The sequence below is a fragment of the Caenorhabditis remanei genome, chromosome III (genome assembly GCF_010183535.1).
Source record: "Caenorhabditis remanei strain PX506 chromosome III, whole genome shotgun sequence".
Lineage (NCBI taxonomy): Eukaryota > Metazoa > Nematoda > Chromadorea > Rhabditida > Rhabditidae > Caenorhabditis > Caenorhabditis remanei.
In genome coordinates this window covers 4,901,680-5,030,902 of record NC_071330.1, presented here as the reverse complement: position 1 = coordinate 5,030,902, position 129,223 = coordinate 4,901,680, and the positions used below count along the sequence as shown (strand labels likewise).

Genomic DNA, 129,223 nt, shown 5'->3' with positions numbered 1-129,223 from the left:
AGACAAGCAGAGCGTCTCGCTTCTCTGTGCCCTCCCTCTTCTTCTCTTTTTTGTAGCCCGTAGGTAGCTAACTTCAGAGCGTTGTATCTCGGAAAGGTGAAAAGCTAGAAAAAAGTTGTCAGATACAAAAATAATCAGCGTAAAATTTTCTACAGTTTTTCAGTTCACAATTTTTAGAGATACAACTCATCAAATATAAATTTTATATCTGACACTGTAGCGAGATTTGAAAGTTTACTATTTTTCAAAATTGTCATGTTTCCAGGAAAACTCCACAGAAGTCTTGGATTTATCTGCCGATTCTTCTAAAAATTGGAAAATTGGAAAAGTTGTCTCGGACAATTCTGATTCTGAATTTTTTATCAAGGACAATATTTTACACAAAGGGGACTCAACAGTTGATGCTTATGTGGTTTTAGAGTCACAAGAGGAGAGGTATGACATCTGGACATTCGGATAAACAGACAGACTAAATTTCATCAAATTTCAGCCTCTCCACTTCCTATAAAGTGCTTCATGTCACTACAGTAACCGCCCGTCCCCAAATCTCAACAACATCGTGCCCGTCATCAGTCCACCTTATCACCCCACCCGCTACAGTAACCCTACCTACCAACTGTAGTGACGTCAGCCTTCAGAATCCTCAGAAGCCACTTCAAATCCACGAGAACACGTTATTAATCCCAACGCAATCGGAGATTATCAGTCACGTGGATTTATTGTCGTCAACGATTCAGAAGCCGTTTATGATGACGTTGATCAAGGAGGAGACTTCAGAAGACGTGAGATTTGCGACGAATAATGTGTTGATGTTGTTGTCATCTGTCCATCCGATTGGGACATCTTTCGGAAGAGTCACAGCTGAATCTGCGTATAGAATCAGATATTATTTGGTTGGAACCGATAAAATTAATATCGATGCAGACACAGGGGAACTGTTTTTGAAGGAGAGATTCTACAAGAATTTGAATGATATTTTGATAGTTGCTGTTATACCAAAAGGGATTTCTAAGGCTAGGGTAAGTCATTTTGATGTGTTGTATCTCTAAAAATTGTAAAGCTATCAAAAAAATGCCCACTATAAAAATATAGAAAATTTTACGCTGATCATTTTTGTAATTGACAACTTTTTTCTATTAGGTTGTCCCATAAGTTTTCGAACATAGTTTTGTTATTCTGCTATAGGACAGAGAGCAAGAATCAAACCAAATAGTGCATGTTTTCCATTATATAAGACGTTGGGTGTATTAACAATAATATGCATTTCTTCTGGCTGCCTCCTCTCAATGAACGCGGCACCAATCTTTGTCCCCGGCCGACTTCATATTCGTCATGTGATTTTATTTTTGTTTCTATCTAAATCCAAAATCACTGAGATTGAAGAACGTATGGTTGAAGTTTATAAGGATAATGCCCCTCAACGGCAGACAATTAGCCGTTGGGTTCATCGTTTCAAAAATAATGATTTTTCTTTGGCCGAAAAAGCACGTTTTGGAAGACCAGTGGAGTTCGACATTGACAAGTTACGGGAGGTAGTGGAAAGTGACCCATTTCAATCCATTCGTGAACTGGCAACAGTAATGGGCTCTACTCACTCTGCGGTAGAAATAGGACTGGGAGCTCTTGGCAAGGTACAAAAAATGGAAAGATGGATACCACACAAATTGTCTAACTTTGACCTTGAGAACCGAGTGGGCATGTCACTGCAAATTCTAACCCTCCATCCTAAGTTCAACTGTCTGGATCATTTGGTTACGTCGGACGAGAAGTGGGTCTTATACGAAAACCACCACAGGAGAGCCCAGTGGGTTGATGCTGATAAACAGCCAGAGGGTGTCGTCAAACAGAAGTTACACCCTAAGAAAATATTGCTCTCCGTCTGGTGGTCTGTTCATGGAGTGCTTTATTGGGAACTGCTTCCCGAGGGAAAAACTATCACCGCCGACTACTATTCTTCTCAATTACAAAAGGTGAAGTCCAAACTGAAAACCTCCCCTCTACACGGTCACAGAGTCCACTACCTCCATGAAAACGCAAAACCACACACCGCAAAGACGACCAAGTCTCTCCTGGCTACATTCCACTGGACAGTCCTTGCTCACCCTCCGTACAGCCCTGATCTCGAACTTTCCGATTACCATCTGTTCAGCGACATGCATCGATCCCTTAAAGGCCAGGACTTCAAAACAAAGTCAGAGGTCGAGAAATGGTTGAAGAAGTATTTTGACTCGAAGCAGCCTGAGTTTTGGCGGAAAGGTATTGAATCTCTACCTACTAAATGGCAAACAATCGTGGATAAAGGTGGTCACTATGTTTGGTTTTTGTAATATTCTGGCTTTGAATAAATTTGATTTCAATAATGTTCGAAAACTTATGGGACAACCTAATAGCTTTTCACCTTTCCGAGATATAACGCTCTGAAGTTTGCTATCTACTGGCTGCGAGAGAAAGAAGAAGAGGGAGGGCGCAGAGAAGCGAGACGATCTGCTTGTCTGCGCCCTCTCCCCCTTCTCCCTTTTAAACTTCAACACGCTGTATCTCGTCAGGGTTTTTAGCTATCAAAAAATTTTCAACTGGTAAAATACTCAAAATTTTATGGGCTACATTTTTGTAGTTAAAAACTTTTAGCTAGCTTTTTTAGATTTCGAGATACTACCCCTTAAAAATCAAAACTTAACTTTTGTGAATTCCAGGTAACAATCGAAGTCATCGAAGATCGTCTAGTCCTCACCAAATCCAACTTCTTCCTCATATCCCCTTCATTTATCAAATCAGAATCCCCACTCGGTACCATATCGATTGATCGTGATGACGTCATCATAGACGTCATCGATGACTATTTTTACGTGAGAAAGTCAGAGATCTACGCCAAGAGACATTTCACACCAACTGATTCGTTTTATGATTTGACTGGAACAGTTAAGAAAGGGAAGCTGAGTGCCGCGATTAATGTGACACTGTTTTTCGGAAGTTCTATGGATAAGAAGAGTTTGAAAGAGAATGAGTTGATGTTCCAAGTGGAAGAGAACTCACCGATTGGGACTGTTGTTGGAGAAGTGCCAAATGGTAAGTACCGAGTTTGTTGTGCTTGCCAGTTGCTCCACAGGGAGCCTGGTAATAGAATTGAATTGTAAGCTACAGTACCGCTCAAAAGCTTATGGCTGTTTTTTAGTGGAAAATGCTCAACTTTGACAGTGTATTTCGGTGTCACCTGATTGTCCTTTGTAGGGACACTACCATGAAAATTACAGGTTGTCAAAGTGAATAGGTCTAAAATTTTGCTAGTTTGCACTGAAACCAATACAACTAACAACATGGTCCAAAGTATGGTATGAGAGTGAGTAACGGTTTGATAACATGATTTATACATAAATACAGTATACATAAATGTAGGGGGGTACTGTAGGGAGACCGTTTTTAACCAGCCAGCCCGGGAAATGACAAATATGAGTAAGAAAATTTCAAATAGTACACAGTACTGTAAATTCTTTAGCTACTGAGTAGATTAAACTAAAAATACCACTGATATAGGGAATACAGATTTGCGCCATACAGATTTAAGCCGTTCTTACTAGCACGACACAATTTTGGTACAGCACCGCTCCGCACCGCTTTAGCGAAAATCACCAACTTTGATATTGTTTTTCGGTGCTATCTGATTGTCCGACAAATGTTATTTTGTATGAATTGGACAGAGCAAAAGTAGCACATCATTTTTGTAGTTGACAACTTTTTTGTAGCGACACTACCATGAAAGTTACAGGTAGTCAAAGTTGAAAACTCAAAAATTTCGATAATTTGGAGAAATTACTTTAACAACAGCTAACTTTCATGGTAGTGTCCCTACAAAAAAATCGTCAACTACAAAATCTATGTGCTATTTTGGATTTGTCCAACCCATATAAAATTGCATTTATCGGACAATCAAGTGACATCGAAATACACTTTGGTCATTTTCCACTAAAAACAGCCAAAGTTGATAACCTTTTGAGTGGTACTGTAAGTTCCCTGGCTTGATTCCCGATTTCCCATTTATCCCATTTTCCAGCTCTCACCTCAAAATACCGCCTCATCGACCCGTCCTGCGGCCTTCAAATCGATAAAAATGGAATCCTTCGAACCACTGAAATCTTCGACCGTGAGAAAACTTCTCTTCTCACAACAAAAATGATCGAACCATCGGAAAATCGAATCTGGGATCTTCTAGTTTTCATTGGAGACGTCAACGACAACTCACCAAAGATTCTGAATGCTCCGGGACGGATTATTGTGTCAGATGATGACCTGAATTATCGATTGATTTGGGAAGATTTGGATGACATGGCTTCAGATTTCCATTTTGATATTGTAGATGGTGATCCATTTGGTCATTTGGAAATTTCTGATTCTGGAGAGATCACGTTGACGTCAAGGCCTTCTGAATCCTTCAACGCAACCATCAGACTTTATGATAATCGTCCTCCGTTTAAAGTGAACTCAGATGACGTAACGATTGAATTCCACGTGGAGAAGAAGTCTCGGATTCTGGAGTGCGTGGATTCAGAATTCTGGGTTACCACTAGTGCAGAAATCGGTCAGATGACGCCCTCAGATTCAGAAGTCACCTGGAGAATTGTACCAGACACTGGATCTAAAATCCGATTCTGGATCGATCCAATGACTGGCAAGATTCAGAAGACGTCAGATTCTCCCGTTCTAAGAAAAGGAGAAGTTGTCAAATTGAAAATTCAAGTGATTTCATATGACGCAGAGAGAACTGGTTACTGTACTGCTAGAATCCACGTGGCACAGAATTCAGAATCCTCAGGAAGGAGTCTAGAGTTCTCGAATTTGACCTACGAATATTTCATCCAGGAGACAGCTGATAGATTCACAGAAGTTGGAAGAGTGACTCTGAACAAGGATTCTGAAGACGACGTCATCTTCAGAATCCTCAACGACTTCAATTTCACAATTTCCCCATTCGACGGAAGGATCTTCACAAACACCCCATTGGACTATGAGACCACGCGCGTCTACAATCTTACAGTAACCGCTGCTACCGTAACCTGCCACGTCATCATCCACGTCATCGATGAGAACGACGAGTCACCCCGTTTCATAACGGGAGACGTTGTGAATCTCCGAATTCGAGAAGAGGAGGATACGGTAGCGTATCCGATGATAATTGGAAGTTCGATAGCTGAGGATTTGGACGAAGGACAGAATGGAGTCGTCACTTATAGTCTGCTGTCAGGGAACACGAGTCTGTTTGCCGTGAATTCGACAACTGGTGAGTGGATACAGTAGTCATGGGGACATCTGGACATTCGGATAGACAGATAGACAGATTAGGAAATACCTTTTTTTTTCGAAAATTTTTGACCAAAAAACCGAAAAATTCGAAGAAAAAACTGTTAGAAAAAATGAGTTTTTCGGAGGCAAAAAGCTTGAATTTGTATGAAAACTGTAAGTATTTTGAGGGCAGACCCCCAGGAACCTTCAATAGAAATTTCCAAAAATTTAACGGTTTTTTTCAAAAACTCAGAAAACTTATCGTCTGAAAATGTTTTCGAAAAATTTGCACCGAAAGTTTTTTGAAAACCACCAAAAAAAACCAAAAAATTGGAATAATTTTCGCACAGCCCTGGCCTGGACACACAGAATGACGGAGAGAAGGACATCCGGATAAACTGACACACAGACAGACACACGGAAATTTGATTTTTCGTAATTGGGGAATTTGGACATCCGGAAAACTAGATATTGTGACAGACAGTAGTTTCAGAAATTGAAAAACTAGTTTTCTGGACATCCGGACAGACATATACGCAGACAGACTCCTAAAGTTCAGGAACTTGTTCCTAGACATCCGGACTGTCAGAAATTAGATCCGGACATCCGGATTTTCAGATATACAGACAGACATAAAACCGGACAACCCAAAACTTCAGCATGAAGGCATATGAACCCTCGGATTCATAGCTGTATGGAAATCCGGACGCCCCGACACCCAGACACTCGTTTTTTCTAACTTTAATTTTTCCAGGCGACATCATATCCCTCGCCCCATTGGACCGCGAAGAATCCGAACTCTACGAGCTCCTCATCGAAGCCAAAGACGCTGGATTCCCCTCGCTCTCCGCCACTTCGAAAATCTTAATCCACGTGGAAGACGTCAATGACAACCCTCCAGAATTCGAATTGCCATCGTATTTTACAAAAATTCAAGAAAATCTTCCAATTGGCACAAAAATTTTGAGAATCCAAGCGACGGATAGGGATTCGGAAGAACACGCAAGGCTACAGTACTCCCTGGATGATGATGACATCGGGACACCGTTCCGAATCGACGTGGCAACCGGATGGATTACTGTAGCTGGGAAATTGGATCGAGAGGAGAATTCAGCAGGATTCAGAATTCACGTGGTAGCGTCAGATGGTCAGAAATCTAGAAAAGTGCCAGTGGAGATTCTTCTAGAAGACGTCAATGATAACTCTCCACAGATTCTGAATCAGAATCTTGACGTCTACATCCCAGACGACGTCACACCTTCAGAAGTCATCCACGTCATTAATGTAACCGACGGGGATTTGGAAGATCACTTGAAGTTTTATATAAATGACACTTCCTTCAAAATCACAGAGAACGGAGAGATCCTGACGACTTCTGAATCCACATTCCCCACGTCAATCCGGGTTACTGTAACTGATGACGTGGGACACGTGACGTCATCGGAATATCGATTTTATAAGAATCCCGGAAGAGAGTTTCCAAGATTCGTGGAAAAAATGGATATGGTTACTGTAAGAGAGCACGAGGAGCAAGAATTGGCAGTTTTTAAGGCAAAGGGAAAAAATGTGAGATACGGAATTGTGAGCAGGTGTAAGGGAGATCTGGAAATCGAAGCGGTATCGGGGATTCTGAAGACAAGACGGTCCCTGGACAGAGAAAAGCATTCCGAGTGCCCAGTTTTCGTCATCGCCACCTCATTTGTCGAGAATAAACCACTCCAAGCAATCACAAAGATCCTAGTAAAAGTAATCGATATCAACGACAATGATCCGAGATTTGATCTACAACTTTATCAATTCAATATCACTGAAAACTCGGGACCCACGATCATCGGACATGTGGCAGCACGGGATGCTGACTCTTCCAGAATATTCTATGAAATTGTGGCGGGAGACCCGAATCATGAATTCATGATCAGTGAGCATGGACAGATTGAATCGGTGAGAGATCTGGACAGAGAGACGAATTCAGAATATCGTCTGATTCTGGAGGCGTTTGACGATGGGAAACCGAGAAGACGTGGAAACACGACAGTCGTCATTCGAGTGTTGGATGAGGATGATAATGCTCCCAGGTTCTCCAGAATATTCCACGTGGAGATTCCAGAAGACGTCGCGGTTGGAGAGCAGATTATTCAGTTGTCCGCGTCAGATTCTGATGAGAAATCGAGTCATCGATTCGAGTTGGATTCTGGAGGAGAGGAGATTCCGTTCCGGGTCGAGGAGCAGACAGGAATCGTCTTTGTGAATGATACGCTGGATTTTGAGAAGGTAAGTAGGAGGTGGCCTAGGAATCCAGATATTGGGAAACTAGTCCCTCACAATTACCCAAAATCCATTTTCATCCGTCAAATTTCAAGTAAAACTTACCCAAATCTATCTTCTTTTTTTCAGAAATCCAGCTACCGTATCAAGGTCCGCCTGACCGATGGGGCGTGGCTTATCGAGACGAGTCTATTTGTGAATGTGAAGGATGTGAATGACAATGTGCCAGTATTCGAGAAGTCGGAATACTTTTTTGTGGCGAATGAGGTGAGGATTTTTCAGAAAAAGTAAAAGAAAAAATGTTTTATTTTCCAAATTTCGCCAATGTTTTAAGCGTTTTCATGATGTCACAGTGTGTTCAAATGTTACCAAAATTGTGATGGTTTTGTAGATCAAATCCAGATCTATATTTTTGTAGTTAACAACTTTTTGATAGCTCTTCTAGTTTTGAAGATATGTACCTTTAAAGATCCATCACCCGCGTCTCTCCTCTGTTTCAGTTTCATATTTGATAAATCTATCTGTCTTGATCATCTCACAATCAGTTATAACGATTCAAAGCTAAAAAGAGGAGACCCAGGGAAGCGAGACACTCTAGCTTCTCTGTGCTCTCTCACCATCTCACCGGGTGATAGATACCTATCTTCAAAGGGGTATATCTCGAAAGCTAGAATAGCTATCAAAAAGTTTTCAACTACAAAAATATACGTCTAGATTTGATCTACACAACCATAATAAATTTTTTACAAAAAAACTGTTTTAAGGCACCGTGGCACGCTCTCGAACTTGTGTTAATTTCCCTCCCTTTTTTCCAATTTCACTTTTTCCAGACCTCTCCCGAAATTGGTCAAATCCATGCCACCGATCTGGATTCTAATCAAAATGGAAAGATCAGATACTCGGTGACGTCTCCCTACTTCAGAATCCACCCGGATTCTGGAATTCTCACAAAACTCCGCCCACTTCCTGAAGCTCTTGTCGTTCTGGAAGTGATTGCGTCGGATCACGGGGTTCCACGACTTCAGAATTCTGTGAAAGTCTACGTGGCAGAGCAGAAGGCGTTTGGGATTCAGAAGACGCAGAGAATCAGAGAATCCGCAAATCCAGAAGACGTCATCGGAGAAGGAATATCATCTGGAGCACAAGTGTTCCCACGTGGCATCGCTACAGTAACCCGAGATGGAAAATTGGTTTTGAAGAAGAAGATTCAGAAAAAAGAAGAAAGATTCTGGATTCTGGAGTTGGAGAAGAATACGATGACGTCATATGTAGTCGTCAAGGGGGATTCTGAATCTGTGTCCATTGAGGAAACTGTGATTCTGAATGTGACGTCTTCTGAATCTGAATCTGAATCTTGGAGCCGCCAACAACTTCAGATTCCTGGATGCGTCGTTTTTGAAAGTCTGGAGAATCTTCAGAATCCCAAAATTCTAGTTTCTAAAAATGGAACTCTGAGAATCTTCGCCCCGCCAACTTCCCCCTTTAAAGTGACATGCCACGACGGCATCTGGCCGATTCAGAATCGGAAAACTATCGACGTCAGGATTCAGATGACAATCCAAGATGACGTTGTCAAGAGGATTCAGAAGCCACGGATTCAGAAAACGCTTCCAAGGAATTTAGACGTCAAGCTGCCTTCTGAATCCCCCGACGGCACGATTCTGTGGATTCTGAAGGATACGCCGATATCGATGGAGAATTATGGATTCTTGAATTTGACGAGAGGGAATCTGATTTTGACGTCTTCTGAATCCTTGATCACTCCACAGCATATTGAAATTTTCGATGAGAACTTCAGAAGGTGAGTTTTTTTTCAGATGACGTAATTTTTCTAATTTTTAAACATTTTCAACAAAAACATTGTTTTTTCAGAAGCACCTTGACAATCCACACTGAAAAAGAGACGTCTCCATGCCCAGTATTCCCTCAAACCCTGTATTTTTTCGAAAGATCATCTGAATCATTCTTGGAAAAATCAGTGATTCACAATTTCGGATGGAATTCTGAAATTATGAAGACGTGTGGAATGGAGATTGAGGAGAAAGTGAGTTTTTTTGAAATGACCTAGAAAACTGGAATTTGGAAAACTAGTCCCCCGGTTTTTGGACCTCAAAAAGTCTACTTTTGAACGATAAAGTTGGAGGGACTAGTTTTCCAAAAAATCGGTTTCTAGGCCACCAATTATTTTTCACGGAAAAGTTAAGTTTAACCGATTTTTTCACCTGAGGGACTACTTTTTCAAGATTGGCCTAGAAATCCTAAAAACCTAGGCCACCATCGAATTTCTAAAATCAAAAAGTTAAAGGACTAGTTTTCCAGATTTTAGGGTTTCTAGGCCACCTACCATATAACGTTTTCAAGCGATAAAACTTGGTTTCACCCGAGGGACTAGTTTTTCGAAGTTTTGATTTCTAGGCCATCACACTTGAATCCAGATATTGGAAAACTCGTCCGTGACAAAAACCAGATACAATTTGAGGTTTTCTCCCCAAAAACTGGATTTTTGCTCAAAATCTCAGTTATAATTCAAATTTTGATCAATTTTGAGGTGACGGCCTAGAAATCCTGATTTGGGAAACTAGTCCCTGGTGGCCTAGGATCCCAAAAACTGGAAAACTCGTCCTCAAATTTTTAACAGTTTTTCAGTCTGTAGTTTGTTCGTTTTCAATCGTTTCGGGTCGTTTTTCGTTGAAAATCTTGGGGGACTAGTTTTCCACAATTTGGATTTCTAGGCCATCAATACTTAATTCGTTATTTTTTCAGAATCCTCTCTTCCACACCAACGGATCTACCCTTATCACATTGAAACCTCTTCCTCCTGGCACCTACCAATTCTCCCTTTTCCTCAAGACCCTTCCCGACAAAACCATCCGTTCCGAATGCCACGTCACTGTTACAGTACCCCTAGACACTTCGAAAATCGTTGAGAAGCATCTGCCTACAGTAATCTTCGCTCCTACCAAAAACTACTGTACCCCGACTACAGTAATCCAGTTGCCAAGTGGGTACCGTATACCAGGAAGTGCGAATTTTGAAGTGATGACTTCTGGAGCGGTTAGAAGTCGTGGAAAGTTGACAGGAAGTCAAATTTATGAACTTGGCGCGGAGCCAGAAGTTGTGAGGATTCTGATAGATGACGTCACGGGGGATTCAGAATCCGCAGACGTCTATTATCACGTCGTCAACACTCAGGGAGCTCTAAAGATTGGAAACATCACTATAAAAGAAGTCGTCAACCAAACAATCGCAACTTCTGAATCCCAGAATCTCCACGTCATCAAAGAATCATCAGATGACGTCACTAACCTTGAAAAAAACGCAGTGACGCTTGAACTCATTTCTCAAAAATCCGGAATTGCTCATCTCATCACCGACCTTCGCACCACATACAACGACATGCGTATCCACTGTCTCGCCACGTGGCAGATTTCAGAAGACGTCAAATACCACGTCATCTTTTCTCTAGTCGATCGAAATGGTGTCGTCGTAGAGGCTTCTGAAGCTCAGAAGACGTTGACGTCGTTCTTCAAAAAGTATCAGCCGAGATACGTGGAGTTTCTTGGTTTCAAACGAGATGTCTGTGATGGTGTGACGTGTATTCAGGAGGGCGCCACGTGTCAATCTAGATTAGAAGAATATTCTGGAAGAAGACTTGTCTTCAGAAGTGCCTCAACAGTTTTTGATCTACCAATGACGTCACTAATCGGAAAATGTGTCTGCCATCAAGGAGCGTGTCAGGAACCTCAAGAAGAGCAACGTATTTTCCAAAAAATCCAAAAAGATGACGTCACCCGTCACTCCTGTGATGACGTGGATTGTGGCACAGATGGGCGGTGTGTTCTTGAAAACGGCACGCTGCCGGTTTGCCGTTGCACTTCTGGAAAATCAGCATTTGAAAGTCTCTATAGCTGTGACAAGGCTTCTGAAGTGTTCTCGACGTCTTCTGGAGGAATTCTGGAGATTTCAATGAAAAGATTGACGTCAGAAGATCAATTGAAGTGTGGAAACTGTAGTGAAGATGTGCAGAAGATGGAATTCGACTTCCGAACGATTCAGATGAAGGGAGACGTGTTGAGAGTGAATTTCGGGAAGCAGATGGCTTTGATTGAGGTGATGGACAATTTTAGGGTCGAAAAGCTTTTTTTTTTCGAACATTTTTGTCCGAAAAACCGAAAAATTCGAAAAAAAAGTTTTTCGGATTCAAAAAACTTGAATTTTTAAGAAAGCTACAGTGAGAAGGACTTCCGGACAAACTGACATATGGACAGACAGAAGTATCGGAGACTTTCTCAAAGAATTTTTTTTTAACTAATTTTTTTGAACATCAGGATATCCGGACAAATAGGAACACCGACAGACCTCTAAGGACATCCGGACATTGTGACAGATAGACAGACAGACATCTGGACAAACTGACACACAGACAGACAGACACACGAAAATAGAAAAAAATAAGTATTTCAAGGACAAACCCCCAGAAACCTGTGTTTTCAGTGCAAAATTAGAAAAAAATTGAGAAAAAATCGAAAAATCACTATTTTTGTTACTTCATTTTTGAAAATTTCAGCAAACATGTCTAAAATTTTTCGAACGGTTTTTTCGAAAACCGAGCTGAAATTTTTGTTTGAGAAATCCGAAAAAATTCTGCATAGCCCTGACGGGGAACTGCCACGAATCAGAATTTTGTTTGCAGCTTTTGAATTTTTATTCAGTTTTTCATTTTTTAGACTCGCTTCTCAAAACCGAACTTTTCTTCCAATTGGAGTCCGGAGACCTGTTTTCGGGGCGGAGCCTAAAATTCTAATAAAAATTTAAAGTCTGATAACACCAAGTATCACTTCATGTATTTTGACGATATATCAGCATGGTACGCTTCTTACAACCGCGCTCTACCGAAACCAAAGAAAATTGTGTACGAAATTAAGAGATTCAGAGAAGAAGAGACATTTTTCAAGGGGATTTCGGTGGAGCGCAGTTTTAAAAATAATACCGAGCTAATAGTTTGATCCAAATTATTTTTCCGTTCTCTTTTTTCTAAATCACTATTCCAATTTTTGCAGCTCATCTCCGGCTCGATCACCTTCTCGATCTCCGACGAATTCACCCGTCCTATCCAGACGCAAATCGAGAAACGTGTCAACGACGGTCGTTGGCACCGTCTTCTACTTCAGATGAGTGACGATGGACGTCGGATTTCAATTCAAGTAGATGGGCGTGGCAAGGAAGTGAAATCTCGAGTGGCTCTACCTATGCTATTCACCTCGAAAAGTATTCAACTAGTGACGTCATCTGAATTCTGTTTCCGACGTCTTCTGGCTCAGAATCAGTTCGTCCATCCGATTATGTCAAACAACAAACTTTTCAACGTCAACTTCACCTCTTCCACACCGATATCCTCCAAGTGTCAATTCGATTCTCCAGAATCTTCGTTCAGTTTCCTGCCTAATTTCTCCAACACAACTACAGTAATCCTGCTGACTATTCTGGCGATAATCAGTCTCATAGCCTTATCCGTGTGTCTCCTTGCCATCAGAAGACGTTGGCGTCAGAAGTCATCTGGAGAACGGGAGACAGAACGGAGTACCGGTTGGAAAAAGGCAACAGAAATCAATGCTTTCGCAGTGCCACGTAGAATCGGAGGACACGTGAATAGGAGTATGGTGAGGTCACCGGATGATGACACTTATGATGTCGCAGGGACACAAATGGTGAGTGGACATCCGAACAAACAGACAAACAGACAGACAGATTCTGGAAATTGGAGAACTGGGACATCCTGACAAGTAGATATTGTGACAGACAGAAATTGAAAAAAAACCGATATTCTGGACATCCGGACAAACAGACATTCAGTTTCATCAAAGAAATTTTAAAAAAAAGATATTTTCGGAAATTTGAAGATCAGGACATCCGGAAATTCTGACAGACACACAGACAGACACCCGGAAATTGAAAAAAGTTCAACTTTTTCGAGAAAAATTTTGGAAATTGGCTTTTTTTGGAAATTTTGGTTTTCTTCAATTTGGACATCCGGATTTTCCGATATACAGACAGACAGAACTCTTGAGAATCGGTCAATGCATAGAACAAAGCTTTATGGAAATCCGGACATCCGGACGCGCCGACATACAGACCGACAGCTTGAAATTAGATGAAACCGGCATTTAATTGATTGATTTCTCGTAATTGGGGAACTGGGACATCCGGACAAACATATATTGGGACAGACAGAAGTTCCAGAAATTGAAAAACACATTTTCTGGACGAAAAACAGATCATTTCAGAAATCCACGTCGACCGATGACATGAGTCATATCTACACGTCTTCGGCATCTCGGAGATACCAACCGCCCGTTAAGCCTTACCAACGGGATGGACATATTAATATGGCATATTTATAATTACTATTTTCAACAGATTCGTTTTTTTGCTACGGGTTTATTCACTTTTTCGATGATTTCTTGAACTTTTTCTAGTCTGTTTTTGTGTGTTTTTTTTGTGAATTTATCATTAATAAACGGTTAGTCATTTTACTATGTGTCAGTTTTTTTTTCTGTAAATCCTGTAACTGTCTAACTTTATTTTTCAACTCAGATCTTTCATTTTTTATTCAAATAATCATTTTATCAACTTCTTCCCTTAAATTTCTTCATTTTAAACACTAAATCACTTCTCAAGGTTAAAAAATCAAAAGTTACAGATTTTCGAAACTTTTCGAAAATCCGAGTTTCACTAAAACTACTGTAACTAATTCAGTTTTGAGTCAAGTTTTCTGAAACTTAGATATTCTGAATTGGCATGTTGAGACGCGTCGAATGAGTATAATCTTGACGTATTTCTGTTCACATGCTGGAATTTCGTGTCGGGGTCTTAAAAAGTGGGCGGAGTCAGAAATATTCAGAATACAGCCATGGTTATACTCATTCGAACCGTCTCGAAGCGCTGATTCCGAATATAAAAATTGTATAGAGTTTCAATCTGATCTGAGTTATGCGTCTTTGAAGATTTTCGAAATGTTTCGAAAATTTGTAGCTTTGACGGTGACAAACGTTTTTTGAAAAATTATTATTTATTAGATATGATGAATGAATTGATTAAAACAAATACAGAAATAATTATGACAATTAATATTTGGAATGGCGCGCCTTCTTCGCCTTTGGCTCCTCCTCCCAGAATCCGAGTTGTTTTGCTTTGAGTGCTTCTTGCTTCCTCTTGAGACGAGCCTCTTCCAGAGAATTCATCACTTTCGATACTCCAATGGCTCCTTCCTTCTTCTTCTCTTCAGCAATCTTCTTGTTTTCGATAAACTTCTGCAAGCGTTTCTCTTCATCCAACTTCTTATCAATCGATGGTCTTCTGGACACTTCTGGATTCTGGACACTTGATGGCTTCTGATAGGCCACTGGCACTTCTTCTTTCTTCTTTGGAACGAACTTGGTTGGAAGGGTTCTTTTCGATGAGATGACGAGTTCAGGGAGTGGTCTCTTCGATGGTACGGTTGGTTTAGAAGACTTCACAACAGAAGACACATTCGGCTGATTAACAGATGATTTGGGTGGAGTTGGAATGTCTTTTGAAGTCGGTTTCATCTCAACGACAGAAGGTTTATTGACGGTTACTGTAGGCAGTGCAGAAGTGGATGGTTTGTTGGTAGAAGACGTCGCAACGACTTCAGATGACTTGAATGAAGATGATGACATGGCAGGTTGTGTTCCAGATCTCTCCTCTTGTTCCTTCATCTCCAATGCCTCAATCTTCTTGATAATTCTTCTGGCCATAAAATCGCAAGTTCCATTTAGATAGTATCTACAGAATCGTTTGATTTCGTACGTTCTGTACATTTCCAGTGTATAATCGTTCTTGATCAATTCTTCGAGAGAATCTCTTGACTCCCAATTCGACAGCAGATTGAATCCGTGAAGTGCGATTTGCTCGATTGGCTCGGATGGGACGAACATTGTCGATTGTTGATGGTAACTGTGAGAGATGATTCTGGAAAAATGGAATAGAGATAATGGTAGTGAAGTTGGAAGAGAGTATGAGAGGAAACGGGGAACCGAGAATAGGAACAGGGAAAGTTCAATAAGAATCAGGGAAAAGGAGGGGGACCAGCCATACAGTAGGCAGTCTGAGATGAAAAATGAGATGGGAGATTTCTATGGCTTACGTCAAGTAAAAACATATCTGCGTACTCTGCGTATTGGCTCCTGGGAAGAGCGCGCACCACTTTTCGGTCAAAAACCTGTCCGCGCTCCTAGAATTTTCCCAGGAGCCAAAACGCAGTACCTATGACCCTAAAAAGTAGTGCGCGCTCTTCCCAGGAGTCAAGAATTGCTTTACACATCCGATTGACCCAGAATAACAAAAATGTGACGATGAGACCCATCTTGATGTGCAGATTCTAATTAACAATTATCTGATTGTTATGATTTACAACCGACACTGTGAGAAAACAGTCACACTAGTTGTCTCTGGAAAACAGGATGGTTATCTTTTGACCTTTTTGGGTAACCGTAAATAAAAACTTCATTGTGTCACACATTATGCTCAAGGGAAGAATATATATTGCAGGTGAATTCTGGATACCAAAGTAAATAGGGATTTAGATAAACAGTTTTAAAAGTAAAGAAAATACTATGTTAAATAAAATGAATTTTCGAACGTCTGGTGAACCACCCAAATTTCCCCCGATTTTTGTCACTTTTCTTACAAGCGCATCAATCTAAAGTCTATTTTTGGCCATGTAATATTGAGCCCGGAAAAATGGAGTATTCAGTTGATTTTGTGAAAAAATTGAATCAAAGGGTTCAGTTCTCTATTCAAATAGTGTACACAATGTTTTTAAATATTTTTCAAAAAATTTCCCTTCTGAGTTTCAACCATCAAATCTTGATTTTGTATTTTCTCAAAGCATACAAGGTATGCCGTCATCACAGCCGCGGTTGTAAATCATATCAACTATATAATTATTTATTATCTAGAATTATCTGGTTCTCGTCCTCACATTTTTGTTGTTCTGGGTCAATCGGATGTGTAAAGCAATTCTTGACTCCTGGGAAGTGCGCGCACTACTTTTTAGGGTCATAGGTACTGCGTTTTGGCTCCTGGGAAAATTCTAGGAGACAGGTTTTTGACCGAAAAGTGGTGCGCGCTCTTCCCAGGAGCCAATACGCAGAGTACGCAGATATGTTTTTACTCGACGTAAGCCATAGAAATCTCCCATCTCATTTTTCATCTCAGACTGCCTACTGTATGGCTGGTCACCCTCCTTTTCCCTGATTCTTATTGAACTTTCCCTGTTCCTATTCTCGGTTCCCCGTTTCCTCTCATACTCTCTTCCAACTTCACTTCCATTATCTATGTTCCATTTTTCCAGAATCATCTCTCACAGTTACCATCAACAATCGACAATGTTCGTCCCATCCGAGCCAATCGAGCAAATCGCACTTCATGGATTCAATCTGCTGTCGAATTGGGAGTCAAGAGATTCTCTGGAAGAATTGATCAAGAACGATTATACACTGGAAATGTACAGAACGTACGAAATCAAACGATTCTGTAGATACTATCTAAACGGATCCTGCGATTTTATGGCCAGAAGAATTATCAAGAAGATTGAAGCATTGGAGATGAAGGAACAAGAGGAGAGATCTGGAACACAACCTGCCACGTCATCATCTTTATTCAAGTCATCTGCAGTCGTTGCGACGTCTTCTACCAACAAACCACCCACTTCTGCACTGCCTACAGTAACCGTCAATAAGCCTTCTGTCGTCGAGAAGATCCCAACTTCGAAAGACATTCCCATTCCACCCAAGCCATCTGTAAATCAGCCGACTGTCTCAGTTTCTACGAAGTCTTCTAAACCAACCGTTCCATCGAAGAGACCACTCCCTGAACTCGTCATCTCATCGAAAAGAACTCTTCCAACCAAGTTCGTTCCAAAGAAGAAAGAAGAAGTGCCAGTGGCCTATCAGAAGCCATCAAGTGTCCAGAATCCAGAAGTGTCCAGAAGACCATCGATCGATAAGAAGTTGGATGAAGAGAAACGCTTGCAGAAGTTTATCGAAAACAAGAAGATTGCTGAAGAGAAGAAGAAGGAAGGAGCCATTGGAGTATCGAAAGTGATGAATTCTCTGGAAGAGGCTCGTCTCAAGAGGAAGCAAGAAGCACTCAAAGCAAAGCAACTCGGATTCTGGGAGGAGGAGCCAAAGGCAAAGAAGGCACGCCATTCCAAATATCAATTGTCATAATTATTTCTGTATTTGTTTTAATCAATGTGATTCATATCTAATAAATAATTATTCTTCAAAAAACGTTTGTCACCGTCTTCTCAAATCTAGAATTGCAGTATGTCAATCTAAACGACACCACGTTTTCCCACGGTCTCAGTTACAGATTTTGAAGAAATTTTCAAAGGAATAGGTACGTCGATTTTCAGCCCAGTTTGTCCAGATGTCTTTCCTCTTTTTCCATCTGAACAACACATAGCGAAACAGGTTACAAACTAAATAAGAAAGAAATTTAAAAAATCACAAAGTTACAATTTTTCGAAACATTTCGAAAATCTTCAAAAAATCACAACTCAGATCAAATCGAAGCTCTATGAAATTTGTTTATTTGGAATCAGCGCTTCGAGACGGTTCGAATGAGTATAATCATGGCTGTATTCGGAATAGCCTGACTCCGCCCACTTTTTTAGGACCCCGACACGAAATTCCAGCAGGTGAACCGAAAAATGCGTCAAGATTATACTCATTCGACGCGTCTCAACATGTCAATTCTGAATATCTAAGTTTCAGAAAACTTGACAACTGAATTAGTTACAGCACGGTCTCCCAAAGTCCGAGTAAGAACTGCAAGGAAATTTTCGATCTCCCCTCACGAAACGAAAAATTTGAGAAATTTGCAGGTCTAAAAGTGAATTTTTTAAATTTTTAGCGTAAAGCTAAAGGTGGAAAAGTCACTTCAATAAAGGTTAATGTGATGAATATATCAATAAAAAACAATTCTTTTTCAAAAAACCATGATATCATGTCTTTTGAGTCTTGCATTTAACAATATTTCTAAGAAAACACCATTTTCAACTGAAAATTTTTTGCCGAATTCTCGGCTTCAAACTGTATCCAGCTCTCTATTTCTTGACGTTTCCATCTCAATTATAGCTCAAAAAATCCGCAATAAAAAGATCTTCATTTCTGATGGAAGGGTCACTTTTTTGTTGAATAAGTTTCGAGAAATAGTGAAAAAACTGATTTTTCAGGCCAAAACTTTGATCTGTATCAGCGCCTTTATTTTTGCTCCAAAAATAGTTTTCTTTTTTCCGAAATGTTGCTTTTGCCTTTCTCGTTTTTTGTAATGGACAATTTTCACTTTTTATTCCCTTTATTGTTCGTAATTTTGAAAAAATCAAAATTTTCAGTTGAAAAATTAATAAAAAATTAATTCGGACTACTGTAGCGCGCGGCCTTTGCGCTCCGCTGAGAACTTTCGCTTGCAGTTGTTTTTCGGGGTTTGGGAGACTGTGTACAGTAGTTTTATTGAAATTCGGATTTTTGAAAAAAACTGTAATTTTTTGATTTTTTAACCTTGAGAAGTGATTTAGGGTTCAAAATGTGCACAATTTAGAGAAGAAGTTGAGAAAAAAAATATTTGAATAAAAAAGTTCTGAGTTGAAAAATAAAGTTAGACAGTTTTGTAAGACAAGAAGAAAGTATATTTTTTGCCTTGTCAAACTTTATTAAACTGGCACATAGTTAAACCAAAAACTAAATAGAAATATTCTTTCCAGTCGATTTTCCAATTTTTCAATCGTTGTGCGCATCGTTTTTAAATAATCTGAAAAACGAATGAAAAATGCATTTAAAAACTCCTACTGGTTCTCCAACATAATAATTAGTAGAATGTTTTTGAATGTTCTCTATCCATTTCTCAGTTCTCTTCTCCTTTGAAAGTCTGTTGCGTCATAAGGATTAGTGTACTTACTTGTGACCTCGCTGTTCATAACGAGTGGTCACCAGACACACATGGCTATTGCAACAACTCTGTTGCACCTGCTTACTTTCTCTCTTTCTCACTTTTGTGCACGGTCTATATCATATCGTCACCCCTCTGTCGGGTCAGATGGGGGGAGAGGTCACCAGACGCCCCCAAAACGTTAAGAGAAATTAGAAGAGAGTTTTATGACATGCGTAAAACATTCCTTCTTTATATCTCGCATACATCATCCTTATTAAACTCTGGGTAGTCATAGTCTTGGAATTTCAAAATAAACTTTTTCAATGGAATTTAATTATAGGATACCTAGACTTCCATGAAACTTTTCGAATATTACATAGGTTATTTTCTGACTAGTTGTCAGATTTTAGTTTTTGAAAATAAGTGTTTATTGCGAAAAAATCAAGTTTCGACAACGATTTTCAAAAAAAAAATCGCGATCTTAAATATGTTTTCGACGTTTTTAATTGTATATTTGCATATTTCTCATGTTTTATAAACTAAATAACGGTTTTATCTTAAAATTCAATGTTGCTCGTAAAAAATCAGTTGGAACTTCATCCGCTTGCAGTTTAAGCTCCGCCCACAACTCCCTGCCGCACTTGCGTTTCATCTCGTAAAAAATTTCTGAAAATCCTTGTCGAAACTTCGTTTTTTCACAATAATCAATTCGAGTTCCAACGAGATCCAATATCAACAGAATACTAAACAATCGACGAAATTGTTCCGTTTTATTTCAACTCTAAATTCCTCCAGACGCGTCGCGTATCATAAGCGACGCGGCCCCTTATGAGTCAGCAGATGTTCTCGAATGTTTCATGTCCTTTACTTCTTCTTCTCTCTTCCTTCCAATATGTTGCCTACTAATAAGGATTAACGGCTTACTCATATGTGGACAACTCATTTAGCCGGAGCCGTTCATACAACTACGCCCTACCGAAAACGAGATAGTTTCGAGAAGAGACCCAGATTTTTTGAGTCGGCATAGATTTCCACCGTTTTCATCAGGACAATTCAGTTTTTACAGCCTCGTTCTACCGAAATGGAAAAAAATAGCGTGGGAAATTAAAGGGGGACATGCTATTTGACGCAGATTCAAGGACTGACAATCAAATTCTTTTGAAGGTAGACCCTGAAATTTGATTCAATAAAGTTATGAGGTTTTATTGAATTTTCCCATGGTGCACGTGAAAGTAATATACATTCCTAATAAAAATTCACTGAAAAAGTGTACCATGGAAGTGCGATTTGACAACTTTGACAGCTCATAACTTTCTTGAATCAAATTTCGGGACCTACCATTACGATAATTTCATTGTCCGCCCTTAAAATCTGCGTCGATTCATGTAAAAAATTTGAATTCGAATAGCGCAGACCCCCTTTAAGAGACGCAAAGAAATGGCATTCGCGTTGACTCCGCCTCCTGCATGCAAAACATAGCAGATGGCGGAACCCGCGTAATGTCGGAACACAACCCACCACTACTCTCACATCTCGGCGATTCATAAACTCACCTGGCTGGGGATATTCCGTGATCATCAAGACGGAATCCCCATGGTGAGGCCTACCCATTGCACTTTGGGGCGGGCTGACCTGTGTGGAAATCTCGAGTTAAGATTCGCCAACAGCTCAATTTTTGCGTAACGGGGCTGCGTTCGCGCGGTCCTGGATAGTCTGTAACTTCTTATATTGATCAGAAAGATCTTTCTACAATATTTTCAACTAATATCATACTAGCTCAGCACAGTTTTTACAACTGCGCTCCACCGAAATCGTGTTGAGAAATGTTTTTTATTTTCTGAGTCTCTTAATTTCGCACACAATTTTCTTTGGTTTCAGTAGAGCGCGATATATATATAAAACGAATATATAAAGGAGTTAACAACTGTAGTTTAAATTTCAGAAGTTTGCCTCAAGGTTTTCGTTTTCACTAGGTTGACTTCATTTCTCACAACTATTTCAAAGTTTACAATAATTTTATGGAAAAAAAAACAAGGTATGAGTTACAATATACAGAAACGCATTCAAAAACAATCAATGTTTAGCTACAAACTATACATTTTTAGGCTGATATTCAATTTTCCCGAGTTTTTCACTAGTTTTATTGCTTTTATTGATGAACAAACAAAAAATATACTTAGAAAATCTTAGATGTTTCAGAAAATGTGTCCATTTCAATAGGACTGGAAAGTTTTCTCAATTACAAAGATTTTGTGGATAACGGAATTAAAGTAAATGTGATATATTATAATCTGAAAAACCTTTCAGAGTTGAAAATACCCTAAAACTCTGGGTCTCTCTCGCTGATACTCTCTCGTTCTCAATGTTACGCTAATTATAGGTTGTAGTGCCACCGATAATCAACTGCTCTTAGTAGACTTGCCAAATTTCGAATCCGCCCGGATTTGAATTTAAGAACTTTTTTCACTACTATTTTTTTTCTGAGAATTATCCATATTTTCCCTCAAGTACATCCCTCAAAGCTTTTGAAACCTACAAAAAATTGGTCTTAAGAATTTTTTTTCCAAAAAATAATTTTTTCAGTTCTGAACTTCCGGGCCGGAAAAATACTGATTTCAGCCCGGCTCGTTTCAAATCTGGTTTTTAGTAGCCAAAGTTCACTTGCACTTTTATATTTTTTGGCTAGTCCTTGTACTTCTTACCAAATATTTTTCCAGTACCGTCCACCTTTCCTTCCCCATTGTCCCCCATCACTATGCCAAAAGTCAAGAGAAGAGGTCGCAAATTTATGCTGACGAGACGACCAAATAAGAAGGAAGAGATTGAGGAGACAAGCGATCCAACCACCAGTTCGACTAAGCCGAAGAAACGTATCAGCTTTGAGCCTGAAGCTGCAAATATTTCCAATTTCTTCTTGGGAGGGGAAGACGGCAAAGAACAGACCTATAAGGTACACTGGAAGGATTTTCCCTTGAGGTAAATATTTCTGAGGTTGTGTCGGATGTCCGGTTGTCCATGCATTACTTATTTGATTATTCTAGATCCCCAACCGACGTTTACGCCCATCAGATCTCTGCAGTGATGATCTACCTGTTCTGGTGGAAAACATTCACGGAATTCAATGAATTCGAGGAGATCGCAAAAAGAAGACCGTTGACTGCCAAGGAGCAAGAAACCGAGGCGGAACACGCGAGGTCGATTCAAAATTATAAGAAACTCATTGAAATGGGAGAGGAGTTTTCAGCAGGATATGGAGATTTGGTGAGTGAGAATTCGGGTAGAATCACTATTTTTTGAATTGGGACGAACAACTTCCGGCTCTTTATGATTTAACGGGGGTTTTAAGAATAGACGGGGGTTTTAAGAATAGACGGGGGGTTTTGAGAATAGACGGGGGTTTTGAGAATAAACGGGGGTTTTGAGAATAAACGGGGGTTTTCGACAAGTTCTATTTACTTATACTAAAAAAAACCCAAAATGGTCAGAAATGACTACAGTCCCTCCAGTATACATTTTTTCATAGGCTTTTCTCATTTTTTTGGTTTTTTTGTTGTTTCTGCATTTTCTCATTTTACTTATCTATTTTGTACGTCGCATTGTTCTTTGATCATAGAAGTGTAATAATTGTCCTCCTTCTTCTTTTGCTCTACAATTCTGCTGCATCATCTCCGTTCGGGTTCATCGAATAAAAACGTCAATCTTTTTCTCAAATGAGAATAATTGAGAATCGAGAAGGAGAAGCATTTATGGAACGTTGCTTCTATGACATAGATAAGTCGGTACTTGCTGTATTAATATTTTTTCATTCATTATCCTATGCTGGGGTATTCATACTTCGTTTTTGTTATTTTCTTTTTACAAATTTTGTTGATTTTTTGTTTATGAATATTGATGGCTGACTGTGTTGTTGGTTTTGTGGTTCTGAACAAGTTCAGCAAAAAAAGTCAAATTTACATAAAACCACTGAACCGCACGTTTATTTGGAAGTGCGTTGGCTATAGAACTCCAAGTTTTGCCACCAAGGCAGTTTAGTTTCAAAATGGTTTTACCAAGTCGAAATGTGAAGAGAGTTTGTGTGTTTTGCAACAGAAGTGGAAGCAGGACTGAAATGACTAAACGGCAACGAAGCCAGACTAGCCAACAACTATGATATCGCTATCAAGCTACTCATCTAATTGTGATTCTCAAAAAGGGCACCATTTAACTCCAGGATCAAATGTAAAAGAAGATGTGAAGTGTTACTTTTCCCAAATCCGTAAAACTACTCACGAAACTGTAGAAAGATCAGAAAAGTCAATTGTCAGTACAATTTGTTCGGGAAAACTCTTCTACAGAGAATCAGAAAAAAGACAACCTCAGGAAACGCCGCAAAATCGTCGAAAAAGATGGTGGAAAAGACCATCCCCGCATAGAAGACGAAGAGATAATGAACATGAAAAACCGGCCGCACTCGACATCGAAGATCAACACGACGATAGCGAATGGATATCTTTTTAAAAAGCGAAGTGTTTTGGACGCTTGAAGATGAATATTATAATGCAACACTGAAGAGTTTTGATCCAATTTTTGAGTTCGAAGAAATTGAAATGAAATCATAAATTTTGAGCGAAAATTGAAAAAAATTATTGTGAGAATGGTTAAGAACAGGAGATAAATGGTTGAATAATAAAGAAAATAAACAAATAAATAAATTCGAAACAAAAGAAAACACATTTGAGAGAAATACAGCGCGACTTAAGTCACATTCAGTTGAACTTGATCGCTCCTGACTCATTTTCTTTCCAAAAAATCTTTTTTTAGGGCTAGAGATACGAGTAGGGACAGCATGTTTCCAATAACAAATTTTATGTAGATTCCGAATTTAAAATAAAAAAGCCCGTCTTCTCGTGTCCCTGCCGAGATAAAAACGATTTCATGAAAAAAACCCGAAAATTAAAAAAATTAAAAAAATTTTCACTACGAAGGTGTTGAGCTGGAATTTTGTTCTGAACACAAAAAATGCTTAAAATAGTGTCTACATTAACTTCCCGTTGAGATTTCATTCCTTACTCCTTCAGGAAAAATTTTCGAAAAATATCGATTTTTTGATTTTTCTAGGTACCCAGGTGACGGACCTGGCCAAAAAGTACCCCAATTTGCTAAGAACACTTGGTACTATCTTTGATCAAAAGGATTGGCAAATCGGAGATGATCGACTTTTTGCGGGTGAACATGGGTGATCGAACGAGTCAGAGAGTATACACTCGAATGTAGATCAAACCAAATAATGAAATTTATTCCAAATTTTAAAATTATTTACAGGTTATTCAAGTATTCCTACCCCTACCCCTACCCTATAACCAATTTTTTTAAAAACTTTTCGTTTTCAGGTCACGTCATGTGAAAAATAACACAGTGCCATGATTTCTATTTTATTCTAAAGCACTTTTTATGTTAACACCCTTTTCTGATAAAAAGACCCATATCAGAATTTTGAAAAAAAAAGATGGTGGAACGATACTTTTGTGGTGTAGTGTATATGTAAGATTCTTATACAATATATGCTAAAAATTTCAGCTTCTCTCGATCAATTCTCAAAAAGTTCATTTTTTGACCTATGAGCACCTACCGTACTACAGTAACCCGGAGCTGCGGCCCAATATTGTGCATATATGTTGCCGAAGACTCAGAGTACATGTTTATATAACAAACTTTGCCTAGTACCACTGTTAATAATAATAATAATAATATTTATTGATTGAAGGACCAAAAGCCGCTTATACATATCAAGATAAAAATATATACACGAAGTAAAAATACGAAACATTAAAAGTTAAAATTGTTGAGAATCAGAAAATTGTCAAAGTTATATGATGCAATATGGGATTTGAAAACAATAGATGAGGGACGTTGGGGGAAAAAGTGAGAAGGGAGGGCATTCCAACAACGCAAAGTTCTGTTAATGAGAAATTGGGAACCTATTTTAGAGGAATTTGACAGGAGAGAGCGTATATGGAAATTATGCCGACGTAAATTAGATACATTAGAAAATTTTACAAAAGAAATGTTCGGAATAATTATTTCTTTGGAGACAAGGAGTTTATACATGAAAGAAAGATCTAATAATAGTCTGCGCCGCTCTAGCGACTCTAAGTGACAATGTAAAAGTGAGTCAAAATAAGAGGAGTAGTTGATATGAAATTTTTTGAAAACACGAAAAACGAAAGATTTTTGAAACGATTCTAATTTTCTAATTTGTTCTTTTGTGATAGGGGAGGAAATAATTGTGCCGTCTCGGCAGAAACCCGCATCAGGCGCGCAGCAGTCCAGCAGCAGGCAAGCGTAGAGTGCGTGCCTGATGCGGTTGTGCTGCGGTACTGTAGCGTACGTGTTGCGGAAAGGTTGCTGCTGTGCTGCTCTGGCGCTGCTAAAATTAGGCCGCTGCCTCCTTTGCTATAGTTTCTTGCACCGAAGACAGCGCATTATTAAATTAAAATTTTATTTAAAACCTTAAATACAACTACATATGTATAAATCTGAACATAGTACAATTCACGAAAATGTATACATATGTGAAAAACAGTACAATTTATGAATTAATTTTCGATGATGTTGCATTCAGCTTGCTTTGAAATCCTCGTCGTTTCCTATCGTTCAAATGTCTGAAAAAAATACGTAAGACATATTTAGAGTATTGAGAACAGAGTTGAGCGGAATTCCGCCTTCCGCCTTCCGCCTTCCGCTTTCCGCCACTTTTTTCTTTCCGCCTTCCGTTTTCCGCTCTCCGCCGAAAAATATTTTATTCCGCCTTCCGCTTTCCGCTTTCCGCCAAAAATTTTCCTATTTCCGCTTTCCGCCTTCCGCCTTCCGCTGTTTAAAGATTTTTTCCTCAGCTTGAAAAAATTGTTCACCTATTCCAATTTACTGATAGTTTTGTGGTTTTTTGCAGCAAAGCTATCAGTGTTTATCAAAAATACAAAATTTAACTCAAATTTAACCATTTCAGTGTTTTTTTCTACAAAATAAGGGCAAAATCGTATTTTTGAAAGCGACATTGTGTTCCGCCTTCCGCCTTTTGGCATTTTTTTCCATTCCGCTTTCCGCCTTCCGCCTTCCGCCAAAAAATTTTCGCTTCCGCCTTCCGCTCTCCGCTTTCCGCCGATATTTTTTAAATTCCGCCTTCCGCCTTCCGCTTTCCGCCCAAAAATGTTCATTCCGCTTTCCGCTTTCCGCCTTCCGCTATTTCAAAAACCGCATTCCGCTCAACTCTGATTGAGAAAATCTCACCTTTTAATTTTTCCTGAAATCCTATTTGGCTTGACTGGCGGTGATGTTGTCTTTTTTGTAGTTGAGGGCTGAAATATGATTTTTTGTTTCTTAGACACACGTATTTTTCTTCCAATAAACGGGTAAAACGATTTTCATGAAAAAAAAACATTGGTATGAAAAACAGGAAAATAGGAGAAAAGTGAATAAAAACATAAGTTTTCGGAACTGAAAAAAAATGGAGCGTACTTGCTGAATGTTGCCTAGGTGATGCTGAAGAGCAGCGGATCTGCTGCTGCAGTGTTGCGGATATGCTGCCGCATCCTAGTTGCGGCACACGTGCTGCCGACGCGTGTAAATGATGCAGTCCTGATGCTGCAGTGTTGCGCGCCTGATGCTCAACGTGTAAATGTTGCGTGCCTGATGCGGGGTTCTGCCGAGGTATTTTAAGGACATTAAATAGAATATTTACCCTTTGGTTAGCTATTCGGATGGAATTTTCTAGATGAGATGAGAAAGTACTATCAGAAGAGAAAAGTGAGCCTAAATCTCGAATTTTGTCTGTGCTTGGGAGTAATTGATCATTGATGGTGAAATCAACTTGGCGGTTAGAAAATGTTTGCACGGTGAGTCACAAGCGGAAAGCAAAGACCAGTCGACGTGGGGCATGTTGAAATCACCAAGAATGATACAATTCTTTTGAGAGGAAAGTAAGAATTCGAGAGTTGCAATTAAATTATCAAGTTTAGCGATGTGATTTGGGTGATAGGCTACAATAATTCGAATAGTTTCTCCTTTAACCATAACATCTAAACCAACTACTTCCGAAAAGCCAAAATTTGAAGGGATGTCGATAGGGAGAAATTTTTGTTGCTCGAGTCTTACAGAGAAAACGTTATATATTAATGACTTTTTGCTTGATTTTGCACGCATCCCTTCCCTTGCATGTCACCGCATTTGCCGATGACATAAAAATATATTCCTCTAACCCTGTTGCGATCCAAAATGCTATAGATCTTATTGAAAACTGGCCTTCAACTAACTCTCTTCCTCTTGCCCATACTAAAACGGCTCTTCTCCGACTGGGACCCAAAAACACTTCATTTCTCTACTCCATTGCTGGTCAACCTATCGAAACTTCCAAATCAGTTCGGGATCTCGGTCTCATCACTGATTCATCTTTGAAATTCAAATTCCACATCAACAAGACTATCGCTTTCGCTCTTCTGCGCACTAAAGCTGTTGAAATCCTTCAAATCAACCTCTAGACAATTCAACATATTCCTTTTCAAATGCTACGTTTTACCTATTATTGAATATTGTTCTTTAGTATACTCACCTCCTCCTGCTTCCAAATTATCGTTATCGCTAGAAAGTCCTCTCCGATTCTTCACCATGAAAATCTTTCAGCACTGCAATCTAACTTATTTCTCCTATTCCGATCGCCTTGCCCAACTTAACCTCTTCTCAATGCAAAGCCCAGCTCTTTCTTCTGTATAAATTTCTAAGCGGTACCTCTTACTATCCAAGCCTAGACTAGTATGTCCGGTTTTCCTTTTCCACCCGTCGCCCCATAAATTTAGTTTGTATTAAACCTAATTGTTCTGACTTTTTTTCCGACACCGTTCTCTTTTGGAACGCCATCACCGCCCAAACCTCTTATTTTCTCCCCCTGCTGAATTCCGAATCTTAATTATGTCTAGTATTAGCCCCGCATTTCTCACCTCAACCCACCCACCCTTTGAATGGTCTCGTGAGGGGCTTTTTCTTACCCTTTTGCCCCCTTTATTGATAATGTTGCAACCAGAATGAATAAATTTAACTGTGAATGTATAGACGTCCCAAAAAAAAACTTCTTATAAAATTTTAAGCAAGGTCCTGGATGTTTCTGTTTCAAGAAATCCGCTACTTCCCAAATGCAAAGCTTAAGAGCAAACCCAAGCAAGCTCTGTGGGCTTTTTGTTTGTAGCTAATTACTACTTCCTGGTGTCAGACCGAGGTCTTGATTTTTTTCAGTAATCAAGGAACGTTTAAATGTTTTGAGGCATGTCTAAATGTTTTAAAGGACGTCTAAGTGTTTTTTGGGACGTTCGAGTTTTCAAAGGACATGTAAACTAGAATAGAGCTGGACAATACAATTGATGGTTTGGTGAGACGCATGTAGGCAGTATTTTCTCACATGTTCACTCTAGTTCATTGTCATTGGGAAACCCGTTAAATATAGCAGAGCTTCGAACACAACATCAACATCTACCCTTTTCCTTTCAACAAAACTGATTTGAATGAACGAAAAGCAGTTTGCATTACCTATTTAGATATTTCTGAATTGTTTGTGCAAACTTCCCAACTCTACGGTTACTGACCTTCTTTGTGAGCGATATTCACGACTTGTAAGTCTCTCACTGTAAAGATTCTCTCCAGCCACGTTGTTCTTTTTGATAGCATCTTTCAAAGCATGTCTGAATTTTATGATATCCATCTTTGACAGATCTGGACGGGCTGATAACTAGGACAGTTCTGGAACTGAAGATTTTATTTTCTGAAAGTTGGCTAGAACTTTGTTGGTATTTTCCGCAGTTTTTATTGTAATTCTGAGCAATCAACGCCTCTCACTTTCCTTTTAACTCGCAACAGAACTGATCTGAATAAAACCCGTAATAAATTCATAGAACACGTCGAAATAGATGAAACCCGTCTCAGTTGTTCTTCACTCCTGATACCACCTTTTTATTGTGACAGTGTGAGAGCTTGGCTGTTTTAGTGGTGTTTTGTACAACAACCGGTTTCTTTCTATTTCTATGGTTTGTGGGTCACTTGCGGGTCTTACTGTCTTACGGTCTTTCCAGCTTTTAGCTGGTAATGAGCTCTTCTTGACTGACTTGCTGCCTTTAAGTGGTTTCTTGACCACATTGATCTTAGTAGCTAGTTAGTGCTTATGAGAATGATTTCCAGATTCAGGATTACATTAGTAGTTTTATTTTTTACCAAAGTGACGTTGCATCTTCAAACTCAACTTCTGCTTCTCCTCTTCCAATCTATTATCAGTTTCCTGAACTGTGCCAATGACTGAAGCTGCTCTGCTATTAATCTGCGAACGTTTAAGGAATAGGATCGAGTTTCAACAGATATTCGCGTTTGTAATCATTTGCCTGATTGATAAAATGATTTATTAAAAGATTCGCGGAATTCTTCAGGGAAATCTTTGTACTCTCTTAATTCTCGGATCCTGTTGGCGATTTCCTATAGAGATAAACGAACAACTTTGTACCATGGGCGAAGGTCTATATGTTTTTTCATTCGATTGATACTGAAACAGGAACACCTCTTGTCCCGACTCGAATGGGGAGGAATAATGCTTTTTAACGTGATTTTTGATACAAGATATAGCTTTGATTTGCCTTTCATTTTGCGTGTATTCACCGGAAACATTGATTCGCTTAACATTTATTGACATTTCTGGAATTCCAATTTAAAAAAAGAACAGAATAAAGTTGAAAGTCCATTCACTTGACACATCCCATCATTTTTTCGCAAACTTCGTTGATGATACTCTGTAAATGTTGAAGATATACATTATACTGGATGCAGTGAGAACAAACCGGGTCTTTGAAGATATCGTTTAATAGTCCCATTAGAGATGTAACAACAGAAAAAGATTGTTTGCAGATGTTATCCTGCTTTTTGCAAAAAAAACTGGCTGCATTCTCATTCAGCTTTTGAATTGGGGTTTGAGCAACCTGAAAAATCAATTAATAAATAAGAAAAGGAATGACGTAGTGAGTTTAAATGCTTACTTTCAGAAAAGTACTCAACACTGTTGAGCACGTCGAGCAAGACCACTCTGTTGGTGCGAGTTCCGTCCCATTTAACGATCTGAAATGTTCGTTGAAAAAATAATAGTGCAAGTAATGACTCACTCGTCAGGACAGATCTTCAAAATTTGGCTACAGCCTACAAGGCGTGGTGCAGTTTCATCATAACTTGGTGGGAAAAATTCCTCAACGATTTGTTCCGCAGTCTTTTTCACGATGTCTTTCGTTGCGAGACAGGCGTAATCAGTTTCTGGGTGCAAATGACAGGCACAGTGACAACTGACTCAAATGCCTAAATGTAGAAACTGTGAATATACAACCTGAACTCATGTGAGGCAGTCAAAATACATTCCATTTGAGAAGGGCATAAAACTGATTTTGTGACTGAGATTTTAGCAATTAACTTGAACTTTTTTAGAAATTAACTCGAAAAAGATGGAGTCAGTTTAAAAAAATGTTCACACCTAAAACATTTGTTCATAGAGAGTTTCTCTAAAACTTGAGTGTACTTCCGGAAAAGCTCTTAACGAGCCGATTTCAAAAATCATAGTTACTGATGGGATACTGTACTACCGTAAATTTGTTGATAATGGAACAGTGAACTGTGTTGTTTCAAAAACTTTCTCTGCGTCTCCAACTCCTAGGTTAAGTTATGTTTCTTTTTGTTTATCAGATAGGAGGGAGAGAGAAAAAGAGAGAGTACTGTCTTTTTGATTTCTCCCACTCCCTCAATCCGATAAGCTGCCCTCTCTTCTTCTCTTTTTTGCACGAGTGAAAACGCTCGAACACAACATTTCCTACCCAAAAATGTATATTTTATCAGTATTTCATGACGTTCAATTTGCGAACAGAGTGAAATCAGAGACTTCCGGCTATCAAGGAAAAAGGAGTGTCCAGATTGTCAATATTCAAAAGTCGTTAGCGCTGAAGCACCCCGATAATTGATTAGTGGTCAGGTGGGGCCTTCTTCACTGTAGAAAGGAAAGTGTTGACATAAGTTTCCTCAGACTTACACATCAACAAAAAGTTTCTTTGATATCAAAACATGTTGCTAGACCTGCATTTGTGACTTTTAAGTCTAAAATAAATAAATACTATGGGAAAAATAACGTATATGTACTTAAATCGTCGCGAATTTTATTACCGTTTCCAAATACAAGTCAACAATGTGCAAAAATCTTTAATAGGGCTTACCTCTTCTAAATGCATTCCAATCGAGAGATTCACAGAATCCATAAAAACTAGTAAATAAAATATATGAATCAATAATTCGAATTTTAAAATAATCAGAAAAAAAGGGTTGACAACAGCTCACATAGTCATCTTGGTATACAAATACTAAAGTTAGTGCGGAGCAACTAATCGGAAAAAATTCAAAGCAGACGCAGACAGTCAGAGCATTTACCAAGAGCACTCATTTCAATCATTTGAAACGATTGACGTTATGATTGACAATTACGCGATAGGGTTGTCGGGCAGAACTAATGAATAACGTCCACCAATCAGTCGACTTGATTGTAGAAAACGTGATGCTGATGTCAGATGAACAAAATTAACTGTTTTCGACTAAATAATATGATTCTTAAATATTTTCTAACTTTCATTTAAGAAGAGGGTACTGGAAAGCATATCTATAATTGACGCGCTGATGTCCTGAAACTTTGACTTCAGTCCGTGTAGTTAAAATTCTGAAACAAAAAAAAATCACCTCTGATTTTGTAATTTTTCAAAATTAATTGAAAAATTCAGTATAGCAGGAAACACTTTCAATATCTTTTTCCCGCTCTCACACACCTTTTTGTTTCTTTTTCGTCTCTTATATGCTAAGTGTCGTCCACTCCGCCTTTTGCACGTAAAACATAGCGGCTGGCGGAACCCCGTAAATGTCGGCCGCCACTTGCGCATAACTCATAGCGAGTGTCCACTAACAATGATCAAATATGAAACTGTGAAAAGGTGGATGGAGCTCATATTTTCATATTTGTGATAAAGGACTTCTATCGGAATGAAGGTCCGCCGTTAAAAAGCACTCAATATAGAGTCGACTCCCCACAAAAAATCATACATTTTGAATATTGAAACTTTACAAAGTTCAGTTGTGATCAAAAATTTCGTTGAACCCTTTGAGTCAATAATCTGTTGTACCCTAAGAGCAACTTACTCGTTGTACCCTAAGAGCAACTTACTCGTTGTACCCTAAAAGTATAGTACCCTCTGAGTCATGGTACCCTAAGAGTCATTGTACCCTCAATCCGTTGTAGTCTTGGAGTATGGGCCTGAAAAAAATGTATACTGGAGGGACTGTAGTCATTTCTGACCATTTTGGGGTTTTTTAGTATCAGTAAATAGAACTTGTCAAAAACCCCCGTCTATTCTTAAAACCCCCGTCTATTCTTAAAACCCCCGTCTATTCTTAAAACCCCCGTTAAATCATAAAGAGCCCAACTTCCGAAACATCGGGACATTTTGAAACTGTCAATTTTGCAACTATGACGTTTCGCAACTATGAAGTTCTAGGTTAATCCTATTTTATCATATTTTCTGTTGTATTGGTTTCACAAGCTTTCTCAGATTGTCAGCATCTCTGAAAATTTTGAAGGTTTAAATTAAGTGGTTGCGAAACGTGGTACAGTACCGTGCAATAGAGTTCCTAATCATTTGTTAGTCATTTTTCGTCATGCGATTAATGACGTAAAATGATAATCAAAATATCATAATTTAAAAAACACAGTGTAATTTGACTATCGGAAATGAAAAAACAACTATCGAAACGACGTAAATGATTAATTCCGATAAAAAACAATTATTAAAACGACGTAAATGACTGAGAAAATGAGTTTTCATTTTGAAAAATTTCTGAAATTCTTCCTTTTTCCTACTCTGAATACTCACGTTTCGGCTATTTACGTTTGTACTATTTCGACCATTTTTTAAAAGTTTTGACGAAACAGCTGAATCGAATATCGTTTTCGTCATTTCTAAAATGATTATGACTATATCGATAATCATTTCCTTTCGACTAGTTGACGTGAATAGTATAAATGACTATCAGTTTAAACTGACTTCGTCATTTATTTACACTGACTAGGAACGTTACCGTGCAATAAGATACACATTCATTTTTGATCGTTTCAGCTGAAAATCTCCACATTTGTCTTGGTATAATTGATTCTCCGGCACAGTGCATTTTTAATAAATTATTTAGATCAAAAATTTTTGTAATTGACGGATATTCCTTGGAGAATTATAGTCATTTCGAAGGACAGTTTTAAAGTTTCACTACTTTGTACTGAAATGGGACGATTTGAGGGAGAAATTGTACCTTGCCGATTACAATTGTTAGGGAAAGCCCGTACAAAAAAGTTGTCAACTACAAAAATGAAGCTCTACTTTTGATCTGTATGATTTATTAAAAATTAACTTTGTGGGACTTTTAACATCAGTTCAAAGCTATCCAGTAGATAGGTGTGGATTTTCTAAACATAGATCTGTATCCTGTGGAAAATAGTTGAGCGAGATTAAAAGTGTATCATTTTTACATGATGAAATCCCTTGGTGTCTTATAAAACTTTGATTTGATAATTTTTTGAATGAAAATGACCTAACTTATTCTTAAGCCACACTTTCTTTTAAACTCGAGCAAGGCGATGTACAGAAAAAGTCAAACCGGTTTTTATGGGTTTTTGGGGTTTATGGGTTATGGGGTTGTCTGGGTACCCGGTATGCATAATACTAGCCTATAAGAACCGGTTTGACTTTTTTCTGTACAGTGGTAACAGTATTATGCTCGAGTTTCACAGAGAATGTGTTTTAATGAGCACAGAATGACATCGTTCCCTTGTCTTGTCCTTTTATCGTCCTAATTTGACGCTGCCCATCAATGAGATTTCAGTTGTAGTGACTCAATTCCATGTTAGTCCATAGTAGGCCCCTCCACCCTAACAAACCAAATCAACAACTAATTTTCCAGACCTACCCACTCAAAGTCTACCGCCACCGCTTGAACACCGGACACCCGAACCCATTCGATAACGATTACCATCCGGGTGATCCAGAGAAGAGTGACGTCAGTTCTGATGAGGACTTCAATCCATCGGATCCAAAACCTCATCGAAATGTTAAGTTTTCTGCGGAGCAAAAGGCTCGGAGAATTGAAAAGATAAGAAAGAAAAAGGAGAAGGATATCGAGAGATTCGGAAGAGAAGTAGACGAAGTTGAGGTTGAAGAAATGATATATTGGGACGAGAGAGAAGTGATTCCCGGTTATCATGGCACAGGGGAAGGCGAGGAGCATGAAGAAGGAATCACGGAAAACAGGGATGAGGAAGATGGAGTACTTGGAGACGTTGAGGATCTTCAGGAGGATTTTGGTGATTTTGTTGGTGAAGATGCCATCAAGGACGCCATTGAAGATACCATTGAAGATGCCGTCGAAGGTGATGAAGAAGATATGGACGTCGACGCCGACGAGCAGGGAGTGCTAATGAGCGAAGAGCTGGAGGACATTTACATGGGTGATCATGACTACTTTAAATGAGTTATCGATTTCACTTGAAATCTTCCTACTCTTGAAATTAAGCATCAATTGTTACTATGTTCCCCCAAAATTTTGTCGTCTCACTTTCTGTATTCTAATAGACAGACAGGTTCTTTATTATCGGTTCCCGAACTCTTGCCAGGGGGTGTTAAAGGCGAATTTACTGTATTGGAGATTTCGGGGAATGGTCTTCTAGTTGGAAAAGATCAAACGCCGTGTTTTTGAGCTTTTTGAGCTATGAAAAGAACTGCAAATCTTGTTTTCCGCTACGAGACCATTTTGTAGAAACTTAAAAAACTTTAACACCCCCTGATAAGTGTTCGCGAACCGTTATTACCTAGATCATCTAGCTATGGTCTAAAAAATAATTAATTATTTCATTCACATGTTTCTTGTGATTCTTACTGCTTTTTTTGTTCCGTTTCACCCTTTCTTTTCCATTTTTATGTCTCCCATAGTTTTTTTCTGGTTTTCAACACATCCATAATATTGGCAACCTTTCTTGTACAAGTAATTATAGAGATCTTCTTATTCTGTGCCTTGACGAATAATCCTTACCCTCCAACTCTAATAGACGGCCACTTTTCCCACGTGACTGATCAGATCGCTGAGCAAATTTCCTTTTCTCTCTTTTTTGTGTCTTTTGTTTTTCTTTTTTCTCAAAAAGCCAGGGAAAAGAGAAAATTTTCTTGTTTTCTTGGAGCCATGTCCGAAAATCATTCTGAAGCGAATTATGAGACCTCAAAGTGCCAAAAATCGCTCCTCTTCGTGCAATTTTTCAGTTCATATCATTAGAAATTCTTCTCGTCGTCTAATAAAATATATTTCTGAAATTTTTTCCGAAATAAAGTTTTGTGTGCATGTCGAGCAACTAATACTATTTAAGAATTAATTAATTTCATTTGAAAGGAATAAAAATGACTAGAACAATGCATAAACCATAGCGAGAACAGAAACAATCAATGAGTTTGAGAATGCTCCTTGTTTGAGAGTCTGTCCCCATGGGTACCCTCCGACGACGTCTTTGCATTCGGTGACTGGGATGGAGATGGTTGGGAGTGGGGTTATTGTTGGCACATCGTTGCAGTTGGGGTTCACCCAACAGTTCAGGATTTGGATGATCTGGAAACAGTGGATAAGTGTTCGAATGATTCTAATTTGTGCCGACTTCTTATTCTACTAGTTAAGATTTGAGCTGTGCTCATTAGGGGTTGACCCAACTTTTTTCGACTGTCTTCACTGACTTATTAAAATTAAGTTCCATGAGATCTGAAGTCACTTTACCTGGAATCTAGCATTAGTGACAGTATTCGGGTCACAAGTATTTGGCTGACGAAGATCCAAATGATGAGCAGATCCGGGAATTTCAAGAACATAGATTCCACGGGCAGCATTGTTTTGGTCGACTTTGTAACCACCGCCGGACCAGGGGTCAAGATGTCCCTGGCTGAAACAAAAGAGTTAATGGGTCGTTGTCACTGAAAATGCGTCAGCACCAGAAATTCTCTAGACACTTTTCCCCCTGACAAAACTTACGTCAAGATCAAGTTGCTCGATCCTGAGAGATCATAACCATAGAGTGTCTTCACAGCGTCGATATTCCAGTTCGATGGGGTCCATCCCATGCTAAGAATTTCATTTAAAAGTTTTATTCCTCAACCACCCTTCTCACCTTCCAAAAATGCTCACACATTCTTGTTTCAAAATATCATAAATATTGGCTCCACATTCACTCCAGAACACATCATTTGATCCTCCACGTGCACACATTGCCATGATGATCTCTGAGCACTCTTGCCATGGCCATCCGAGTTGATCGCCTCCGAGTCCTCCGGTTCCTTGATCTCCGCACACAGAGTAGTCAATACAGTATTTGAAATTGGGGTCCTAAATATGAAGGTTATGAAGGATCTGACAACGCGCTAACCCACTTTGTTATAATTATAATAAATATTAGCAGCATTAGCCACCATTGTCACCAATTGCTGATCACTGAAAGTGGTTCCAGTGGCATTCATATATCCACATGCCATGGCAACCGGCCATGCTGGAAGTGGCTCCAGGAACCCGGTTGGGTATGGATAATCAACCATAGCCATGTATTCGATGGCTTCTCTCAAGTAAGCATTCAAATTCCATCCGTCTGTCTGATTTCTGATTGGAGTTCTTGGGTCGAGGGTGAAAACTGCGTTGTTGTTAAGCCACTGTCTTCCGGCGTCTGAAAACAGAATATTAGAGAAAGTAATATTTGTCAAGGTCCCTGCCGGGCCATAATTTTGCTGACAAGAAAGTGCGGGTAATTTTCGCCAAAATTCAAAATTCAAAATTTTGAATTTTTTAGGGATGAAGTCATATTTTCGACTTTGAATGAGAATTAGAAGAAGTTCTGGTTAAGTATCAAAAATGATCACATTTTCGATGAAAAATTGAAAAAATTTCAAAAAAATTGGTTCATTTTTCGAAGATGCCTTCGGACCTTGCCGAGCCGGGCCTTGACAAGGGGAAGTGGGAATCAGGGAACCCTACCAGTATTCGAAAGATTGAGAACTGCATTCCAAACATTCGCCAAAATAAATCGATTACATCCGTTATCCACATAAGTTCTTGATGTGATATTATCAAATGCTCCTGGATCAACACCTCCGTCATGCATGTAGATCAAAGGGGCGGAGCCAGCCCATGCTCTGAAAATAATCAGTCACAAATAAGCACTTCGTGAATCACCTTGTGTTCTAACTATTTACCTAAACATTGGTAAATCATAATGCTAATTTTATCAGTGATCATTTTGTGGCCAAATATTATTTCAAGATATGATTCTCTTAAGTGTTCAAGGCACACAATTTCGAAACTTTATGACGCATTTGATTTATTAATTTGTGATGAATCAAGTTAGTTTAGAAGATGATTAAGAGTCTTAAAGATGTCTCATCAATTTATTAACTCACGAAATGATAAGAAGACACTAAAACGCGTTTTGTGAGTTTGTGGTGAACTAATTGTAGGGAAAAAAGAAGGAATTCCGGGACTCATCATGGGTAGGGAACTTAGGTATTTAGATTATCAGACTGACTAGGAGCCAGTTAAGCTAAGAGACAAAAAATAGCGTAATAAAGTGAGAGACGCAGAGTCGCCTGAACTGTCATACATGCGAACGGTCCTCTTTCAATTCAAATGTTGAACTCTCTGAAAGCTCAATGTTAATAGCTAAAAAGTATACCGACATGTATCTCTCGGCGACTTTTTGTTTGTGGCCAACTATGAACCTGATGGTGAATCTCTTCTCAGACAGTTTCCGGGTTTTTTTGGGACTTGCACATTAACGATTGTTCATACTATGTCATGTAGTTGGTCACAGACATAGAGCTCATAACAACAAATTTCAAGCAAGTTACGCGCTGACCGTGGGTTTTGGCGCTGTTTGTAAATATGGTAAATGCCTGTGCTGAAGGCAACCGTACGGGTTTATACATTCACTCACCCCTTGACAATATGTGGATACTTCTGTCTGAACCATGCCGACAACATTCCTCCGTAACTTCCACCGAATGAAATGATCTGAGTATCCTTCTGGAATGTCAAATTGAATTGATTCGGTTGTCTTTTCAGCTCAGTCAACAACTCGGCATAGTCAGCCAATGCTTGTTCACTGGTCAAGTATCCGACATTAGCCAGAGTAGCATAAGAATTATTTCCAAATGGTTGAGTCTGTCCGTAGAATCTGTGCTCGGCGAAGATGATGGATGCATTGTACATTGGAGCCAAGTCGAACATGATACCAGTAGCAGTGACGAATGATTCGAGACCTCCCTCGTTTCCAGTGTAGAAGAAGATTGGACCGCCCGGTTTGTAGAAAGTGTTGTTCCACATTACTCTGAAATCGGGGAGCGTCGTTCGTGCATCTTTAATTTATGTACCTCATATCAAAAGTTCTAGTGTCTCCCCATGTGAAATGGTCCAATCTCATGTTTCTATACCAGACGGTCTCCACATTTGATGGTGCCGCATCATAGTTGGATGCCTTGTGAAGTTTCTGAAAGATTCTTAGATTATGGGGTTCGAAATCCTCAGGTCTAAAGAACTTACCTGAAACAACCGACTTCTTCTGCTGGCCTCTACAATGGAGAGTAGTAATAGTAGTGCCAAAAAGCGGCGCATGTTTCTGGCGGGTGAGGAGCACAAAAAGTGAAAAATGTATCTGTTAGTGGTGAGGGAGTTGGTTTAGTGATAAGATAATTAATGACTGTACATTTGATGAAAGACCGACGAATTGGGTGATAAGGAGAAGAAAATGAAGAAGAGTGAAACCACAGGAGAAGAAGGAGAACAGAAAGAGAGGGGAAAGTTCGAGAATTGGTTGAGTCAGTTTTTGATCGTTGGTTGTAAGTGAATATCTGGACAAACAGACCCAAATGTTATTTATTTCTGTAGAAATCACCAAAAAGTGATTGAACGAACTGAAACTTTTTTAACTTTCCTCAAAACTGTGAATATGTTTGATGATTTATCAGAATTTTGGGTCCTTGACAACTATCGGGAAATGTACTCATCTCCGAGAGCAACATATCGTCGAATCATTTTTACAATATTTCATGAAAATTTAAAAAAAAATTCCTTTCACGTGCACGACGAGTAGGGATACCATCCGGGGGACAATTTACCCGTTATCAACCGCCTCCCGCCAGTGGCCCCTCGTCATTATTTTTGCGTTCATTTTACACGCTGAATCACTGAAATTATTTTTTTATTTTTTAACTTTTACTCATAATGTACACGTGTGAGGCTCAAAAAAACTTTCAGATTGATTGTTAGATATCGATTTCTTTGTTCAAAGTCATATTTTTGTCTTTATTTTTGAAAAAAGTGATCTCGTGATTGATTCGAAATGAGAGCACTTCTAGTGTTGCTGTTTAGTGGTAAGTGTCATTGGCCCAGAAAAAAATAACAAAAAATAACAATTCTTCCCATACGGTTTCCTTTTTTTTTAAATGTTGCTCTACTGATAACTGCGACCATTAGGGTTACGGTAGAGGCTCGCAGCTTGATAACTCTTTCAATTTTTGAATAATTTCGACTCGAATTTCCTTTTTTCAGCACTCTGCTGCCGCGCTGCCGTCATTGAGAGATGCCTTACCGAACAAGAATACCTAGCTCTCACTAAACCAAAACCTGGAGAGTTAAAAATACGAACGAACCTTGAATGGTACAACGAACAGCGTCGCCTTATAGCTGAGGAACGCCAAATAGCTAATATGCATGAGTTGGTTAGTTGTAATTTCAGAAATGAAAGAAGTTGATCTTAAGACTTTATTTTAATTCAGAAATACGATCATGGACTGGAAGAAGATGCGAAACGGATTAAAACATGTGAAGATTTGAAACATTCGCACAATTTTCGCCTTGCGCAATACTATACAGATGAGAGTCAGCGGATTTGGTATGATTGGAGTCGAAACGCTCCAACAAGCTTTGACTACAACAATTTTCAAGATTATTTTCACCCTCTTCAAACAGCTTTCATATTCTGCAACCTCACAACTGAATGTAATAGACCCATCCAAATTTGGGCCAAAACATCTCAAATGCCAATAAATAATACAATTATATTAGGCTATCGGTAAGTTCCAGCAAGAAATTTTCGAATAAGAACATAATTGATTGATTTCAGTGGCACTTTCTCCGCATCCGATTTGAAACGTAATCCGCCTGGTTCACAGTGTTCCCGTGGAAAAAACGATAAAGGATTGTGCATTGCTCCTCCGAGATCTGAAATGGAGACGTCTGCTAACGAGAACATTTTCTGTCTGAGCTCACTTATCACTTGTTTGTCTGCAATCCTTATAACTTTTCATCTATGAATTTCAGTAAGAATATGAAACAAAGTAAATCAAAACGGGTGTTTTAAATGGACCTAATAACTTGAACTTGTCAAGTCACATCTCTCTCTTTTCCGCTACAAAAATTTGAAAAAAGTAATGTCGCGGCTAGATTAAGGAGTTAATGCTGATCATGAGAAGCTGTCTGAGAGCATAATTGGAGCAACCGATCAAGTACTTTGGAAGATCGAACATGGAAGATGGCTGGTGACTAAATGTGCAAAAAATAGTGTAAAAGTACATATGTAGGGTAGAATGGAAACGTCTGATAATTTGACGAACAATTATATCAAAATCTGAAATTACTTGTGTAGAAATCTGAACACAATTGCAGTCCCTCGTATTAAGGAAGTTTCGGAGTCGTCAATCAGAATAGAGGTCTGTGGGATATCCCTGGAAACTGAAAAAATGAAGAACACAGGATATCCCTGGAAACTGAAAAAATGAAGAACATAAATTCACCATTATTTATTTGATAGAAAGATAAATTGATAGACAATTAAAATAGGTAATTGGATAGATGGATCAACAGAAAAATCAACAATTATTCAATATTATTTTCTAGCAATTTGGCCATTGACGTCGAGTCTCAAACCACGAATCGCGTCAAACAGAAGCATTCCCAAGAAATCATCTCCATGTTCCTCTTGTATCGATTTTACGTAGTTTTCGAATTCGAGTTGATCCACTGGATCCTCGTATTCCAACGCCGCAATTGGACCTTTTTCCAGTTCCTCCTCGACAGCTTTCTTTTCTTCTTTCTTGTTTTCCATCTTCTTATTCTTCGGCTCTTTCATGATAGCTTGTTTCTCAGCAGCAGGCGCAGACGTGCACTGAGTTTCCTTGGCTTCTGGCTTGAAACTTGGATCGAAGAGTTCATCGTAAGCCGATATCTCCACTTTCACTGGACCGAGATACTCCGGCGATGTATAGATTATCTTTTTCGGAGCTTCTTTTTCAACTTGATTATAGAAAAGTTTCAATGCTTCCTCCTCTGGCTCGAAGTCATCAAAATCGTTCGGCTGATGTTGAGGTGCCTGCTGGACAGTTGGAGCAGACGACATTACTAGTGTAGCTGAATTCTGATCCGACTGAATTTGATGTGGATGAGGAACGACGCCTGACAATGGATGTTTTTGAACAAAGTTCTGATTGGGAGCTGGAGCTGAATTCATAATTGCTGGAGTTGAGAGTCTTCTAATATTCTTTTGATGTTCACGAGGCGGTGTCTTCTTCGTCTTTCTCGCAATAAGTGGTCCTTTCACAATTCTAAACTTTGGATCTATTGGTACCGTCTGGAGTTGAGGAGCATTCCAAATTGTTCCGACAGTGGAAGAGTTGGAAATTCCGGGTTTTACCAACGAGGGCAATTGTGTCGGAAGCATCATTGCAGAGATTCCAGTTGTCACAATTCTCAATTTCCGAATAACTGGCTGACGTCTTCCGATCTGCCGTTGAGGATGTGCAACTCGAATCGGTCCGACTGTACAGGAGTTTTTCTTATATGTTCCGAGAACCGCCGGGAATTGTGTTGGGATCACTTGGCACTGCTGATCTGGAGCTTGTTGACGAAGACTGGATAGATCTAAACTAGATTAGAATTATTGTATTCATGAGACGAGAATTCCTTACCTTGTGGACGGTTGAAAGCCACTGGAGCTCTATTCGGATACATTGCCATGAATTTTTCCACAAGTGGAGACTGATATGAAGACATTGCATAAGTTTCTTTTGAGATGTGGATGCCAAAATCAACTCTTGGCGGAAAGTCTCTTGATGATCCCGGTCCAAACTGCAGCCTTTTTACTGTTGGTCCTTCGAATTCTTTGAATCCTCCATTCAGACGTCCCTTCAAGTCCACACCTGAAAACGTCCTCTTCGGACCTTCGAACACAATCTCTTTGATGGTGCCGAGATACTCGATCTCCTGGGGTTGATGGTTAAGTTGCATTGTTGTTGCTTCTGAAAAAACACGTCAATGAGGGGAGAACAAGGGGGAACAGTATGAATGAAGACAGTAAGAGAAAATCTACAGTGGCGAGCATTAGTCAGTACCAATCCGTACTTTCATGTGTATTTCAGTGAGAAAGAGTAAATGAGAAATGGTAGACAGGAAGGAAGGAATGAGAGAGAATGAATGAGTATATGCTAACTGTCTCGACTAATCCCTAACTGTCACGCCCTCTTCGAAAACCGTCTTCACATATTTGGGCGTGTCGTAAAGACGCTCAGATGACACTGTGACTGCTCATGACCTTACAGGTTGACGAATCACTCGATATTATGAAGAGAAAACAAAAGATGATTATGTAGAATCTTGGAACATTGAAAGAAAGAGTCATTAGGACTGTATGATAATAAATATGAAATAACATCCCTAGGATGACTCTATAAGCTGCTTTCTTGATTTGAAATTCGAAAAAAAACTGTTCGTTTCAAAAAGTTGCCAAACATTCCTATAAACTAAAAACTATGTTAAATGGGCTTCTGATACCCTGGACACCGTGCTAGAGCTCCAGAAGTCAAACGCAGTGAAATTGGGAAGATCATCATGTTCATAAAAATTTATCGAAAATTGTATTAAAAGATGTAATTTTATAAAATTTTTGGGTATGAAGCGAACATGTCTTTCAAAAAACAATTTACGAAATGCTCAAATAATGAAACGTGAGACTTGTTTGTTTCATAACCAAAATATATTGAAAACTGAGGAAAAATTGGGAATACAATTTTTTGAGTGAAATAAATCTGAAAAATTCTTTTTTCTAAAAAATGTGGTTTTTGTTGCCAGTATATATTTCGAAGCAAAAGAAAACTAATGAATTCTCATGAACATTCAGCATTAATTTTCATATAAATAAATGTTTGCAATGTTATGCTCACCACTTTAAGTGAGAAAGGGTAAGTAAAGAAAGTATTTTTGTTTTAAGATTAGTGTCGAAATAAATGGGTTTCAAAACGTCGAGGTTGCCAAATGGCTCAGTTTTAAAACGTCCCGAAGTCAAAGAAGAAACTATGGCCCGAAAATTCCTTAATTTGATTCTCATGTGCGGCGATAGTAAAAATACTCGAGGGACGCTCGTCACTGTAAATGAGGAAGGGAAAATGAGAAGTATCTTCACATATTTAGGAGGGTTGTAAAGATGCTCAGGGGACAGTGTGACTGCCTTCCGTTAACCTGGAAGAAGATAAAACAAATAACAAAAGAGGAGCAGATAGAATCTTGGAACATCGAGAGAAAGATTTATGGTGATGTTCAGGGGACAGTGTGACAGTACACCTTCTCATGACCTTACAGATTGACGAATCACTCGATAGTTAGAAGAGAAAACAAAAGATGATTATGTACAATCTTGGAACCTTGAAAGTTAGATTGATTGAGAATTCAAACGGTATGTGGTGTCGTACTGTAGACTTTTGATATGTGAAAGGCTGAGATCATGTGTAGACTACGGTATCTGGGTCAGATATTTTAGCTGAGGGTATAAAAATGACAGAAACTATATACATTACTGGCCATAAAAAATGCGACACGTGCAGTTTTTAGTTGAAAATGGTCAACTTTGTGACTGTGACACGACCTCCCTGTTTCAGTGCTGAAAGGAGAAATTTATGAGTTTTTTACATAGACGGCCTGTAACTTCTACAGGTGCATTAGTACAAAAAGTTGTCAACTGCAAAAATGAACCTCTATCTGTGATCTATACACTCCATAAAAAATCAATATTGTGACACTATCAGGGAGGCCGTGCCAGCCTCTCAAAGTTGACCATTTTCAACTAAAAACTGCAAGTGTCGCAATCGTTATGGCCAGTACTGTATAGAGTCATTAAGATCGTTAACAGTTTTCAGTTGTAAATTAGCAATTTGTCACGATTTTACTGGTAGATACAGTAATTAATATGACTTGTAAATCTGAAACAGGGATTCATTTTTGAAATTAATTTCCCACTGAAATCGCCATAGTAAACGTTTTAAATTGATGGAATTGATTGTGAAGGTCTGTAACTTTCAAGGACGGTTTTGTACAAAAAAAAGTATCAACTACAAAATGGAAGCTCTACAATTGTTTTACAATTACTACGCAAATTTTATTATTGGGTCGAGAAGTGATACTGTGACACTCCCTCGAAGATGGTCATTTTCCACCGAACAAAATCAGCTCTTGTTTTAAACGGGATTGGAACAGTGTTGACTCAGACCGAGTTCTAATTAGAGAAGTTGTATAGTATTGTTTTAAGGTACTTTTTGAATTAATAACTCAACGAAAAACTGTAGAAAAACTGTTTTAGCAAAACTATGACTCAGACTTCCGGGAAGAGTCGTGGCTATAGTCGTCAAATGATCCAGAAGCTCCAGAACTCATTACTTTTTATTCATTCATTTATGTATTTCATAACATGGTATCTTGGAATGGAATAAAGAAAAAAATCACTCTTTCTCTAATTCTCTCGACCAGAGATAGATAAGAACTCTTTTTAGTGATGAAAATACAGTTTTCCAAGTTTTGCGAACCAATTGTTTGTTTTTTCCAAAGATCGGTCAATTACAATTGTAGAAAAAGTAATGAGCTATCGATTGATATACAGTATGACCACATTATATATAGCCACTTTCCAGTTCTTCAAGTTTGAAGATTTATAACTGAAAATGGTTGGAAATTGAGGATTTCTAGGTTCTTTGGGAATAAAGTAAGTTATTTGAAAATTGTGATCAATCTAAATTCTAGATTGAAATTTTATGTACATTTGAAGAGTTTTATCAAGTTTTTCTGTGAGCACGGAGTCATCCGCAAGTTTTTAAAACCTACTGTAAAAGCTATAAAACTTGCAAATAACTCAGTGCTAACTGCTGACAAGGGAACCCCAAGACCATGCAAATGCGTTTTTGGCTGAAACTTTCAGGATAAGTTAAGAATGATCTGAAAATAAATTCCTGAAATTTTTGAAATCTGCCCGACACTTTCAGTTATGAGCTCTCAAATTTTTGCTCTGATTTAAAACAGAAAGCCTCATTTTCTCGCTCGGAAACAGTTCCCAAAATATCTCTGCCCTCAGTTTTCTACGTTTTTGTTTGGCCGGTTTGGAACTGTTTCCGAGCGAGAAAATGAGGTTTACTGTGTTGAATCAGATCAAAACTTTGAGAGCTCATAACTGAAAGTGTCGGGCAGATTTCAAAAATTTCAGGAATGTCTTTTCAGATCATTCTTAACTTATCCTGGAAATTTCAGCCAAAAAAGCATTTGCATGGTCTTGGGGTTCCCTTGTCAGCAGTTAGCACAGAGTTATTCGCAAGTTATAGCTTTTACAGTAGGTTTTAAAGACTTGCGAATAACTCCGTGTTTACTGCAATGAAAAACTTGATACAACTCTTCAAATGTACATAAAATTTGAATCTATTAATTTAGATTGATCAGAATTTTCAAATAACTTACTTTATTCCCAAAGAACCTAAAAATCCTCAATTTCTAATCATTTTCAGTTTTAAAACTTCAAACTCGAATCACTGGAAAGTGGATATATATAATGTGGTCAAACTGTATACCAAATGATAGCTCACAACTTTTTCGAAAATTGTGATTGACCGATCTTTGGAAAAATCAGATAATTGGTTCACAACTCGTGAAAACACTTATTTTCAGTACTAAAAAAGGATTTCTTACCCCTATCAAAGATCTTTTTTAGAGTTAGAGCATTCTTCCCCTAATTCCAATCAAGGATGTCGTGCATAATCAAACAAAGATATCCGTCATAATTCTTCTCGGTGTCTGCGCCTCCACTTCTCTCTCCGATCCAATCGATTTTCTGCTGATTAGTTGGGGTGTCGAGTTGTCAGTTGATCGGCTGGTTGCCATGCTTCGCGTGTAAACTGCTGTAGTGGTCAGACGGAAGAAGACAGCGATCGAGGCGAGGGTCTGAAAAAACGGTAGATCAGAAAAAAACCATCTCAACCATTCCTACCGTAGCAATCAACCAAACCACTGCTGAGGCCAAAATGACGCCACTGACAACGTGACAAACACTATCCGAAAGTCGTCCAGAAGATTCAAAAAACCGACACGGATCCTCAAATGACTTCACAACAATGACCATGACATGGAAGAGATTGAAAATCGAATAGAAGAATGTGTGGATCATGAAGACAAGAGTGAAGACACCGAACGCTCGTCGAGATGACCAGATTCCGATAAGTGACATGGTGGCGAGAGCTGACATTAGCATATCTGGAAGTACTGGAAATAATCTGGCGCGCCTCCGACGCTTTTCTTACCTCTAGTATCCAAGGCATCCACATCGATCTTTGGACTCCACTATTCCATATGTTATTGAGTAGATATTATTGACCAGGAAGGTTACGGTAATGAGAGCAGAGAGAGGGGCTTCGATTGATGAAAGGTGTCCCATGGTTAGTTGATGATGACGAGTTGGTTGGTTAGTCGGAGGAATTCGAGAACTGAAGATTTTCACAGGATTCTCGATTTTTATAAGGGCAGGAAAAGGGGTTAAGGGGTTAGTGGGGTGAAGAAAAAAGAGAAGTTCACGTTGGAAATGGTTTTTTTTTTCAAAAGATTCAAAAAGAATTGGTTGTCACGCGTGGGATATGAAACAGAGACATTTTAAAACTGAGCCATTGACGTATCAAAACCAGGCGTAGAGGAAGGAAGAAATTTCGACACTAAACTTGAAATTTTAAAAATTGAAAAGGGCTCCCAGACGTTTCAAAACTATACATTTCAAAACTAACCGTATCGAAACCATGGCATTTCGAAGCCGGACATTTTAAGTGAATCACCAATAATTCCTCGATTTTCAGTGAATGTTTCACGTTTAGTGTCAAAATGTCATGGTTTCGAAACGTCTGATATCAAGGTTGCCAACTGTTTTGGTTATAAAACGTCCCGAATCAGAACTACCAAATTGAGGTCTACTGGTTTTCAAATGACAATTCCTCATATCTTGTTAGTTAACATTAAAGCTATCACCCCGAAACAAGCCATAACTATTTAGAGTCGCATTTTCAGCAATAAATCTAAGATAATTTGTAACTCGTCCCAAAAGTCTGAACCGATATAAATAACATCAGCTTCCGTCATTCTTATAGCCACAGTTAAAACTTCTGGCCCAGATATCTCTACCGTAAAAACTGTATATTATAACGGCATCTGTAACAGCCATCCAAGTGACAACCGCCGCGTTTCCGGGCAATCAAAACCAGGAGAAAATAACGCCGTGATGTAGCTACAGAACCATGCAAAAAGACATGCAATTTTGGTATTCTCAATTGAAAATGTATTACTTTGAGTCTTCTCTGTCTTCTCTGTCCCATAACGTCAATTTTCGTGATGGTGTCCGGAAAGCCACATTAGGAAGCCTTGTGGAAGGGCGACTATGGATCAAAGGGTTGTTGGTTCGATTCCTTTTGTCGGTGAGTATACTTTTTGATGTTTTTGTTTTCTGTGATGGGACAGTGTGATTTCTTTCGATTTTCCAAGATTTCTACTTAATCATCTTTTCTTATTTGTTTTTCACAGTGACCTACTGACTCTTTCGAGGAATAACTTAATGTTATTTTATGTTTGTTATTATGACATGCTAATGACTCTTCATTGTTTCGATGTTCCAAGATTCTACATAATCCTCTTTTGTTTTCTCTTCATAATATCAAGTGATACGTTAATCTGTAAGGTCATGAGCAGTCACTCTGTCATCTGGGAGACAGTGGAACTGAATGTGAGGATAGTTTCCGAAGAGGACGTGACAATTAGAGATTAGTCGAGACAGAGATGCCATATAGTCACTCATTATTTCACTATTCTCTCTCATTACTTCCTGTTTTCTTTCACTCTCTAACCCTTTCTCATTTACAGTGGCGAGCATAAGTCAGTACTTTTCCGTACTTTTATTTGTATTGCAGTTGAATCTCATCCTTTTTGAATATACTTTATTTGACAGATAGTTGAACTATTCAAACATAGGAAAATAAGTTTTTGAAGTAGTAACTCTTCTGAACTTTTCAAGAATAGATTTTCCCTGATTTTGATTTGAAAACTTGAAAAAAACCTTTATTTTTCTCAACAAATTTTGAGCGAAATAAATTTGAAAGAAAACTATTTTTCTTAAAGTGTGGTTTTTATTGCCGGTTTGTAGAAAAACTTAAGATACATCGTTTGGCACAATTTTCAACTAATTTTTAAAAAAATTTCCAAGAACGATGATTTTCCCAAATTTCACTACTTTTGACTTCTGGAGCTCTAGCACGTTATGGACCTATTATACTAATAGCAAAAAATAGTTTTTTGCTTTTTTTGCTACCTTGTGAATAGGTCGAGAATAGGTTCATTATCCAGAATGTCAGAAGCCAATTCAACTACATTTTGGAACAAAAAACTCAATAACCTGAAGAGAAAAGTACAAAGTTTTTTTTCGAATTTTCCAAACAGGAAATTAACCTACTATAAGGTCAGCATAGGGATAACTTGATGTCATTTTTTGTTTTTTATCACGAAGTGCTAATGAATCTCCATAAGTCTTTCTTTCTATGTTACAAGATTGTACATAATCATCTTTTTTTTTCTCTTTTCTCTTCTTAATATCGAGTGATTCGTCAACCTGTAAGGTCATGAGCAGTCACTCTGTCATTTGGAGACAGTTTGACTGAATGAGAAGATACTTTTCGAAAAGGCGTAACAGTTGTGTGTACGTTACGGTTAGGGATTAGTCGAGACAGTTAGCATATTCTCATTCACTATTTTATTATTCCCTCTCATTACTTCAGGTCTTCCCTTTCTCATTTACAGTGACGAGCATAAGGTAGTATATATATGTTTACCAGACTTATTCTCGCCACTGTAGATTTTCTTTCCGTGCCTTTAAACTGTTTCTTTTTGTACTTCCATCCCCTTATAGACTTGTTTTATTTCAGAAGTAACAACAATGCAACTCAACGATCAAGCCCAAGAGATCGAGTATCTCGGCACCTTCAAAGTGCAAGATCCGGAGATGAGCGAGATCGTATTCGATGGTCCAAAGAAGACGTTCCCAGCAATGGATTTGAAAGGACGTGTGAATGCTGATGGAGGATTCAAAGATTTCGAAGGACCGGTAGAAAGGTTTGAGCTTGGACCGAGAGCATCAAAAGACTTTCCGTCAAGTGTTCATGTCGACTACCAGCGCCCAAAGAAAACTAAAGTAGTGTCCTCAATTAAGTCTCTCTGTGAGGAAGTATACGCGGAGATATATCCGAATAGAGCTCCAGTGACTTCTAACCGTCCACAAGGTAAGGAATTCTCGTCTCATGAATACAATTATTCTAATCTAATTTAGATCGACGCAATGTAAGTCAACAAGGTCCAGATCAGCAGTGCCGTGTGATCCCAACACAATTCCCAGCGGGACTCGGAACATATACGCAAAACTCTACAGTCGGACCGATGCGAATTGCACCACCTCAACGGCAGATCGAAAGACTTCTGCCAGTTAAGACAAAATTGAGAATTGTGGCAACTGGAATCTCTGCGAGGAATACGGAGAAGGCACCGTATGGTGAACACCAAAAGAGTGCTCCGGGATTTTCAACTGGTTCAAGAATGGATTCTGCTCCAACTGCAGTATTCCATGGTCAAATCACTGCAGACCAACAATGCCAAATGATCCCGACAGAATTGTCTTCTACTGTCGGACCGATTCGCAATGCTCCTGGACTCCAGACGATGACAACAGTGGCGAAATTCAGAATTCTGAAATGTGAAAGCTTTGAGAGAAAGACGAAGAAGTCACCGCCTGCTGAACATCAAAAGAATGGTCGAGGATTCTCAACTCCACCATTTATGGTTCCTCATCCAAGTCAGATTGAGTGGCATCAGAATCCAGCTCCACCAATTATGAGTTCTGCTCCAACTCCAGTAGTCAACTCTAAAGTCACTCTGGATAAGCAAGGAGAGTTGTCTCCACCAAGTGTCGTTTCTCCTCCAAAAGTCACTGTGGAACAACAAGGATCGAGGCGCATTTTCTATTTACCTTATAATGGTCCAGTGAAGAAGGAGAGATCAATTTACGATGAACTTATGGATCCAAACTTTAAGCCGGAAGTCAATGATACTCAGTGCACGTCTCAGCCGGCTGCTGAGATACAAGTAGTCATGAAAGAGCCGAAAAATAAGAAGGCGGAAAACAAGAAAGAAGAAAAAAAAGTTGTCGATAAGGAGCTGGAAAAGGGTGCGATTGCGGCGTTGGAATACGAGGATCCGGTCAAACAACTCAAATTTGAAAAGTACGTAAAATCAATGGGAAAGAAATACGGACATGATTTCTTGGGAATGCTACTATGGTGCCAGATACCTGGTTTGAGACTAGGATGTGGTGGCCAAATTGCTAGAAGAATGAATTGAATAATTGTTCATTTTTCTGTTCTATCCATCTAATTATCTATCCAATCACCTATTTTGATTGTCTATCAATTTATCTATCTATCAAATAAATAATGGTGAATTTAAAAATGTTTTCTTCGTTTTTTTCAGTTTCCTGGGATATCTCACAGACATCTATTCTGGCAGTCGGTTACTGTAGTACTATAGTTAGACAGTTAGAATGTAACCTTCTTCTGGTTGGTATCAAGAAAAATGTGTTTGTCTTCTCTGACTATAGTTCCTGCCCTTACTTCCCGAAAAACCAACAAAAAAAAACAATTTCTTATCACTGCCATCATTTCTTCTACCTACGCCTTATCTCTCCTACTTTCAAATGTCTAATGTTCCCATTACAAAAATGATTTTAGTATTAATTTTCATTATAATATAAAATAGAGTGTTTATTTGTAAACTGAAGAGAATAAAGAAATAAAAACAAAAAGTAAGAAGATTATATTTATATTGAGTTTCTGCGGACATTTATTCCAAATCTTTTACTTTTTCGCTTGAAGACGTTCCTCAATCATTTCACGAACACGGTCTTCCGACACCGGCTGCAAAACAAAAAATGATTGTGAAAATACTAAAATACATAATTTGCATACCCGATGAGACTTTTCTTCGATCATCAAATTTTTAATATCAATCAACAGTTTTTCAATACGGTCTATCGTAGAATCAGATTCGAGATCCTCTCTGGAAAGAAATTTGTCACAGTACTGGTCATAATTATATCTCATTTTAGTGTTTTCAGATGAAAATGTGTACCTTTGAGAGTGTATGATGGTATCACTGATTGTCCCACAAAGTAATTTTTTTATGGATCAAACAGATCAAAAGTAGTGCTTTGTTTTTGTAGTTGATATCTTTTTTGGACGATGATTTTCTAGCGAGTTATAGTCATTGTAATTTTTTTGCACTGAAGATGGGCGATGGGAAGGAAAAAATACTTAGTCGATATGTGGCTCGCTATGTAATACCAGAACAATAAAATTGTGAACTTCAAAAATGTAACTCTAATTTTGAGTTTTATAGGCTTAAAAATTTACTTAGTGGGACAATCACTGATACTATAACACACTCCTAAAACTGGACATTTTCAACAAAAAAACCCAAAAAGGGATAGAATAATGACGTTTCAGACTTCCTCTCTCTACTTAAAAAAAGCTCGTTTGACAATTAAAGTGTAACGGGGGTTGTGAAATATTTAACTTACTTTTTAATGCTCTGTTTGTGATCCTCCTCTGCATCGTGAACAGTCGAAGAGCTTTCTCCGCGGCTTGCCCTACAAGAAAAGGTTTTTTTTTTAAATAATCCCATGGAAAACTTAATTACTCGCGGTCTTTCTTTTCTTTTTCAGCTTGTTCTGATGAACGTTTTTCAAGCTCATACTTTCCATCGTTCTGTTCGAATCCATTATCTTCCATCGAACTGAAAAATGAAACGTGTAACGTCATGGTGTCATAGTATCACTGATAGTGCTTACAGGGTGCGGCAGAATTACCCGCACAAGCTATAAGTGCTCTATCTAAAAAAGTAAAAGTCAGAAAACCATGGGAATCAACAAAAAGTTTATTCATGATCGTAACAACAATTATCAGCTAATTTTGTTCCATCCGACCTCCTCTTTTCGATGACAGCACGAAGACGTCTAGGGTTGGCATCGATGGTTGCACGCAGGTACTCTGGCGACAGAGCGTCCCATTCCTTGAGCAGGGTCTTCTTCAGGGCCTCGATACTTGAGTGGGGTTTAGCGTTGAGCTTGTTTTGCAAAACCCTCCAGATGGAGTAGTCCAAAGGATTGAGGTCTGGCGAGGACAATGGCCATTCGTCCTTCGGGATGAAAGCAGGAAAATGGGTATCGCACCACTGTTGCGACAACTTGGATGTGTGTGCTGGTGCACCGTCTTGTTGGAACACCCAGTGACGTCCATTGAAGTGCTTCTGTGCCCATGGAAGAAGTGTCTTCTCCAAAATCTGCGAAATGTAGACTTTTTTGTTGATTTTGACTCCTTGATCGACAAAAAGCAATGATGACTTGCCATCAGCACACACTGCTCCGAAAACCATCACACTAGCGGGGTGAGAAGCTTGATGAATCGTCCTTCTGTTGGCAAAAGCTTCCTCAGACGTCTCAGCAAGTACTCGATGATTTTGAGGATTGAACTCGGTTCGTACCGTGAACAGCTTCTCATCAGAGAACACCGTAACCAAGTGTTCCTCATTGCGCGTGCGCTGAAGGAGCTTTTTTGACCTTTCCAGCCGTTGCTTGGTTGTAGCCTCCGAGAGAATGGCTGCTTTTCTCACACGATAGCAGGTAAGCCTCAGCTTGCCTTTCACAATCCTTCCCATCGAACGCGAACTAATTTTCATACCTTTCGCCATCTTTCTGATACTCCGATGTGCATTTCTTCTGATTCTCTCTTTCACAGCTTTGATCCGATCTGGAGTGACGACTGTTGCTTTTCTTCCTCTCCCACGTCTATCCAAGAACGTGCCAAGCTTTTTAAAACGAGAAATCGAGTCATACACGGTTCTACTTGGGACCCCGAGCCGTTTAATGATGTCAACCGGAGCAACTCCTTCTTTGAAAAGGTTCAAAATGGAAGAGCGATGTGGACTCGGCGGTGTCATTTACCTAAAACAAAACCGATCGATGTGAATTTTGCAGAATGATAAAAAATAATATAATTAACAAAAACTTAAATAATACGCGCACCAGAATTGCGCCAATCGCCTTGCTTTATGGCGTCAAACTTTTGTGCTGGTAATTCTGCCGCACCCTGTAGCTCTCCATAGTTTTCTTTTTTTTATTGTGATTGTGTTAATGTCCTTTTGTCCTTTATCTCAAATAAAATATATGAGACGCATTTTTGCAGTTGGCGACTTTTTTGTACGGGCACTCCTTAGTAAATTATAGTCGTTATAAGTGGACCGCTCAAAAATCTCACTTTTTTGGATTGAAGTTAGACGATGGGAGTGAACTTACAAAAAAGTTGCCAACTACCAAAATGCATCTCTGCATTTGATTTTCATAACCTTAAAAAAATGTACTTTGTGGGACAATCACTGATACTATAGGACAAATCACCGACATTAAACACCAAAAAGGATAGAATTATGACCCGTACTGTTTCTATTGAACTTCTCTCTCAACCCAAAAACTCTTGATTGACTACAAATCTATAGTCTAACGGAGTTGTGAAATATTTAACTTACTCTTTGATGCTCTGTTTGTGTTCCTCCTCTGCATCGTGAACAGTGGAAGAGCTTTCTCCGTGGCTTACTCTACAAGAAAAGCCTTTTTAGATATTCCCAAGGAAAACTCAATTACCTTGTAGCTTTCTTCTCAATCACAGTTCCTTTTGAATAAGTTTCATCCACGTTCTCAATGTATCCTCTATCGGCCATCCATCTGTAAGATAAAACTCTTAACATAATTAACCGACAACCTTTCTAGTTTTCTATTCTTACTTCGTGTCAAGAATGTATTCATTAGCCACCTTCATTTTTTCATCTGGAGTCAGCAATGTTTTGTTGTTGTGATCGTAAATGTTTACCGATTCTAAAAGTCTCGTGTACCTGAAATCATTACGTTTTTAGTGTCACTTAGTGAACTTTATAACCTGCTTCGTAGTTGTGTATCATCTTTTGTCTGGACAGCATTCGCTGCTTCTCTACAAAACGCTGCCATTGTGTTATACTCTTCATCGTTCTCAAAAATGAACTTTGCGAATCTTTGATTTTCTCTTGCGGAATATGGTATATTCTCAATTTTTTTCTTGTCGGGACTATTTGATTCCATGACAAGCCTGGAAAAAGTTTTAAAGCAAAATTCGACAAAAAAAAAGAAAACGAAAATTTCCAATGCACACCCTTCCTTTAATATGAATATTTCTTATCACTAGAAATTGAAACAAATAAGTAATAAAAGTGAACAAATTTGACTCTGAAACTATGTTGAAACAGATTTGTTTGCTTCGGTTTCAACATTCTCCGTAAGTATTGGCAATTTTTTATAGGCACTTAAATACAAAAATGTGAAAATAAAATGTTGACAATTATTTTTCCCTTCTTCCAATGCCCTGGTGTAGATGAACTAAAAACGTGTCCTGCTATCAGTCAGCTGAAACTTAAAAATACGTTCGAAGTTGCCGACAAAAAAACTATTTCTCCCATTCTGGAACGAGCATTCAGAGTCATCTTTAATAGTGAACAGTGTTAGAAGTTCTACAGTAACTTCGACCTTCCATATTAGTGTGTAGTTTAACTAGAACTTTTGAGAACTTTTCCCAGGAATCCTCGAATGAATTGGTTTTCACCAAAAATCTGAAAAAATCATCGCGTGGACTATTCTCCGGTTTTGTTGGAACTGTTTCAACTGTGAAGGAAAAAATAAATAAATACAATACAAAGTTTCCAGATTATCATAGACTTCGGAAAGCTGGTCCCAAACTTCTCTACAGTACAACGTTCTCGTTTCCCGGAAGATTTTAGATTATTACATGCCAATTGTAGTTTTAAAAAAAATTCAATGTTTTAAAATACTAGCATCTCTTCTGCTCAAACGTTTTATAGTTATTTAAACTACTACAATATACGCAGCATATAGATACAGTATCCTCATAAAAAATCTAAAAATCAATTATCTCTCATTGCTTGAAATATTGCTGTTCGACTCTCTTCGTGAATTCGATCAAATTCGAGTACTTCTTCAGAATATTCGTGATATTTGTCAGTGGAAGACGGACAGTGATGAGAGTGTACATGTGTCCGAATAGAAGAGCGTCCGCTTCTGTCGGCAAGTCTCCTGTCAAGTACTTCTGGGTACCGAGTTGGGCGGAGAGGGCACGGAACACTTTATCCGCTTGCTCACCGACTTCGTCCATTGTCTGCAAAATGAGGGATTTATTATTGGGGAAACTGAAATTCTGGTGGGAAAGTGACATCCGTTTGAACAGAATTGTATTGACAGATAATCAGCAGAAATCCGGACATCTGGATATCCAGGCACACAGACAGACACTATTTAAAATGATGGTTTTGTTGTATTTTGTTGTGAAAACCGAAAAAGACTAGTGGAAAAAGTGGGCGGAGCTTACTAGACATCCGGATAAACGGAAATCGAGACAGAATAGTCTACGGATGTCTAGCAAGCTCCGCCCACTTTTTCCACTAGTCTTTTTCGATTTTCTGAACAAAATACAACAAAAACATTTTTTTAAATAGTGTCTGTCTGTGTGTCTAGATATCCAGATGTCCGGATTTCTGCTGAATATTTGTCTTTCCCACTTTCTGTCCCTCCGGATGTCTATCTCCCTCCATAATTCCAGTTTCCAGTTTAATCTACATGCGTGTCTGTCTGTCTGTATGCCTGTATATCCAGATGTCTACAGTTTGGTCGAAATCTCGCTTAAAATCGAACTAAAATATAAAGTAGGCGGGGCCTATAGAACTGTCTGTCTGTTTGTCCAGATGTCCAGATATCCAGAACTTCAATTCTGTTTAGATTCATGCCTATTCTAATATCTATCTGAATTTCTGGATGTCAGTGTGCCTGAATACTTATTTTTTTCATCTCAATATCTGTCTGTTTGTCTGGTTGTCCGGATGTCTGCCCGTGCTCGAATTTCTATATCTTTGTCTTTCTGAACATCTGTCTGTCCGGATGTCTTATTCCGATATCCATCTGTCTTCCGTTTTGTCCAGATGTCCTCTCAATTTTCTAGTTCTCTGTGTGTCTGTTCATCCCTCTGTCTATCCGGATGTCCCCTACAAACCTTGGCATCCCAATCCTTATCAGCCAACTCTTCCAACACTTTTCTTCTCTTCAAAAACGGCAAAACCGACGAAAGTGGCCAATGATAGACACTTCCATATCTCAGTTTCGTCACCTTATCGTATGTTTCATCGTGCTTCCACAGGACGAACATCTGAAATTTTTTTACAGCATTAGGCTCCGCCCCCTCGTCCTACCTCAACAGTAGTCAAAAGATGCTCAATCATCGAGATATTGGCTCTCATATCGGCGACTTGAGTCTCACTCAAATGAGAAGTCAAAGTGACGCCCTTCTTATGAACGAAGTCAACGATAGCATTGAATCCGGTGATGAGAGTTTTATTGATTTTCAGAAGTGGAATGACGCCGTCTGGAGAGATGAAATCGACGTTGGGACGTTGACGAACATTGAATGGGAGTGACGTCATTCGGAGGAACGTTTGGACGGCAAGGCAATCGGCGAAGTCGTACATGAGAGCTTGGTCGTCTGGAATGAGATAGAAAATATATTAGTTAGGTATAGTGGGTGTGCATGACAATCTGAAGCCCCGCCCACTTTTGTCAAAAAAGTCCTTTCTTACTGTTAACAACAGAATGCAAACCGAGAAGACTTAACTCGCTTAAAACTCAAAAAATATAAGCCGAAAATATACCAAAATTTACATCTCGACGAATTCTACAGTACCGCTCAATAGGATCTGAACTTTTCGTTTTTCGACCAAAACTTCTTTCAAATTGGTCGGATTGACCTGAAACTTTGGGAAACTATTTATTGCAGAATATATTTGCCCCAAAGTTTCAGGTCAATCCGACCAATTTGAAACAAGTTTTGGTCGAAAAACCAATAAAAATCCGTCATCCGACGGAGTAGGTCAAACACATAGAATTCGTTGAGATACATTTGATTACACTTTCAGCTCATAAATTTGAATTTCAAACGATTTTTGAGCCTAAGAAGTCAGCTTGAAACCATACGGTAAAGCTGAGGTTATCGGAATGAGCAGGACTAGTGAAAGCGTCTGAATCTTGTTTCGAATTAATTACGAAGCACTCTGAGTTCAAAATCTGTCTGTAACATCTTCGTATCTACCGTAATCCAAACACAGTTTTGTTTTTTAAATGTTCACATGATTTATTCGGTAACACAACAACACATTCAATCAATAACTTCTCCGACTCAATCTTGTCCAAGATCCTTCTGATAGAATCCACGGAAGCTATCCCTTGGTCCTCCCTTACCATGGCGATTGATGCCTTGCTCGATGATACACCATCCAGCAACACAAATTGCTACTTTTCTGCATTGCTCATCAGAAGTGCAACGGGTTCCCCTGGTGTCATCAGCAAGGATTGGAGAGGTGATGACCAGAAGGCAGAAGATGAAGAGAGCCAGAATATTCATTTGGAATAGAGAAGGAAAACTTTTGATAGTTTTCAGTGGAATTGAGAACGATATTTATAGTCTTCCATTCCCATGATTCTATGCAAATTTTGAGCAGGTATGTGCCCGGGTGGCGTTGAGCGCCTCGCATTTTCAGCCGAAATTTGAAAATGCGATGAGAAAGAGTGTGCGAAATGGAGAGACGCAGACACACTCTCTCGATTTTACACACTCTCTCTCGTCGCATTTTCGCCCACTTTGAAATCTTTCAGCGCCCAAAGCGCCTCCATAGGCACATCGCTGATTTTGAGGGCGGAAGCTCTCACATGATCGGAAATCATGACTCAGTGAGTCAGAGCTCATAAAAATCCTTTTTTCTTCTCGAAATTTGCATAGAACCATGGGAATCAGATGCTATAAATATCGCTCCCAATTCCCTTGAAAACCATCAGAAGTCTGTTTTTCTTCTATTCCGAATGAATATTCTGACTCTCTTCATCTTCTGCCTTCTGACCATCACGTCTACAGTCATCGCTCGTGGACACCAATGGACTTCCAATTCAGCTGGCCGAAATAATGATCAATTCGCTTCATATCATTTGACTGTTACCGGGGAATAAATCATTGGAACTTGAAAAGTCAGAAACTGTGTTGATTTGGATTACTGTATAGTAGATACAGATGGATTTTGAGTTCAAAGAAGAGTTCTTGATGAGTTCTTCGAGAGATAGGCTCCGCCCATTTGGCAAGATCGTAGTACGGTCTTGGCACGAACTGCGTCCACCAGCTGGTTATATCGTTACATATCAGGGAAGAAATCCCGGAAAACACTGAGATTTCAAGAAAAAACTCTCTGTCAAAGACTGGAAAAATACTTTGAGTTTTTTGGAAATCTGAAATGAGAGAAGGATATATTCTCTCATTTCCCATTATCTCTGTTTCAGTATCCCTTTAGACAGAGTTTTGGACTCTCAAATCTCTTCGTTTAACAATTTAAACAGAGTTGAAACTTCAACTCATTCATTCATGACCAAGACATTATTCATCCGATGAGAACCAGAACACGCTCTCCTCGCAGAATCCGTTCAAGCAGACAAAGCCATTGTCGCATTCATTATTCGAGGTGCAACGGGGTTCACCAGCGAGTAATGGAGAGGTAATCGCCAGAAGGCAGAAGATGAAGAGAGCCAGAATATTCATTCTTAGTTGGAATAGAAGATAACGACTTCTGATGGTATTCAGGGGAATTGGGAGCGATATTTATAGTCTTCCATTCCCATGATTCTATGCAAATTTTATGAGCTCTGAGCACCCAGCGCTTAAAATTTGCATAGAAACATGGGAATGGAAGACTATAAATATCGTCCTCGTTTCCCCTGAACTCCATCAGAAGTCTCTTTTCTGCTCTTCTCATTCCAAATGAATATTCTGGCTCTCCTCGTCTTCTGCCTTCTGGCCATCACGTCTCCAGTCATCGCTCGTGGACGTCGTTGCCATTCGAGCACTCAATGCGACTATGAATCCGTCTGCTACGAGGGATACTGCTACACCATCGACGAGATGTTCGACAAGTTCGACGCAAAGAAATAATTCATTTCTTGCCTTTTGTGTCCACGAATAAATCATTTGAGCATTCCAAAAGAAACTGTGTTAGGATTACTGTATATATATTAGATAGAGCTTATAGGCAGAAAATTTGAACTCATAATAGTTCAAAAATCAGATGAATTAGAGGTAGACCGTGACAACGGCCGTTATGAAGATACGATAGGCTCCGCCCGTTTTGCAACCTTGTCGCATGGTCCCAACATGAATGGCTCATTAGATTCAGAACAATATCTTCCCGCTCGTTTTAATCTTTTTGGCAATTTTCAGTCAGTTTGACAGATTAGAAACCGATTTTGTTCAGTTTTTGACTTCCAGGAGTGGTGTTTAAGGCCTATTTCCAAAGAAACAGAGGTGGGATTACTGTACTTTCAAACAAATTTCGGCTAGAAAGCTAGGCTCCGCCCATTTCTGCAGAGTTGCCGCATGGTATCTGAGATAACTGTGCCCACTGCAATTTTGTGCGATTCACTCTCAGATTCGACAGCAGAAGATGTAAAAAACTGAACAGTGCGGTAAAGCTGCGGGTAGGGGCGTTACCTCAAAGTGGGCGGATCAGTAACAGCATTATAGGCTCCGCCCATTTCTGCAGAGTTACCGCACGGTATCTGAGATAACAGTGCCCACTGCAACTTGTGCCATTTATCCCCAAATTCGACAACCTAATATTCAAAAACTGAATTGTGCGGCAAAGCTGCGAGAAGGGGCGTTACTTCAAAGTGGGCGGGGCTTCAACTAGAAAATCCCTGAAAAATCCGAAAACTCACTAAGATACGGTGTAAAAAGCGACACATCCTCCCAATCCTGCGCCGCATTCATCGATAGCGCATCGGTGACCAATTGGGTGATAACCCCGGAGCTGCTCATCTGAATTCACAGGGTTTCAAGACTGAAAATGATAGAAAAATGTCAAAAATAGTAAAATTTGGGTTGAAATACCCACTTACAAGGAGAAAATTACATATAAAAAGTGGATATTCATGAGAGATAAAAGGAAACAACAAATGAAATCAAACAACAAAGTTAAACAAAACTTTCGAAAATAAATCAACAAAGAATAGTAATAACAAGAAGAAATTAATGCTCTGACTCCGCCTTCTTTTTGAGCCACGGTTTCTCTCCACGAGCATTCGGACGACTCTTTCGTTTCGCTTCGAATCCGGATCGTTTGACTGCTTGACGGGAACCTCCGCCGGTTCCTCCGTTTCGTACTTGTGATGTGACAGCTGATTTGAGACTTTCCAGAGCTTTCGTGTATCTGGAAATTCGGAAATTTGATGGGAAAATGGGGGAAATAGTGTAAAATTTGCTCAAATTGACAGAAAATAGGCTTTGAACATCCCAGAAATTGACTGAAAATCGCCGAAAAAACTCGTTCTGAATCTAATGAGCCATTCATGTTGAGACTAAGGGCCAAGATTGCAAAATGGGCGGAGCCTGTCTTCACAACGGGCTCCCAACTAGCCTTCGAACTATTATGAGTTCAAACTTTCCGTCTGTAAGCACTATCTATATATACAGTAATCCCATCACGGTTTTTTGGGAATGTTCAAATGATTTATTTGGTGACACAACAGTTGTCAAACGACAAGAAATGAATTATTTCTTTGCATCGAACTTGTCGAACATCTCGTCGATGGTATAACAGTATCCCTCGTAGCAGACGGATTCATAGTCGCATTGAGTGCTCGAATGGCAACGACGTCCACGAGCGATGACTGGAGACGTGATGGCCAGGAGGCAGAAGATGAAGAGAGTCAGAATATTCATTCGGAATGAGAGCAGAAGAAAGACTTCTGATGGATTTCTGAGGAATTGGGAGCGATATTTATAGTCTTCCATTCCCATGTTTCTATGCAAATTCCGAAAAAAAAAGGGATTTTTATGAGCTCTGACTCACCGAGTCATGGTTTCCGACCACCCGGAAGACTCCGCCCTCAAAATTTGCATAGAATCATGGGAACGGAAAACTATAAATATCGTTCTCAATTCCACTGAAAACCACCAGAATCTCTATTCCAACTAACAATGAATATTCTCGCTCTCTTCATCTTCTGCCTTCTGGCCATCACCTCTCCAATTCTTGCTGAAGACACCAGGGGAACCCGTTGCACTTCTGATGAGCAATGTAGAAAAGTAGCAATTTGTGTTGCTGGATGGTGTATCATCGAGCAAGGCATCAATCGCCATGGTAAGGGAGGACCGAGGGATAGCTTCCGTGGATTCTATCAGAAGGATCTTGGGCAAGATTGAGGCGGAGAAATTTACTGTGTTGTGTTGTTGTGTTACCGAATAAATCATGTGAACATTCAAAAAACTGTGTTTGGATTACTGTATAGATACATAGAACTTTCAGATTTATGTTGAATTCATCATATAGGTATACAAGCTAATTCAGATTAGATAGAATCCGTCACTTTTAGATCGATTTCAGAAGATCATTTTCAGGATTTTCGAACGATTTCAGCAATATTCCCCTCGTTTTGAATAGTTTTCGGCATTTTTCAGTTAGATATTCGAGTGACTTCCAGCTATTTTCCATAAACTTTTCATTCGCGGTTCGCAAATTTCCCTCAGACGGAATCAGCTTTCTACAAGTGACTTTCAGTCGCGTCTATCCATATTTAGCGCGAATTTCAGCCATTTCCACCAATTTTAAACAATTTTCGACCGATTTCAATGATTCTTCATCGAGTTTTAGCTATTTTCGATCGATTTCCAGCTATTTTCAGCTAATTTTCAGCTAATTTCAATCGATTTCCAGCCCCTTTTCACCAATTTTTCCCTCTCAAAACGCCTCACCTATCCATATCCTTCTCAAACAAGTAGTCTTCCATCTGCTCCTCTACAGTATCTCCCCACAACTTTGTCACTTTCAGCATCTTCACAAACAATCGTTTCGTCTCTTTATCGCCAACACTAATCACATATCCCTCTTGTCCAGCTCTTCCAGTTCTTCCAGCTCGATGCACAAACAGTTTATCGTCGGATGGCAGATTATAGTTGATGACACAATCCACTCGATTCAAATCAGTTCCTCTCGCCAGAACATCCGAACAAATCAGCACTCGATTCGTGTTTTTATTGAATTTCTCAAGCATTTTATATCTTCTCTTTCCGAATAACTGAGCAGTGAAGTAATCCACTTCGAATTCTCCCTTACAGAGCTCTTTGAGCACATGCGCCAATCGATTCGATGAGGAGACTTCGTTGACGAAAATTAGAGTTCTGTTGAATTTGTTTCGAGAGATTTGTTGATAGACGGCGAGCGGATGGAATTTTGGATCGGAGGTGATAAGACGATGAGAGATTGAAGAAGGAAGGGCGAGGCGACCCGAGATGTGATCTACTTGAGCGATTCCGGAGGTGATCTGAAAGAAGGAAGTAACTGGTTAAGTTTTTTCGGTGGCTTTCAGAAAAAACTTTCGCTCCAAACTTTTCGGAAAAATGTGGCGAATTTTTGGTAAAACTTTCAAAAATGCAAAAATGAATCTTCAAAATCAAGGTTTTCCCGTCCGAAAAACTCATCTTCAGACAGTTTTCTTGAAATTTTTTTTTTTCGAATTTTCGGTTTTTTCGGTAAAAAATTTTCGAAAATTATTCTTTTCGATTTGTTCGGTACGAAGTTTTCAAAAAATTTTGGGACAGATTTTTTCGCACAGTCCTGTGAAGGATGTAGAATTTCAAAGCTTGTTTGAGCTGGAAAATGACGAAAAACTACAAAATTCGGTCAAAAACTAGCTCATATGACGTTCTTGTCATGGTCTTTCGATTTGAATTGGAGTTTTTCAGGAATTGTGAAAATAATACTTTTCTTAATGAATTTAACAAAAACATAAACATATATTTTTCAGAATATCCTCTAAATTTCAGAATTCTTCCAAAAATGAAAAATCAGACTTGTCGAAAAAAAATCCGGGCTGAACTTCCTCTCGGCGCGGGCAGGCCCGGTCGGCCCGGATTCATAAATGGGTGCTCATTTTTAACAAAAATTGCCGAAATGTTTGGAAAATTTGTAGCAGAAGTGCTTAAATTATCATACATACCCACATTCTGATTGAATTTTAACTTTAAAGTCGAATACCGAATTTTTTAAGTTTAAAAATTTTCAAGAAAGTTTCGAATTTCGGTTCGTCTGGAAGAAAAAAAATTGTCCTTTTAAATTTTACCGAAAAAACACAAAATCAGCTCCGCCCACTTTCAAGCTACAAAAGTGGGCAGAGACTTATTTTGTTTGAAAGCCTGACTAATCTGCTAAAATGTACTCTTTTAGATTCATTTTGTCTGAAATACTAGTACTGTATCTTTTTCGAGACTTCGCAGCTGAAATCCTCGCTTTTCTTACATCTTTCGCCTTTGTCGCACTAGCCGAGAACAATTTCGGTTTGAACAAATTCCACAAATGCAGCTCCTCCACATCCTTCGATAACGTCGCCGAGAGCACAATCTTCTGCGGAGCTCTGCGTTGTCTAATGATATCATTGAGACAAGCGACCCGTTCCATTCCTCCACACAAAAACTCAACGAGTTCCAGCCATTCCTCTCTCATTAGTTTGCCCATTCGATCCGCTTCATCAACGATAAGAAATCTGAGTCTACTCAAATCAATGGGCGGTGGGATACTTGCTGTGAGATGTTGAACAAGTCTCGCCGGTGTCGCCACAATCACATTCGGTGGGTCTTGAGCTATGTGTCTCGCTTCTTTCTCAAAATCATTCGCTCCACTCAACGCCAAAATCTTCGCATTTCCAGAATTCCATCGTCCGAATTCTTCAACAATCTGTGTCACCAGTGTCTGTACGGGTACCAGAATCACTGCATGCAGAATTTTCGATGGTTTCTCCCCGACAGCCGCTAGCACTGGAAGAACATAACAAATCGTTTTTCCACTTCCAGTCGGAGCGGCAATTGCCACGTCACGAGGACGAAGTGGTGGTGGGCAACGGATTTCTTTGAAAAGAGTGGGAAGAACTGAGTATTGGACAGGGAACCACGTGGAAATCGAGTCGGGAACAGTGAGATATTCGGGTAGATCAATTTTTGAGAGTTTTTCCGAAGTGGTTTGGTCGATTGTGGCGGAGAACGTGGTGGCGTGTTGAACCCACGAACTAGTCACTCTGAAAATGGGGGGAATTGAGTTTTGAAGTGTTTTTTTTTAAATAAAAATAGAAAATGTGGTGTAAAATTTCGAAAATTCGCTTTGAAATTCAATTTCACGAGATTTTTAGAGTTTTCAGCCTTTTAATCGCATTTCAGCTCAGTCAACAGCAAAAAGTCCGCTTTTTCATACTTGTCAAGGCCCGGCTTCAAAGAATAACCCTTTTTCCAATTTTTTTCGAAAAATTTGAGATTTTTTATCGAAAATATGACCGTTTTTGATGATCTTTCAGTATTTCTTCTAATTCTGAATGATAGTCAAAATATAGACTTTTTCGCGAAAAATATGTCGTATCAAAGCAAATTTTCGGTAAAACCGAGCTGATTACAAAAATTTTAGAAAATACATGCTTCATATTGGACTTTTTGAGCATTTATACGTGAAATTCCAGATTTTTTATTTTGAAAAATGATTTGGAGCGCTTCAAGTATGTCTAAATGAAAAAACTTCAAAAAACAGCATAATTTCTGAAATTTTATCTATTTTTCACTCAAAACTCACTTCAACGCCTCTAAATTCTTCATTTCTTGCTTTCCGAGCACTTTAAACAACTCTCTTTCTCCATTTTCTTCTACTTTCGCCGGTTTCTCCTCCTCAACTTCCTCTGTCTCCATTTTCTCGTCTTCCTCATCTTCTATCTATAATTTCAATAATTAAAACGAATAAATCAATTAAAAATCTCACTAAATCTCCATTTTCCACTCCATTCTCTTCTACTTCCTCTGTTACTTCTTCGTTGATCTGAAAAAATGTAAAGTTGAGGTTTTCCAGTAAAAATCTTACCTCCTCTGTCTCCATATCCTCGTCATTTTCAATCTGCTTACTTTTTCGTTTCATTTTCTGCAAATAAGCAACGTTTTTAGCTAAGAAAAGTTATTTAAATTAAAAAAAAAGCGTTTATTGTGCAAAAAAATCGGTGTAGATTTACGCTAAACAACACGCACTAGGCAGGATTACGGAGTGTCGTACTGGAATTGAGGCGCCTAATTTAATTAATTTCAGCGATTTTCAGCGTTTTCATGGTAATTTCGTCTATTTCCGAGCGATTTTCTGACTCAAAAAGATTAAATAAATTAAATAAACGAGTTTATTGCATGTTACAACCAAGAAAACCAAGAATTACATTAAAAATCATCAATACAGAAAATTATATTACAAAAGCTTGCAAACGGTTCATTGCATCAATTTATACCGTTCCTTCTCTCCATGCGACACATCCCAATGAGTTTTCAGCGATTCTTTATCCTTAAATTGTCTCTCACACAGCTCACATTGCACATGACTCATCGCATTTGGTCCATAATGAGTTTTCATGTGTCGATTGAAATGAATCGTTTGGGAGAAGAGTTTCAGACACAGATGGCACTCGATGAAAGGAGTATTGTGCACTTTACTTCGATGGAGGAGCAACATTTTCGAGCTCGAGAAGTTCTGCTCACACATCTCACAGTATGTCGTCACGATTGTCTCCGTGATTTTTCGCTTCATTGAGTCTTCTCGATTCGTTTCTCCGTTCTGAAACATTCGGTTTTCTATTTGAAAATTACGGATTACTTCCATTTTAAATTTGCAAAAATGCTTAGAAACCCGGAAAATAGGAAAAAATGCAAATGTTTAATTAACATTTCTTAAATTTCCGACGAAAAAAAACACAACATCTCGAGATTTTTCCAATAAATTATGGCTTTCCAGATTTTCACCAAATTTGTACAGAAATTCGATATATTGAGCTTTTTGCTTATGTTTTTATCGAAAATGGTTGATTTTTCTAAAAAAGTTTTAACGAAATTTTCAAAAAATATCTGATTTTTTTTTTGAGTTTTCGTAATTTTTCACTGAAAAAATCGCGAAATCTTTTTTTTCAATAAAATTGGCAAACAAACACAAAAAAAATCGCATGTTCCCCAAAAATGTAAGCAAAAATTCAAAATTCCCACATAAAAAGCTTCTCAAAAATTGAAAAAAAATCTATTTTTTCTGAAATACAATTGTTTTTATTTTTATTTTTCTTGCATTTCCGACCGAAAATTCTGAAATTTTCTCCAAAAAAGTAAGCGGAAATTCAAAATTTTCAACTGAAAAGCTTCTAAAATAAATAAAAAACTGTTTTTATTATCACGACACGCTTCTTACAACCGCGCTCTATCGAAACCGAAGACAATTGTGTGCGAAGTTGAGAGATTCAGAGAAAAAGAGACATTTTCAAGGGCATTTCGGTGGAGCGCAGTTGTAAGAACTGTGTCGTGCTTATAACTGTATTTTTCGTTTTTTGTTGGATTTTTTTTAGCATTTCCGACCGAAAATTCTAAACTTTTCCGCAAAACGAAAGCGAAAATTCGATATTCCCAACTGAAAACCTTTTAGAAAAAGATTCGGACCGAAATTTCTGAACTTTTTTCCCCCAAATTCCGCTCACATCGATTCCGGAACTCGATCGAATAATGCCCAAATCCATGAATAATTTCTTCTTAATATCTCTCCGTTCGTCCGCATTTTTTCTCTTTCGATCATTATAAGAATACGGTTTTCTACTCGGTTGTGGTTGTTGTTGTGGGACGTCTCCAGCAGCTCCAGGATTCTGAATTCCCCCAACTCCGCCCCTTTTTCCTCGTTTCTGTGGAAATACGAAGAGAGAAGACGTTGGGGGTTCAGAAGACATTGTGAAGATTCCAGCCACCGCGAATTCCGAATCTTTCTCGAATTTTCTATCCGGTTGAAGTATATTTGCTTCTGGAACTTCTGGAGGTTCTTCTTCTGACGTCTTCTGAATTCCGACGTCGTCAAAAAAGATTCAGAAGTCTCCCTTTCTAACCTCAAAACAACTACATCCCACTGATTCATGTTCCATTGATTCACATAGTCCTCTCGTTGCTCTTAATGTTTCCCTCCTCTTCAGAAACTCGTTGTATATTCTGAATTCTGAATCCTTCAGACTTCAGAATCAGAATCCTCCTCACCTGAATTTCTCCAATTCCTTCTGCTTCCGAGCCGCTGAATCCGTCATGCGCAACGAGAAGAAGTGACATTTTCTGAAAGCGCCCGAATCCAACTGTGGATTGCGTGGCAATGCAAGTTCACGCTAAAAAGGAAATACAATAAATTACAGATTTATGATTTTAAAAAACCGTCTAAATTCTGAATACATCTTTTGATTACAAAAAAAAAACAAAGAGAAAAATAAATATCACACCCAAAACGACGCTGAAAAAACGAAAAAAAAGCTTTGGAATCGAGAGACAAGTAAATTACAATAAACATTTTGGTAGGGGGAAACAAAAATAAATTATTAATTAAAACTGGCAAAGAGCGGGAAGGGGGGGGGGGATCGGAATTTAAGAGAACAAGAAAGAGTATGGGTATCCACGGTACTTGGCGCGGAATACGGAGAGGAGGAACGAGAAGAAAATGCAGATGAAGACGAGTCCAACGATGGCGAGGGCTGAAATATGGTTGGTTTTGATGGGAAAACGGGGAAACTTGGGGGATTTTTAGCTCGGAACGGAGAAGAATTTCAAGAGAATTAGATGGTTTTCCAATGAAAAAGTTTGTAAATTCGTAAGAAGTTTTACGTGAAAAAGTGCAAAATCATGCTCGAAACATCAAAAACACAGAAATCCTCCGATTCTGACACTTTTCGAGACAAAATTAGTGAATTTTTCCACAAATTATGCTTTCCACTCACTATTAGCTGGAATACTGAACAAAGAGAATACACCAGCGGTCTTCTTTCCACTTCCTCCCTTCTTCTCCTTATAATTCGACGCGTCAGCAGCCTCATTGACACAGATGAATCCAATAGCGACCAAAGCGTACAAAAGTCCGACGATATAAGTCTCAGCGATGAGCTGGAATTGAGTTGATCCATGGATGAACGATGGCTCTTTGGTTTGTGGATTGGTGATCATGAATGGTGGTCCACGGATATGATTCCACATTTGACCGGACATGAAGATGAAAGTGATGGCGAGACACACGAATCCCCACATAGTTCTGTTGAGAAGGAAGTCCAAACTGTTTCTCTTCATGTACAACATTCCGAGGAGCAACAAAATGAAAAGAGCAATTACAACTGGAGCCGTGTAGTTTGGTGGGCGGATCACACGGATTTGAACTTCAGTTTGATCAGCAACAAATCTTCCGATCGCATCAGCATCGAATCCTTGTCTCTGGAAATCCATTTGCTCTGGACGCTTCTTGGCACCGAGTTTTGGTCCGAAATGGTAGAGAATTGGGGCAGTGTTGAGATTCATTTGTTGGAAGATTTGTGGAGCATCTTCGTAGTCGACGATTCCGAAGAACACCTTACGGCGGTCGGATTCGGTGCTGGCGTAGCGGTGCGAGTTGGCGACAATCATGAACTCGTCGTATGCTGGTCTGGAATCAGAGATTTGGTCATGAAATGAAAAAAAATGGCTTTTCTGGGTTCATTTTAATGTTTTCACAACAAATTTCTCACTAGGGTAGGTCATAGAGTCAGTTGGAGTTATGAGACGTGAAATATATCATTAGAAAGCTGAGAAAACTCTGATTCCAAATATATATTGAACTTTTGCCCCCGAGGCCTGGTATTCGAGAAGAACAAGGACAAAGTCTGGCAAAATAGAGAATTATCACCTTTTTAAAATGCGGAACATGGTTTTTTCGTGTGAGAAAGGTGATAAATCTCTATTTTTCCGAACTTTAATCTCGCTTTTCTCGAATACCAGGGATCGAGGGCAAAAACTAAGTATGTATTTGGAATCAGCGTTTTCTCAGCTTTCTAATGATATATCCCACGTCTCATAACTCCATACTGACTCTTTGACCTTCCCTAGTCAGTAAAACTTTATCATTCCCAAGAAAACCCACGAATTTCTGAAAAACCGGCTTCAGGCTGAAATTTGGGTTCTTTAGGTTCTCGAATCAAATTTCACGATTTTCGAGTATCCTCCGACTTTTTAACCAGATGAGTGTTAAAAAATCGAGAAAATTTGTAGGAAACAGATGCTGAGACAGGTTTTCAGCTATTGGGAACTTTTCGGGTATTCAAAAACGAAATTTTTCGATGAAAAGCTTAATTTCCTCCAATAATTCGCTTCACTCACTTGCAAATCGGGCAGTTAACACCTGGCGAAAGTGCGGTGAACATGACGATAATCGAGTAGTTTCTTGGCTGCATTCGAACGAGATTCTTCCATTTGTCCATGTTGAATTTGACAATTGATTGCCGTGTGGTCAGATCGACAAGGTTTTGAACCTTCTCATCGAGTGTTTGTTGTGCCGCGCAAACGGCGATCAACACGAAGAGAAGTGGTACCAGTGTTCTCATCTGAAACAGTAATCATAGAAATTTAACAAAATTCAGTAAAAGTAGGAAAAAATCAATGGATAGAGGTAATCATGGTTTTTTAAACCAATAATGAGCATTAAAATCAATAATTAATTCATAAAATTCAGAGATTCATTATGATAATTATACACGTGAGATCAAAATAACAGTTTATCGTTTGCTAGTGGCAAAACCAGAGAATCCCATCATCGCTCGAAGTTCTGGATCCAAACCATCGTCATCCTCCTCTTCCTCCTCTTCTTCTTCATCTTTTCGTGTATCTCTCTTCCTTTTTCTACTTGGATCTACCTTTTTATCCTTCTTATAATCCGCCATTCTTGCCTCCTCTTCTTGAACATCTTCCAGAAGCTGCTCGACTTGTGCCTCCTTTTTCTCGCGTTCTTCTGCAGAAAAACACAATCACTAGATGTTACCAATCGATAATCACTTACTTTTCTCCTTGAGCAACCTAAACCGATCCCTCACATCATCAACTGTACTCTTCTTCGTTTTCATCGACATTCCAATATTTCTCTGATGATTCTTTCCGTTGATATGATCCAAAAAGTTTATCGAATCCTTCACAACGCAATCACAAACGTCGCAATAGAACCCTCCAGTCTCAGCCGATGGTGTCGCTTTTGTGATGACCACGGATTTTCCGACTTTCGAGTCCAAATCGACTTTATACTCTCTGGCTTTTAACATTTCTCGTTTCACTTTTGGCTCATCTTTCTTCTTTTTGCCGGTTCGAATGTCCTCCGCCTCTTTTTCATCGAGCATGCGTTGCTGGGCAGCGAGCGAATATTCTTTCTGAAAATATCACTATTTTTTGAAGATTTTATTCCTTTTCAAGCAACGTACCTCGTCCCATGTTCTTCTGTGATTAGTTCCGGCTGCTTGAGAGCCACTTTGTCCGTAGAACGACATCTGAAAACACCAATTTGACTCAAAAATTTGTTTTACTCAAAACCACGATTTTAAAGTGATTTTTACGATGAAATTGACAAAAATATAGATTATTAGCGTCTAAACTACCTATTTTTAATTATAACAATCCAAAAAACGAGAATTTTCCGTCTAAAACGTTGAAAAACAGCGACGTCTACTCGGCGAGCACACTCAAATTCGACGTGGCTACTGGGTCCGCAAACACCGTTGTCTACCGTATTCCTGCGTACGCTGCATCAGAATTGACGCGCAGAACGTGGCATGAACTGTCGGGTGGATTCCTGGGATTCTGGACCGCGTTCCTGACTGGATTCAGGGTTTTGAACGGGGAAATAGGTTTCCAAAAAGTCAAGAATTCTCGATTAATGGATAGAATAAAATATTTTCTGAGATTCCGCAAGATTTTCGAGTAAAATTACGTTAATCCTGAAAAATACATATTTTGAGTACATTATTTCATTTTTTCACTGATTTTTCATAGGTTTCGTGGTCAAAAAACAACGAAATTCATCACAAGAGTGTTAATTTTGATTGCGAAATCTCAAATTCGAGGAAAATTTCGTCTTTCCACAGGTTGAATTCCAGAAAAGTGAAGTCATTCCATTTTTTTTCTGTGCGACAAAAACAAAATCAAAAGATCATATTCATCTCCAAAGCAAAATAATAAAACAACAAAAGCAGGAAAAGATATGTAACCTTGTAAAAATTGAGAGAGAGAGAAAAATGAAAGTAGTGTATAAAAAAGTTTAATGAAAAAAAAGAGATCATTGCAGAAAAAAATCCCAGAATACAAAAGAAAAGATTCATAAAAATGCGAGAAAAAGGTACAAAAACCCGTCGAAAGGGCGGAATGAATCAGTCGGATGAGTAGAGCCTTTCGAGTAAAAGCTAGCGGGAAATCACCGATAAAAAATGCAAAATGGGAAGAGAGAGAGAGAGAAAAAATGAAAAGAGACACAAAGTGACCGGAAAATGAGAAAATTTTTTATGAAAAGCATGAGTGGGAAGAAAAAAATCAAGAAGAATGTTGCTCATTTTGCTCATCTTGATTCGATTCCTCATCCGATTCATTGCTGCCACCTTCGCCTTTTGCCTCTTTTTTGTGCTTCATACGGCGGTTTTGGAACCAGATTTTTACCTGAAAATGGGTAATTTCAGAGGTAGAATAGGATAATTTGCATACTTTTCAAGGCCCGGCTTCAAAAATTGAACCAAAAGTGAACATTTTTGATTTTCTTCTAATTCTGAATAATTGCCGAATATTTTACTTTTTCGTGAAAAAAATTCGAAAAAATTGAATTTTGAATTTTGGCACCAAGTACCCGGGCCTTAACAAGTATGTTACTTTGGAATTTTCGTACCGATTTTCCCGAAAATTCCTCTATTTCTAAATTTTACCATTTTTGGGTTCACTGGACACTACAAAGACACCGCCGATGCAGAAAAAGAATCACTTTTCAAAAATCCGCAATAAAAAATGTTCCGTGTGGTCAAAAACGTCAGGGAACATGTTTTTGACCACCCCGAAAATTTTTTTTGCGGAATTTTAAAAGCGGCGTATTTTCATCGCGGGGGTCTAACTGGCGGTCCCTTTGAAGTGTCGAGATTACCCAATATGGTCCAGATTTTGGGGAAAAAAAAGAAAATTTTGTCTGTCTGTACACCCGTATATCCGGATGTCCGCTTACCTGTCTCTCAGTCAAATGAAGTGTCTCCGAGATCTCTTGTCTCCGTTTTCGTGTCAAATACTTATGATAATGGAATTCCTTCTCGAGTTCCAGTGTCTGACTCCTTGAATATGTTTGACGGGTTCTCTTCGATTCACCTCCTTTGGCGCCTGCAAAATTGGGGAAATATGAGGGTTTTGAGATAAGTAAAATATTTGGATGCATGATGTTAAAAATTGTCAACTTTGAAATTTTGGCTCACTTTTTAGGTTACTGTAGTTTTAGTAATGTTACGGTAAATAGATTGGAGAGATTGGACTAAACCAGGATTTTCAGAGTTTCATTGATGATTGAGAGATTTGTTCAAATTTTGGAACATAGTAGAAAGTGAGCGATTTGAAATGGTCAGGTTCAGTCGGATATCTTCAAATTCTAGATTTTCAACTAGATCTTGATTTTGGAAATGAATAAGTTCTCTTGTCTCTGGACAGTGTTAGTTGTCTGCATATCCATTTCGATTTTTTTCATACAATTTGCTATAAATTTTCATGGAAAGGTTCCACGAAAAAGTTGCAAACTATAAATATAAAGGTATCGATTTGAGCTATCATTTACGATAAAAACTTCAAAGCAACCAAAGAATTAATTTTGCATTTTTATAAAGTTCAGAATTTCAATTGCCACCCTGAGTGACTAGGGAAGGTTGCTGAGTGACCGTGGAGTTATAAGACGTCACCTATATCATCACGCTGATTCCAAATATAAAATCGGTTTTTGCTCTCGAATCCTGGTATTCGAGAAAAACGAGGTCGGAGTTTAGACCACTGACAAGTCACCTTGCGACGAGTGGTCTGAACTTCGACTCCGTTTTTCTCGAATACCAGACCTCAAGAACAAAAACTGAATATATATTTGGAACCAGCGTGATTTCAGCTATCCAATGATATAGGTCACGTCCCATAACTCAATGGTTACTCGCTGGGCTTGTATAGTGAAAATCAATTCAGTCAGTTGTCAAGTAGCTCTCCTTGGTCTAAAAACCGCCGAACTCGTCCCAATTTTTCTACAATATAGTTGTGATAGCTCTAGTCTAGACCCCCCTTTCCGTAGTGAACAACTTTTTTAACGGTTATTTAATAAAAAATCATCATCTCAGTCGAATGTTTGCAGGAAATGCCCCAAAAACCTCTTTTTCAAAAATTACTGCTGAAGAAAACATGTTTTTCGAAAAAAAGTCGCTTGACCCGGGCCGGTGAAAATTTGGAAATCGGCCCGGCCCGGCCCGTGACAAGTATGGTTATACGAATCCTTTAAAAATTGAATAAAATCATAGGTCAGTGTATTTTTTGGTCACTGTATTATTTTCGTCAGTGTAACATTAGACAGATCTATATTTACTCAAAAAACTGTGATTGTAACCAATTTTTAGAGGTTTTCGTATAACTAACCTGGAAATATTGTTTTTCGCGATATAAATTGAAAAATCCAGAAAATTTGTGAAAGTTACACTGACAAAAATAATACAGCGACACCAAAAGGTACACTGACCATATTTCCTGTTTGGTCAGGGGGTAACCAATTTAAGGCTACATTTTCCAATTTAGAACGATGTGTCATCAGTTGAAAGTCATAATCTCCAAAATAATAAAATGTATCTCTTTCTCTCTCCCTACAGTACCCCCAATCCCTCCCCTTGTCTCAAATTCGATCCGATTGGTCAGTCAGTTGTCATCTCCCTCTCTCTCTCTCTTTTGTCTTTTGTCTTCTCCCTTCCAAGTCGTATTTCATTATTGGGACGACAGGGTGGTTGTCCCCCGAATTCTTTTTCTTCTTGCGTTTCCCCTTTGTCTTATCGACACGCCGACTTCATAACAGTTGTTCCCGACACCTTCCACACACAAACTTTTCCAAAAATATTGAGACAGATGTGTGTGTGTCGTAATGAATGAGAGTGATGGGGATAGGTGGATGGTGGATTCGGAGTCACACCTAATAAAATTAGCAAAATAGGCACTTGCGAGATTTATGGCGGGTTGAGGTACTAAGGTAGGTCAGAAAATGTTCTACCATATACACTAGGAACATTTAAAAAACAATGCAGAGCGAATAGAGAATGGTTTTTAAAAAAGTATCAAAAGACAGAACTGAAAAAAATTATACTCCTTGAGAGCTGAAATCATGGAGATTCTGAATCCGGGTTCAAATTTTTCTCAGGATCAGAAGTAACCAAGATACATGATAATTCAAAGTGCTGTAACTCAGTTCATTCTGATGCGTAAGATAATTTGAAGACAGATTCTGAATTCCCACAATTTCAGCTTTTCAAAAATGTTATCAAAATTTGGAAAGTTTGTTGAAAAAACTTTCAAATCCAGCACTACACTTCTGGCTAAAACTAAATATTCAAATTTTTCTGAACTTGAAAATTTTCATTTCCTATAAGCGAGTTGGTAAGCTAATTTCAGCGCTCTTTTCGCTCATATTCGTAACATTATTTGATAGATTATCTGATACTGTTGCATGTGACAGTTCGAACATTTAAACATTAATATTTGACATTGATCATTGATACACACACGATTCGTCAGCATCCATAAATCAGCTAAACGACTTGATAAACCATTATTGCCTTTCTTATGAAACATGATGAATATTGGTTAAGTTCTTTCAGTTGTAAAACGAAAAAAATTAATAGCCTACATACATCTAGATCAATACTTTGTAGTTGAAATCAGCTTTCTAAAAGCTTTACTCGGGAAGTTATGAGTCACGTCTTTTTTCAGGAACTTGTTCTTGAAACGACTATAGCTAAAACTGTTCGAGAAAGTTCCCTACTTGAACAATAGGGTAAAACATGAACTGATGAAGAACAACACGGTTTTTAAGTTAGTCGATTGTGACATCAAAAGGAAGATCGGGGGAAGCACCATTTCAACAGTCTATAACTTCTTGGTGAAAGCTTTTGCGAAAAAGGTGTCAATAGCAAAAGGGAAGCGTTAGACTTCTTCTAAAACATGCTCAAAAATAGAAAAGATTAAAGTAAAACTGAGATTATGACAATATTTCAAAGTTGGTCCATGGAAGTACGTACGAAAGTTTGAGGTCGTCAGTCCATCTATCTAGAACTTTCTCGGTAACGCTAATAACAATTGATCACGAGGAAACTAGAAGTGGAAACTCAGACTGCAACATATCACAAAAACATTGCATTAGGGAAAATAATAGTCACGGAGGCAATGGTTTAAATTTAGCTCAATAAGATATTAATAGTCATCAAGGGTAGGAAAGAACGGTTGGGAAAAAGAAAACATAAAGACGTGTACAGGTTGAAAAACTATTATCGGTTCACGAACACTTTCCAGGGAGTGTTAAAGGTGCATGGAATTTGTTAGGATGGGTCTCGTAGTTGAAAGCATGAAAAACCGTAGTAAAATACGGCTTTTCACCGATTTCAACTACGATGCCCATCTGAACAAATTTCATGCGCCTTTAACACCCCCGGCAAGTGTTCGTGAACCGATATTAATAGATAAGTACAGAATTAAGGATGAAAAACTTAGAGAGCTTATAATTGGGTATATTTTGTCACCCCAAGACTAAAAGACTTCAAACATCCAAAATATCCCCCAAAACCCCATCCACTGCATGATCAATACATCACTCCTACCGTAACCCCATTCAACAATTTCTAACCCCCTGCGTGTCTTCTCTCTGCCCAATTCTTCTTATTGCAACACCCTACACCACTCCATTTTCTCCCAATTTTTCCCTTCAAATCCTCATTGAAATTCAGCCATCTGCCCCCTCCATCCTGAATCCCTCCTAATGAGGAAGGGGGTTACTGTACCTTCTTCATTTCACGTCTTTTTTCTAAAAAGTGCATCATCTGAAATCTTCTATGAAGAAGACCGCCCATGAAGTACAAAAAGAACCTGTTCCTCTCTTTTTTTCACTCAAAAAATAAACGGAATGTGTGTTCGATTAGATTTCAGTTTCCGATTAGAAAGTTTTAGAGGGACTACTGTAGGTGTCATCGGAGACGTAAATCAAAAAAAGTTAATGGGAAAATTGGAAAAAGAAGAAGAGATGAAACTAATTAACGACAAGCGGAAATAGCAGTGAGGAGTACAGTGGGGCGAGTTTTCCTCAGAACTTTTGTGAAAGTAGGAAAATAAGTATTGATGGCCTAGAAATCCAGTTTTTAGGAAAATAGGCCAAGTAGATAACCTGGCGGTAAATCGTCCTTTTTTGGACGAAAAAGTTCCAATTTTCAGGAAAATTGCGGGAGATTTTGAATTTGTGGGCTGGATTTTCACTTTTGGCATTTCTAGGCCACTCCAATTTTTGAATTTCAGAAATTTATATGAGGAGAGACGGGAAACCTCAAAACATTGGTTTTTCTGGTTTCAATGTGGTCTGAATACCAAAAAATGAGTTATTTCGACCGTTAGAATTTGAAATTGCAAAGATTTGTTATCAAGTTATTGGATAACTGGTCTCGAAATGTTCTTTCAAAAAAATGGAGCTATACTTCAAAGTCTCATAACTTCTTCAAAACTAGTCCCAAAGTTTTCAAATTAAAACATAACGATAGCCCTTGAAAATCCCTATCTTTTGGTATAAAAATCACCAGTATCTGCTTATTTTCGAGCAGAGAAAATTAGGTCTGAAAATTACAGTACGTCGGTTATTCAAATTTTTCTATAGCTTATTTCTATAGCTTTTCTATAGCTTATCTTTTGCATTGTTTTCTGAGTAGGAAAACGGTAAAATAATTGGAAAAACGTTGAGATCAATGGAATTACGGTAACCTTCATTTTGTGAAATTGACTTTTTTCTTAGCTTTTCTGCGAACAACCTTCTTTTCTCAATTTCCCCCTATATCCTTATGATCTACCGATTCTTGTAATCTCAGCTGTCACAAAATTACAAACTCCTGCCTAATCCCCTTTCACTAATCCGGATAGTTCCGTTCCCCCTCCATCCCCCCGTTTTCCACAATTTCATCTCCAACCGTAAATCATCAGATTAGAGGAAGGCGACGACGAGCCGCCCGTGTTCTCCAGGAGAGCAGCTGCTCTCCTGAGCCTAGTCTCATGTCGTAAATGCTCCAACCGGGTCATCCGAACCGCAAACATTTTGACAGCTCGGTGTTGTAGTACAACTTGTTAGCTGATATCTGAGTGAACATTGAAATAAATAAATCAATGGACAAGAGAATTTACTACATTCCGGAGCCCCCCAACTCCCTTCCATTTGGCATTCGCGGGGTTTTCTGGCACGGCGGCGGCATACTTCAAAGGGAGACGAGGGAAAATAAATGATTCGGGAAAAGAGACAGCAAGAGGAAGATTCTCAGTCTCGTGTATTTGTGTGTGTATCTCCTTCTTCTACTTCTTTTTTTTCTCGGTTTTCCGTCTTTTCTCCAAAAAAAATGAGAAGAGAACGAAATGAACAGATACTGAATCATTTCATCTATGATGTGATAAATCAATAAAGAAATGATTTTTTTTTGTTGCAAAAAAGTACAGAAAATTTTGGTCAGATATTTACAATTTTCAATACCAATATGTAGAAGCTTAAATCTATCAAAGCACGCCATAGTCTCCGAAATTATCTGATAGGTACAAATTTGATTTTGATGAAACGCTGAAGTCGTGATCTTTCTTTTTGCAGTTTACAACTTTTTCGTACAAAGTTTCCTTTAAAAGTTATAGATGTTTGAAGAAAGATGTCATTTGAAGGTTGTTCTAGCTCAAAAGGCTATAACTCGTCAGGGAAACGTCGTACAAAAAGGTAACTAACTGCAAAAATGTAGATCTAAACTTGCTCTAAAACATATTAAAAATTTGAAAAAACAGGACACGCTCTGAAGCAGATACAAGCTTTCTTAGTCAAAATTGGTCAGATTTCACAAAACTGAAAATTGAAAAGTCAGGAATATATAGGTTCGTATTTATATCATAGAATTTTTAGTTTATCGATGTCTCATTTCCCACAAAATTATGATTTACTGGCTAGTTGGAAGTGGCCTAGAAAATCAAAAATGCAAAAGTTAGGCCACCAGTCCGAAAAGATGGATTAGAAAACTAAGTAACTTTTAAAGATTTTTAATTGAGTAACAACCAATTAACTTATCTCGAGTTAATTTGAGTCTGCAAAAACGCGACCCTACTTCAACCCGTCATAAATTATTATGGAAAAATCTTAGTTCTGAAAATTATACACAATTGAAGCCCGTGAAATTCTCCATCTTTTGAGCTGAAAATCATACAAATTGAATTATTTTTAGAGGTATAAACTAATGTCTAAAGGGCTACAATTTACGGCAGGTTGGTTGGGTAAACGGTAGTTACCAGGGATGTGCGGAACGGAACGGAAATAGGAAATTCCGAAAATTCCGACTTTTTTCGGAACTTTTTTCCGTTGGAAAATTTCCGAATTTTCTTATCGAAACTAGAAATTTTTTGGAAAAAATTCGGTTCCGAAATTTCTAAAATTTCAAATATTTTCAAAATGCTAAGAAAAATAATTTGTGCGGAATCGAAAGAAATTGCTGCAAGTGTCAAGATTTACAGAATTTTTATTTTTTACTGCATATCTATTGACTTTCACTATGAAAAAACTGAAAAACTGAGTTTCCGAAATTTCCGGAATTTCCAAAAAGAATAATTCGGGATATTTCCGAGTTTCCAACCATCTGTAGCTCACCCGGTACGAGTCCGACGGTAATAATTTTCCGAGTACCCCTTACCAATATCCCCCAAATCATTAAAACTTTTTTCTATATGTTGTTGACCTTAAGGGGTACTACTGACTGCAAACTATCATAAATAAATCAAAAAATTCTCCCCTCTCCCGCGATCAGATCCCCTCTATTCCCTAAAAGAGACCGCCATGTCGCCATATTTTTTGTCCGTTTTCTGTTTTTCGCGGGTGGTCTCCCTCTTTTTCTTCTATTATACCGCCATGAGTCTCCAGTGTGAGATAAGCATCGAAAAAGTGTGTCTTTCCTCATTTCTTCACACCTTTTTGGCGGTCATTATTACCCCCTGACATATGTACCTCCGTAGAGGCGATGCTAATAAAATGTCCGAAATGACCCATATGTTTGTGTACATTACTTTCGTTTTATGAGGAAATAGAAAAGTTTTTTTTTGAAAAAACTGACCGCCCATTTTCATCCATGGAAAAACTGGCTGTGAGATTGCTGGCATTGATGTGCGAGACTCTCCGAAATTCGCTGACGTGGCTTGAAGGGGATTGTAGGCAAATCTGTAGAAATATTTGTAGATCAAAAGTTTCTTCATTAAAAATCCTTACGGATTAGTAGAATTATCCATCCAGCCTGCAGCCAGCATGTGCTTCATATTGTTCATGTAGGTGTGATTGTAGAGTTCGTATGTCTGAAAATGCGCTCTATTGATAAAGTACTTGACGGCGTCTTGAGTAGCTTGATGGTGCAAGCGCGCTCTAATCGCAAACTAGCAGTAAGAGAGCGCCACTAAAAATGTCGTAACTTCGTTCAATTTTGTTTCTTTTCAATGGTTTTTATCTTAGAAGAAATGAAATTTCAAGGGCTATCAGATTTAATAAATTTGAAATCGTCAACTTTCAAGAGGAAAAAGTAGTGTAAACTCAAAAATTGAATCGTATTGGTGAAGAGTACTAGGTTGGCGCAGAAGGGGGTATTTGACAGTATTTCTGACGTTCGTGTGAGGAAAAACGCTGGAAAACGCAGGAAATCTAAAATTTAGAATTTTTGAACCTTGTTGAACATACCATCTTTTTTTAAAGCTACAGTAACCCATAAACTTTTTGTGGTAAGATCTTTTTGCAAGAAATAGGTACCTCATACAGTACCTCAACATTTGATCGTCAAAAGGTTCATGACGAAAATATGAACTAACCGAACCAATTTCCGAATGATAAGACAACTAATTTCTTATTTTTGCAGGAGAAAAATGATTTGTGGTCAAGGTTCTATCTTGAACGTTCAACTTTTGTAGCAAACCACAAATTCATTAAAAGGTAACCGCGCTCTACCGTACTATTACTAAACACGCAGGGTGAAATGAGCTGTTTAGTAGAATAGAACATGATGGTTCATGATAAGGCAACCGCGCTCTACCGTACTATACATGATTAAAAAAAGTAAACCCACCTTCAAATTATTGGCAGCGGCTGCAGCGGCGGCGGTGGACGAAGCCGTCGACGAGGCAGATGTGCCGGATGAAGCGGGAGCTGTTGTGCCGGCGCCCGCCCAGTACGAATCATCGCCTGTCCATCCGGGATACATGCTCATTTACGGGTGTTCGGAGTGGACGTTGGGTGGAGAAGGAGGGGGATGTTGGGAGAAGGTGCGTGATGGAAGAGAGATCTGGAATGGAAAAAGGAGATTGAAATGGTAATTGAAGGGTAGAAGATATGGAGGTGGAGAAGAAAAAGAAGATGAGATGGGATGGGATGGGAGGGGGATTTCGGGAGCAAGAGAAAATTGAGAAGTGGCTTTTTTTGGTTAGAAGAGTTTCTAGATCAATTTTTTCAAAGTTACGTATTTGACTTTCTTGAATAAATTGTTGGCAGGTATGATACATTTTTAGGAAGCTGAGGACCTGGAGATTCTTAAAATATAATTATTATTTAAGTATGGTTTTCTGGTATCTAAGCTATTCCAATTTGAAATTAAAATTGAAATTAGTTTTTGAAGTTCACACATCCAACCTCGATCGATATAGTCCTGGCATATATGATGTATTATTTGAAAGCTGGAAATTGGAGACTATTTTTATTTATTTAAATTTTTAAAATTAGTAACTTCGAAAATTATGAATAAATTTCATATTGTTGGTTTTTTTAAACAAAATGTTATAAAGCTGCATTAATTACTCCGTTTTTCTATCTGACAAAAAAAAACTCATTTTGCCTTAATTGAACCCCTAATTACCTAAATTACACTCTTCCAACTTCACCGTACAGTCAAACCGGTTCAACTTCCGGTTCCCCCTAGAAATGGAAACCCGATCAATATTCAAGTAAGGTTATCGTGTTCCCTACGGTTGAATTTACAAATTTTAAATATAATTAGATAGTTCAGTTTGAATTCGTTATTTTTGTAGTTGACCACATTTTTCCACACCGTTTCCCTGATAAGTTACAGTTGATTGAAGTTAGGGAACCTGGAAGGAGGCATTTGTTGTAATTAACTTTCAATTGCTTACAACTCATCAGGATAAAATGTTACAAGAAAGTTATTAATTACAAAAATGGAGATCTATGTCTGGGCTATCAGATGATATATGTTTTGTGGTTGGAAAGTTGAATGGGACCTCGTGACGGTATCTCTTGGCTGATTTTCAGGATCATACAATTTTTGGTGTATATACAGTTTTGACTGTATTTACATTCTAAAATAAACTAATTATTGTTTTTACAGTATATTTACAATCTACAGTAACGTAGAAACTTGAAATTATAAAAAAAAAGATAAATCAAGCTCAAAATGAAAGCGCGCTGAAGGCGCCCCAACCAAAGCTGATTAATTCTATTAATAAAACAAAAAAAATTAATGACGCAATAAATATACCCATGACTAATTGATATCTACCGTATCCCCTCCCTTGTCAATAAATCAATTCTTGTTCATTTCATCACCTCATTATCATTAAATTTAAATTATAGTCTTACTCCTCCCCCCATCCACTCGGCAACATTATCGGAAGACGGCCGAAAACTAATAAACTAGAGAAAATAAATGGTTGGGATGGATGGAGTAGAGAGAGGCCCTCCCGAAAGAAGCAGTTAACAATTAATTGAGATATACGTATATATAAATGAAAAAGAGAAGAATGAGAATGAGAGAATTGAAATATGTTGGTGAAGTGGGGGCAGGCGCCTGATGAAATATTGGTCCGATGGGCGCTTGACTGGGGTCGGGGGAAGCCGAGAGAAATAGAGAGAAGTGGGCGGAGTCACGCGGCGCGGCCAATAGAAAGATGAGGGGGCGGGGCTAGTTTATGGTAGAATAATATTGGGATAAGGGACATACATCCTCTTAATGTCATATTTATGATGGTGGGGAGGAGGATGAGGCTCTTCAGAATTTAGTGGCGGCAGATTCATTTATGGTAATTAGTTTGTATAGATATGAAAATATTTGTACAAAGATTTAATTTAGATAACATTTTGGTTTAGAGAAATGTCAAAATAAATTAAATTTTGGAATTCAAGAAAAAAATGAAAAGGATAATGACTAGTATTGGGGGTACGGTAGTTTGTGGGGTTTGGGATTTTGGGGCAAAATGAAGGATTAATGCGAAATTGAAAAAATTGAGAATTTTAAAAAGAGAAAATAATGGAAGAAAAAAATAAATCTGATTGAAAAAACATAATAAATCGTTTCAGCAAAAATCGGAATCGTAAACAGTTCGAAGAAAAAAAGTTTTTAAAATTCAATTTTTGATAATTTTTTGAAAAATTGCCCGACTTTGAAGACTTCTCACAAAGCACAGATTTTATAGATTTTGATAATTTTAACATATATAAGTAGCCCTTGTTTAGATCTTTATTTTTGTAGTATCTATTTTTTTGTACAGTCTTTCTCTGAGAACTTATACATAGGTACATGGAGAAGTCTAGCTCATCGTGGTCAAAACTGTCAAACGGCACCTTAAGTTCAAGCGCGTGTAACTGTCTACGATGGGACCGTATCAAAACAATCTTAAGAGTAAAAATAAAGATCTAAACTCAAGCTATTCAAAAATATAAAAATCAAAGAAATTCAATTGGTATTTATCTAGTTACAGCCTTTCAAAGCTAGACAACTTCAACGGTTGGTACACCTACAGTAACCACTGGAGCTACCTGTGGACATAGTCACAAAATTTCAAAGTGTTTGACATTTTTTGAAATTCTTATCAAAAATAGTTTAAACTCCTATATACGCTTAAGGTTTTATCGACACTAAAAAAAAAGGTTGAAAATTCGACTATTTTTGTACAAAGGGGCCGGGCCCGGTTCGTTGCAAGTCTGAAAAATTCCTAAATTTACCATTTAAAAAAGGTAATGTCCCTAAGCACCTCATAACATCAGAATGATACATGTTCTGACAGGTACACTCGGCAGAATGCGTCATTGATAGCGGTGTGATTTATGATTAACAGAATGGGAAGGGTAGGAGGGAGAGAACGATGTGTTGCCAAAATTTTGGGGAAATGTATTTATATGAAATGGAATATCGGTTAAGAAAAACTATAATACCAAATCATGATCATACGTGATTAAACATAACCAAGAGGTTGGGCTGAGCCAGATAGGTGCCAAATTGATACACGTGTTGTGTTACACAGAATAGAACAGATATTGATGGGGGATGGGGATTAGGATCAGGGGAGAAAAGGGGATGGGGATATGGTAGAGGTGGGGTGAGGTGAGTTATGAAATAAGGGGGATGGTATGATAAATGTGAAAGGAACAAAGGATGTATGGGTAATCAGTTGATATGGTACGCAGATTCTGATGAAAAAGCTACCACAACATAATTTTTGAGCTTGCAGAAGACAGGTTCATCCGCATTTTGTTAAAAATACCATAAAAAGGCCTAAAAATGAACTGTAGTCACTATGTACGTTGACAATACAAAACCGCTTTTTTCATAGGATGAAATTTCAGATACTGAGTAAATGTTTATTCAAGTTGTCAGAAATCTAGCAAAAAAGGTCAAGCAGCTCTATAAATACTACATTCGATTTATTCGACTATTGGAATTTAATTAATGTGATAAACAACCTATTTTTTCAGTCTTGAATCAGTCGAGTTATGACGTAACAACAGGAACTCTTGAAAAAAAAAAAGTATGTCTCAGAACATTGCTTCATATCTGACAGTTTAGGACGACTATAATTCACCAGGATGAGTAATTTTGTTACAAACTTGAAATTCTCAGAGTCAGAAATATATTTGGTAACGTTTTTAGAAATTTTGATAGTCAACTCGCTGAGGAAACTTCCTGTAACTTATAGGCATGCCATCAACGTCTTAATTTTAAGTAATACATGTTACTCAGAATTGAACTACTCATACATAATAAAGTCTACCTGATAAATGCACCGTTGGAAAGCTGATAACACGAGGATTCTGAATCTATATTCAAAATTGTTCTAGCACCAAAATGAACCAAGATACAGTGATTTCAAGTGTGATAACTTTGGAAGTCTCGTTTCTCCGATGGTTTCTTGTTAGTGCACTTTTCTCTTGAGCAAAACTTATAACAACTAGCTAATAATATTCCATGAAATAAAAGTATATTACAAGAAAGCTGATCCTGAATCAGTTTTCAGAAAAAAACCTCAAATGAACCGAGTTACAGCAACTTTAAATGTAGCAATTTAAATATAATCGTAGCTCGATCCGTTTTGATCGTTGGAAAAAATTCAAAATAAATTTAGAATCCCTGCAACTTGCTCTACCAGGTTATTCAGACTACTTCTCAATTTCTAAGTTCAATTTTCACAAAAATTGTTTTTTCACGTTCCCACCCATAAATTGTCCGTTTGCTCTTTCTTGTTTCCTATCCCCGCAACCAATAGAACTCCCATTCCCTTCTCTCCATCCCCCTCCTAATTCTTGTGTCCCATCAACACATAATTAGTCTGCTCCCTCTTTTTCTTCTTCCGAAAACCGAGAGCAATGAAAAAAAAGAAAGGCGGCTCTTTTCTATTTTGTGGTCCTCCTCTCTTCATGAATCGAATCGAAAAAGAATGTGACGATTCGTCTTTTTTCTCTTTTCTCGCCAACATTCACCATTTTAATGGGAACGAATGGGAGGATGAGAAATTGGAGGAGCATGATGAAAGGGAAAAAGCAGTTGGGGGTCGGAAAATGAGATATAATTTTTTACAGAAAAAGTTTTGGGGAGTAAAATTGTTATATTCAAAATCAGCGCGTCGAGACGGTTCGAATGAGTATAATAATGACCTAGTTTGGTGCAGTTTGAGTATTGGAGGGTCCCACCACGAAAATAGGTACAGTACTTTCGTGGCGGGATCTGAAAAACTAGATTACTCCAAATATAATCATGGTTATACTCATTCGACGCGTCTTGATGATCTGAATTTGAAAATGTTAGTGAAAAACAAATTGGAGCAACACCTTTGAAACGAAAATAAGACTTTTGTTAGGAAAAATTGAAAAGCCTCCAAATAAAAAAACTCAAAATTCGATTTTTTGAAAATCACAAAGTCCAGAAATAGCAAAACTTGTCAGAATAACGCAGAAAAATAGTTCTTTTCAAACAGTCATAACTCTTTTCAAAAAATATTTATTGATTTCAAAATTCAGAAGGTTGTAGAAATGGAAATTATTTATCTTTTGAGCCACAAATCTTTCAAATCGGATAAATATGAAAGGTAGAAAGTGTGGTCTGAAAATAACAAATTTTCAGATGAGATTTTTTTGGGTAGACGAGATGATTATGACCAGAACTAGAAAAAAACTTTTTCCAAGAATTACAGTACCCCGTAAGCTAAAAAATACTACCAAAATAATGGACAATTTTGAAAATTGAAAACACAGGAGTAACATGATCCGAATAATTTGAATTCAAAACCCCAAAAAATTCAAATTTCCCCTTAGAAACCCTAACAACCATGCCGACAAAAACGGTTCCAGATTTCCCGCCTATTAGTCACATCCCTTTTCATCTCAAACCGCCAAATGAAAGGAAGAAGAGACCACCTGGAATTCAAAAATAATAGTCTATCTTCTCTATTTCCAAATACAACACATTGTTTTCTCTTGTTCCCGAGAACGGAGAAGGGAAAGGATACGGGCGGGCGGCTTCCTTTGATGTCTGCCCAAAAAACGGGAGCGGTGGAAAGGGGGGACGGAGAGGAAGAGGGGGATGAGTAATACCATGGAAATGCATGAAAAGAGAAGGAATTCGAATTAGAAAGCTGATGATCAGATTTCCTTGTAATTTCAACATTTAGTTTTGTAGAATTTTTCGGTACCGTAGCGCATGAAGTACAGTACTGGCCATGAATATTGCGACACTTGCAGGTTTTAGTTGAGAATTATCAACTTTGAGAGTGTGATACGGCCTCCTTGATGGTATCACAATATCGAATGTTTATGGAGTGTATAGATCATAAGTAAAGTTTTATTTTTGTATAGTTGACAACTTTTTTTGTACGGGCACATCCTAAAAAGTTATCAATCGCCAAAGTAATTGTTGCCATTTTTCAGTGCTATAAGAAGATTTTTTTGAGCTGTTTACATTGATTGATTGTAACTTCTCAAGATGTGCCCGTACAAAAATGTTGTCAACTACAAAAATGAAGCTCTACTTTTGATCTAAAGAGTCCATAAACAATCAATATTGTGATACCATCAGGGAGGCCGTGCCAGACTCTCAACGTTAACCATATAGCGTTTGAAATCAGTTCTAATTCATACCAGTTCTAATTCAAACACTTTTTGACTCAAAACCACTGCAAAACAATAAAAAAAACATATTCACTCGGATTTTGAAAAAAAAAAACATATTCACTCGGAGCTCCGGTACAAAACATAGTAACCACTGCTCCAATGTAAATTTTTATACCGGCTCAGTCAACTATTCCCAAACTTGAGTGTACTTTGACCACTTCTTTAAAATCTCATTTTCTAAACGCGCCATCGACACCCCAGACTCTTCTCCTCCTCACTATCAACTGCTACCGTTTCCCTCCTACCCTCTTCTAGTTTTTTTTTCTTTCAACTTTGTTTTATCACCAATATCATATTTCTGCATGCACAAAAACTTGTGCTTATTCTCCTTCTTTTCACCTTTCTCCGCATGTTTTATGTGTCACTTCAAACAGAAAATACCGCCTTATTTTATGGATGTACATGTATTGAAGAGTTGAGAGTTGAGAGGGTGGTAGCAGGAGGGGTTAAGTTTTGGAAAAGAAGAAGAAGAAGAAACAGCGGGGAAGGGAATGGGAGTACGGTAGTCTTGAAAGGGGTTGGGGATGGTTAAGAAGGGGGAAATTTAGAACAGATTTTGAAAAAAATTGTGACTTCTTAGTCGGGATCCTATTAGGAAGTGGTCCGAAAGGTATTTTTAGCCGGAGACAAGTGGATTCTACAATAAAAATAGTCCGAGAGTAGTACACGGAATAAATGGTTTAACTTTCAAATTCGATATGTTCGTGAAATCTTACCAGCACACAAGACAGCTCTCTGTTGAATCAGAGCGAAAATTTGGTGTTAATCATTCTCAATATCATTTCGTTATATTATTTTGTTAGGGCGCAATGTCATTTCGTTAGGGCGCATTTTCTCAAACCTTGCTGCGACTATAGAAATACTACTACATATAGCTCATGACAAGTACTGCAGTTGACAACGAATTACTACAGTAACCCAAAAATTGAATTTCTAAGATCTTCTATAAATACAGTAACCTTGGTAGCTATTTAAAAACCGCGTCAACGTCACCCCAGCTTCCTACACCAGACTACCACCACTAATACATATTCCCCGCACTAGCAAACAAATAAAAACCCGATCATAAATCGAATAATCTTCCGATACATCGGAGAGGAAGAGAGGAGTCATTAAAATATGTTAATGATCTGCAATCAGAAATCTCCGACACCTCATAAAGTACTTCCGAGAAGATGGGCGGTACCGAAAGGGGGGGGGTTGTAAAAATGTAGAGGTATACATATTTGGAGTCTAGAGATCTTTTTTTTTGTTGGTTTTTCGAGTTTTCCTTGAGTGGCCTAGAAATGCAAAAATTGGATTTCTAGGCCATCATTATGGACCTACCCACGAAGAAACCTTTCCTACCCACGAACGCAAAATAATGCATTTTTATGGCAGAAAAATGCAAAAAATGCATTAAATTGCATTCGTGAATAGAATTAAAGTGCATTAAATGGTACAAGTTTTCTTCGTGGGTAGATCCATTACTTATTATTCATTTCTAGGCCATCATCCCTGATAGAGTGACAATTGGGGGAGGTAAATAAAGTCTAACTTTTTACAGAAACAGTTTCAGTGAGTTTATTCGAAATCAGCACGTCAAGACGGTTCGAATGAGTATAATCATGCCCCAATTTGATGCAGTTTGAGTATTGGAGGGTCCCACCACGAAAATAGGTACAGTACTTTCGTGGCGGGACCTGAAAAACTCGATTTGCTCTGAATATAGGCATGTTTATACTCATTTGATGCGTCTTGATGAGCTGAGTTTTAAAATGATAGTGAAGAACGGATTTGGAGCAAAACCGGGAAAGTTAGACCCCAAACCTTGAAGCCTAGTAAGAAAAACTTTTCAAGGCCCGGCCGGCACCGCAAGGCCCAAAGGCCCGAAGGCCCGGCTTCAAAAAGTTAGCAGATTTTTTCAAAATTTTATTGACATTTTTCCAATTTTTCATTGAAAATGTGAACATTTTTGATGATTTTTCAGAATTTCAAAAAATTCGAAAAAATTTGAATTTAGAAATTTTGCGTCAGTTATCCGGGCATTAAAAAGTATGGGTTCTAATCCCCTCAACATGGTTTAGAATCCCAACTCGTGTATTCCTAGGCCACCCCTTTCTATACTTCCTCGGATCCCTCTCAAATCTTGAAAATCACTACACTATTCTCTCCAATAAAAAGTGATTGATTTAGTGGTTAACATAGAGATATCAGAGTGATTGTGTGATGAGCCAACTGAGAACTGAGAGCAGCAACAACACAAAATGATGATATTTTGTTCTTCTTCTCCTAGGATGAAACCCTTTGTAAAACTACGGGTGGAGCATATGGAGGGTGTCAATTTACAAAGGAATAAAGAGCTGAGTGAGCATGAATTTGTTAATGGGGGATGATGGGCGGTGGGAATAGCAGCATGTGATTCTCTAATAGAACGGCATAGAACCTTTCACAATGCTTCCAAGTTTTGATGTAAGTATGATAATTAGATTAATTATACCAATTAACTACTATAGCTTTAAAAAACTGGAAATTCTGAACTTGAACATATTTACTTGTAATTCATGAATAGGACAATGTATCTTGCACCTGCACCAAGAGCGTACTAACTTATGACACAATATGTAAATTCATATTCATTCTGTAGATCAAAACTAGAGCTCCATTTTTGTAGTTGAACACTTTTCAATAGCTCTGCTAGGTTTTGAGTTATGCCCCTTTAAAGGAAGATACTCTGAAATTGGGGATTCAACTCTGAGAACGCGTTTATCACAACGGAAAGAGAAGATATTAAAAATTAGTTAATAACAAACATAAAGTTCTATATTTGATCTACACAATACATGTAAATTGAAATTATGTGAAAAAGTTGCGGGTGCTCAAAGTCGGACATCATTTTGAATCCGATAATTTCAAAATTTTCAGTGAAAAATAGTATCAAGCTACTTCCCAGAGCTTCAAAAGTTAGATTTAGTTCCAAAAAACTTTCAACAGTTATATTTTAAATTATGTTTAGTTTTATTCAAGTTTCCCTGAAAACCCTTTTTTTCCCAAAATATCAAACTCCAAATATGTTAGAGCATCGGATTTTTAGAAAAGAAGGGAAGATTTTGAAACTGCACAACTTTTTCAAAAATTATTTGTCTACAATAATCTTTATATTAATATATAGCCCAAATCAGGGGCTCCCTTTTTGTAGTTGACAACTTTTTTGTACGGACACTCCCTCGCAAGTTACATATCGACAAAGAAATTTCTTCCTCAAATCGTCCCATTTCAGTGAAAAATAGAGTGATTTTCGAGCTGTTGACTTAAAATGACCATAACTCCCTAGGGAGTGTCCGTACAAAAAAGTTGTCAACTACAAAAATGGAGTTCTACTTTTGGTCTGCTTAATCCCATAATAAGTTATTTTGTGTTACAGTTAGTTTTACTATGACACACTCTTAAATTGGGGCATTTTCAACTGAAAAAGGAAAAATATGACATATTTTTGGCGGGTACTGTAACTGTCTAGTTTGACTCCCTACTATAAAGTTGTTGACTACCAAAATGGAGATTTATGTTTTAGCTATCTATTAAACAATTTTTTAAAGCTATGTGACTGTTTCAGTGAGACGGGATCTCAAATGTAGCCGATTTTATTCCCAATTTTCAACAATTTGGCTGTTTCTCTTTTCTTTCCTCTTATAATCGATACAAAGCTTTCTTTTTCGCAAATATCTCGCAAGACCCAGTGCATATTTCAAAAATTCAAATTCTACAGTACCCCTGTGTCTCCGTGTCTGTCACCCCTCCTTCCCCCCTCATCTCTCCTTATTTCGCGCATCATCTCTCGACATCACGCACCCGGAGAATACGGGCGGCGGCAACATCAAAGGGCATAGATAGGGAGGGCTCTGTTTTCATTTCTCTCTCTTTTCGGGAACATCGAACTGATTTATAGTGGACAACGACGAGAGAGAAAAGACGGTCCCAATTCCGTGTTATGGCTGTAAAAGGAGGGAAGGAGGAGGCAAAAGATGATACATTTACTACCAGCATCTTTCTTTTTTGTTTTACCGCCAACACGAGAGATACGATGATTTTGTAAGGGGGATTAGAATAAAAATAATGTTCTGAGTACAAACTTTTTTTGGAAGAAGTAGATTTATTAGTGGTCTATAAGCTTAAAATCAGTCTTCGTTTGGTTTTTTCTGCGAAAAATACGGTATTTATCAAACTAAAGATTCTAAGCTTTAGTTTTTTTTAACGTCTGAAATCTATTTGAGATTCCGTCACACAAAGTTATTTGTGGTTGACCAACTGTGAGATATCGACACTGGAAACCTGAAGATGAAACCTAGTGTTATCTATTTTTGCAATTGTTGAATTTTCTGTGCGGTTCACCGCTAATAAGTTATGAAATTGTAAAGGGTGGGGCTAATCAAGCAACTGACTAGGTTCTAGAAAATCTGTAATCTTTGAGCTTCTGTAATAAATTTATCGAATGCTTGGTGACATTTTAGATTTTGTTTAGATGTCATAGACTTATCTGTCCTAGACGCTCATTATGAACGATTTATAGCCAAACTTTTTTTGTTGACCAATTTTTTCCATGCGAGGTTCCCTAGGTAGTTATAATCTGGCAAAGAAGCCTGTCTTAAATTTAATTATCAGGTTCACCTATTATGTTGTCAATTAGGGTTATTATAGTCGCATTTAAAAATGAAAAAAGGTCCCATCCATTAAAATTGTGAAAAGTTTAATTATCTATTTTATAAGCCAGAAAACGTGAACTTTGGTCAAGAATTGAATTTTCAGATACAGAAAAACAGAGTTTCAGAAAATTGAGTATAACATTTTTAGCATAAAACATTTTCTAATAAAAATTGCACAGAATGTTTTTGGAGATGCTCTAAAACTGTTACAGTTTTTAGAAAAAAATATTGATGAAATTGCTGAAAATCTCATTTTTCTGAAAATCGGTTTTTCTGTATCAAAAAGTCAATCACTGACCAAAATTCACGGTTTCTGGCTTACAAGATAGAGAATTTTATTTTTTACAATTCTAATGGATGTGACCTTTTTTCATCCATTGTGTAAAAACCTGAAAACATCGGATTTTCAGTGCAAAAAATATAAGAATTGAATTAAAACGAGAAAAAATCGGCTTGCTTCAAAGTTCTTTCAAATTCTCAAAAGTGTGTAGACTCATAGTACCGTGAGTTACCATAGAAAAAGCTCTTAAGCATGAAGAAAAAAAATGTCTGAAAAACTTTGTATTGCCCAACTGCTACAATAAGATCCCCTCTCCTTCCCTAAAATTCTCCCTAAAAATGTGTTTTCTCATGTAAACCTCCCCGTAGAAGATGTGTACCTTCCTTCTCCATTTTCAAGGAGGAAACAAAGAGAGAAGCGAAATAAATCAGAGGGGGGAGAGAATGCATCTACACCAACAGACAGACCACCCACTAGCAGCACAAAATGAGCTATAAATTGTAAGAGACATGACACGACCTATGCAGAAGGGAGGGCTGATGTACTCGGGTTTTTAGGTGAAAATGTTAGGGTAGGAAGAAGAGATGGGAGAGAGGTAACATTTGAATACTTTTTTTTGTTGAGAAGTTTTGAAAAAAATCGAGAATCACGTAGTCAGAACGGCTGACATAGTATATTTAGAATTCTTAGAAATGATACTGGCGCGCCTTGGACGCGTTTTTGACCAAGGTTGTTATTGCTGTAAGCACTGAGGAGCTATTGACATTCGAAACAGTTTTAAAATATTAATTGGCTGGCGCGCCTCTGACGCTTTTGAACTCGAGATGGATGTCACTGGTATAGATGAGCAATTTTTGACAATTTGAGCTCACTGGCGCGCCTTCGGCGTTTTTATGCTAAAAGGCACGAACCACTGGTACAATGTGAGCGTAAGTTAGGTTTCCAATAAATTTATGAATCAGGCGCGCCTTCGACGCTTTTAGGATTGAGCCAAAGACTATCGGGTGAAGTTCCAGACTTTTAGGAAGGCTCATTTCTCACAGAAAAAAATTGGCGCGCTTTGGACGCGTCTAAAACTTGGAATGCATGGTTTCGATAGTAAATCCGTAAAATTTCGGAGATTACCTCGGATTTTATGATTTTTCGGTGAATTTTTAGATCACGAAAAACAATAATAGGTACAGTAACCATTGAAACTGGAAAGCCTTAGGTTGAGCTAGAGCCCAATTAAGCTCACAGGCTCCAGGAGCTCCAGACAGCTTCAATTTTTATGGTATACTATCTTTCGGTTCTACCTACGTCTCTCATTTCCTCATGTTGTTTTTCTCAGTTTCGGTAGAGCGCGATTGAAAAATTGAGCCTTGCTAATAGTTTTATTGTCGAGACCGTAGTTGTAGTTGTACTAGAACTAGTACTACTTCCGAATTCTATACTGTTACATTTCATAACTCAGTACTGTATACCGACTTACAAAAAAAAACAACTGGTTTGTTGGGAAGCATTTTTTCGAATGGGTTACTGTACCTATTACGGTTTTTTTCATGATCTACCGTGTATGCTGAGATGCTTAGCCTTGTTAAGGAGTTTCCCAACAAAGTTTTTGTTAGCCGTCAGTTCTTGGAGCTATATTACTGTAAATATGAAATTCAAATTCACCAAAAAACCATAAAATCCAGGGAACACCTTGCATTAGCCTATTCCCTACTTTCAGACGCGTCTAAGGCGCGCCAACCTTTTTCGTGTTAGAAAAGGCACGCCAGCCTCATGAAATTGTTGGAAAGCTAACTAACGCTTGTACCAGTGATACGTGTCTTTAAGCAAAACGCGTCGAAGGCGCGCCAGCTAACTCAAATTGTCAAAAATTGCTCATCTATACCAGTGACATCTATCTCAAGTTCAAAAGCGTCAGAGGCGCACCAGTAAGTTAATATTTTGAAACTTTTTTAAAACTTTTTGTGAACGTCACTATATCTTCAGTGCTTACAGCAATAACAATCTTAGTTCAGAACGCGTCCAAGGCGCGCCAATCTCATTGCTTGTGAAACGCGCCCAAGACACCCCAGACCGTTTCTAAACATTCTTAACATACCTAATCTATCATCTTCTTCCAACGAGAAAATATATCAGTCGATTTGCAAGAAGTGGAAGAAAGAGGAAAAGAAGAAGAAGAACATTAAAACCTCATAAATTATCAATTAGAAAGAAATAGTGACTCTGTGGAGACGGAGTGGAAGAGGAAGAAGAAGAAGATAGGGGGATTACGGTAGTTGGCAGACGGAGAGAAAAGAGACAGACGGGTGACGCAATGCATTTGAAAAAGGGGAGTAAGGAGGTACTGTAGGCTGAGAGAGGAGCGGCGTCTGGGAGGGCTAATTGGAGCAGAGTCGAAAGATAAATGAATGTTATGACAGGTGGCTTGGTCGCGCGTTTTTTTGGAATGGGTTTAATTTGAAGGTCTTTTTTTTTGAGAAGGAGTAATTGAAAGGAGGAGAATTATAGGTGTAAGTGGGGAGATTGGAGCATCGTTTGGACAGGAAGTGAGGTAGATCAAAAGAAAAGGCTAGTTGTATATATGGGATACTGTGAAGAGATTATCATTGTCATTCAGAAAAAAACGTTGTCCCGCCGTGTCTACAAGTTTAAATGCCTTACTATTAGAGTCAAAGCTAACCATCAGGTAACAGAGAACAATTCGATAAATAGAATCGATAAATAGAATAAACATAGATCAAAGATAAATAGTCTAGATACGTCGGATGAGACAACTTTGGAAACAAAACAATTTTGTCACATGGGTGAAATCGATTTCAATTGAACGAGGATGTGATGGAACGGATAGTTTTATTGGAGAAGAGACAATTCTCTATTCTTTTTGACATTTGTATACATATTATCGGTTCACGAACACTTGCCGGAAGGTGTTAAATGCGCTTTTATGGTATTTTAATACGGTTTTAAATGTTTTGACTACGGAACAAATTCCATGTGCCTTTAACACCACCCGGCAACTGTTTGTGAATCGATACTGCTCGTTTTTTTGACATAAAACATGTGTCAACGCTCTTTTTTGGGTATCATATCGTTGTTTGGAGAATTGCCAGAAAAGCGGCAGACTGTTATGGCGTGTACAGGTGCCGTTGGTCTAAGGAAACTTCTCTTTTTTAATTGGCCAAAAAAGTAGAACTCTAGGTTTGCTATTTGACGATGAACAAATGACGGCCCGAATCAGTCATCTAGCTTTTTTATGGATTATTTCGGCCGTCTATAACTTTTTAGGAGGGGACTCTATTAAAAAGTTGTCAACTACAAAAATGAAGGTTTTATTTTTGACTATTTGCAGCAGCAGAGTATAGACCTATCAAGAATTTACGTAGATTTCGAACCTGGAATAAAATTCTGCTAAATCTTTGTGTGAACCGGGTTATAACCCGTCAAACTTTTCATTTGAGATTTTATCCCATGACACGCGGGTTGCCAAAATGACTTTTCCAACGTTTGGCCAGTGATAACTCGGCTCGCATAAGGATTTTGCAGAAGGGCGCTTTGAGGACTTCCCTTGTAAGAGGTTCACAATTGAAACTTACGGAGCATGGTGAATGTCGCACTAAAGGTAATGAACTACTTTGGTAACTTCTCAGGGAGAGCTCGTAAAAATGATGAAAGGCACAGAAATGTAGTTCAAAAATTCAAAGCAATGGGATTGTCAAAACTACAGTGATGCGCTTTTTAAGTTAGCCAATCTGTTAGTAGTCTATAACTTCTCAGAAAAAGCTCCCACCAAAAATTTATCAACTACAAAAAATAAAGATCTGAATATCAGCTACCTAATCGTATAAAATTGTTCAAACTTAAGAAACTCAGTACAAAGTGACTAAAGTATTGAAAAGCAAATCTCAGAGCCCGCCATTCTCGACCCCATTATACCAGCCCATTATGAGAATCGGATAAACAAAAAGTGTCGAAAAATGCAAATGAGCTCTTTATTCCCCCTCATCTATCGGAAGAATTCTCGGGGTCCTTTCCCCAATAAAAATGGATTTACGACTTTGAGAAGAGCCGGAATGATTCACATGTGTTTCCGATGTAGCATTCTTCTCCCCCCTCTCATCTAGCCTTCAGAATCCCTGTCCTTCAGAATCCCCACCTGTCTTCTATGTTATTTCAAAAAAGCACTTAACAATATGTGTTGGGTAATAAAATAAAAGGTAGAAAAAATGTCAAAAAAGCAGTAGCAGAAGAGGAGAATCCCATTAAATCGGGCGGTCCGATGAAAAACGACTCTCCGCGTAACAATAATGTTATCCTTTCCTCTTCTTCTACTCCATTACGCCCCATTGCCAAAAAGAGGGCGGAGCCTCTTCGAGGGGTACGGTAGGAGTGGCGACCAGTCGGCGGGGCGCCCGCTACCCCGAGACGAAAGCTTTGTTTTCTTATTCTGATTCTTGGGATTGATGAGATTTTGAATATGGATAACCGTCTGGTTTTTCTATTTGCTTTTGTTCGTGAAATGGGTCTGTCTGTGTGTCTGAAATGTCCGGATGTCCAAATTTTACTGGAAAAATATCCAAGAATTCGTTTTCGAAAATCTCATTTTTGAAATGAGATTTTCGAATTTTACAATAACAAAAAGCGAAGTAATTGTCTGTCTGAGTGTCCGGATGTCCAGATGTCCATCTTCCAAAAATTGGACTATTCCGTCTGTCTGTGTGTCTAAAATATCCGGATGTCCAAGTTTCACTGGAAAAATAAGTCCGTCTGTGAATCCGAGAATCCAGATGTTCGCAACTTTCGCTTACTTTTTTTGTTCAAACCAGGTATTGCCTGTCTATCGGTTTGTCCGGATGTCCTGTCTGTCTGTGTGTCTGTTTGTACTCCTGTTTGTCCGGATGTCCATAAAAACTTTTTGGAGATTGGAGGCATCTCTAGACTCGTGTCTGTCTGTGTGTCGGTTCTTCCGGATATCCGGATGTCCACAATTTTCAAAATCTGTCTGTCCGTGTGTCTGTAGCTCCAAATGTCCGGATGTCCAAACTCCAAAATTTCACATTTTCATAGCTTTTCTCTATGACTGTCTGTCTGTCTGTGTGTCCATAGCATTATGATGTCCGGATGTCCAAAAATTCGAAAATCTCATTTTTGAATTTTCCCCAATCAAAAATGAATTTATTATCTGTCTGTGTGTCCACACAGTCCGGATGTCCATTTCCACAAATTCAACTTTTCGTCTGTCTGTGTGTCGTGTTGTCCGGATTTCCAGATGCATTTTTTCAGAAAAATGTTAGTTTTTTCATTTTTGAAGCTTCCTAAATTTCAAAAATCGTTATTTATCTGTCTGTCGGTGTGTCTGTAGTTCCGGATGTCCAAATTCTTCATTTTTGACATTTCATTTGTCTGTCCCATAATCAGTATATCCGGATGTCCAACTTCATAAAACCCCTATTTGTTTGTCTGTGTGTTTGCTAGTCCAGATGTCTGAAATCTCTTTTTCCGTCGATCTGTGTGTCCAGGAATCCGGATGTCCAGATTTCCAACAAATCCGATTCTCGTCTGTCCGTCCATCTGTGCATCCGGATGTCCTCTGACCTTCTATTCCTCCTCCATCTCCAGAAGACGCCAGCTTCTGCTGTCATTTCCACGTCAATCGTCTTCTGGTGTGCCACGCGTCAAAAAATGAAATATGCTCTCTCTTTCACTGTCTGCATCTCTCTCTCTCTCTGCACCGCCCATATTTCATCGTGCACGGAAGGAGAGAGAGAGAAGGAGCAGAAGACAAGATGATGGCTGGTTCTTCGCAAAAATTTCAAAAATTTTCTAAGAATTCCTCAGGGGGGGACCTACAGTACCTCTAAAGAAACTTCTTATCTCTCAAGTACATCTACCGTACCACCCGCGAAGAAAATGTGGAATTTTTCAAACAAAAAGAGAAAAGAGACCACCCTGCTGAATCAATGAATTACGAGTTTTCTCAAGGGCACTCATACCTACATCTACCTACATGCCTAAAAATAGTGAAACACACAAAAACTTCATCTGATAAAATTAGGAGAAACGAGATGGTATATTGAAAAATGGTGGGAATGTTTTCTAGAAAACTACTACGGTATCTAACTGAGATGCCTCAAAATGTATATTATATTAGAAGAAATGAGGAGGCGAACAATAGAATAAAACGAAATGGGGGGGAGCATTTTACAGATTTCAATTATTTCAGTGACGTTGCTGTTGCTTCTGATGATGATCTCCGGATGGTGGGACGATCGATTGGTTGGCGAGATTGCGGCGACGGCGACGACGATTGAACAGAGATGTCGCCCATTGACTGGAAATGAATTTTTTTGAAATTAACATTTTTCAATAATTTTTCAAGATTATAACAAAACTTAATGGAAAAAAAAACAGCCAGATTTAGTGAAAATTTTGAATGTTAATGTAGATATTGCCATCTGATTCAAGCATACTTGTCACGGGCCGGGCCGGGCCCGCTAAAAAAATCTTCCGGCCCGGCCCGGTCCGGGCCGGCCCGTCAAAATATTGAAAAAAAAGCTTGCTGCGGGCCCTGCGGGCCGGCCCGGGCCCTGAAATTTTCCGAGGGCCCGGCCCGGCCCGGCCCGGCCCGGCCCGGCCCGGGCCGGCCCGTGATTTGACAAGTATGGATTCAAGCATTGGGTAAAATGAGAAAATGTTTCCAAAAATTACACTTTGATGCCGAAAAAAAAAGGGATTTGGACCTGGTCGAATGTTGGAATTTAGGATCCCGATCTGTCTTTAACTCTGTGAGGAACAGACAACATCTAAAACGGTTTTTTTGTAAAAATTGGTTCAGAATCGGATGAAAAATCTGTGAAGATTCTACACTTATTAGGATGGGAATCGACTGGAAACCGTCCTTGTTCTGATTTTCAGAAAATTCAGGTGTAAGAAGTTATGAGTTTTGCTACTGAAGTCTGGAATTTCGGTGTGAAAACTTTGTTCGACTTAGACGATCATTGAATAAAATTTAACGACCTAAAACCTGTTGTAAGCAATTTCCTCTTCACCAAAAGTCCTCAAAATATACAATTTTCGACCTAAAAACCTGCAATTCCAGACAAAAAACATGTATGGTTTTGCGGAAAAGAGAAAGAGATAACTAGCAGTGACAAACTATCCTACTTATTGAGTCATCCAGTTATTCCCATAAATTTAATATTGGAAACTGGACTTTTCGGTGTGCAAATCGGTTACAAATGAAAATGATCTGAATGTACCATTTAAAGTATTAGATTTTTAGAAAAAAAAATCTCAGAATTTTGATGATAGTCTCATTCTCAGAATTCTTCTGATAAACCCCATTTTCAAACATACGTGAAGCAACATCCAGCCGGTGCGGCGCCTTCATCCCCTGCATCCATATAACGTTTCGCCTTTTTGTCCTTTGTTCTTTGAAGTTTCTGAGCGTAAACCTCGGCGACGACGTCTCCTGGCATTTCGGCAAAGTGCAGGCGCGATAGTTCATCTTCCTGGAATAAGAAGTGGAAGATAGTTGAGGAATTGATAGTAAAAGAGAGTGGTGTTTCGAAAATGCCAATAAATTAGTGCCGAAAATCTCACATACAGACAAAATAACCATTTTCAGAAGACTCTGGAGGAGTTTAGGCTTTCAGTAATCAAATTCCGGCAAATTGCAGCGCAAACTATGAAATTTATGAGAAAATTATAGAAAGCGGTATCTTTAAGTGCTGTGAAATCATCAAAATAAAGTTGGGAAATTTTCGGGAATTTTCTAATTTTTTTCCCGTACAGTTCTCTATGATGATGCGCTAAATGCTGCCGAAAAGCGAAACAAATCTCAATTTTGAGAAAAAGTGAGCTTGATCAAACGACTTCTACAATTCGGCGCTCGAAAAAAGTCTTCAGAATCGTTTCTTCCCGAACGAATAGCACACCTTTAACGATACGTTTGCTTTCAAATTATTGCAATTTCTTTGCAACAGATTCAAAATTTTACTTAAAAAAGAGAAGAAATACGGCTAACTGACTTCAAAAACTTCAGAAATTGAGTTTTCGAAGAGAAAAATCGTTCATTTTTACGCAGTTTCACGACGACAATTACTCATATAGCCAGTTCCTATTTAAAACAAAAGATCTCACTTACTTTTATGCCGGCCAACTTGTCGACGAGCACCGACATTGTCGAGCTATTTGGATCGCATTGCGACATGGCGCATGTCACCTGAAATGGTTTAAACTATGAAAATAAGAGAAGTCCGGATATGTAATGAGGGGAGAAGGGAAGACGGAAGAGAGGAACGGAAATCGGAAATCTCGAAATTTCTGACATTTTTTGGAGCTTTCCAAGCTTTTATTTCGGAACTTCCGGAAATTTCAAATATTTTCGTGATGATAAGAAAGGAATTTGTGCGGAATCGAAAGAAATTGCTGCAAAACCAACTTGAACGGTGGCAATAGGTCACAACTGTGTCAAAATTAACAGAATTTTCAGTTTCTACTGCATATTTATTGATTTTGACCAAAAATTTGAAAAACCTTGGAAAACCGAGTTTCCTAAATGTTTAGTTCCGCACATCCCTGGTTGCGAGAAGGGAGATGAGGAAATTTACTGAACATGGATCAATTTATGAGAGAACTTGGATTAACGGAACACTAAACTATCATAGGAAAGCGGTCAGCAATGATTTGAACAAGGTTCAGAAAATTAGTAGCTATTTTTTCTTATTTTCAGTCTCGAAACATCTGCAAAACCGGATTTTCATGACAAATCTATTTTCTGAGAGTTGATGTCTAAATTTGTGCTCAAGTTGACTGCTTTGTCTCTATGTTTCTATGTTCCCAGAAAGCCTTGTCTGCCAAAAATCGGGAAAAGTAGATTGCATATCGGCCGGGCCGGTGAAGAAATTTGCCGGCCCGGAGTCAACGATTTTTAACAAAATTTTCTGAAATTTTTATCAAAAACAGTCAAAAATCCTAGTTACGGTTGAGTTTTTATCTATATTTGAAAACAAAAGTCGAAAATTCGACTTTTTTTTGCAAAAAATTAAAAAATTTTTGCACTGTGACCCTGGCCGACCGGGCCGTCGAAAATTCTCAAACCGGCTCCGGCCCGACACGTTGCAGGTCTGGGAAAAGAAGGGCTTTCAACACGCAAATTTTCGAAAAATGGTGAACAAAAGACAAAATCTCAACATTCTCAGCGAATTCTAGCAAAACGTGTCGTTAAGCTATGATTTTTTTTCCAGAAGATTTTCTGAATTATTAGTTTTTTTCATGAAAATCTTCAAAATTAAAGAATTTAGCCGTGAACAACATAATGCTCTAAATTCTGTGAAGCTTCGGGAACGTGGTAACGAAAAAATTTGTGAAAACGCTCAGATTTTGGTTCTTTGTGTTCCAGAAGGCCCGATTTTCGGCAGAAAATATAAAGTTCTGAGAAATTAGTCAAATTATGAAACAAAACTAACAATTTTCATAATATTTCTGTAGAAAATGATGTATTTTCCGCCGATTCACATAAAAAATAGCTGAAAACTGTTATTTACGCAACAAAATGTCAGAAATTCATCGTTTTTTTGACAAGAAAATCCAAATTTTCTCTCGAAATCCGCCGATTTTGTACCTGAAAAAGTTTAGTCTTATCACGACTGAGTGTCGTCGCATTCAATCCGATGAAATTCTCGCAACGAGCCTGAACCGGACGCATCTCGAAGCGATTGGCGAATGTGAGCACGAGAGACACGTTTTTCACTGAAATTATCGATTTTTTTTGCTTTTTTTAGGACGAAATCAGCGAATTGTGCACCTGTAAGTGGTTTTCTCATTGGACAGAACGTGATGCATCGGAGGAATTCAAGAACCTCCTCTGGTGTCGATGAGTCGATTACGTAGCGTTTTGAATTCGGTTTTCTGACGTAAAACTCTTCGGCAAAGTATGGAGAGAGCTCAGCGAGCCAGCCGGCGTTTACAAAGCTGGAAAAATATAAAAAATGGGGAAAAATTTTTATTAGTAAAAAAAATTATTTTAAAAATTCAAAATTTCTCGCTTACAATGATCGATTTCCGGCGGAAATTTCGAAGGAACGCCACGGTGTCGGCTGCGAGAAGTCATCATAGCTCGAACGAGCGATCACAACGTCTTCTGACGTCTCGGCACGCATCATCGTCGTCAGCTCGAGAATTCGGTGCCACCGCGCCGAGAGATTGTCTGACATCTCACAATAATTAACAGAATGAGAGGGTAACGCGAAAATATGGAAAGAATGAGAAAAAACGCGGCTGGAAATAATGAGAAAACTAGTTTATTCGAATTCAAATTCGCGGAAAAAAAGTCACGGGAAACGCGCCAACGTCACGTGAAATGAGACGTGTTGGGTTACTGGCGCGGTGCCAGTGCACAAGTGCGCGGGAGTTTGAATTTTGATTTTTCAATTTTAAAGTTAATTTAAAAATTCGTGTTTTTAAAACTTTTGCCAAACTATGAATTTTTTTAGAGCAAAGTATAAATCTCTAGATTGATAAATTTTTTTTAATCAGAAAAATAAGACACGCCCCTTTGAGCAGCTTTGCTGCACGATTTTTTTAAAGGAGGAATAATACCTATTTTCCGTTTTGTATTTTAAAATACAAAACGGAAAATAGGTATTATCCAGTTTTATTCGGTTTTTAGTGTCTAAATACGTTATAAAAATAGTAAACGCACTATTTCATTAAGTAAAAATTTTGAAAATCTTGAAAAACAACCCAATACCTAAATAAAAAGTGATTATGCGGCTAACTTGCAAAAAAAGGGGCGTGGTCTAATATCAGAAATCTAGTATTCATGTTAAAAAATGTTCTAAAAAGCTATTAGCACGGCACGGTTCTTGCAACCGCGCTCTGCCGATACCGAAGAAAATTGTCTGCGAAATTGAGAGGCTCAGAGAAAAAAGGCATTTTTAAGGACATTTCGGTGGAGCGCAGTTGTAAGATCTGTGCCGTGCTAATACTAAAACCACAAAAAACAAGAAAAACCGCCAGTCGACATGGAAAAATTGTGTGCCATGCGGTAAATTTGCAAAAAAGGGGCGTGGGCTAAATTCAGATCCATTTTCAGTTTTTACTCAATAAAACAAGAGAAACTAAAGCTTAAAAACCTTTTTAAAATGAAATTCAGCTAAAAAAGCGAAGTTCGGTGGAGCGCACTTGCATCGCTATTAAAATTGAATAAAATTAGACTTACCGTACTATTAATCGAGCCAAGACCCATCAGTGCATACGTCATTCTGAAAACCGTAATATCGAAAAAAATCGCTAGCCCTACCGTAATCACTCCAATGGCACATTCTTATCATCATCATGAAGCGCCTAAGCAGCATTCCGACACGGCTGTCAATAAGAGAATCGAAGGTGTGAAGGAACTGAGAAGTGAGGAATTGAGAAGAAAGGTGTTAATTGGCACCCCTCAATCGAGACGAACAACGGAGCGGATCGCTTTGATGTTAGCCGACAGAGGAGGGGGGATACGGTAGTTAAGGACGAGGGGGGGGGGAGGTGTGGTGAGAAGTTTGGAAAGATATCGACTCGAGATAACCTCCCTGACTCTTCTCACTCATTTCGTCACCTAATGGTGTTCTCCATTTCGTATACATGTTCATTTCTCTCTTTTCATATGACTTTTTTTTCTTATTGGGTGTTAATAGGTCATTGGGTTGAGAGGGAGGTTCGAGGTGGGCTTCTCTTGATTTTTGAGCTGTCGGAATGAAGCTATTTATGGCAGAAATTGAGCTTTATGGGTTGACCCATACTATGAACGGTATGGAGATAACCTAGTTTCCGTCGTATTTAAAAAACGGTACATACCGTAAAAAAGTATTATAACGGCATGCCGTTATATTTTTCAACTGCCTCCGAGAGAAATTTCGTGGTTTCAGAAACTCATTAAAATTAAACGAAACAACTTTTTGGACGTTCTATTCGCTGATCAAGAGGTTATTTATCACACTGCTTCTGATTAGAACTGATAGTGAGAAAAAAACACCATGATAATCATATTCATGAATTCTGAGTATAGAAGAGGTGCCGTAATAATATAGTAGTTACGGTAGTTGATCTGATATCACACATTATTTCAAAGTGATTGAATAATCCCGATATTGAACGTAGTCGGACGAGCACTGAAATTTTGCAAAATTTTTGAATAATGCTATGCTTGATAGATTTATGTTACCACATTTAAAAACGCTGATAAACTTAAAAACTCGTTGAACAATACCGCAATTGTTAGAAAGAACATTTTAAATAAATATATAAGTAAATCCTTTAAAAAACAAATGTTATGTTTTCAACTACTTGTTTGGTTGGAAAATACAAACTCATAATCATCTCGAGCTCAGTTTCCAAGCTATATCTACAGGACCACTCAAAAGTTTATCAACTTTTGATGTTTTCAGTGGAAAACGACTAAGTTTGACAGGGTATTTCGGTGTCATCTGATTGTCCGAAAAACTCAGTTTTGTATGGGTTGAACAGAGCAACAATAGCACATTACTTTTGTAGTTTACCGTTTTTTTGTAGGGGCACTACCTTGAAAGTTACAAAATGTCAAAGTAAAAAACTTAAAAAATACGCTAATATGCACTGAAGTTAGTCGGTTTCAGGGAGACATGACTTTGATGACCTGTAACTTCCAAGAAAGTGTCCCTACAAATAATGGTCAACTACAAAAATATGTTATACTTTTGCTCTGTCCAACAAACACAAAATTAAATGTGTCGGAAAATTAGGTGATACTGCAATAAACTATACTTAGTCATTTTCCACTGAAAATAGCGAAAGTTGATAACCTTTGGAGCGGTTTTGTATATAAAAATCCAAAATTTGATATCTGTCATAATTACATGTATTTTGTGTCACCAGTAATCGAGATTTTAAACTGAACAACGCTGGCAAGCAAGATTTTATTTTCAGCCTTATTCTTGTTTTTCCCCTTTTCAATCCCAATCTCTTTTCAAATTCATTTATTCTACTGTCCTAGGATTTCCAGAATTCAAATCCCCACTTCCACCCATCTCTCCAGCCACCAACTCTCTTTGATCCCACCCGACGCGACACCCAATATTTATTCGTTCACCTTCTCTTTTTCGCGCCAAGACGCAAGAGAGATGTTGCCGACAAAAAGAGAATATAAACACCTTGTTAATTCGGAGAGAGAGAAGAGACCCGACTGACCACCGGAAGTCCAAATTAGGACTTTATGAATTTATGACTGTTTTTCTAAGAAATATGGGGAAATGAGGAAAAAGAAGAAGATTTGAATTCAAATCTGAGAGAATGGCGCGCCTGAGGCGCGTTTGGATTCTGGAGTATAGTTTTTGTTGTTGATACAGGTGTGTTAGTGATAAGTCTGTGGGTAGCTGGCGCACCTGCAACGCGTTATTCCGAAATCGTAACATTTCAGAGTTACGGTAGTTGTCTATCAAACTGAGTATTCCATAAAAACAGGCCAATAAAATAAATTTGCATATCTGAATAGGAATTTTATGACGAACAATTTTTTATGATCTTCTCGAGAAAATGATGTGTCGGAAACGATGATTCAATACTTTAGTTTTGATTTTCGTTCGTCGTTGGTGTTCTTACACACTTTTGCGTTTACTTTTCTTAAGACTTACCTTAAAAACTGTGTTATAACGGCACCTCCAACAAATGCTCAAAATCACTACTAGTATTTTTCTTGGTATTTCCCATTATCAGCGTGATTAGTTTAGCACTAAAATTAGCAAAAAGAGTTGTTTAGTGAACTTTTTTGAGTTTCAAAAACCTCGAAATTTCTCTGCGACGTAACACAGTTTTTACGGTAAATTCCTTTTTTGTTGGTGGGCCTATGCACTAGGTAGCAAATAAAGCAAACAAATATTTTAGATTTTTTGCTACCTTGTGAGTAGGTCCAGGAAAAAATAATTATCATGGAAATTACATGTTTTCATTGTTTAATAAAATCAGTTTTATTCAAACGGAGCTGTACTCCAATAGTGCTCTTTTATAAGAGGGTTGCATCAGAGATAGTATAAACCGGGGCCTTGATTATTAATTATGACTAAACATCTCATTTTTGCAACCTGTTTATCAAGAAAATGACACTTTTCGACATTTCTTTCAGTTCTCTATAATCGGCTTGCAACGAGCAGGAAATCCGAGTCGGCCCGGCCTGGTCTGCACGGATTTGAATTTTTTGAACTTATTTCACTTCAATGTTTTCCTCAAAAAATTTAAAACCTAAAAAAAATCAGTCTTAAGAAGTTTTTTCCAAAAATAATCTGAAATTTTTGATAATTTTAAAAAAGACTTTTAAAAAATCCTTGAAAAATCTTGCTTTGACTGTTTCCATGCTCAGCCACTATAACCCGAACTCATGACTTTGATGACACACATCTGTCAATAGGTGTTTCTTCCCGACCTGTAGTCTCGCAAAGATTACGCAACTCTTTTTTATGATGATGAATGACGGAGAAATATCTCGACGGTTTACCACCTGGCTGTCAACAGAAGACAGTAAATTCTGATTTGGGTGGTTATAAGACATCATGCTCTTCCCGTTTGATCCTTTCTGAAACTCAAGAAAGTTCCCCCTTCTTCATATTTTTGACCTCTCCCCCATCATTTCCCAACAATAAGTTGCATACCTGTTTCCCATATTGCGCCATTCTCTTTCCCACTCGACCACCCAGGTGTCCTTGTCGGGTTTCTCTTTTAAAGTATGATTTTTTTGGAAACATTTCCGTTCGTTTTTTTCGAATTCCCAGAGGCTCGCCTCTCATGTTCAAAAGAATAGGCGGTATTCTTTTGTGAATATTTTTTAAAGAATTGGGACAGGAGTACTGTAGCTAAACATGACAGGGCTATTGATAAGTCACGGTTTTCATCACCGAGCTCTACTCAAACTAAAAAAATAGCATAAAAATTGATAGGTTTAGTGAAAATAAAAACATCTTTATACTCGGATATGGCGGATTTTTGAGTTTTTGGGTCCCGATCGCTCGGGGCTCCGGGTCACTGTAGCTGAGGTGTCACGCGAAATCATGGAATACTGTAGTGAGAGGGGTTACTGTATCGGATATAGTCCTGGATTACTGTAAGCAAAGCCCACATTACGGTAAGGAACTTGCTCATGTTTTTTGGGTTACTGTAAGTTTTCCGGTATACTGTAGACCATTATTGGAACTCAAGTAGCTCATGCACGCCAGCCGACCAATTGCTTGCTAAAACAGTACACAAGATTTAGAATCTGGCGCATCTTCAGCGCGTTTTTCGATTTTTGTATTACTGTAGATATATTTTTATCGTTGTGGATATCCGGACAAACTGAGAGAATTTTCAATTTCGAAAACATAGAAACCCGAATTTCAGAGAAAATTGTGGATTTCTAGACATCCGGACATCTGAATTCACAGACCGACAAGGAAAGACTTTAAAATTCAAGATCTGTCTGAAATCGGTGTCCTTAATAGATTTTTTGAGTGTTTTTTTTAGAGTTTTTTTTTAGAGAGACTCACATGGGAATAACCCAAGGTGAAACGCTGGGTTTTCTTAGATATTTTGGGAAATGATAGCTCTCATCCCAACTAAAACAAGATAAAAATATTACGTGCCCCTTTTGAGTTTCCAGAGAATGGCAGACACAATTCCATTTTTTCGAATTTTCCGAGTTGAACCACTTCGAGAAATCATAACTCGGTCAATTCAAGAGCTATCTTTTCAAACTAAAGCAAGATATAGACTAGGGCTACATAAAAAATAACAAACTCATGTTTCCAGCTATGACTCCCGAATTACTATAAATCAAAATGTGAAAATTCGGACTTCTCATGAAATCAGAAAGTGGTCATTTTCGAAAAAAGGTATTTGGGAGACTATGTCTATCCGATTGCCAGTGACAAATAAGGTATATACACGTATTCAAATATATGGCTCACCTTTCATTCCAGAGACTTATTTTCATTTTTTCAGTTTTTAAGTCCGAAAAATAGATTTCAGTGTTTTCTCACTTTTTATGTAAGACGACAATCACAGTGTTTTAAAAACAATTTTACGCTAAAATATTAGTATACCTTTTGATCGGAACAAACTCTACAGTTGAAAAATCACACGTGAAGTCGGACTTAAAAACTGAAAAAATGAAAATAAGTCTCTGGAATGAAAGGTGAGCCATATATTTGAATACGTATATATACCTTATTTGTTACTGGCAATCGGATAGACATAGTCTCCCAAATACCTTTTTTCGAAAATGACCACTTTCTGATTTCATGAGAAGTGCAAATTTTCACATTTTGATTTATAGTAATTCGGGAGTCATAGCTGGAAACATGAGTTTGTTATTTTTTATGTAGCCCTAGTCTATATCTTGCTTTAGTTTGAAAAGATAGCTCTTGAATTGACCGAGTTATGATTTCTCGAAGTGGTTCAACTCGGAAAATTCGAAAAAATGGAATTGTGTCTGCCATTCTCTGGAAACTCAAAAGGGGCACGTAATATTTTTATCTTGTTTTAGTTGGGATGAGAGCTATCATTTCCCAAAATATCTAAGAAAACCCAGCGTTTCACCTTGGGTTATTCCCATGTCAGAGTTAAAACGGCGCGAATCTGAAGTTCTGATCCGGACGCTTTCAAATCGAGATACTGATCCCCCAGTCCTCCTTTTCCAACAGTTCTCTGTTGTTTTCGATTCAAATGCTCACACTACCACCACCACCACCTCATTACTTTTTGAATCCAACTCACTCTTTCCCAACCTCATTATCCCTCTTCAGTCTCAACCTTTCCAAAATTTCAAAAGGAATTACTTTGTGACCAGCACACCGAATAACACTTTTTATGAGCTCCCCCTCCTACTATATCCGTTAATGGGAACAAAGTGCACAGGTAGGAAAAGGGGGGATGGGAACGGATAGAGGGCTCTCAATGACAACAGGAGGAGATGGGAAAGTGGATATTTTTGAATTTCGATAGTGAACTTTGAGACCTGGAATGGGAATATGAGTTAATGTGTTGAGGAGTAGAGATGAGTACTGTAGCTCTGGGAACTTGGAGCATACTTCAATAAAATGTAAGATAGGAGTACGTTAGATGAGTACAGTATCCTAGAGTACGGTACCTAATATGGTACCTAAGAGTGTACGGTACCTAAAATGGGAGTACATAAAATGGGAGTACATAAAATGGAAAAGTTTTAGAAATTTTTGAACACTTTCGAACGCTTCAAGACGGTGAGATACCCGTGTTTTCCAAGGTTTTGTATTTCGGCCTACTGTAACTTCTGCGGAATACTGTAGTATAGGACTTCAGGTTACTTTAAAATACTGTATGGGCTACTGTAGGCTACTGTACTTTTTTTCCGAACCTAATCTGTTTATTGGAAGGGAATCAAGTCAAGAGTTTTCAATGTTTCGAGAAACTTCGAAAATTTTCAAACTTTGAGATCGCATCACTACACCATGAACTGTCTCCTTGTTTCTACTTTTTGTGAATGCATAGTACTAATCTAGCTCTTTACTTTTGTAGTTGACAACTTTCCTGTACGGACCATTTCTAGAAAGTTATAGTCAGTTGAAGTGGGAAAGTCATCGCACTTTTCTATGTTATCAAGGGGAGCCCTTACTTCAACCAGCAATAACATTTAATGGTCACTTTGTACACAAAAATTGTCGACTGCAAAAATGTAGATCTATTCTTAGGCTATAGAAAAAAGGAAAAGTTAAAAAATTAGAAAGATTTTGAAACACCGTAAGACCATCTTGAAGTTTGACCATTCTGGCGCCAAAATTCAAAATTGTTTTGAATTTTTTCCCGAAAAAGTCAAATTTTCGACTATGATCAGAAAAACTTCTGGAAAATCATCAAAAATGTTCACATTTTCGTTGAAAATGGAAAAAAAATGACAAAGAAATGTCGGAAAACATTGGTTCTTTTTTTGAAGCCTTCGGATTTCTTCGGATTTCTGAAGTCCTTCTGGATTTTGAGAGTCTCTTCTGAATCCTCTGAAGCAACGCCATCTGAATTTTTTTCAGTCAATTTTTTAAAATCACTCCAGAGATTTTCAATCCCAGAAGTTCCCGTGTTTCAAGAATCTTTGCCACGTCTTTTAAATCTTCAGTCTCCAGATTCTTCAATGTTTCCCTTGTTCCCTCCCCCCTCTTACTCATAACATGACGACAGTTGACATGTTCATGAATCCCTTCTCCCTCTTCTCACCCAACTAATTCCTATATCCGGTCCCCCTCCTATTTTCATTATTATTTCGAAGGTCCCCCCCCCCTCTCTCTCTTCCTTCATAAGCATCTGCCTCCCTCCTTACTCATTTTTACGACCTTTTACAGTCGCTTCCTCTTCTTCTTCTTTCCCTGAAGAAGGACCATCTGTCTCTAGTGGTTTCCAGGAAAGGGGGAAGAACAACAACCTGTTAATATTTTTACGACCCATTGTGCATGGATACATGATTATTATTAGTTTCATTGTTTCATACTCGGAGATGGCTGCTGATTTTTTAATTTTTAGGGTAATTAGCGAGTCAATCCTAGGATTAATGGTCTCGAGCAGTCGAGGCTCCGGGTTACTGTAGACGCGAGATCATGGAATACTGTAGTGAGAAAGGTTACTGTAGCTACTGTAGTCCTGGATTACTGCAAGTATGACCCGAGTTATGGTAAGGAACTTGCTCAAGTTTTTTGGGTTACTGTAAGTTTTCCGGTATACTATAGACCATTTTGAACTACTGTAGCTTCAGCAAGATTAGAGTCTGGCGCACCTTAAACGCGTTTTTTTTGGTTTTTGGTTTATTGTAGTTATACTTTTATCGTTGTGGGCATCTGGATAAGCTAGCAGAATTTCCAATTTGGAAAATTTTAGAAAAAAATAGAAAATTTTGGTTTTCTAAACATCCGGACATCTGGATTCACAGACCGACAAAAACTTAGATACAGACTTTTGGAATTATTTTTTACATCTGGACCAGCATCCCGTTGGAAAACAATTTTAGTTTTGAATTTCAAATTTTGTTAAAATTACTTATTTTCTCCAATAAACCGGACATCCGGACATCAGGAAACACAGACAAATAGTTAAAAAAGAAAGTGGACATTCGGACATACAGATGCACAGACGGAAGATTTTTCAGTTCAAAAACGACTTCAAGAACCTAAAAATCCGAAATTTAAAGCATAAAATCGCTCAAAATCATCAAATTTTCATATTTTTCTCGCATAAATCGGCAAAAACTCGTATTGTTTTCTCAATCTTCACCAAAATTAACTGAAACCATCCTTACATCTTCGAAATTGCTATTTTTGAGCCGGAATCCATGAAAAACATGAATATTTTTTCCTAAATAAGTTCATAACGGTTGGAAGCATCCCAAAATAGCTCAAAACACCTAAAAAATCTACTTTTTCCTGTCCAAAACCTCTAAAAATCCCAATTTTTACATCGAAATTCCTCAAAACGCATTCCTGACGCCAAATATCGCCTAAAATGTATATTTTTCTCTGAAAATCGGCTCAAAATATCTCAAAAATCTCAAAAATAATAAATTTGCTTTTTTTATAGCTCAAACCCCTCAAAACTCATGCCAGACGCCCGTCCAATATTCACTTTTTTCCTTATTTTGGTTATCCGGACATCTGGAAACACAGATATACATTTGGACATCTGGATTCACGGGCACACATACATTTCAATATATTCTGGTCCCCCTCCACAGACATACTAAATCCACGTCCTTTTTTATCCTCCCCACATACAGACCAGAAAACATCTAAAAACAATTTTTTTGAAATACTTAAATTTCCCTTAAAATGGTTATTTTTCTTCTAAATATCGCCTTTTTGACTGTTCTGGACTTCTAGACATCAGGAAACACAGATAGACATTCGGACATCTGGATTCACAGACACACAGACATACTAATCTTCTGGTCCCCCTCATCTACCAGTTCATTCAATTTTCCCCTTTTTCTCCAATTCACTATCAATCTTTATATCATCAGTTAACCTTCTCTTGATTTTTTCCCATTTTTTATCTACTCCTTCCTCTTTTTCTCGACCACTTCTTCTCAACCCGTTCCCATCAATAAATCAGAAGTTGGCGCGGTCGCCGCGCCGTCCTTCTCTTTATATTTACCGCGCGAACTGATAAAAATGATAAAGTTTTATTAGGAAAGGTCATGGGAACCTTAGTTTGTATTCGGTTCGGTTTGGACACTGGCGTTCCTTCGACGCGTTTTTTTTTGGAAAGTCCCTGACACCCCAGTTTTGCATAAATGTGAAGACAGGTGCCTTCCCGGCAGGGGGTCCAATCCAACAATCCAATAAAAAACAGATGCATATCGTCTTCACATAAATTAGTCCCATCCAAATGAGCACTTCTTCCCCCAAAATGAATATATCAAAGAGAACGGCGCCGCTCCCCCGTCCAGACGACAGCTGAGGCTCTTCATTAGAAAGAAGAGACCACCCGGCCATCCCCCAGTTGTTTTTCCGAGAGGGTGTCAAGTGTGAAGGTGAGAAAAAAGGAGAGCCGACACTGGTTGACCAGGGGGTCAGGCGGAAGTTTGTAAGATTTATGTATTGGTGAATGTAGGTAAGGAGGGGGAAGGGAGAGGAGTTATGTAGTACTTGGTGGAATTGGTACCAGAGATGAGCGGAAAAGTTGGCGGAAGAAATCTTTAAATTGGCGGAGTAGCTTTTCTTTGGGACTGTAGCAAAAAGTGTTGAATAAATGAAATTCGCATAATAAATTTGTCTATCGATTGGAAAAAACAGGGCATTAAAATATTGAAAACTAAACGAGTTACAGTCATTAAGGCTTGTATTCCGCCTTCCGCCAAATGGCCTCAGGGCGGAAGGCGGAATACAGGCTTAAACTGACTGTAACTCGTTTAGTTTTTAAAACTTCATCTATTGAACACTTATTGCTACCGTCCCAAAGAAAAGCTACTCCGCCAATTTGAGGATTTCTTCCGCCAACTCTTCCGCTCATCTCTGATTGATACCTAGTTTTCAGGAAGGAGGTGTTAATAGTGAGAAATGACTGGAAGTAATGATATGTTATTAGCATGTGAGGGTTATAGATTACTTGAACTGTCCTAACCCGAGATTCCATTTTTGTTATAGTCCTGAACTCGGAGTGGATCCTAGGGAAAAGAATCAGAATGTGGGACAAGGGAAGTCTTTGGGGACGCGATTTTCAAACGATCTATAAATTTCGTCATAGGCACTTTCGACCACGTGGAGTCCAGTTATGCTTTCAAAACCTGCCAAATGTCTCTACGAGCCGAGTTATGAGCTCTTAAACTTTAAGTTTTTTCCCATGGAATTCCAAATCGGCTTCCATATCTGTTCCCCGGCGATTCACCTTTAGTTTTTGCCGATTTGGAATTCCATGTGAAAAAAGCTTTACCATATAAAAAGTTTGAGAGCTTATAACTCGGCTCGCAGAGACATTTAGCCTGTTTTGATGACAGAAATGGATTCCACGTAGTCTAAAAAACCTATAAACATATTTATAGAAGCCGCGTCTCCAAAGACTTTCGATCATGTCTTGGATGGTCAAAATGGTCCTGCTCAAAAATTACAAGGTTCCGCAAGATGTTAGTCTCCACCTTCTTCTTCAGAGCTCCCCAGGTTTGTTAGATCACAAAGGTCTCAAAATTTTGTTCTACCTATTGAAGAATCTGCCATGATTGTTCTTCTGTATCTCAGGCTAGCCATTTTGATCCCCCACTAAAGTTTCTCTGACTCCGGCTCGGTCAGGTCCCAAGATTTCTAGCAGATCCCCTCTCTCAATCTGTAGCTGTACCTTCTTCACCTCAGCTTCTTACCCTTTCGTTCCCACCACCTCCCTTCCCAGCTTATCTAGATCCCTCACATCTAGATACTGTAGCTTACAGGGCGACCAACTAGCAGGAGGTAGGCTTCTTCTCTTTTGAGATACAGAATCCAGATAAAATTGTCATGGGAATCTACTGAAGCGCAGTGTCTAGAAGCCAAATTGAACGCCAGAGTTATCATTTTTATAATTTTATTGTACAGTGAAGACAACTAAAGCAAACCTTCAAGATACATCAATCACCAATTCTCAAAAATATAAGCCAAAGTGGGACAATGACGATCTCCACAAGTTACCGTGAAACCTGGAATACAGGCGCACCCGAGAGTTTGGAGCATCCTAACTCGACTATCTATGAAGATATGAAAATGTTTTCAACTAAAGAAATATTCTATGAATATTAAGGTACATTTTGTCAGTTAACAGTTTTTTGATATACCCTTTGGGAACCGAGATATGTCTCTGAGAACAGGCTCCGCTAGGTGCGCCTCTTACGGGTTTTACGGTAACCGTTGTTTTGAACACCAAATTCTTCTTGACTTCCAGCTATCGTACCTCCCAGAAATGAGTCAGTACCGCAAACTCTAAAACTGCAAAAATGCAAATTCAGTCAATTCAAAAAATCTTAGAAAATCGGACTCCTGCTCTCAAACTCTACAAATGTCCAACTTTCTCAAAAATACCGTTAAAATGTTTAACTATGCTAAACCAACTAATACATATCTTCGTGGATATCCGTGACGTGATTAAACCGCACACTCAATCTTGATACCTCCCTTCTTCTTCATCTCTCTTCTTCTCGACTCATTGACAACCAGGAGTCCCCTCCTCTGTGACTACTGCTCTCACAATATTGTGTCATCTTTTCTCTCCACCAGCAAAACTCAGTGTGTCTCCTCTTCCCCTCCTTCTGATTTATTTAGTTCTCGCCATCGACAGGTTCGCCTTTGATGTATGCCGACACATGGGGGCACGCACTCACGGCGACGGCCGCAAAATCAAGAAGAAGAGCAAGAAGTGGGCGGAGTCTGATGGCTCACTGATAGGAGGAAGAAGAAGAAGCTGAACGGATGTAGGAGGAAGGAACGTAACGCCTTCCGTTTTTATGGCTGTGTAGGCTTACTAGCCGAGGGAAAAGAAGAAGAAGAGGGGGGGGGGGGGGGGGGGGAAGGACGTACTGAGAGACGTTCTACCCTTTTACTGCTTCGTATTTCTCGTTTCCTTTTGTATTTCTTTTCTTCTTTTATACTTTTGTACTATATTTTAGAAGTGTAATTTGTAGTATAGATGTATGAACTTTTGATTAGAGCTGGTTAAAAGTCTCCCCCTGTTCAAACGGAGAATTTTGGGCGGGCGAGTTGGTATACGGTAGCTCTCTTGGTTTACTGGGTTTTGGGGAGTTTCTGATAGTTTTTCGGATATTTTGATAGGGTCTGGGACTTAGTTACAGTGACTTTTGTGTTGTTTAGGATTTCAAGGGCAAATTACACCTATAATTAGGTTTTTTTTTCGAATTTTGAAAAATTGGGAGGATTTGAAAGTTAAACTACGCTTATTGAGTATTAGAGCCCCTGAATCTTCCTAAAATTTTGAAATGGTGGTTAAAAGGGGAAACTGTGTTGTTAGGTATGATAGGCTCACCTGTAATACTTTTTTGGTGAGATTTTGTAACAACTTTCGGAAAAGAAGATTTCATTCCTGCTGTGAAAAAGTTTCAAATTTCAACGACAAATCGTTTTATTTCATCTTTTAATGAGGTTATGGAATAATTCAAGTCATGGGGAAATGTATTTTAATACATATTTTTCCCGTTTTTCTACATTTCTCCTCCTTTTTTTACCGTTTTTCTACATGAGGTTGCCCCAAAATGCAAAAAAAAGGAAAAATAACACTAAACAAAGGTTTGTAAAAAATAGGTTCTCGACGCTTCTGATTAAGGAAAACTGTGATGAATTATACTTTTAGATGTCATAAATAACCCCATAAAGGTGTTATTTTTTGTTAATGGATATTGGAATCATCCATGACTGCATTACAAAATTTATAAGTTGAAAAATCAGTTTTCAGCATAAAATAAAATTACTTAACAGCTTCTTTTAACCACAACTTCCTCTGTTAAAATTGCGTAACCTCAAACTCCTTACAATTGCACTAACTGGTGATCCGGCACAACGTTTCTTCATATCTACGTCTCCTACTTTCTATATTGTTGAACGTTTGCATCATAATTTAAATTTTTTAAATTCTGCCTAGCCCCCTCTCCTGTATTCGTGTTATTCTCCGGTGCTTCCCTAAATCTGGTGTAGAATAAGTGGCATGACCCTTCTACAATACAATTTTTTAATTACAAAAATAGTTTAGCCTTTTGACTGCAACTGTCATGTTTCAGCAAGAAAGAATCAAATTTACTTAAAATTTTGATGCTGTAAGTAGCACGGCCTTTTTTTCTTGTACCACTGTTCTAGAGAAAACATGCAGTTCGCGAGCAAAACTTAACGGTTGAAACTAAAAGTAGGTCTATCAAAAACTATATTTTTCTAGGCTAACCCTAAAGTTTAGCATATTTTTGATATCTTGTCATCATTATTTCTTCATGATTTCAATTCTCAACATTGGCGTTTTCTCAAAAACTTTTGATGCAAGTTTTGAAAGTAGATTCTAGGTATCTTCCGTTAGTTTTTTTTAATTCTTACCGTGAGAATTTGAGTCTTCGTTGTGTTTTATTACATTTCACAATAAACCAAGTATCAGGTCGATAAAACATAACTTTAATTCGAAATATATCGTAAAACTTAAATATTTCCCCTCTCTCCACCCTTTCTTCCAAGTACACAACGATTTCTATCGATTCACATTAAAACTTGATTCATGTTCCTTTCATCTTCTTCATTCTTATGTTTGAATTTTGAAGGAAAAAGGGATGGATTTTATTCACAGAAAGTTCTGGACTTAAGCGATTTTCATAAAAAAGTAAAATTTTGAAATTGTTTTGAAGTTACCGATAAAATCTGGGGGAAGAGAATGATCATAATAGTCAAAATTCGGGAAAGAGCAAAATTGGAGTTAGGTAGAAAAAGTATTCTATTACAGTTGGGAGGTTATTCAAGTCATGTAAAAATGTTTTTTAAACAACTTTTCCCCCTTTTTTACGATTTTTCTACATGAAAAATGCAAAAAAAAAGGGAAAAAACGCTGTAACGTTAAACTGGTATTTGTAAGAAATAGCTTCTCGACGCTTGTGAATAAGGAAAACTGTATCAAAATACAGTTTTACATGATCTGAATAACTACATAAGCAATTTCCATAAATTTAAAAGGAAAAAAATATTGAAATCCGAGAATAGTCTAATTTCGGGGAAGATTCTAGAACAGTTGAAATTCTTTCTATCCTTCTCGAGAAAAACCTGAAACAGTAAGCGTCAAAGGTGCGCCAGATGTTCTGTAACTCATTGATCCCTTGATACAAGTTTACGCCTGCTAGCAGCAAGGTTCCTTGTCTGAAAGCCTCTCTCCAGAAACCACGTGGCGCGTTGTCTCAAACTTATCGATTTTTGTGTGTCCTCTCCACACGCTCTTCCTCCCAGTTTTTCTGTTTCTTCCAACAGCTTGTCTTCTGCTCCTCGATAAATCTGAAGGTCCCACTCTTCTCATCCAATACTTTTTCTTTTTCTCAACTATTGACACCTCTGCCTTGCAACACCTCTTATCACCTCTTTTTGATCTTGTTAATTGGCTAATTCGCTATGAGCTATTGATGGGCGAAACGAGTTTTGGTTTCGGTCAGGTGGGTCCTTATAATGTTTGTGTTGTGGTTTTGCTAGTTCGAAAATTTCTGAAAAATGACACGTTTTGAAGAAAATGATTCATTATTAAAACTTTGCTCACCACAAAGTACATTTTGGACTTTTAAAATTATTAAATTTCCTGAAAAAAACATTTTGGGATTTTTCTGAGCATAACTTTAGAATCTTTACATAAGTTTCAATTTTACCAGGATTTGGAGTTTCTCAGAATTTGAAGAATTCCAGTATTTAAATGATTCTCTTTCCAGGATTCCGGCCTTCCCGGTCTTTTAGAATACGGATTTTGAAAATTCTGGGAAACTCCAAATCCTGATAAAATTCTGGAAATCCTGATGAGAAACAATCCCAAAAAGGTTTTTTCTAGGGAATTACGAAATTTGGGAAAGAAAAATAGCAAAATCCGGATAAGACTAAAATCTTGATTATGGATAATTGGAATTGTTTCTATTCTTTCAAATTTTTCACTCATTTCAAAAAAATTCGATTTGACTCATTTTTCAAGTTTTTAGACTTTTTTTCTCCTTTAAAATGAGATTTCTAGCACTTGAAGTTATGAAAAATAAGCAGCATCTTTATTTACCTCCAGATCCATCGTAAAAACTTTTTTTTTTCAAATCTTGATTCAAAATCTGGGAAAGACTAAAATCTGGGGAAGACCGAATATCCGAGAAAGAAACATTCCGAAAACTCAAAATCTAGAAAACTTGAAAATCTGGGAAAGACCAAAATCTGTAAAACACCTAGTATCCGGGTGGGGCCCCAAATCCAACCAAAACTTTTTCTGGCTGCCAAGCGCATCTTGAACAGATCTTCTCTAGGTTTCCACAATAGTTTTTTTTGCATTTTTGTCTGGCGCGCCGTCGACGCGCTTTTCTAATAAAAAGTCCCTGTGTAAACAAACTTGGTAAACTGACTAACCAGAATATATATCTGATATACCCACCACAGACAAAAGAAAAAAGAACATGGCCTTGGAAATTTGCATTCAAAAAGGGACAGGACGCCCCCTCAGTGACTACCGTAGCCCCCCAGGACCAGCCGTGTGTGTGCGCAACCACCCGTGGTGTTGGACGATCGTAAAATTGTGAAAGAGTGTTGAAAGGGAACAATGCAAATAGATAAGGGGAGGAGAGGGTCTGATGAATCTCTTAAGAAGACGAAGAAGAAGATTCTGAATTTGGAAAAGAAGAAGAAGACGTGCGGAACGAAGAATAAGAAGATAGCAGATGATGGGTGGGATGACTTCGGGTGGGCAGATGTCGAGGTTGGGCAGTTTTTAGAGCTGAAAGAAAATGACACTATTTTTTCCAATTTTGGAGTCTTCCCTAGATTCTGACTTTTCCAAAATTTTGGTTTTCCCCGAATTTTGATCTTCCCCAGATTTAATTCTATCCCGGATTTTGGTTTTCCCGAATTCCCTTCTTACCAAGGTTTGACTCTTTCCCAAATTTCCTTCTTCCCCAGATTTTGGTCTTACCCAAATTTTGGTCTTCTCCGGATTTCCTTCTTTCCCGGATTTTGATTTCCTGGATTTCCATCTTCCCCGTATTTTACATTTTCCCAAGTCGGTCTTCCCCTGATTTTACCTTTTCCCAGATTTTGGTCTTCCCCAAATTTTGATTTCCCGGGTTTTAGTCTTCCTCGGATTTGGTCATCACTAGATTTTGGTTTTTCCCAATTCTGATTTTCCCGAATTTCCGTCTTACCCAGATTTTACCCTTTTCAAGATTCTGGTCTTCACCAGATTTTGGCCTTCCTCAGATTTGATAATCACTAGATTTTGGCTTTTCTGAATTCTGATTTTCCCGAAACTCCTCATATTTCGAGTCTACCTTCGACTTTGTTACGTTTTCCAAAATTTGAACTTTTCGGATTTTGAGATCATTCCTGGAGCGCCTGATCCTTGGAACTCTAGTTCTCCGCAATTTTCTTCCAATTCCGGTCTGCTGGCGCACCTTTGACGCGTTCTCCTCTCATACGATCCCCCAAATTCCCTTGAAATCTCTCCGCAACACGTGTCTTCCATTGTCTATCTATCATCTTTATCCAATCAATTGCTCATTTCCAAAAATTCTCGAATCAAAATGACACGAAATCAAAACAAATGACGCTCTTCCCCCTTCTAGTCTCCTGGATTCTCACAATATTTTGTCTCTTCTGATATTCATTGGTCCTCCAAGAGAAAAAGAGGGAGTTTGGCACATTCGTAATCCTCATAAAAATGGGGAAAACGAGCGAGGCAAGGCAGTTAAAAAGTTGTTAAATTTCTTGTTGTGTATCTTGTTCGTCGTCGAAGGAAGGGTCCGGAGGAGGGTCTCACCTGGAAATATGGAAATTTTTGGGTCACAGGTCTCGAGGAGTCTCGGGTCTTGAAAAGACTCGTTTAGTCTAGTTTTGTAGAGTCTCGCTCTGGTCTCGATCTCAGTCTCGACAAGTCTCGCTCTGGTCTTGATGTAAGTCTCAGCGAGTCTCGCTCATATAAGTCTCGAACTGAGTCTCTACCAGTCTCGTTCTAAGTCTCGATCTGGGTCTCGGCGAGTCTTGACTGGGTTTTGTCCGATCTTGGGTCTCGTCGGGTCTTGTCGGGTCTCGTCGAGTCTCGGTCTCCTAAGTTCTCGTTCTGGTCTCAATCTAGCTTGCTCCTAGTCTTGCTCGGGTCTCGACCTGAGTCTCGTCGAGTCTCAGCCTCCAAAGTCTCGCTCTTGCTTGGTCATAGTCTCGTTTGGTCTTGTAGTCGATTTGACTCTCGTTCCCCTCAAATCAGTCGAGTCTCGGGCAAGTTTTGTTTGAATCGGTGTCGAGACTTGGTTTCTGTCTAGACTTGGTCTCGTTGAGTCTCGTCGAGCCAACGATACCGAGACCAAAACGAGACTCCCTTCCTACCGTACTCCCTTTCATGGATATCCCCCCTCCATTCTTTCCATATCCGTCGATTTTCACTTTTTCATTTCATTCACTCCACACCGGTGATACACGAATAGATAAAATATAATAAGTACATCATATAGTCAACTGTAAAAAACAGGACACGAAATTAGTCTCCTTTCCTCTCCTCCGCCTTTTCCACCCGTTTTTATGATTCCGGGACACTTTTTATTACCGGGAGACACGATAGAGAGAGAGAGGCGCCGTTCGGGTTGTTGTTGGTTTTTTCGCGCATCAGGTTACACACAGAGAATGGATATCCGGATATTCAGAAGACAGAAGAAGGGGAAGGTTATGATTATTAGGTGGTGACGTGGCAGGGGGGGGGAGACATTGGACTTTTCCTTCCGAGAAGATCAGTTTTTTTTTGGATTTTGGTATTCTGAGAATTAGGATTTTATAAACAGATTTTGGGTCTTCCTTGTATTTTGCATAGGTTGAAACACAAGGAAAGAAAAAATTAGGTGATTCCGAATTTGGTCTTTTTCTTTCCCGAATTTCAGTCTTCACCGGATTTTGGTCTTCCCCAGATTTCAATTTTACCATTTTCAGAATTTCTACTACATATTATTCTTACCAGAATTTTGGTAGTTCCTGAATTTTTGTTTTTTCAGGATTTTTGGGGTTTCTTATCAGGATTTTTAGTTTTTACACTTTTTTAGTCTTTCCCAAATTTCAATGTTTTCTTCGGGTTTTGCTGTCTAGTTTTTTTTTCAAATTTGATCGATTTTTTACCTTAATTTTAGACTTTTCCGGATTTCGGCCTTTCTGTCAACTAGGATTTTAGTTTCCCCACAGAATTCACCTTATTCTCTAACCAAGATTCTGATGAGTTTGGGTTTTTTATATGAAATTTTCAGGAAATCGGTCTTCTTCATATTCAGTTTCCCAAAACTTTTCAGAATTCGGTCTTCCCCAGATTTTCTTACTTTTCGATTTCTGGATCATTTCCACAATTGGTATAGGTTTAGCAATTCCTGGATTTTGGTCTTTTTCGGATTTTGAGTTATCTTGGACATGGTCCTTCCCCAGATTTTAGTCCTTACCCGGATTTTTGAATTGTCCCTGTTTTTTTCCGGATTTTGAATTCATGGATTTCGTCCTTCTTCTTACTCAGATTTTGGTTTTTCCCGGATTTCTCGATTCTCTTCTTTTTTCACCTCGGATTTCTCAATTTTCTAATTTCGCTCTTCCCTGGATTCTTGCTCTTTTTCAGATCTTTAGGTTTCCTGGATTTCCCAATTTCCCAACTTTCCCAGATTTTTGTTCTTTTTCCCCCGGATTCTGAAATTTTGGATTTCCTTCTTCTTCTTCTATCTTGGATTTCGGCCTTCCCCATATTTTCAAAATTACCTTTCTTCTTCCCGGGTTTCTTGGTTTTTTGTGATCTATATTCTGTTTACCCGAATTTCACTTTATTCGGATTCTGGTCTTCTTCTAACTCAGATTTTGGTCTTTCCCAGATTTTCATCTTCCCAGTTTTTGGTCTTCCTCGAATTTCAGTATTTTCCGTATTCCGGTTTTTTTAGACCTTACTGGAATCTTGGTCTTCTCCGTATCAGATGTTTCATTTCTCAATTTCAGAGTTCAGATGAAATCCAGACTTTTCAGAATCTCCAGAAATGTTTCTTGATTCCCCTGCCCTCCTTAAAACATCTTTCTTTTCTCCAAGGTGTATTCTTCTACAAAGTATATATATATATATATATATATTTATTGGTGCCACATTCTCACCATATGGTTTTCTTTTCTCCAGCACTTTTTCTTCTTCTCACTGTGCTCCTCGCCCTCTAACAAAACTTTGAGACCTCCCAGACGTTCCCCCTCAGAGAGCACCATCTTGATTTATTTCCCATTATTCGACACTATTTTGTCAGAAAAAAGAAGAAGAAGACAATTCTCACTGATTTATATGAATTCATTATGCACACACATAAGATATATCTAGTTAGTAGTTTCCTAATCGTTTAAAATAACGAATTAGTTCTTTTTTTGAGAAATGAGAAGAAGAATGGGATGAGATGAACATCGGAAACCAATTTGTGGAGTTTTGTTTCCTGAAGATTGATTAGTTTTTCTAATTTTTTGAGAAAAAAAGAACTCCCAGTTTTTTTTTGAAAATCTGGAGAAGGATCAAATTTGGGGAAGACCAAAATCCGGAGAAGAGTGTTTTCTTACCCGAATTTCGGTGTTTCATTAAAAAAGGTGAACTCAAGGGGAAACTTAACAATTCTAAATTTTTCCTATTTTTCAGTATCCCAAATTTCTTCTGAACTACAGTAATCTCTTCTTCTTCTAACTCGGCTGTTCAAAATCCGGAGAAGATTCAAAAATCTGAGTAAGATCGAAATTTGAGAAAAAAATTGTCTTTTTTCCCCTTCTCTTACCCAAATTTGCTTTTTTCTTTTTTCTTCTTTCATCCAAAACCGAAAAAGACCAAAATCTTGGGAAGAATTTTGGGAAAAAGTGTTTTTTTTTTTCTTTTCTTCTTAAATCGAAATCCAGGGAAGAAATACAGTAATCCCTTTTCCCTTTTTTCACACAAATACTCTTTTTTCTTCTTTTTTAACCGAATTCGATTAAAATCGAAATCCGGGGAAGAGGGAAAATCTGGAAAAGACCAAAATCCAGGTAAGAAAAAGACTGAGCTCTCTTTTTTCTTCTTCTATTTTTCGTCAGATCTACAGTAACCTCTCCTTTCCCTTACCTCGATATTCCTTTTTTTGAAAATTTTATAAATTTTAGTAAGACCAATTTTTTCAACGCGTGTGAAATCCAAAAATCTTCGAATTCCATTTTTTGACCTACTTCTACGTTTGATCTCTACTCTCAATCTACCATACATCATTTCTAATTACCCCTTCCCCCTTTTTTAAGGGGGGGGCCTTATCACTTGTTTCCCAACCATTTGTCATAGTTTTTATCCTCATTCACTTAAAACTGAACCACTTCTCAATCTTCTTCTTCTTTTTCTTCTTTTTCTTCTCCATATTCGAGTATTTAGTCCGTTTCTCCCCTCCTAATCACCTATACATTAATTCTTATCACCACTACCACCACCTACCGTACTCTCTCTTAGCTCCGCCCCTTTCTCCAGAAGTCTCTCATTGACGGGACAGTGGCGGTGACTTCAAAGACGGCATTCTCACCTGAGGGGAAGAGAAGAGTGACACGGGTGGAGAAAAGGGGGACCAATAATTTATAAAATATGAGCTCACGGAGTGATACAACTTGGTGACACCTCTTGGTGTCCCCCAACTGTTTAACAATGTGTAATCGGTGTACGGATAAGAAGAGAGAAAGGAATATATTATTTAGGAGGATGGGATAGGGGACACCTGGACACACAGACAGACAGACAGACATAGGAGAAAAAGCGTGGGTTACATGACCTAACTTTTGTGCTTTGGAGAAAACTAGGTCATCGGGAAGGCAGACCTGAAAATCGGGGGAAATTTTAAAATACGACGGTAAGCAATTTGGACATCCGGACACACAGACAGACAGACAGACAGACACTTTGATATTTTTTCCGAATTTTCAGATCTTTCCCAGCTTTTGAGTTTTCCTGGATTTTCGTCTTCCCCAGATTTTGGTCTTCTCCGGATTACGGTCTTCTTCAGATTTTGAAGCCTTCCCCGGATTTCAGTTTTTTTCTTCTCCAAAATTTCAAATTTTACTGATTTTGGACATCCGGACTCCCAGACACACAGTCAGACATAAATTGATACAGATATCCACAAATCTCAAAAAAAAGCGCCAAACGCGCCAAAAGTACGTCAGATTTTATATTTACAAAAAATCTGTCCAAACGAACTGCGTGTTTCAAAACCGCGCCAAAGACACGCCAGTTTCGTTTTTTTCATCTTCTGACCGAATGTCTGTCTGCCTGTGTGTCCAAATTTCCGGATGTCCTCCTTTCCCAACTTCTTTCGCCTTATTTTTCTCGTTTTTTAGTTAAAATCAATCAATAATTTCTTCTTTTTTCAGATCCAGCGTCTGATTCAACTCGCTCCAAAATCCTCGGATTTGCCTTCTTTCTTTTCTAGAACTTTTTTTGTTTCACTTTTCCAGAACTTTCTCTCACCCCAAACTTACTAAATTACCCCTCTCCTGGATTCAGAAGACGTTGCCATCTAGAAGACGTTCATCGTGTATCCTGCCATCCAACCAACGTCCACGAATACATATATCCAGTTCTTTCTTTGAATACAGAAGATGAAAAAAAAGAAGGAAAAAGAAGGAAAAAGTAAAAACGAAGAAGAAGAATATCATGAAAGTGCGTAGTGTACAGTCTCTCGAAAGATAGTAATTATCTCAATTCTCACCTCTTCTTCTTTTACTTCTTCTTGTAATTCTTACTTTTCGATTTCTGGATCATCTTCTACTCTATTGGTATAGGTTTAAAAGCAATTCCTGGATTTTGAGGTCTTTTTCGGATTTTGAGTTTTCCAGAATTTCATCCTCTTCTCCAGATTTTGATCTTGCCCGGATTTTCAAATTTTCTGTATTTTTCTTCTTCGGATGCTGGAATTCAAGGATTTTGGTCTTCTTCTTACTCAGACTTTTTTCCTTACCCGGATTTTCGAATCGTCTTCTTTTTTCTACCCCGGATTCTTAAAATTTGGATGTTGTTCTTCTTTTTATTCAGGTTTTGGTCTTTCCCGAACTTCTCAATTTTCTTCTTTTTTCACCTCGGATTTCTCAATTTTCGAGTTTTGCTCTTCCCTGGATTCTTGTTCTTTTCCTTTCCCAGATTTTCAAACTTTCTTCTCCGGATTCTGAAATTTTGAGCTTTGTTCTTTTTCTTACTCAGATTTTAACCTTCCCCGGATTTTTCGAACTTTTGTCTTTTTGTAACGTTCAAAAAACCAAAACCCCTCACTTTCCATTCATTTTCTTTTCTGAAATGTGGTAGTTAAATTAATTTCATTAGCTTTGGCGGCAAGTTTCTGTAGCAGTTAGTTCAAGTTAGTTAAAGTTAGTTTAAATAGACCAAACTACAAAAACTACAGAATTCAGAGAAGGGGAAAGTTTGGGGAAGATCGAAAACTCAAACTCCGGGTAAGAAAAAGACAAAAACTCAAAATTTGGGAAAGACCCGAAAATCCGAGTTAAACCAAAATCTGGGGAAGACCCAGAATCCAGGGAACACTTTTTCCTTTCTCTTTTTCTTCTTCATTTCCTGAAACCCAGCCTCCCATCATATCTACAGTAATCCCATTTTCTTACCCAAATCCTTTCTCTTCTTTTCTTTTTTTTCATCCCAAATCCGAATAACCCAAAATTATACTATTCCTGAAAATTGCGTGTCACCATGTCCACACCCACACCTTCTTCTTTTTTTGGAAATTTCCGGAATATTAGATTTCCCCTTTTTGCGTTCACAAATAGTACTAGTTTTGATTAGAAACGATTATTGTTGGTACGTTTATTGGGTTCTTCAGAAAAAGGAGAAGTTTTCAAGAAAAAGGATATTATGGGGAAGAAAAAGACCCAAAATCTGGAAAAAGCTAAAATTCGGGGAAGAGGAATATCTTGGTTTGAAAAATACCAGGGTTTAAGGAAAACTGAAATCCTGGTAAGAATGAGACCATAATAATCGAAATCCTGAAGTTTTCGTACGATCAGAATCTGAGCAACAAGAAGATTAAGATTTGGAAGAAAAATCCGGAAAATACATAAAATCTGGGGAAGACTAAAAATCCGGGTAAGAAAAAGGGAACATCCAGAGAAGACCCAAAATCCGAGTTAGACAATTTCTCCCCAAAAAACTGCAGTTTTTATCAATTTTCCACTCAAAAAATCTACAAAAATCATTTCCTCTCCTCCTCCTTTTTCCTTCTTCCAATAGCAGCCGTTCTTTCTTCTTCTTTTCCAAAAAAAGAAAAGACCGCCCGTGTCGAAAAGTGCTTAAAATGATGACATTTAGATAAGTTCTCTCTTCTTCGCCGACACTATTTCCCTTTCATCTTTTCGAAAACTTTTTCCATGTTTTTTAAGGCAATTCAAGGCGGAGAATTAATGAGAAAAACGGAAACAAAGAAGAAGACAATTTAGGTAGAGAGGTGGTGGTCTTCTTCTTCTGATTCCAGTTCTTCTTCTGAATCCCTTTTTCTTTTTCTTAGAAGGGGGTGGAACGGGAAGGTTTATCACACACTTATGTATAATTTTATGGGTCAGATGGGACGGAGGGAAAGAAGAAAAAGAAGGAAGAAGAAGAAGGCTCGTTTTATTTGTTTCTTTTATTTTATGTAGTCGAGAATTTGATTCTCAAATATTGATTTATTTTATCTACTTTATGTTTCCAACCTAAATACGACTGAGTAAGGCTGAAAATCTGGGGAAGGCCCGAAATCCGGAAAAGGTCAAAAATCCGAGTTAGACAAAAATCCGGGTAAGAAAAAGACCAAATTCCCAGTTAGATTTGAAATCCGAAAAAAAAAATCCAAAATCCGGAAAAGTAGTTTTTCTTCATGTTTTTCCCTCCTTCTTCATCTTCCTTCCCTGAAAAAACCTTCCGTCATATCTACCTACAGTAATCCCTTTTCCTTACCCAAATCCTTCTCCTTTTTTCTCCCTTTTTCACCCTAAATCCGATCCGAGTAACCCAAAATTATACTATTCCTGAAAATTGCGTGTCCACACCTACGACTTCTTCTTCTTTTTTCTTCTTTTTTTTTTGAAAATTTCCGGAAAATTAGATTTCCCTTTTTGCGTTCAAAAATTGTACTAGTTTTGATTAGAAACGATTATTCTTGGTGCGTTTATTGGGTTTTTGAAAAAATGAGAGGTTTTTCGAGGAAAAGAAAATCCGGGGGAAGAACCAGAATCCGGGGAAGAAAAAGACCGAGTTAGAAGAAAATCTCAAACCCAAAAAAGAGTTGATATAAGAAAATCCAAAGAAGAACCAAACTTGGTTAGGAAAAATCCCAAGATCCCAAAAAGATACAAATTTGAAGAAGGAGAATCAGATTCGAATTCGAGAAATATCCGAAATTCGAGGAATTCTTAAATCCTGGTAAGAACCCAATTTTAGTAAGAAAAAAGACCTAAAATCCGAATTAGACCGAAATCCTGGTAAGAAAAAGACCCAAAAATGACCAGAAATTCGTATTTTGAGTAGGAAAAGACCCAAAATTCAAAACAATCGAAAATTTGGGTAAGACCACCAAAATCCGGAAAAGAACCGAATTCAGGTAAGAAAAAGACCTAAGCCTAAAAAACCGAGTTAGACCAAAATCCGGGTAAGAAAAAGACCCCAAAGTCTGCAAAATTTTAAAATTCCTTCTATTTTTTCCTGTTTTTCCTCCCCTGTCCAACCTTATTACTCATCCTTACTCATCAAAAACGCGTCCACGTCACCCCAGCCTGCGGCACAATATCAAAGAGATCTCCTCCCTCCCCCCTCCACCACTTTTTTTCAAATTCTCACTTCAAATGTACTCTCTTTTCCCCACTCCCTCTCTGTCCCCCCTCCTCACCAATCCCCCCTCGACTCCGCCCCTTTCGAAGCCCCGCCCCCTCCCTGCAACGCGGCACCCTCCCGCCCCCCGCAAAGCCCATACCACATTTCATGTCTGAGTACCTATTTTCGGTGTCGTTTCACATTTTTTGATTGTTAGGGGGAGAGGGGGAATGGACTGGCTCATTTAATACTCTCATTTATGTAATTTCCTATCACCTTTTTCTCTCGGAGAAGAGATGGGCGGTCCCTTTTTATTATATTTTGTTCCGTGTAGACATACATACATACCTTAATCAATTCTGACATTTGAATTTGACGATTATGGGAAATGACCCTTTCCCTGCTGCCGAGGGGGACCCTGAGACACCTAATGGCCCGTTTTATAGTGGAAAATGGGCTTTTCGACGGGGCGAGAGCTAACGAAGGTGTTTATTTTTATGTTATTGTTTTTATGGGGCTTTAATTATCTTTAATTATTCAATTGGCAACATATATATTATTGTTTCAA

At 38.3% G+C, this 129,223-nt stretch overlaps 25 protein-coding genes and 1 pseudogene across 26 annotated transcripts; 10 read left to right on the top strand and 16 right to left on the bottom strand.

Annotated features, from left to right (window-relative positions):
• Nucleotides 1-14,663: 14,663 nt before the first annotated feature.
• GCK72_009144 (uncharacterized protein) lies at nt 14,664-15,497 on the bottom strand (the record flags this gene model as incomplete). Its single annotated transcript, XM_003103126.2, has 1 exon — nt 14,664-15,497. One exon carries the CDS (start codon nt 15,495-15,497, stop codon nt 14,664-14,666), a length of 834 nt encoding a protein of 277 aa, XP_003103174.2.
• Nucleotides 15,498-16,949: 1,452 nt separating this feature from the next.
• Nucleotides 16,950-17,792, top strand: GCK72_009143 (uncharacterized protein; the record flags this gene model as incomplete). The annotated part of the gene is made up of 1 exon (XM_053727237.1): nt 16,950-17,792. The coding sequence occupies one exon, from the start codon at nt 16,950-16,952 to the stop codon at nt 17,790-17,792; it is 843 nt and encodes a 280-aa protein (XP_053586814.1).
• A 4,460-nt stretch (nt 17,793-22,252) lies between these two features.
• GCK72_009142 (uncharacterized protein) lies at nt 22,253-22,794 on the top strand (the record flags this gene model as incomplete). Its single annotated transcript, XM_053727236.1, has 2 exons — nt 22,253-22,473; nt 22,539-22,794. The coding sequence occupies 2 exons, from the start codon at nt 22,253-22,255 to the stop codon at nt 22,792-22,794; spliced, it is 477 nt and encodes a 158-aa protein (XP_053586813.1).
• Nucleotides 22,795-30,245: 7,451 nt separating this feature from the next.
• GCK72_009141 lies at nt 30,246-31,571 on the bottom strand (annotated as a pseudogene). Its single transcript has 5 exons — nt 31,568-31,571; nt 30,660-30,804; nt 30,537-30,615; nt 30,342-30,479; nt 30,246-30,293 (listed from the first exon to the last, which is right to left on the bottom strand). Coding segments are annotated over exons 1-5 (414 nt in total).
• Nucleotides 31,572-34,464: 2,893 nt separating this feature from the next.
• On the top strand, nt 34,465-35,091 carry GCK72_009140 (uncharacterized protein; the record flags this gene model as incomplete). The annotated part of the gene is made up of 1 exon (XM_003103169.2): nt 34,465-35,091. The coding sequence occupies one exon, from the start codon at nt 34,465-34,467 to the stop codon at nt 35,089-35,091; it is 627 nt and encodes a 208-aa protein (XP_003103217.2).
• Nucleotides 35,092-36,012: 921 nt separating this feature from the next.
• GCK72_009139 (uncharacterized protein) lies at nt 36,013-39,249 on the bottom strand (the record flags this gene model as incomplete). The annotated part of the gene is made up of 9 exons (XM_003103102.2): nt 36,013-36,213; nt 36,376-36,538; nt 36,628-36,717; nt 36,764-36,978; nt 37,023-37,309; nt 37,618-37,775; nt 38,573-38,965; nt 39,009-39,124; nt 39,178-39,249. 9 exons carry the CDS (start codon nt 39,247-39,249, stop codon nt 36,013-36,015), a joined length of 1,695 nt encoding a protein of 564 aa, XP_003103150.2.
• Nucleotides 39,250-39,976: 727 nt separating this feature from the next.
• GCK72_009138 (uncharacterized protein) lies at nt 39,977-40,949 on the top strand (the record flags this gene model as incomplete). The annotated part of the gene is made up of 4 exons (XM_003103105.2): nt 39,977-40,007; nt 40,186-40,355; nt 40,413-40,708; nt 40,760-40,949. 4 exons carry the CDS (start codon nt 39,977-39,979, stop codon nt 40,947-40,949), a joined length of 687 nt encoding a protein of 228 aa, XP_003103153.2.
• Nucleotides 40,950-41,521: 572 nt separating this feature from the next.
• Nucleotides 41,522-42,918, bottom strand: GCK72_009137 (uncharacterized protein; the record flags this gene model as incomplete). Its single annotated transcript, XM_003103134.2, has 2 exons — nt 41,522-42,552; nt 42,600-42,918. 2 exons carry the CDS (start codon nt 42,916-42,918, stop codon nt 41,522-41,524), a joined length of 1,350 nt encoding a protein of 449 aa, XP_003103182.2.
• A 3,780-nt stretch (nt 42,919-46,698) lies between these two features.
• Nucleotides 46,699-47,188, bottom strand: GCK72_009136 (uncharacterized protein; the record flags this gene model as incomplete). The annotated part of the gene is made up of 2 exons (XM_053727235.1): nt 46,699-46,881; nt 46,928-47,188. 2 exons carry the CDS (start codon nt 47,186-47,188, stop codon nt 46,699-46,701), a joined length of 444 nt encoding a protein of 147 aa, XP_053586812.1.
• A 2,712-nt stretch (nt 47,189-49,900) lies between these two features.
• GCK72_009135 (uncharacterized protein) lies at nt 49,901-51,354 on the top strand (the record flags this gene model as incomplete). Its single annotated transcript, XM_003103145.2, has 2 exons — nt 49,901-50,243; nt 50,291-51,354. 2 exons carry the CDS (start codon nt 49,901-49,903, stop codon nt 51,352-51,354), a joined length of 1,407 nt encoding a protein of 468 aa, XP_003103193.2.
• A 512-nt stretch (nt 51,355-51,866) lies between these two features.
• Nucleotides 51,867-52,799, bottom strand: GCK72_009134 (uncharacterized protein; the record flags this gene model as incomplete). The annotated part of the gene is made up of 4 exons (XM_053727234.1): nt 51,867-51,926; nt 51,978-52,068; nt 52,589-52,657; nt 52,708-52,799. 4 exons carry the CDS (start codon nt 52,797-52,799, stop codon nt 51,867-51,869), a joined length of 312 nt encoding a protein of 103 aa, XP_053586811.1.
• A 1,788-nt stretch (nt 52,800-54,587) lies between these two features.
• On the bottom strand, nt 54,588-55,177 carry GCK72_009133 (uncharacterized protein; the record flags this gene model as incomplete). Its single annotated transcript, XM_053727233.1, has 4 exons — nt 54,588-54,660; nt 54,707-54,787; nt 54,847-54,954; nt 54,999-55,177. 4 exons carry the CDS (start codon nt 55,175-55,177, stop codon nt 54,588-54,590), a joined length of 441 nt encoding a protein of 146 aa, XP_053586810.1.
• An 847-nt stretch (nt 55,178-56,024) lies between these two features.
• Nucleotides 56,025-58,553, bottom strand: GCK72_009132 (uncharacterized protein; the record flags this gene model as incomplete). Its single annotated transcript, XM_053727232.1, has 4 exons — nt 56,025-56,264; nt 57,153-57,305; nt 57,349-57,638; nt 58,391-58,553. 4 exons carry the CDS (start codon nt 58,551-58,553, stop codon nt 56,025-56,027), a joined length of 846 nt encoding a protein of 281 aa, XP_053586809.1.
• GCK72_009131 (uncharacterized protein) lies at nt 57,041-58,562 on the top strand (the record flags this gene model as incomplete). The annotated part of the gene is made up of 3 exons (XM_053727231.1): nt 57,041-57,272; nt 57,323-57,540; nt 58,344-58,562. The coding sequence occupies 3 exons, from the start codon at nt 57,041-57,043 to the stop codon at nt 58,560-58,562; spliced, it is 669 nt and encodes a 222-aa protein (XP_053586808.1).
• Nucleotides 58,563-59,942: 1,380 nt separating this feature from the next.
• GCK72_009130 (uncharacterized protein) lies at nt 59,943-60,158 on the bottom strand (the record flags this gene model as incomplete). The annotated part of the gene is made up of 1 exon (XM_053727230.1): nt 59,943-60,158. The coding sequence occupies one exon, from the start codon at nt 60,156-60,158 to the stop codon at nt 59,943-59,945; it is 216 nt and encodes a 71-aa protein (XP_053586807.1).
• On the top strand, nt 59,952-61,916 carry GCK72_009129 (uncharacterized protein; the record flags this gene model as incomplete). Its single annotated transcript, XM_053727229.1, has 2 exons — nt 59,952-60,103; nt 61,715-61,916. The coding sequence occupies 2 exons, from the start codon at nt 59,952-59,954 to the stop codon at nt 61,914-61,916; spliced, it is 354 nt and encodes a 117-aa protein (XP_053586806.1).
• GCK72_009128 (uncharacterized protein) lies at nt 61,215-61,985 on the bottom strand (the record flags this gene model as incomplete). The annotated part of the gene is made up of 2 exons (XM_053727228.1): nt 61,215-61,395; nt 61,756-61,985. 2 exons carry the CDS (start codon nt 61,983-61,985, stop codon nt 61,215-61,217), a joined length of 411 nt encoding a protein of 136 aa, XP_053586805.1.
• Nucleotides 61,986-62,165: 180 nt separating this feature from the next.
• Nucleotides 62,166-62,390, top strand: GCK72_009127 (uncharacterized protein; the record flags this gene model as incomplete). The annotated part of the gene is made up of 1 exon (XM_053727227.1): nt 62,166-62,390. One exon carries the CDS (start codon nt 62,166-62,168, stop codon nt 62,388-62,390), a length of 225 nt encoding a protein of 74 aa, XP_053586804.1.
• A 545-nt stretch (nt 62,391-62,935) lies between these two features.
• GCK72_009126 (uncharacterized protein) lies at nt 62,936-66,132 on the bottom strand (the record flags this gene model as incomplete). Its single annotated transcript, XM_053727226.1, has 5 exons — nt 62,936-63,508; nt 64,483-65,254; nt 65,797-65,933; nt 65,980-66,036; nt 66,079-66,132. The coding sequence occupies 5 exons, from the start codon at nt 66,130-66,132 to the stop codon at nt 62,936-62,938; spliced, it is 1,593 nt and encodes a 530-aa protein (XP_053586803.1).
• Nucleotides 66,133-66,468: 336 nt separating this feature from the next.
• On the bottom strand, nt 66,469-68,321 carry GCK72_009125 (uncharacterized protein; the record flags this gene model as incomplete). Its single annotated transcript, XM_053727225.1, has 3 exons — nt 66,469-66,810; nt 67,712-68,059; nt 68,253-68,321. The coding sequence occupies 3 exons, from the start codon at nt 68,319-68,321 to the stop codon at nt 66,469-66,471; spliced, it is 759 nt and encodes a 252-aa protein (XP_053586802.1).
• Nucleotides 68,322-68,627: 306 nt separating this feature from the next.
• Nucleotides 68,628-70,603, bottom strand: GCK72_009123 (uncharacterized protein; the record flags this gene model as incomplete). Its single annotated transcript, XM_003103189.2, has 3 exons — nt 68,628-68,734; nt 68,978-69,669; nt 70,380-70,603. 3 exons carry the CDS (start codon nt 70,601-70,603, stop codon nt 68,628-68,630), a joined length of 1,023 nt encoding a protein of 340 aa, XP_003103237.2.
• GCK72_009124 (uncharacterized protein) lies at nt 69,159-69,698 on the top strand (the record flags this gene model as incomplete). Its single annotated transcript, XM_053727224.1, has 1 exon — nt 69,159-69,698. The coding sequence occupies one exon, from the start codon at nt 69,159-69,161 to the stop codon at nt 69,696-69,698; it is 540 nt and encodes a 179-aa protein (XP_053586801.1).
• A 171-nt stretch (nt 70,604-70,774) lies between the features above and the next one.
• Nucleotides 70,775-71,533, bottom strand: GCK72_009122 (uncharacterized protein; the record flags this gene model as incomplete). Its single annotated transcript, XM_003103199.2, has 3 exons — nt 70,775-71,007; nt 71,056-71,416; nt 71,468-71,533. 3 exons carry the CDS (start codon nt 71,531-71,533, stop codon nt 70,775-70,777), a joined length of 660 nt encoding a protein of 219 aa, XP_003103247.1.
• Nucleotides 71,534-72,569: 1,036 nt separating this feature from the next.
• On the bottom strand, nt 72,570-81,520 carry GCK72_009121 (uncharacterized protein; the record flags this gene model as incomplete). The annotated part of the gene is made up of 5 exons (XM_003103106.2): nt 72,570-72,692; nt 73,243-73,391; nt 80,393-80,496; nt 80,545-80,627; nt 81,386-81,520. The coding sequence occupies 5 exons, from the start codon at nt 81,518-81,520 to the stop codon at nt 72,570-72,572; spliced, it is 594 nt and encodes a 197-aa protein (XP_003103154.2).
• GCK72_009120 (uncharacterized protein) lies at nt 81,363-81,632 on the top strand (the record flags this gene model as incomplete). The annotated part of the gene is made up of 1 exon (XM_053727223.1): nt 81,363-81,632. One exon carries the CDS (start codon nt 81,363-81,365, stop codon nt 81,630-81,632), a length of 270 nt encoding a protein of 89 aa, XP_053586800.1.
• A 17,242-nt stretch (nt 81,633-98,874) lies between these two features.
• Nucleotides 98,875-102,872, bottom strand: GCK72_009119 (uncharacterized protein; the record flags this gene model as incomplete). Its single annotated transcript, XM_003103180.2, has 6 exons — nt 98,875-98,986; nt 100,012-100,166; nt 100,802-100,879; nt 102,281-102,408; nt 102,464-102,630; nt 102,709-102,872. The coding sequence occupies 6 exons, from the start codon at nt 102,870-102,872 to the stop codon at nt 98,875-98,877; spliced, it is 804 nt and encodes a 267-aa protein (XP_003103228.1).
• Between the last annotated feature and the right edge of the window lie 26,351 nt (nt 102,873-129,223).